The sequence below is a fragment of the Pristiophorus japonicus genome, chromosome 13 (genome assembly GCF_044704955.1).
Source record: "Pristiophorus japonicus isolate sPriJap1 chromosome 13, sPriJap1.hap1, whole genome shotgun sequence".
Taxonomy (NCBI): domain Eukaryota; kingdom Metazoa; phylum Chordata; class Chondrichthyes; family Pristiophoridae; genus Pristiophorus; species Pristiophorus japonicus.
In genome coordinates, this window is record NC_091989.1 from 81,318,105 (window position 1) to 81,462,283 (window position 144,179).

Below are 144,179 nucleotides of genomic sequence, written 5' to 3' on the forward strand. Positions count from 1 at the left end.
ATCGTTGCGGATCGTTCTAGGTAATGGCCCAATGTTGTTCGGCAGGAGTTGGCTTGAGAAAATTAAATGGAACTGAAATGATATTAAAGCCTTATCATCAGTGGATGACGCTTTGTGTGCTCAAGTGCTGAGCAAGTTTCCCTCATTGTACGAACCAGGCATCGGCAACTTCACGGGAGCAAAGGTGCAGATTCACCGAGGCCCGGATGTAAGACCCGTCCATCACAAGGCTCGGGCAGTTCCGTACATGATGAGGGAAAAGGTCGAGATCGAACTGGACAGACTTCAACGGCAAGGAATCATATCACCAGTTGAGTTCAGCGAATGGGCCAGTCCAATTGTCCCGGTGTTGAAAAGTGATGGCACGGTCAGGATCTGCGGCGACTACAAGGTAACGATCAACCGAGTCTCGGTACAGGATCAGTACCCGTTATCCAAGGCTGATGACCTGTTTGTAATGCTAGTGGGGGGGGGAAGTCGTTCACCAAATTGGACCTGACCTCCGCTTACATGACACAGGAGCTGGTTGAATCGTCGAAAAAAACTGATGTGCATCAACACGCACAAAGGACTGTTTATATACCATAGATGCCCTTTCGGAATTCGCTTGGCAGCAACCATATTTCAGAGAAACATGGAGAGTTTGCTGAAGTCCATCCCGAGAACCTTCGTGTTCCAAGATGACATCCTGATCACCGGTCGCGACGCCACCGGACACCTGCACAACCTGGAAGAGGTTTTACGTCGTCTGGACAGAATGGGATTCAGGTTAAAACACTCCAAGTGCATTTTCATGGCACCAGAAGTCGAATTCCTGGGGAGAAAGATTGCAGCAGATGGCATCAGGCCCATGGACTCAAAGACAGAGGCCATCAAGAATGCACCCAGGCCCCAGAGTGTGACGGAGCTGCGTTCGTTCCTGGGTCTTCTTAACTATTTCGGTAACTTTCTATCGAGTGTGCGAAAGAGGCTTTAGCATACGTATATGGGGTTAGGAAAATACCTTGTTGGGCTTCGGTTTAAGCTTGAAACAGACCACAAGCCGCTCATTTCATTGCTAGAACCCTTGCACATGTTGCTGAGAAAATGTAACGACTGGGTTTGGGGCAAATCTCAAAACAGAGCCTTTGAGAAGGCCAGGAACCTGCTATGTTCCAATAAATTACTGGTACACTATGACCCATGTAAGCGGTTAGTGCTGGCCTGCGATGCTTCAGCACATGGTGTCGGTTGTGTGCTCCAGCAAGCCAATGTATCAGGCAAACTCCAATCAGTTGCATACGTGTCCAGAAGTCTGTCTAAGGCAGAAAGAGCCTATAGTATGGTAGAGAAAGAGGCTTTAGCATGCGTATATGGGGTTAGGAAAATACCTTGTTGGGCTTCGGTTTGAGCTTGAAACAGACCACAAGCTGCTCATTTCATTGTTTTCTGAGAGCAAAGGTATAAATACCAATGCCTCATACCACATCCAAAGATGGGCACTGACATTATCCGCTTATGATTATGTTATCCGGCACAGACCAGGCACTGAAAACTGTGCTGATGCGCTTAGCCGGCTAACATTGCCCACAACCGGGGTGGAAATGCCTCAGCCCGCAGACTTGCTGCTGGTCATGGACACCTTCGAGAGCGAGGGGTCACCCGTCACGGCTCGCCAAATTAGGACCTGGACCAGCCAGGATCCTGTACTGTCAAGCGTAAAAAGGTGTGTCCTAAATGGAAATTGGTCTCCCATTCCCAGGGAAATGCAGGATGAAATTAAGCCTTATAGCCGCCGCAAAGATGAATTGTCTGATTGTCTGTTATGGGGTAATCGTGTCAAAAAAAGGCAGGGAAACTTTTGTGCGAGATTTACACAGTACCCACCCAGGCATTGTCATGTTGAAGGCCATTGCCAGGTCTCACGTTTGGTAGCCCGGCATTAACTCGGACTTGGAGTAATGTGTGCATCAGTGCAAAACTTGCATGCAACTGAGTAATGCACCTGTGGAGGCTCCGCTGAGTCTGTGGCCATGGCCATCCAAACCATGGTCAAGGATCCACATAGACTTTGCTGGCCCCTTTCTCGGCAAAATGTTTTTAGTGGTAGTGGATGCTTACTCCAAACGGATTGAATGCGTAATCTTGTCATCCAGCATGTCCACAATCACTATTGAAAGTCTCCGGGCCATGTTCGCCACCCATGGCCTGCCCGACGTCCTTGTCAGCGACAACGGACTGTGTTCCTCCAGTTCGGAGTTCCACAAGTTTATGACCCGTAATGGCATCAAGCATGTCAGGTCTGCCCCTTTCAAACCCGCGTCTAACGGTCAAGCGGAATGGGCTGTCCAAACCATTAAACAGAGCGTAAAACGCTTGACTCACGGCTCCCTACAGACCCGCTTGTCCCGCATTCTGCTCAGTTACCGGGCGAGACCCCACTCGCTCACCGGGGTCCCTCCTGCCGAGCTGTTTAATGAAGAGAGGCACCAAAACCAGGCTCTCCCTTGTACGCCCAGATCTCAATGATCATGTCGAAACCAGAAGGCAACGGCAGCAATGGTAGCATGATCGCACGGCTGTATGAAATGACATTGCTGTTCATGACCCTGTGTTTGTCCTGAATTATGGTTAGGTCCAAAGTGGGTTGCTGGCACGGTTTTGGCCAAGGAGGGGAACAAGGTGTTTGTAGTCAAACTATTAAATGGCCAAACGTGCAAGAGGCACATCGACCAAACCAAACTGCGATTCACAGACAACCCAGAACAAACTGAAGATGACATCATCATTGACCAACCAACACACATCCAACCATCAGCTGACCCTTGTGTCATTCACGAAGCCGAACCTACCATCCCCGACAGTCCTGTCAGACCGACTGCTACGCAATACAGCAATGATCCTACTAACTCACTCAAGCTTGGGTTCGAACTGAGACAATCAACCAGGGAACGGAAGGCCCCGGACCGTCTCAACTTGTAAATACAACCTGTACCAAGGACTTTGGGGGGAATGATGTTATGTATGTTAACTGGGTTTTACCTGTCACCGGAGGGCGTGACTGTCGGAGTCCTAATGGTCACTGGCAGACACGTGCAAGCCGTGTATATAATGTTGGCAGCCATGCTGAATCCTCACTTTGAGAATAAATAAACTGGAGTGAGGTCATGCCTGAACTAGCTCACCGTACTTAGCCTCGTGGAGTTATTCGATACTTAACAAAGCCCATGTGGTGGCTGGTGTGCAACAGCCACCACACGTTAAAAAAATCCACACACAGACATCTTCTACCCTTCAGGATGCAGTTCGAGACCTGGAATATTAGGTCCTTCATTGAAACACTTGTGAACTCATCCATTTTTGGCGTGGAAGCAAGTCATCCTCGTTTCGAGGGACTGCCTATGATGATGACTATCCTGATTACTATTTACTACGTTTCCAAGTTTTGTATCACCCGCAAACTTTTAAATTTTATTCCCGATTCCGAAGTCCAACTCATTGAAATAGAACAAGAAAACAATGGTCCTAATACTAACCCCTAGAGGACCCCACTGTATATTTCTCTCCACTCAGAAAATCAACCATTCACCACTAATCTCTGCCTCCTATCCCTTAGCCAATTACATACTCAAATTGCCACCATCCCTTTAATACCACCTGCTTCTATTTTCCGAATAAGTCTGTTATGTGGAACTTTGTCAAATGCCGTTTGAAAGTCCATATATACAGCATCTACTGCACTACCGTCATCAACCATCTATGTTACTTCATCAAAGAACTCAATCAGGTTACTAAGAAAATATTTGCTTTTAACAAATTATGCTGGCAGTCCCTTATTAACCCATGCTTTTCCATGTGAGAATTAATGTTAACGGTCTCTAGTATTTTTCCCAGCACTGTAGTTACCAGGTTTATCCCTCTCCCCTTTTTTGAACAGGGTGTAATATTTGCAATCCTCCAGTCCTTTGGCACTACTCCCATGTTGAAAGAGAATTGAAAGATTGTGGTCAGAGTTTCTGCTATTTCCACCCTAGCTTCCCTCAGCAACTTAGGATGCATCCCATCTGGACCAGGTGAATTATTAACTTTGAGTGATGATAACCTATTTAGCACCTCATTTCTATCTATTTTTATCCTATCCAATATCCCTGCTCCCTCCTCCTCTACTGTGACATTAACTTCATCCTCTTATTTGAAGATAGTTTTAAAGCTGATCAAAATAATTTGCCTTACACAAGTAATATTTATCTTAGATTCATAGAATGGTTACAGCATAGAAGGAGGCCATTTGGCCCGTCGAGTCCATGCTGGCTCTCTGCAAGAGCACCTCAGCTAGTCCCACTCTCCTGCCCTTTCCCCGTAGCTCTGCATTTTTTTTTCCTTCAGGTACTTATCCAATTCCCTTTTGAAAGCCGTGATTGAATCTGCCTCCAACCCCCCTTTCAGGCCATGTATTCCAGATCCTAACCACTCGCTGCGTAAAAAAGATTTCCCCTCCTGCTGCGATTCTTCTGCCAATCACCTTAAATCTGTATCCTCTGGTTCTCGACCCTTCTGCCAATGGGAACAGTTTCTCTCTACTCTGTCTATACCCCTCATGATTTTGAACACCTCTAGCAAATCTCCTCTCAACCTTCTCTGCTCTAAGGAGAACAACCCCAGCTTCTCCAGTCTATCCACATAACTGAAGTCCCTCATCCCTGGAACCATTCTTGTAAATCTTTTCTGCAATGTCTGTAAGGCATTAACAGCTTCCGTAAAGTGCTGTGCCCAGAATTGGACACAATACTTCAATTGAGGCTGAACCAGTGTTTTATACAGGTTCATCATAACCTCCTTGCTGTTGTACTCTATACCTCTATTTATGAAGCCCAGGATCCCGTATGCTTTTTTAACCGCTTTCTCAACCTGCCCTGCCACTGTCAACGATTTGTGCCCATATACCCACAGGTCTCTCTGTTCATGCACCCCCTTTAGAATTGTGCCCTTTAGTTTATATTACCTCTCCTCGTTCTTCCTACCAATATGTATCACTTCACATTTTTCTGCGTTAAATTTCATCTGGAACGTGTCTGTCCATTCCACCCGCTGTCCATGTCCTCTTGAAGTCTATCACTATCCTCCTCACTGTTCACGATACTTCCAAGTTTTGTGTCATCTGCGAATGTTGTAATTGTGCCCTGTACACCCAAGACTAATCATTAATATATATCAAGAAAAGCGGTGGTCCCAGTACCGACCCCTGGGGAACACCACTGTATACCTTCCTCCAGTCCGAGAAACAACCGTTCACCATTACTCTCCGCTTTCTGTCATATATCCATGTTGCCACTGTCCCGTTTATTCCATGGGCTTCAACTTTGCTGGCAAGCCTATTATGTGGCACTTTATCAAATGGAATTTGCAAATGCCTGTACACCACATCAACCTCATTTCCCTCATCAACCCCCTCTGTTACCTCATCAACTCTCTCTGTTACCTCATCAAAAAACTCAATCAAGTTAGTTAAACATGATTTGCATTTAACAAATCCATACTGGCTCTCCTTAATTAACCCATACTTGTCCAAGTGACTGTTAATTTTGTACCAGATTATCGTTTCTATAAGGTCCCCACTACCGAGGTTAAAGTGACCTGCTGGGTTTATCCTTACACCCTTTTTTGAACAAGGGTGTAACATTTGCAATTCTCCAGTCCTCTGGCATCAGTCCTGTATCCAAGGAGGATTAGAAGATTATGGCCAGTACCTCCGCAATTTCCACATTTACTTCCCTCACTATCCTGGGATGTATCCCATCTGCTCCTGGTGATTTATCTACTTTAAGTACAGGAAGCCTTTCTCGCACCTCTTTTATCAATTTTTATCTTAATTTTCTTTTTCATAGCGATAAGCTTTGAGATAAATTCAGACTTTTACAGAGTCACTTGTGCAAAGTGAAATTCTATTGTTCCAAATCTGAAAATCTGACACAGCAAAGAGGGTAGGATCTTTCTCCAACCAAACGCGACTGTTAAAGTTCCGCACAAAAAAGGACCCGTTATGTAAAGCTTAACAATCCCTGACTGCTAAATGACTGAGAATACCTTCACAGCCAAATTTTAAATTGTCAGTCATGGCTCAGTGGGCAGCACTCTCATTTCTGAATCAGAAGGTTGCGGGTTCAAGTCCCACTCCAGAGCACATAATCTAGGCTAACACTCTCAGTGCAGTGCTGAGGAAGTTCTGCACTGTCATTGGTGCAGTCTTTAAACCTTGGCCACCTTCTCAGATGGATACAAAAAGTCCCATGGTACTATTCGAAGAACAGCATGGAAGATCTCCTCGTTCCCTGCCCAATATTTAACCTTCAATCAACATCACTAAAACCGATTATCTGGTCATTATTGCATCGCTGTTTGTGGGACCTTGCTGTGCACAAAATGGTTGCCGTGTTTCCTAAATTATATTTCAAAAGTACTTCATTGGCTGTAAAGTTCTTTCTGATGTTGTTAAATGCAGTAGAGAACTGCAAGTCCTTTCCTTCCCTTCAATACACATTTCTAAATGGAGACGTACAACATAGCAATAAGTTAATTCCTTTATCCAGTTCACTTAACTTGCAATAAGAGCATTTTATTGCAATAATGAATTCAAAGCTCAAAATAATATAGTTGAAGAACAGTGAGGATGCTAGAGTGCAGAGATCGTCAAGTTATTGTCTGTTGAGCAGGGCAGGTGACTCATTCATATCTTTATTGTCTGGAAAGTAGATTTGGGAATAAGGAACAACAGATTTAGTGCCTTTAACATAGTAAAACATCCCAAAGCACTTCACAGGAATGTTATCAATCAAAATTTGTAACTGAACTACATAAGGGGATATCAGAACAGTTGACCAAAGAAATAGGTTTTAAGGAGCGTCTTAAAGGAGGAAAGAGAGGTAGAGAGGCGGAGAGGTTTAGGGAGGGGGTTCCAGAGCTTGGGGCCCAGGCAACAGAAGGCACGGCCACCAATGGTTGAGCGATTGTAATCAGGGATGCTCAAGAGGGCAGAATTAGAGGAGCGCAGACATCTCGGGGGGTTGTGAGGCTAAAGGAGATTACAGAGATAGGGAGGGGCGAGGCCATGGAGGGATTTGAAAACAAGGGTGAGAATTTTAAAATGGAGGCGTTGCTTAAACTGAAGCTAATGTAGGTCAGCGAGCACAGGGGGTGATGGGTGAGCGGGACGGTGTGAGTTAGGACACAGGCAGCCGAGATTTGGATCACCTCTAGTTTACAGCGGGTAGAATGTGGAAGGTTGGCCAGGAGTGCGATGGAATAGTCAAGTCTAGAGGTAACAAAGGCATGAATGAGGGTTTCAGCAGCGGATGAGCTGAGGCAAGGGCGGAGATGGGCGATGTTACGAAGGTGGAAATAGGCGGTCTTAGTGATGGCACGGTCATGTGATCCAAAGATCATCTTGGGGTCAAATATAACACCAAGGTTGTGAACAGTCTGGTTCAACTTGTAAAATCAAAAAACAGCAGAAATATCTAACCCTATTTTGATAGAGTTAAATGAAGCACAGTGGGAGGAGGCTCATATGGAACATAAACACCAGCGTAGATCTGTTGGGCTGAATGGCCTGTATCTGTACTTTAAATACTGTTTTACATAAACTTACGCAGAATTGTACAACATAGAAATAGAGAACTGGCATTGGCTTCTCTTCCCGCTCCCACATCGTTACCTCTGGTGCTTTGCTGTTCCCAAAGGATCTATCCTTGGCCTCCTCCTATTTCCCATCTACATGCTGCCCCTTGGCGCTATCATCTTAAAATACAGCTTCATTTTTTATGTATGCTGATGATACCCAGCTCTATCTCACCAGCAATTCTCTCGACCTCTTCACGGTCTCTAAATTGTCAGACCGCTTGTCCGACATCCAGTACTGGATGAGCAGAAATTTTCTCCAAGACTGAAGCCATTTTATTCGGTACCCACCACATACTCCATTCCCTCGGCACTGACTCTATCCCTCTCCCTAGCATCTGTCTGAGGCTGAACCACACTGTTCGCAACCTTGGTGTCATATTTGATTCTGAAATGAGCTTCTGACCACATATCCGCAGCATAACTAAGACCGCCTATTTCCACCTCTGTAACATCGCCCCTTGCCTCAGCTCATCTGCTGCTGAAAGCCTCATCCATGCCTTTGTTACCTTGAGACTTGACTATTCCAATGCACTTCTGGCCGGCCTCCCACGTTCTAACCCTACGTAAACTTAAGGTCATCCAAAACTCAAAGGCTCGTGTGCTAACTCGCACCAAGTCCCGTTCACCCATCACCCTTGTGCTCGCTGAACTCAATTTTAAAATTCTCACCCTTGTTTTCAAATCCCTCCATGGCCTCACCCCTCCCTATCTCTGTAGCCTCCTCCAGCCCCACAAACCCCACGAGATGTCTGCGCTTCTCCAATTCTGGCCTCTTGACCATCCCTGATTTCCTTCACCCCACCACTGGCGGCCATGTCTTCATCTGCCGAAACCCTAAGCTCTGGAATTTTCTCCTTAAGCCGCTCTGCCTTTCTAAATCCCATTCCTCTTTTAAGACACTCTTTAAAGCCTACCTCGTTGACCAAACTTCTCCTTATGTGGCTCGGTATCAATTTTTGTCGTAAAACAATCCTGCGTTAAAGGCACTATATAAATACAAGTTCTTCTTGTTGCCGGTGTTTATGCTCCGCACGAGCCTTCATCGAACTATCAGCATATCCATCGATTCCTTTCTCCCTCACATCTACTTTCTCTCAAATGCATCAACACTAAGTAATACTATGTAAAGAAAGCCAAGGTGTTTTCTGTCACTTATTTGCAAACAATCTAACTGCTGTAATGGGAAAAAAGATTGAATGCACACATCAAACAAATATCAGCCTTAGTTTTCTGGATATTCCAGGTCTGTTTTGCAGGGTATAGAATTAGACCAACTAAATTCCATTTTTATAGAATGCATTTCAGAAAAAATTGGCTAAAATTGACTGGTGTAATTTTCGCAGACTGAACCACTTTTGCTGTTGCACAATTTCAGAGACGATTGAAGACACGGTCTAAAGCATACCGTACAGCAGGTTTATGTTGGCATGCCTTCATTGGGTTAAGTACATCGGTTAAATGTGAACAACATTATCTGGAGATTTCTGCACAGTATCAGTGAAATTTGGAAAACTTAGCAAAATTCTGCTATGTCTAATTCGTCTATCCAAATTTACATAATTTATACCAGGCCATCTGTTGTGATAATACATTGCTATGTATTATCTATGCAACAACAGAAGAGACAACATCTGTGAGTTTTACATTGCAGTCTTCATCAGGAAGACACATGTTAACAGGACTGATTTCAATACAGGTTTATTTTCTCAGTCACCCTTTGGATGAAATAGCAATATTTCATATGCAATCTAAATTAGTCTTTCATGCTGCAAACGCATTCTTTTTCTTTGAGTAATTGGAGTTTGCATCTGTTTGGTGTTTTTAAACCATTTGGAATATATGTTATTTCATTATCTTTCGAATAAATGTTCCTAAAATGAATTATATAGTAATAACAGTATTAAAATATTTCATCTGAAGTACCGACGGCCATAACAAACCCAACCAAGGGACTATAATCACATAAATCTAACTGTCACAAAATAATTGGGCACAGGAGCCCAGATGTTCTGCTTGCGTGAGAACTGAGTGGCTAAAATGGCAGGGGTGGGATGTCACCCTCCCCTCCTGCCACCCCCCCGCCACCCGCCAGACCCCCCCCACCCCGCCCAAAACGGGAGGTGGGCCGACTACACTGGCACTCCTGGGGGTGGCCAAATTAGCAGCAACACCTCTGATTGGCACTCCCATTGTAGGGGCAGAAAACTGTTCATTACTTCTAGGAGAGGTCTGGGGCGGAGAGGACTTGTGGTACCACTTGGTCTTTGATAGAGAGAAGAAAGAAAGAAAGAAAGAAAGAAAGAAAGAAAGAAAGAAAGAAAGGAAGGAAGGAAGGAAGGAAGGAAGGAAGGAAGGAAGGAAGGAAGGAAGGAAGGAAGGAAGGAAGGAAGGAAAGAAAGAAAGAAAGAAAGAAAGAAAGGAAGAAAGGAAGACAGATAGACAGACTTGTATTTCTACAGCATCTTTCATGATCTCAGGATGTCCCAAAGTGCGAATGAAGTATCACAGCCAATGAAGTATTCTTGAAGTGTAGTTACTGTTGTAATGTGGGAAGCGCATCGAAGCACTGACCACACTCGACCAGCACTGTTGGGCAGGCCACATTGTCTGCATGCCCGACATGAGACTCCCAAAGCAAGCGCTCTACTCGGAACTCCTACATGGCAAGCGAGCCCCAGGTGGGCAGAGAAAATGTTTCAAGGACACCCTCAAAGCCTCCTTGATAAAATGCAACATCCCCACTGGTACCTGGGAGTCCCTGGTCAAAGACTGCCCTAAGTGAAGGAAGAGCATCCTGGAGGGTGCTGAGCACCTCAAGTCTCATCGCCGAGAGCATACAGAAATCAAGCGCAGGCAGCAGAAAGAGCGTGCGGCAAACCAGACTCCCCACCCACCCTTTCCTTCAACCACTGTCTGTCCCACCTGTGACAGAGACTGTAATTCCCATATTGAACTGTACAGCCACCCGAGAACTCACTTTTAGAGTGGAAGCAAGTCTTCCTCGATTCCGAGGGACTGCCTATGATGATCATGAAGATCATGATGGGAAATGCAGCACAGTTTGCACACAGCAAGACCCCACAAAAAGCAATATGATAATGTCCATATAATGTATTAGGGATGTTGGTTGAGGGATAAATATTGTCCAAGGCTCCGGGAAGAACTCCCCTGATCTTTGCTTGTGTTTTGAAGCACCCAAGTAGCATGTTCCTCCTGAATTTAGAGCTCTGCAGCAGCTTAAAGGGGAAACACATCAAAATCAGATGTCTCAAACACATCTTTAAAGGAAAATTTGTCTCAGAGTTCTGGAGGTAGAATTTGGGCCTCCATGTTTTTAGGTGAAGCAGTGGCAATGCTCCTTTCAGAGGTTAGACGGAGGAGGGAATCCTTATTTGGGACTTCACAATGGCATTCAACAAGGTGAGCAACTCGGCAACCATGGCAGGAGGTGGGCAGGGCATTCTGGACCTGTGCCAGGACACCAGCAACACAGTGCCATAACATTTTAACAACATTACACACTCAAGACTAATGTAGGTCCTTGCAGTCAGAATCAGGTGAATTTATAATGGGGAACAAAGAAATGGCAGACCAATTGAACAAATACTTTGGTTCTGTCTTCACTAAGGAAGACACGAATAACCTCCCGAAAATACGAGGGGACCGAGGGTCTAGCAAGAAGGAGGAACTGAAGGAACTGAAGGAAATCCTTATTAGTCAGGAAATTGTGTTAGGGAAATTGATGGAATTGAAGGCCGATAAATCGCCAGGGCCTGATAGTCTGCATCCCAGAGTACTTAAGGAAGTGGTCCTAGAAATAGTGGATGCATTGGTGGTCATTTTCCAACATTCCATGGACTCTGGATCAGTTCCTATGGATTGGAGGGTAGCTAATGTAAGCCCACTTTTTAAAAAAGGAGGGAGAGAGAAAGCGGGTAATTATAGACCGGTTAGCCTGACATCAGTCGTGGGGGAAAAGCTGGAATCAATTATTAAAGATGTAATAGCAGCACATTTGGAAAACAGTGACAGGATCGGTCCAAGTCAACATGGATTTATGAAAGGGAAATCATGCTTGACAAATCTTCTAGAATTTTTTGAGGATGTAACTAGTAGAGTGGATAAGGGAGAACTAGTGGATGTGGTGTATTTGGACTTTCAAAAGGCTTTTGACAAGGTCCCACACAAGAGATTAGTGTGCAAAATTAAAGCACAAGAGATTGGGGGTAATGTACTGACGTGGATAGAGAACTGGTTGGCAGACAGGAAACAAAGAGTAGGAATAAACGGATCCTTTTCAGAATAGCAGGCAGTGACTAGTGGGGTACCGTAAGGTTCAGTGCTAGGACTCCAGCTATTTACAATATATATTAATGATTTAGATGAAGGAACTAAATGTAATATCTCCAAGTTTGCAGATGACTAAGCTGGGTGGCGGTGTGAGCTGTGAGGAGGATGCTAAGCGGCTGCAGGGTGACTTGGACAGCTTAGGTGAGTGGGTAAATGCATGGCAGATGCAGTATAATGTGGATAAATGTGAGGTTATCCACTTGGTACATCAATCATTGAAAGTAGGCATGCAGGTACATCAGGCAGTAAAGAAAGCAAATGGCATGTTGGCCTCCATAGCGAGAAGATTTGAGTATAGGAGCAGGGAAGTCTTAGTGCAGTTGTACAGGACCTTGGTGAGACCACACCTTGATTATTGTGTACAGTTTTGGTCTCCTAATCTGAGGAAGGACATTCTTGCTATTGAGGGAGTGCAGCGAAGGTTCACCAGACTGAATCCCGGGATGGCAGGACTGACATATGAAGAAAGATTGATTCGACGAGGCTTAAATTCACTGGAATTTAGAAGAATGAGAGGGGATCTCATAGAAACATATAAAATTCTGATGGGATTGGACAGATTAGATGCAGGAAGAATGTTCCCGATGTTGGGGAAGTCACAGTCTAAGGATAAGGGGTAAATCATCTAGGACCGAGATGAGGAGGAACTTTTTCACCCAGAGAATTGTGAACCTGTGGAATTCTCTACCACAAAAAGTTGTTGAGGCCAGTTCGTTCGATATATTCAAAAGGGAGTTAGATGTGGCCCTTACAGCTAAAGGGATCAGCGGGTATGGAGAGAAGGCAGGAGTGGGGTACTGAAGCTGCATGATCAGCCATGATCATATTGAATGGTGGTGCAGGCTCGAAGGGCCGAATGGCCTACTCCTGCATCTATTTTCTATGTTTCTATGTTTCTAAGAGAGCTGACTGCACCGGCCCAGAATGCAATGCACTGAGCCTGTGAGCGATCTACAGTCATCTCCTCATCCTCATTCTGACACTTCAATAGCTCACCATCAAAGAGCAAGGGGCATTGTGGGGTCTTTACAGCCCAGTCCTCCCCTGCAACTATCCCATATCCTCACCTGATTGCACCAAAGAGGGTACAGAGGAGATTTACGAGGATGTTGCCTGGACTGGGGAATTTTAGCTATGAGGAAAGATTGGATAGGCCGGGTTTGTTTCCTTTGGAATAGAGGAGGCTGAGGGGAGACCTTATTGGGGTGTATATAATTATGAGGGGCCTGGATACAGTGGATAGGAAGGACCAATTTCCCTTGGCAGAGGAGTCAACAACCAGGTAATTAGTAGGAGATTTAGAGGGGAAAGTTCTTCAGCCAGAGGATGGTGGGGGTCTGGAACCCACTGCTGAAAGGGTGGTAGAGGCAGAAACCCTCACCACATTTAAAAAGTACTTGGATGTGTACTTGAAGTGCCGTAACCTACAGGGCTACAGATCTAGAGCTGGAAAGTGGGATTAGGCTGGGTAGCTCTTTGTCGGCAGGCGTGGACACGATGGGCTGAAATGGCCTCCTTCCGTGCTGTAAACTTCTTTGATTCTATGAATCCATCAAACAAACTCACACTATTGCAACCCTCACTTCCCCACAGTTCACATCTTGCACACTGCATACCAACTATTCAACCACGACAGGCCCATTCTCTAAACACCTCACACAAGGCTCTCGCTAAAACACTCCCTTCCTTGCCCACAATCTGTGCCCGGAGGCTGCCAGTGGAGGAGGCTGAGCCCGCCAGCACTCCCTCCCCCCTCCCCCCTGGGGAAGAGAGCGTGCTGGCCATCGTGGGCAGGGGGAGAGTCACGACCACAGCGAGCGGTAATGATGGAGGAGATGTCGCATTGGGTTTCTTCACACCTTATCCTCATTTTCCCTTCTGTCTTCTATCTCACCTGACACTCTGCGTAAACAATGTTTGCGTGTTGCAAGTATCAGCAGCAGTGGGATATCGCTCGGTGACAGCCTCCTGGGTGAGGCGAAGGTGCCTCAGACATTACCCCTCGGTGAGGTTCGTGTAGAAGTGTTCCCTGAAGACCCGCTGTGAGTCTGGCCCCCTGCCCACTGCCCTCCTCCTCCTCTCTCGTCTCCCAGCCAATCCCGCTCTCTCCTGTCTTCCTTCGCTGCTCCCCCTCCTCTACTAGCCCTAAAGGCAGCTCTCCCGGGCCATCCATGACTGCAGTCAAACTGCTGTGAACTGCAGCCATAAACAGTGCAGCACTGAGAGATATCCTTCTCAGCAGTCACAATAACATTTAAAAATTTGCATTTATATAGCACCTTTCATGATCACTGGACGTCTGAAAGCGCTTTACAGCCAATGAAGTACTTTTGGCGTGTAGTCACTGTTGTAATGTGAGAAACGCGGCAGCCAATTTGCGCACAGCAAACAGCAATGTGATAATGACCAGATAATTTGTTTTGTTATGTTGATCGTGCGATAAATATTGGCCAGGACACTGGGGATAACTCCCCTGCTCTTCTTCGAAATAGTGCCATGGGATCTTTTACATCCACCTGAGAGCGCAGATGGGGCCTCGGTTTAACGTCTCATCTGAAAGACAGAGTTGGAAAATAGGCCAAAAGGGCCTCGATGTTGACCAGCAGCCAAAAAGGACAAACCAGCAGCTGACCTGTAAGTAGTGGATGAGCCCTTTAAATAGGGTCCTTCCTGCCTGTTAGCAGCACGACTTGCTGAGTGACTTCATCAGTCAGGCACTGGGGCAGCCCAAAATCACAAACGGTGCCTGCAACAAACATAGGACCCTCATAGAAATATTTTAATCGGCATTTAACATACTTCCAGTGCACACTGTGGAGCAGCCTGATCCAATATGATGGACAGTGCACTTCATCCCGGATTGAGCGCACGTACGGAATCCGCCATGTTGGACGCTGAGGCACCTGACATTGCTAGGCCAATAGTTCCAATTGCATGACGGTAAAGTTTGACAAGTCAACATGGAGCCAGTGTTGAAACATTTCCTGTACCACTACATTGTCTGAACATTCATAAATTGTCAATGAGCTTCACCTTCTACTTGTTACCTGTCTTACAGGTGTACCAACAACAACAACTTGCATTTATATAGCGCCTTTAACATAGTGAAACGTCCCAAGGTGCTTCACAGGAGTGTTATCAGATAAATATTTGACACCGAGCCACATAAGTAGAAATTAGCGCAGGTGACCAAAAGCTTGGTCAAAGAGGTATGTTTTAAGGAGCGTCTTGAAGGAGGAAAGTGAGCTACAGAGGTGGAGAGGTGAGAGGTTTAGGCAGGGAGTTCCAGAGCTTGAGGCCGAGGCAACAGAAGGCACGGCCACCAATGATTGAGCGATTATAATCAGGGATGCTCAAGAGAGTAGAATTAGAGAAGCGCCGACATCTCGGGGGATTGTGGGCTGGAGGAGATTACCGAGATAGGGAGGGGCGAGGCCATGGAGGGATTTGAAAATATGGATGAGAATTTTGAAATTGAGGCGTTGCTTAACCAGGAGCCAATGTAGGCCGGCGAGCACAGGGGTGATGGGTGAGCGGGACTTGGTGCGAGTTAGGACACGGGCAGACGAGTTTTGGATCACCTCCAGTGTACGTAGGGTAGAATGTGGGAGGCCAGCCAGGAGTGCGTTGGAATGTATGCATCACCATTAATATCATCATGGATGGACTTGTGTAGAAGCCCCTGTGGGGATTGTCCACAGTCACTCGTTCATTGGCCTGTTCTGTACGGTGACTCCATCACTCGCAGGCTCTGGACACCCATGACTAATGCATAAGAACATAGGAAATAGGAGCAGGAGTAGGCCACCTGGTCCCTCGAGCCTGATCCACCATTTAATAAGATCATGGTTGATCTGGTCATGGACTCAGCTCCACTTCTCTGCCCACTCCCCAGAACTCTTCACTCCCTTTTCGCTCAAAAATCTGTCTATCTCCACCTTAAATATATTCAATGACCCAGCCTCCACAGCTCTCTGGGGAAGAGAATTCCATAGATTTACAACCCTCAGAGAAGAAATTCCTCCTCATCTCAGTTTTAAATGGGCGGCCCTTTATTCTAAGACTATGTTCCCAAGTTTTAGTTTCCCCTATGAGTGGAAAAATCATCTCTGCATCCAACTTGTCGAGCCCCTCATTATCTTATTGGTAATTCATTGGTAGCACCCTAGCCTCTGAGTCAGAAGGTTGTGGGTTCAAGCCCCACTCCAGGCACTTGAGCACAAAAATCGAGGCGGACACTCCAGTGCAGTGCTGAGGGAGTGCTGCACTGTCGGAGGTGCCGTCTTTCGGAGACGTTAAACTGAGGCATCATCTGCTCTCTCAGGTGGACATAAAAGCAGGGGAGTTATCCCCGGTGCCCTGGCCAATATTTATCTCTTAACCAATATGATTATACACAGATTATCTGGTCATTATCACAGTGCTGTTTGTGGGAGCTTTCTTGTGGTAAATTGGCTGCCGCGTTTCCCACATTGCAACAGTGACTACACTTCAAAAAGTACTTCATTAGCTATGAATTGCTTTGGGACTCCCTAAGGTCATAAAAGGAGCTATAAGAATGGAAGGATTTCTTTGTTCAAAGATTAGACTTTTGACGGTGTTTCCTCCATCGCGGGTACCGCTACTTGGGGGTGGAAATTCGGTCATGCCTCATTTGGGGAGTTAATCCAGGCAGAGTGGTACTTTTAACGCCTTGAATATGTTTGCGGCTCCCACCGAGAAATTCATCAGTATTGATTGAAGAACTGACAGGGCGATAAATCAGCCGTTGCACACAAGAGCTAGGGGTAATAACAAAAGTTTGGTCGGTACATTTTGCGGGCCCATTGCGCATGCACAGAACTCTGAATCAGATCCCTGGAAAGGCCCATTAAAGTTTTCAACATCACATGTTTCCCCCTACACTGTTATGTCTGTCTACTGCGGCAAACTGGGAGGCTCACGTATCGTGCTGTGTGTAAACATTGCACTGACTGTGACCTCCGAGGGAAGCGCTTCCTCATCCCGTTAACTAGCAGCCAGTTAACGACTCGGCAAGCCTGTCCCTGTACCCACTGTTTTTCCAGATGTTGTTTATGGCAGGCGCTCATCACGCACTGAATTTACCGACCGGGGCGTAAGCGTGGGCATTGCACCAGAATACGTCAGGATCGGAGCGATCGTCAGCAGCCGGGCGCTAGCGGTTTGCGCCCCCGGTGAGCCTCAAATGAATTTTCAGTCGGGGCACTAAATGCTGCACTCCCGGGCGGTATCCTTTTACGCTCCCATTAACACTCCCTCTGGCCGCTAACTGAGGTGTTAGACAACCGAAAATCCAGCCCGAGGTATTGACCACCCATCGGCGGCCCCGTTTACTGTGATTACAGTGACAGGGTTAACACCTCGCCTGGTACACACGCTGCTGAAAAGGTTTCTCTGATAGTGTGCAGTTCCACTGCACGTGTGGTGTCGGTGCACAATGCATTCCAATTTGCATCGATGCTGAGTTCCAGCGTAAATCAAGGCCCAACCAGTCTCTGGAGCCAGGTGGAGTGCGACTCCCTGGTGGCATCAATCCAGCCCCAAGACCTAGCTCTGTCAAGCCCATGTGGTGGCTGGTGTGCAACGGCCACCACACGTTAAAAAAATCCACGCACAGGCATCTGCCACCCTTCAGGATGCAGTTCGGGATCCAGAATATTAGGTCCTTCATTGAAACACCTGTGAACTCTTCCCTTTTCAGCGTGGAAGCAAGTCATCATCGCTTCGAAGGACTGCCTATGATGATCCAACCACACATAGCCCTGAGGCAAGTGTTTAAACGTAGCTGACCGCAATGTTTAAATTTCATACTGCAAGGAGAGAGCCCTGTATAGACATGCTTTCAGACATGCGCACATCGCTCATCTAAATAAGTTCAATTGTCAGGCCAGGAAGATGCCAAGCAGCATTTATAGAGGTAATCAGGGCTGGAATCAAGAGGTGATCCAAACCTCGGCAACCCATGTCCTAACTCGCACCAAGTCCCGCTTACCCATCACCCCCAGTGCTCATTGACCTACGTTGGCTCCTGGTTAAGCAACGCCGCGATTTCAAAATTCTCATCCTTGTTTACATGACCTCGCCCCTCCCTATCTCTGTAAATTCCTTCAGCCCCACAACTCCCCGAGATGTCAGCGCTCCTCTAATTCTGCCCTCCTGAGCATCCCTGATTATAATCGCTCAACCATTGATGGCCGTGCTTTCAGCTGCCTGGGCCCCAAGCTCTGAAACTCCCTCCCTAAAACTCTCCACCTCTCTACCTCTCTTTCCTCCTACAAGAACTCCTTAAAACCTACCTCTTTGACCAAGCTTAAGGTCACCTGCTGTAATTTCTCCTTATGTGGCTCGGTGTCAAATGTTTTGTCTCATAACGCTCCTGTGAAGAAGCGCCTTGGGGCATTTCACTACGTTAAAAGTGCTATATAAATACAAGTTGTTGTTGTTGTTGAATGCAGATTGCAGGGAGCGGCCTGAATCGGAGATTGGACATGCAAACGCAGTGGGACTCTGTAACTCTGTGACTGCCTTGGCAGGGTCAGTTCCCCAGCAATCACAAACCAGGGGCTGGACTGGCACAGCCTGCAGCTGGACACGGTGCAGTGTCCACACCTTGTTTAGCTTCTGTTCATTCATCTACATGTCTGTGTAGATGACAAACCCTTGACTTGCCATCAGTGTGGAAATGCAGCATGATTGCCACAGTGTCCATGGGGACCAGAACTAATCCAGCACAGGAGCTGCTCATCAACACGGAGGAATTAAATTCCTTGGAAGAGAAAGGCAGTGATGGGTTGGATTCGTGACAAGACATGCGTCTAGTGTGGATACTCATGGATAATATCTTCTGCGTCAATCTGAATTCCCTCGTGTATTCCTCTATAGGCTTCAAGTGGGGCAATCAAGGTGATATATATATATATAATACAGAAAACAATCGCCTTTGTGCATTGTACAATGACACGATACAAAAATATTGAGACCCTACGACAAATCCGGCTTCAAAATATGCACATTGGAAAAAGAGCAATTTGTCAGATAATTTGGAGGCTGAAAACATTGGAGAAAAACAAAACTGTTTTTTCTCACCTATCATAAAGATTCATGAACCAATTGAACCAGATTGAATAGAAAGAAAGGACTTGCGTTAAGAATAAACCGGCTCAATATTCTGGGTCTGTTGGTCCAGTTCTGGTTTTATTTGTTATCTGACAGGCCCTTTGTCATGGTTATAATGAACAGTTGGATGTAATGCATGATAAAGTTGTTATTGTCATGTATCCCGATTGATCGAGATGTAAACTTCTAAATCCAATTGCTTCTCCTTTTCAATTAATTTTATTTTCTCTAATTCCCCGCTTTTTCGTTTTTTCGTTTTTCATTTAAGTGCAAATGATGTTGCTTAAAGTTTAAAAATAACTGTCATGTATAATTTAGTGACTTTCTTGTATTTATGACCCTTAGTTTGGTCTCCCCACAAGTGGAAACATCTTCTCTACGTCTACCCTATCAAACCCCTTCAGAATTTGAAAGACCTCTATTAGATCACCCCCCCTCTCCCCCAGAGCCCCAGATTGTTCAACCTTTCCTGATAGTTATAACCTTGCAGTTCTGGTATAATTTGTTCACTTTCACCAGTGCCTCTATATCCTTTTTTTAACATGGAGGCCAGGACTGTGCACAGTACTCCAAGTGTGGTCTAACCGAGTTTCTATACTAGTTTAGAATAACTTCTCTGCTTTTCAATTCTATTCCTCTAGAAATGAACCCTAGTGCTTTGTTTGCATTTTTTTTATGGCCTTGTTAACCTATGTTGTTACATTTAATGATGTGAACCAGATCCCTTTGCGTCTCTACTCCATTTAGACTCTTGTTTTCCAAGGAGTAGGTCACCTCCTTATTGTTCCTACCCAAATGCACCACCTCACACTTATCTATACTGAAATTCATTTGTCATTTACATTCTGAAAGTTTATTAATGTCTTCTAGTATTTTGTCGCAGTCCTCTTCAGTATTAACGAAGCCCACCCAATTTGATGTCATCCTCCAATTTTGAAATGTACTTCTGATTCCTGAGTCCATATCGTTTATGCAAATGGTGAACAGCAGAGGTCCCAGTATCGATCCTGTGGAACTCCGCTACCCATCATTTGCCAATCTAAGCAACTACCTTTAACCCCCACTCTCTGTTTTCTGTTTTGTACGACAAGGCACAAGTCAGGAGTGTGATGGAATACTCTCCACTTGCCTGGATGAGTGCAGCTCCAAAAAGAAGCTCGATACCATCCAGGACAAAGCAGTCCACTTGATTGACACCCCATCCATCGCCTTCAACATTCACTCCCTCCACCACCGGCGCACCGTGGCTGCAGTGTGTACCATTTACAAGATGCACTGCAGCAACTCGCCAAGGCTTCTGCGGCAGCACCTCCCAAACCCACGACCTCCACCACCTAGAAGGACAAGGGCAGCAGGCGCATGGGAACACCACCACCTCCACATTCCCCTCCAAGTCACACACCATCCTGACTTGGAAATATATCGCCGTTCCTTCATCGTCACTGGGTCAAAATCCTGGAACTCCCTCCCTAACAGTACTATGGGAGTACCTTCACCACACAGACTGCAGCGGTTCAAGAAGGCGGCTCACCACCACCTTCTCAAAGGGCAATTAGGGATGGGCAATAAATGCCGGCCTTGCCAGTGACGCCCACATGCCATGAATGAGTAAAACAAAATCTTTTAAGGGAAAGTTTGCACAATATTTGAAGCAGAGGAAGATACAGATGGAGAGTGGGGCAGTTAGATTAGGTTTGGATATGATGGGCCAGATTGAATAGAAAGAAAGAACTTGCATTAATAATACACCAGCTAAATAAATTCTGGGTCTGTTGGTCCTGTTCTGGTTTTATTTGCTATCTGACAGGCCCTTTGTCATGGTTATAATGAACAGTTGGATGTAATGCATGATAAAGTTGTTATTGTCATGTATCCCGATTGTTCGAGATGTAAACTTCTAAATCCAATTGCTTCTCCTTTTCAATTAATTTTATTTTCTCTAATTCCCCACTTTTTCGTTTTTTCGTTTTTCATTTAAGTGCAAATGATGTTGCTTAAAGTTTAAAAATAACTGTCATGTATAATTTAGTGACTTTCTTGTATTTATGACCCTTAGTTTGGTCTCCCCACAAGTGGAAACATCTTCTCTACGTCTACCCTATCAAACCCCTTCAGAATTTGAAAGACCTCTATTAGATCACCCCCCCTCTCCCCCAGAGCCCCAGATTGTTCAACCTTTCCTGATAGTTATAACCTTGCAGTTCTGGTATAATTTGTTCACTTTCACCAGTGCCTCTATATCCTTTTTTTAACATGGAGGCCAGGACTGTGCACAGTACTCCAAGTGTGGTCTAACCGAGTTTCTATACTAGTTTAGAATAACTTCTCTGCTTTTCAATTCTATTCCTCTAGAAATGAACCCTAGTGCTTTGTTTGCATTTTTTTTATGGCCTTGTTAACCTATGTTGTTACATTTAATGATGTGAACCAGATCCCTTTGCGTCTCTACTCCATTTAGACTCTTGTTTTCCAAGGAGTAGGTCACCTCCTTATTGTTCCTACCCAAATGCACCACCTCACACTTATCTATACTGAAATTCATTTGTCATTTACATTCTGAAAGTTTATTAATGTCTTCTAGTATTTTGTCGCAGTCCTCTTCAGTATTAACGAAGCCCACCCAATTTGATGTCATCCTCCAATTTTGAAATGTACTTCTGATTCCTGAGTCCATATCGTTTATGCAAATGGTGAACAGCAGAGGTCCCAGTATCGATCCTGTGGAACTCCGCTACCCATCATTTGCCAATCTAAGCAACTACCTTTAACCCCCACTCTCTGTTTTCTGTTTTGTACGACAAGGCACAAGTCAGGAGTGTGATGGAATACTCTCCACTTGCCTGGATGAGTGCAGCTCCAAAAAGAAGCTCGATACCATCCAGGACAAAGCAGTCCACTTGATTGACACCGCATCCATCGCCTTCAACATTCACTCCCTCCACCACCGGCGCACCGTGGCTGCAGTGTGTACCATCTACAAGATGCACTGCAGCAACTCGCCAAGGCTTCTGCGGCAGCACCTCCCAAACCCACGACCTCCACCACCTAGAAGGACAAGGGCAGCAGGCGCATGAGAACACCACCACTTCCACGTTCCCCTCCAAGTCACACACCATCCTGACTTGGAAATATATCGCCGTTCCTTCATCGTCACTGGGTCAAAATCCTGGAACTCCCTCCCTAACAGTACTATGGGAGTACCTTCACCACACAGACTGCAGCGGTTCAAGAAGGCGGCTCACCACCACCTTCTCAAAGGGCAATTAGGGATGGGCAATAAATGCCGGCCTTGCCAGTGACGCCCACATGCCATGAATGAGTAAAACAAAATCTTTTAAGGGAAAGTTGGCACAATATTTGAAGCAGAGGAAGATACAGATGGAGAGTGGGGCAGTTAAATTAGGTTTGGATATGATGGGCCAGATTGAATAGAAAGAAAGAACTTGCATTAATAATACACCAGCTAAATAAATTCTGGGTCTGTTGGTCCTGTTCTGGTTTTATTTGCTATCTGACAGGCCCTTTGTCATGGTTATAATGAACAGTTGGATGTAATGCATGATAAAGCTGTTATTGTCATGTATCCCGATTGTTCAAGATGTAAACTTCTAAATCCAATTGCTTCTCCTTTTCAATTAATTTTCTTTTCTATAATTCCCCGCTAATCTGTATATTTTGTGTTTTTCATTTAAAGACAGATGATGTTGCTTAAAGTTTAAAAATAACTGTCATATATAATTTAGACATATGAACTATAATAAAAATATTGATATATATATATTAAATATGAAAATACCTGTGTCTGCATTACTTCCTGTTGTGAAACACTTCCTTTTCTTTAACAGTTATTCAGTCGTGTCTCTCCCTGTCAGGCTCACCTTTGTCACACTATTTATAAGAACATAAGAATTAGGAGCAGGAGTCGGCCTTCGAGCCTGTTCCGCCATTCAATAAGATCATGGCTGATCCTCTACCTCAACTCCACCTTACTGCACTATCCCTATATTCCTTGATACCATTAATATTCAACAATCTATTGATCTCTGTCTTAAATATACTCAATGAGCTTCCACAGCCCTCTGCGGTAGAGAATTCCAAAGATTCACCATGCTTTGAGTGAAGAAGTTTCTCCTCATCTCAGCCCTAAATAGAAGAATCCTTATTCTGAGACTGTGACCCCTGGTTCTAGACTCCTCAGCCAGAGAAAGCATGCTCCCTGTATCTATCCTATTTCCGTCATGACTTTCTGTCAGGTTTTTCTGTTATTTTCCTATGAATTGCCTCTTGAGTCCTGCAATACTTGGTCTGTAAGGTAGGTGGTGCTGTGGGCTGATCACGACAGAGACCGCCCAGTGCCCGGCCCAGCAGGCATTGCTTCAGGCCTTTCAGCTTAAAGGCAAAAGAAAATTCCGCTGCCAATTCTCCAGCCTCTCCGCCAACGTTCCTGCTAGTGCCACAACCATGGCACGAATTTTAAAAGGTTGTTGACAGAGTTTTGAGGTTTCAGGGGCCTCTGCTCTATTATTGTTGCAGTGTCCAAGTTGACCTTTCCTGACCTGTGTCTCTTTTCTGTTACTACCCAGCAGTAGACAAGTGTCTGTGGTTTGCTGCTGTCCCGGGGACCTTTACCTTTCTCTTGTTTTCTGTCTCTCTTAACAGCCGACAAAAGTCTGGTGTTTGTGGTTAACTTACAGCTGGGTTTTCCATTCGCCAAAGAGTCAAAATTTCATGACATTTAAATGACCCAAAACAATCCTGTACCCGACACCACCACCTGTAAGTTCCCCTCCAAGTCACACATCATCCTGACTTGGAAATATATCGCCGTTCCTTCATTGTCGCTGGGTCAAAACCCTGAAACTCCCTCCCCAACAGCACTGTGGGAGTACCTTCACCACACGGACTGCAGCGGTTCAAGAAGGCGGCTCACCACCACCTTCTCAAAGGGCAATTAGGGATGGGCAATAAATGCTGGCATTGCCTGCGACGGCCACATCCCGGAATGAATATTTAACAAAAGCACCCTCTGCAGGTTTCGGTATAAGACAACATTAATAAACTTGCAGAATGGGTGTGTAATTGGCAAATGAATTTCAATATAGATAAGTATGAGGTGTTTCATTTTGGTCGGAAGAATATGGAGGCCATGTACTGCTTTGATAATAAGAGTCTTAAAGGGGTAGAGGAGCAAAGGGTTGTTGTGATACAGATACACAAATCACTAAAAGTAGCGACTTCAGTTAATGAGGCCATAAAAAAGCAAATAAAGCACTGGGCCTCATCTCTAGAGGGATAGAATTGAAAAGCTGAGACGTTATGTTGAACTTGTATCGAACCTTTGTTAGACCATTATTGAATTCTGGTCTCCATGTTATAAAAAGGATATTGAGGCACTGGAGAGGGTGCAAAGAATATTCACAAGGATGATACCAGGACTGAGAGGTGATCTGATCAAGGTCTTTAAGATTATGAAAGGGTTTGATAGGGTAGACATATAGAGAAGATAGAGGTGAAGATAGAGGGCCCAGGAGCAGCATGGGCCAGCCCACACTGCGATATGTGTGCACTAGGCCTGTGCAGCAGAGCAGGTCTCCAGTCGTCCTGGTTAACTCTTGCCACTGGACCAAGACCAAGCTCTGTTAAGCCCGTGTGGTGGCTGGTGTGCAACGGCCACCAAACATTAAAAAAATCCACACACAGGCATCTTCCACCCTTCAGCATGTAGTTCGGGAACCTGGAATATTAGGACCTTCGTTGAAACACCTGTGAACTCATCCCTTTTTAGCGTGGATGCAAGTCATCCTCGATACAAGGGACCGTCTATGATGATGATGATGATGATTTCCACTTGTGAGGGAATCCAAAACTAGGGGCCATAAATATAAGATAGTCACCAATATATTCAATAAGGAATTCAGGAGAAACTTTCCCCACAGAGTGGTGAGAATGTGGAGCGCACTACCACAGGGAGTAGTTCAGGGGAATAGCATAAATGCCTTTAAGTGGAAGTTAGATAAGGGAGAAAGGAATCGAAGGATTTGCAGATAAAAGGGTGGGAGGAGGCTCTATGTAACCAACACAGGCCTGTTAGGCCGAATGGCCTCTTTCTGTGCTATACACTCCATGCAACTCGATGTAACTGCGTATTTAAGATCAAACACTTCCATAAGATCGTATACAAATACTTCAAAAACTTTTTGATTGAGTGGTATTATATCCAACTTTAATTTTCTAGTCTGGCTCCTTTCAAACAAGTTAAGGAGCATATGATAAAACATAGCTTGGCAAAATCACCTTTACACCAAGAAATACATTTATCAGCACTTATCAGATTGACTTTGATTCGGTGAAAAGATCATCGAATGGTAGAGCACACAAGGAAGCCATTTGGAGCACCCTGTCTGTGCCAGCTCTTTGGTAGATTTCAAAATTCTCATCCTTGTTTTCAAATCCTTCCATGACCTCGCCCCTCTCTATCTCTGTAATCTCCTCCAGCCCCACAACCCCCCGAGATGTCTGTGCTCCTCTATTTCTGCCCTCTTGAGCATCCCTGATTATAATTGCTCAACCATTGGTGGCCGTGCCTTCTGTTGCCGAGGCCCCAAACTCTGGAGTGGCTGTGGACAGGGGTCTCCTGAAGAGGCTGCCCAGGGATGAGAGCTGTTCAGATTAGGCAGCGAGATTAGCTTGGGCTTCAGTTTAGCGCCATCCTGTTCCGTGGGGCAGAACTTCCTGCAAGTTAGACATGATTATAATCACCCACAGATATTCTCACTGTCAGTTCAGCGGCTGATTTTGAAGCTTCCTGCCCAGCGGAAATGGGACATTGCGAATTAGTGTTCTGAAGGGTGGCAGGGGACTGACGGAGTGCCCGTTCCCATTGCGGCCACTGCAATCCCCCCCCCCCCTGCCCCTGGACACCGTCGCTGCTTCCCCCGGGTCAGCCAGCTGGTCCGATTCAAACACAAGTCCAGGCCCATGACGTAGACAAGGCCCCGCTTGCCGTTCTTGCCCAGTACTGAGCACTGCACCCACTCCGCCACTTATCAGCTGGCGGCAGCCCAGGAGGAGCCGACGGGTGGGCCTGTGTTTATTTCTGTGGAGGAGAAGTTTGGCACAGCCTCCGCACACTGAGCCTGCTGCACAGGAGCTCAGTAGCTGGAACGCCCCGTGGTACGTGAAGCAGATAGAATGATGACAACTCACGTCGCGACAATTTCCACTTACTTCATGTATGGGATAACATAAGAACATAAGATTTAGGTGCAGGAGTCGGCCATTCTGCCCCTCGAGTCTTCTCCACCATTCAATAAAATCATGGCTGATCTTCTACCACAACTTCACTTTCCTGCACTATCCCCGTATCCCTTGATTCCCTTAATATCCAAAGATCTATCGATTTCTGTCTTGAATATACTCAACGACTGAGCCTCCACAGCCCTCTGGGGTAGAGAATTCCAAAGATTCACCACCCTCTGAGTGAAGACGTTTCTCCTCATCTCAGTCCGAAATGGCCGACCCCTTATTCTGAGACTGTGACCTCTGGTTCTAGACTCCTCAGCCAGGGGAAAACATCCTCCCTGCATCTACCCTGTCAAGCCCTGTAAGAATTGTGTATGTTTCAATGAGATCACCTCTCATTCCTCTAAACTCGAGAGAATATAGGCTTAGTCTACTCAATGGCAAGCATCACTTTGCCCCAGTGAAAATGTAATCAAATTCACACTGAGAAACAAACTGAAAAACTTCAACAGAAGTCTGCCAGGATAAAACTGGTGCACAACAGTCACCGAGCTTCCCTTTATCCCAAACAATAGTAACTCAAAGGCTAATTGTACAAAGGTGCTTAAAAGTGGGAATATCAGCTGTGAATGGTGCCTTAAATAAATTATCGCAACTTAGTCTCTTGCAACTGTGAATTAAGTTAGCTTTTTTGTTTAAACTATGATTCGAGTGCTCTGTTTTTTAAGCACTTGGGTGCAGAGAGAAAAGGATGAAAGAATGTACTCCGTGTCACACGCCTGACTATCGCTGTTATTTTTAGCAAATTCATTGGACAAATAATTGGAAACACGTTGCAGGCTGACATTGACTGTGTATTGGCACATCCACCGCCATCTATCTCAACACCATCGACTCTGCTAATTATCCTGGGAAACAGTGTCGTTACAGCCACGATGTTCAGACCCAACAGCTCCGAGTGGATGGGTTCTGTAATTATGCTGAATTCTGTACATCCCCTTCCATCATGGGGAATTTTGTCGATGATACCTTCCATCATTTTACTGATGATTGAGAGTAGACTGATGGGGTGGTAATTGGCCGGATTGGATTTGCCTGCTTTTTGTGGACAGGACCTACCTTGACATTTTTCCAGATAAATGCCAGTGTTGTAGCTGTAATGGAACAGCTAGGCTAGAGGCGCAGCTAGTTCTGGAGCACAAGTCTTCAGCTCGACAGCCGGGATGTTGTCGGGGCCCATAGCCTTTGCTGTATCCAGTGCGCTCAGCTGTTTCTTGATAACACTTGGAGTAAATCGAATTGGCTGAAGACTGGCTTCTGTGATGGTGGGGGCCTCAGGAGGAGGGTGAATAGCTGGCAGTGTGTGCAAGCTATGCGATGTGGATGTGTGACTTGCGGCAGTGGTAAGTGTGTGCGAGTGGGGCGCAGCGACGATTGTGAGCAATGAGATAGGGAGGTAGAAATTCAGTGCCAGCCGAACCGGGTCGCACCTACCGCTGGTGATGTGGTTTGATTAGTGTGCAAAATTAAAGCGCATGGTATTGGGGGTAATGTACTGACGTGGATAGAGAACTGGTTGGCAGACAGGAGGCAGAGAGTCAGGATAAACGGGTCCTTTTCAGAATGGCAGGCAGTGACCAGTGGAGTGCCGCAGAGCTCAGTGCTGGGACCCCAGCTATTTACAATATACATCAATGATTTAGATGAAGGAATTGAGTGTAATATCTCCAAGTTTGCAGATGACACTAAGCTGAGTGGCGGTGTGAGCTGTGAGGAGGATGCTAAGAGGCTGCAGGGTGACTTGGACAGGTTAGGTGAGTGAGCAAATGCATGGCAGATGCAGTATAATGTGGATAAATGTGAGGTTATCCACTTTAGTGGCAAAAACAGAAAGACAGAATATTATCTGAATGGCGACAGATTAGGAAAACGGGAGGTGCAACGAGAGCTGGGTGTCATGGTACATCAGTCATTGAAAGAAGGCATGCAGGTACAGCAGGCGGTGAAGAAGGCAAATGGCATGATGGCCTTCATCGCTAGAGGATTTGAGCATAGGAGCAGGAAAATCTTATTGCAGTTGTACAGGGCCTTGGTGAGGCCATACCTGGAATATTGTGTTCAGTTTTGGTCTCCTAATCTGAGGAAAGACGTTCTTGTTATTGAGGGCGTATAGCGAAGGTTCACCAGACTGATTCCTGGATGGCAGGACTGACATATGAGGAGAGACTCGATCGACTGGGCCTGTATTCACTGGAGTTTAGAAGAATGAGAGGGGATCTCATAGAAACATATAAAGTTCTGATGGGATTGGACAGGTTAGAGGCTATAAGAATGTTCCCGTTGCTGGGGAGTTCCAGAACCAGGGGTCACAGTCTAAGGATAAGGGGTAAGCCATTTAGGACCGAGATGAGGAGAAACTTCTTCACTCAGAGAATGGTTAACCTATGGAATTCTCTACTGCAGAGAGTTGTTGAGGCCAGTTCATTAAATATATTCAAAAAGGAGTTAGGTATGGCCCTTACGGCTAAAAGGATCAAGGGGTATGTAGAGAAAGCAGGAAAGGGGTACTGAGGTTGAATGATCAGCCATGATCTTATTGAATGGTGGTGCAGGCTCGAAGGGCCGAATGGCCTTCTCCTGCCCCTATTTTCTATGTTTCTATGTTTCTATGTTTTCTGTGGATGAGGTGGCCTGTTGCACAAAATTAAACTCTTTGTCATTTTTTCCCAAGCGGACCGGAAGTCGGTCATAATGGGGGCGGAACTGCGGCGGTGAGCACTCTAGAGGGGCGGAATTGGAGGCGGGACGGAGTCACCGCCACTGTCAATCATCAGCCTGGCGCTGTGACTTCTAAAAAGGGAGGGAGAACAGCCAGTTGTCGTGGTGCACATTGGTACCAACGACATAGGTAAAAAAAGGGATGAAGTCCTACGAAACGAATTTAAGGAGCTAGGAGCTAAATTAAAAAGTAGGACCTCAAAAGTAGTAATCTCGGGATTGCTACCAGTGCCACGTGCTAGTCAGAGTAGGAATCGCAGGATAGCGCAGATGAACACGTGGCTTGAGCAGTGGTGCAGCAGGGAGGGATTCAAATTCCTGGGGCATTGGAACCGGTTCTGGGGGAGGTGGGACCAGTACAAACCGGACGGTCTGCACCTGGGCAGGACCAGAACCAATGTCCTAGGGGGAGTGTTTGCTAGTGCTGTTGGGGAGGAGTTAAACTAATATGGCAGGGGGATGGGAATCAATGCAGGGAGACAGAGGGAAACAAAAAGGAGACAAAAGCAAAAGACAGAAAGGAGATGAGGAAAAGTGGAGGGCAGAGAAACCCAAGGCAAAGAACAAAAAGGGCCACTGTACAGCAAAATTCTAAAAGGATAAAGGGTGTTAAAAAAACAAGCCTGAAGGCTTTATGTCTTAATGCAAGGAGTATCCATAATAAGGTGGATGAATTAACTGTGCAAATAGATGTTAACAAATATGATGTGATTGGGATTATAGAGACATGGCTCCAGGATGATCAGGGCTGGGAACTCAACATCCATGGGTATTCAACATTCAGGAAGGATAGAATAAAAGGAAAAGGAGGTGGGGTAGCATTGCTGGTTAAGGAGGAGATTAATGCATTAGTTAGGAAGGACATTAGCTTGGATGATGTGGAATCTATATGGGTAGAGCTGCAGAACACCAAAGGGCAAAAAACATTAGTGGGAGTTTTGTACAGACCTCCAAACAGTAGTAGTGATGTTGGGGAGGGCATCAAACAGGAAATTAGGGGTGCATGCAATAAAGGTGCAGCAGTTATAATGAATTACTTTAATATGCACATAGATTGGGCTAACCAAACTGGAAGCAATACGGTGGAGGAGGATTTCCTGGAGTGCATAAGGGATGGTTTTCTAGACCAATATGTCAAGGAACCAACTAGGGGGAGGCCATCTTAGACTGGGTGTTGTGTAATGAGAGAGGATTAAGTAGCAATCTCGTTGTGCGAGGCCCCTTGGGGAAGAGTGACCATAATATGGTGGAATTCTGCATTAGGATGGAGAATGAAACAGTTAATTCAGAGACCATGGTCCAGAACTTCAAGAAGGCTAACTTTGAAGGTATGAGGCGTGAATTGGCTAGGATAGATTGGCGAATGATACTTGAGGAGTTCACTGTGGATGGGCAATGACAGACATTTAGAGACCGCATGGATGAACTACAACAATTGTACATCCCTGTCTGGCGTAAAAATAAAAAAGGGAAGGTGGCTCAACCGTGGCTATCAAGGGAAATCAGGGATAGTATTAAAGCCAAGGAAGTGGCATACAAATTGGCCAGAAATAGCAGCGAACCCGGAGACTGGAAGAAATTTAGAACTCAGCAGAGGAGGACAAAGGGTTTGATTAGGGCAGGGAAAATAGGGTACGAGAAGAAGCTTGCAGGGAACATTGAGACGGATTACAAAAGTTTCTACAGATATGTAAAGAGAAAAAGGTTAGTAAAAACAAACGTAGGTCCCCTGCAGTCAGAATCAGGGGAAGTCATAACGGGGAACAAAGAAATGGCGGACCAATTGAACAAGTACTTTGGTTCGGTATTTACTAAGGAGGACACAAACAACCTTCTGGATATAAAAGGGGTCAGAGGGTCTAGTAAGGAAGAGGAACTGAGGGAAATCCTTATTAGTCGGGAAATTGTGTTGGGGAAATTGGTGGGATTGAAGGCCGATAAATCCCCAGGGCCTGATGGACTGCATCCCAGAGTACTTAAGGAGGTGGCCTTGGAAATAGCGGATGCATTGACAGTCATTTTCCAACATTCCATTGACTCTGGATCAGTTCCTATGGAGTGGAGGGTAGCCAATGTAACCCCACTTTTTAAAAAAGGAGGGAGAGAGAAAACAGGGAATTATAGACCGGTCAGCCTGACATCGGTAGTGGGTAAAATGATGGAATCAATTATTAAGGATGTCATAGCAGCGCATTTGGAAAGAGGTGACATGATAGGTCCAAGTCAGCATGGATTTGTGAAAGGGAAATCATGCTTGACAAATCTTCTGGAATTTTTTGAGGATGTTTCCAGTAGAGTGGACAAGGGAGAATCAGTTGATGTCGTATATTTGGACTTTCAGAAGGCTTTCGACAAGGTCCCACACAAGAGATTACTGTGCAAAGTTAAAGCACATGGGATTGGGGGTAGTGTGCTAACATGGATTGAAAACTGGTTGTCAGACAGGAAGCAAAGAGTAGGAGTAAATGGGGACTTTTCAGAATGGCAGGCAGTGATTAGTGGGGTACCGCAAGGTTCTGTGCTGGGGCCCCAGCTGTTTACACTGAACATTAATGATTGAGATGAGGGGATTAAATGTAGTATCTCCAAATTTGCGGATGACACTAAGTTGGGTAGCAGTGTGAGCTGTGAGGAGGATGCTATGAGGCTGCAGAGTGACTTGGATAGGTTAGGTGAGTGGGCAAATGCATGGCAGATGACGTATAATGTGGATAAATGAGAGGTTATCCACTTTGGTGGTAAAAACAGAGAGACAGACTATTATCTGAATGGTGGCAGATTAGGAAAAGGGGAGGTGCAACGAGACCTGGGTGTCATGGTACATCAGTCATTGAAGGTTGGCATGCAGGTACAGCAGGCGGTTAAGAAAGCAAATGGCATGTTGGCCTTCATAGCGAGGGGATTTGAGTACAGGGGCAGGGAGGTGTTGCTACATTTGTACAGGGCCTTGGAGAGGCCACACCTGGAGTATTGTGTACAGTTTTGGTCTCCTAACTTGAGGAAGGACATTCTTGCTATTGAGGGAGTGCAGCGAAGGTTCACCAGACTGATTCCCGGGATGGCGGGACTGACCTATCAAGAAAGACTGGATCAACTGGGCTTGTATTCACTGGAGTTCAGAAGAATGAGAGGGGACCTCATCGAAACGTTTAAAATTCTGATGGGTTTCGACAGGTTAGATGCAGGAAGAATGTTCCCAATGTTGGGGAAGTCCAGAACCAGGGGTCACAGTCTGAGGATAAGGGGTAAGCCTTTTAGGACCGAGATGAAGAGAAACTTCTTCACCCAGAGAGTGGTGAACCTGTGGAATTCTCTACCACAGAAAGTTGTTGAGGCCAATTCACTAAATATATTCAAAAAGGAGTTAGATGAAGTCCTTACTACTAGGGGGATCAAGGGGTATGGCGAGAAAGCAGGAATGTGGTACTGAAGTTGTATGTTCAGCCATGAACTCATTGAATGGTGGTGCAAGCTCGAAGGGCCGAATGGCCTACTCCTGCACCTATTTTCTATGTTTCTATCTCTATGTTTCTATGATGTGTGTGCATCACCATGTCTCACGCTTTACTTAAAGGAGAGGGCCGCAGCGAACTCTGCCATTATTTTAGTTCTGTCATCAAAGTGCGCACCGCCGATCTCACACACCTCCATCGAAATTCAGCGCAAAAAATCTTCAGGCCGCCACGTGGTGCCCCCGACAGCGTTTTCTGTCAGTGCACTGTGTTCGGTGTGTGTGCGGCACGGCTGAAGTAGGGACTGCCGGAAAAAGCCTGGCACCCAAGAGGCCGAACCCGGGGACATAATTATCGGCCTGACCTGGCAGTCAGCCAACCAAAAAATTTAAATGACGGCCACGGCAGTGCGTCCTCCCCCTGAATGGCCGCCACACAGCCGTGCCGCACACACACCGAACACAGTGCACTGACAGAAAACGCTGTCGGAGGCACCACCTGGCGGCCTGAAGATTTTTTTGCGCTGAATTTCGATGGAGGTGCGTGAGATCGGCGGTGCGCACTTTGATGACGCGCTTAGGGCAGTCGGCAGCAGCGGGGTGGAAGTAGGGACCGCCGGAAAAAGCACCCAGGAGAATTTCACCAGTGGCGGCCATTCAACTCCGCCACATGGCTGCCGCTTTCCAACGGTAAGAGCCATTTTCAATGCCCCATGGTGAATAGAGATTGTTGGTGGGTGAGTGATGGGGGCATGGTGCATTGAGCAATGTGTGAAGCTAGTGGTGCAGTTGGTGGGATAGGGCATTCAAAGATGCATTCGCTCACTTTGACCACTCATGTGAGGTCATTAAACTCCTTCCAGCACTGAATCTAGGTCCTGAGAGAAAGACTGATGGCATTGACTGCTTCAGCTCCCACTGCCTTCATACAGTGTGTGAGGAAGACCTCCTACCCTCTGTGGGTAGAGGGTCCTTCTCCTCCTACAGACACTCAGCACCCAGACCTCCAGCGTTCGAGAGCCGAGGTGAACCTTTCTGCCCTGTGGCCACATTGGTTCGATCCTCTTTCCTTCGCTACACTAACAATGAGGTACTCCTTTCAGAAACTATTATGTTCTTAATAAAGTAATGTGATTGAGTACTGTAACGTGAGTAAGTGTGACCTTAGTCTCTTTATTCTAACTCCAGAGTGTTGGTACAGCATGAGAGGCCTGCTTATATACAATGTTCACAAGGGATGCTGGGATCCCTTGGGACTCCAACAGATATGCCCTCTGGTGGCGGTAGAATGCTGGTTACATAGGGTTGCATACATAACAGAAACTATCCTCCCCTTTAAGACGTGCAGACAGACTTTCACTCTGAAAGCAATGTTTAAATACAGAGCAGACCCCACGATATTGGCCCTCCTTGTTGAGCGCTGAGCCAACCATCAGGGCGTTTGGTGCTGGGCTCAGTGCTGCAATCATGGTCAGGAGCTGACAGGGCCAAGTGCATGTGCTGGCTGCACTACTTCCAACGGGTGCAGGCAGATCGCTCATCGCAATCCCCACACTCCATTTCAGGCTTTATCGAATTTATCCACCACAGGCTGAGGAATCAAGGCTGATATCCTAGAACTATATTTCAATTTGTGCAAGCCTTTTTGAAATTAATACTTGTTCCTTTCAAATGATAGTGTGAGCAATAATGGATCTTACTTTCCCCGGGTCAGTAATGGGAACTCCCTTTCCCGAGTCAATAATGAGTTCTCCCTTTCCCCAGGTCAGTAATGGGAACTCCCTTTCCCCGGGTCAATAATGGGTTCTCCCTTTCCCCGGGTCAATAATGGGTTCTCCCTTTCCCCAGGTCAATAATGGGTTCTTCCTTTCCCCGGGTCAGTAATGGGTTCTCCCTTTCCCCAGGTCAATAATGGATTCTCTCTTGCCCCGAGTCAATAATGGGAACACCCTTTCCCTGGGTCAGTAATGGGAACTCCCTTTCCCCGGGTCAATAATGGATACTCACTTTCTCCGGGTCAGAGACGATCGGGAGCCTTTGGCCTTGAGAAGCTTTGCTCCATGGTGAGGATGTTTGAGAGACAGTGAGTATTCCTGATCACCACTCCACTGCTGTTCATGTGGTTCTGGGTCAGAAAACAATATCAATATAGAATTCTCGTTAAAACTATGATTAGAATCTTTTGCTGAATCAATGATTGATTAAATTGCATGCTTCATTGGCACAGAAATTGAGGGGCAGTAATCACATTTGAAAGTACGACTAGACTGTAAGCAAAGGTACAAAGCTACCTCGATTACAATGCACTGGTTGTAAGATTTATCAAGTGCTCGATGCCGGTGAAACACAAACTTATTGTAGCTGTACTAATTCAATGATTTTGTCCAAATATCGTTGGTAGCCATTGGGGGCTAGTCGGCTGTGCAAGAAAGCAAGATTGTACACATCACAAACACACACTGCACACATCACACACGGACTGTACACATCACACACATGGTACACATCACACATGGACTGCACACATCACCCAGATTCAATGGGGGCAAACTTGCCCTGCGCCCTGGTTGGGGGCGGTAATCTTCCTGGGCGGGACTTGTAGTGCCTGGTGTGGAAGCCCCACCTGGACGCGGTTTTGCCTTTTCTGCCCGACAGGAAGTGGAGTGCAATCTCCCGCACTCCACTTCCTTTGGGGGCGGATTCCGGGCGCTACTGTAGCGAAATGTTCAGTAGTATGGATACGCTCCAGGTAGCGCTAACGTGCTTTAATGCCTCTCCCCTTCGATTAAAGGGGAGGGCCGCTGTGCACTCTGCCGGGCCTCTGATGGTCTCCACTGGGACACCGGGGCAGCGTGCGACCGGGCCAGCTGCTCGGCACCCAAGACGGAGAGGCGGGCTGCACAATGGCGGCCCGGACCATGCTAGGGCCACCATCATCGAGCCGACCCGAGAGTCGGCCGACAAAAGAAGATGGCAGCCTGGGGTGCTGGTGTCCTCCCCTTGAATCACCGCCCCGAGAGCTGATGTCCGCCAGCTTTGCCATTTCCCCCGCGGGGTGTTAAGGGGTCAGCGAGGGGCGGTGAACAGTGAGTGGAGTCTACTGCGGGCCATGGCGTGGCCATAGCAGTACCCCCACAACCTCCCAGGCAATTTCCCGAGTGGCGGTAATGTCCCCCTCCCCGGAGGCACGAACGGGGCTATAAAAAGGGGCAATTCCCCCCCAAGCCCCCCAAGGACTCACAATGCTGAAACTTCGATTCTTTTTAATATGCAACCAAAAATATCTCTGCTCCATGATATTTTATTATCAAGAGATGTTTGTCTATAATATTAAAAATTGTAACCTCAAAGTACTGCTAATTGGTCCTTACTCATCACATGACACCATGAACCAGAGAGAGAGAGAAAGAGAAAAAGAAAGACAAAAAGACAAAGAAGGAAGAGAAAGAAAGAAGACAAGAATAACGATGGTATGATGAAGACAGAGAGCGTGGGAGAAATACAGCAGAAGGGATGGAGTGCAGGACCGGCTTACAGTGGGAAAGACTTGGAGACAGACAAACACCGACTCAAATTTGCTTATTAACCCGTGAGGAACACTCAGGGAGATCAACTGGAATCAATAACAAAATGATGATGCTTGAATATATTTCGTATTGCTTCTCATTGAGGGGCCATGACAATCTTTGCGATGCTAGCCTCTACTTACCCTTACCATTGAAACTGAGGATCTTGTAGATAGAATAAGCTGAATAATCTCTGGCTGCAGGACTGTAGTTGTTTCCGATGGAATCGCTGAAACAGAGAAAACAAAACAGTTCAGTCAATCTCTTCCCAGCAATGACTGCAACGTGCTCATTCATCAATCAATTTAAAAGATTTATCTTCACGTTCTTAATCTCCTCTGGGTTTGTAAATAACAGAGAGCTGGAGGGACAAGTTAGCTGCTGCAAAAATATATATATATTCTACAACTAGCTGGAAAAGATCCAGAAGTATCATATGCAACAAGTAAAAAGGCTGTTTCACTAAAATAAGAGACGGGGAACTAAATTCGCTCGCCCCCGAAAACGGCAGGGGATGGTGATACGTGATCACCCCCGCGCCCGGTGCACCAATTGTGCAAACTAAAGAAGTACTTGGTAAAATAATGGGACTTAAGGCGGACAAGACCCTGGACCTGATGGCTTACATCCTCGAGTCTTAAAAGAAGTGGCTGCAGAGATAGTGGATGCATTGATTGTAATTTACCAAAATTCCCTGGATTCTGGGGCAGTCCCAGCGGATTGGAAAACCGCAAATGTAACGCCCCTATTTAAAAATGGAGGCAGACAAAAAACAGGAAACTTTAGACCAGTTAGCCTAACATCTGTCGTTGGGAAAATGCTGGAGTTCGTTATTAAGGAAGCAGTAGCGGGACATTTGGAAAAGCATGATTCAGTCAAGCAGAGTCAGCGTGGTTTTATGAAAGGGAAGTCATGTTTGACAAATTTGCTGGAGTTCTTTGAGGATGTAACAGGCAGGGTGGATAAGGGGTATTTGGATTTCCAGAAGATATTCGATAAGGTGCCACATAAAAGGTTACTGCACAAGATAAAAGGTCACGGGGTTGGGGGTAATATATTAGCATGGATAGAGGATTGGCTAACTAACAGAAAACGGAGAGTCAGGATAAATGGGTCATTTTCAGGTTGGCAAACAGTAACTAGTGGGGTGCCACAGGGATCGGTGCTGGGGCCTTAATTATTTACAATCTATATTAATGATTTGGATGAAGGGACCGAGTGTAATGTAGCCAAGTTTGCTGATGATACAAAGATGGGTGGGAAAGCAAATTGTAAGGAGGACACAAGGAATCTGCAAAGGGATAAAGACAGGCTAAGTGAGTGGGCAAAAATTTGGCAAATTAATTATAATGTAGGAAAATGTGAGGTTATCCACTTTGGCAGAAATAATAGAAAAGCAAATTATAATTTAAATGGAGAAAAATTGCAAAGTGCTGCAGTACAGAGGGACCTGGGGGACCTTGTGCATGAAACACAAAAAGTTAGTATGCAGGTACAGCAAGTAATCAGGAAGCAAATAGAATGTTGGCCTTTATTGCAAGGGAGATAGAGTATAAAAGCAGGGAAGTCCTGCTACAAATGTACAGGGTATTGGTGAGGCCACACCTGGAGTACTACATACAGTGTTGGTCCCCATATTTAAGAAAGGATATACTTGCATTGGAGGCTGTTCAGAGAAGGTTCACTAGGATGATTCCAGAGATGAGGGGGTTGACTTATGAAGATAGGTTGAGTAGGTTGGGCCTATACTCATTGGAGTTCAGAAGAATGAGAAAGGTGATCTTATCGAAACATAGAAGGTAATGAGGAGGCTCGACAAGGTGGATGCAAAGAGGATATTTCTACTCCTAGGGGAAACTAAAATTAGGGGACTTCGAGCTCAATTTTCACCCACCCCTTTTTTCGGTGCATTTACTGGGGATGCGCCACTTTTCTCCGTTGATAAGTGCACCGAAAAAATTGCTCCCCACTTTGACCGCTCTCTGGCCTCTCCTCAGTCGTCATGCAGTGTGGCCAGTTGAGTTGGGGGCAGAGCCAGCGTCCTGCGCTGAAAATAGTGCCAGGATGTCTGCACATGTGCAGTGGAGTGTCCGTGCATGCGTAGTAGCTCCTCGCTCCCAGCCTCTCCGTGTCTTGCTGCAGCCGCTTGTGTGGGACCCGATGCCCACCCGTAGTCCTGGTCGAGTGGCCTCCCGGTGCGATCGACCTCAGGTTTGAAATTTTATGCACTGTAGCTATTTTTGAACTTTCTTAATGGCTTGTCATTTTTCTGGACTTTGGATATTTTGAAAAATTATGTAAATGTGTTTTGTCTCTTGTGAATAATGGTGACCATTTGTCAAGCCTATTCATCTGGTGCTATTGTGATAGAACATAAGTGACAGAGGAACAGAGAAAATATCTTATTTGTTGAAGTAAACTTTATTTAGATAATATGGGCTCAATTTTGGTCCAGCATAATCATTGCAAACAAATAGTTGTTTAAATTAGTTGTGAGATTAGGGCAATTTAATTCAACTATCTTTTACTTCTTTTATTTTTGTAGTTTAAGCTTCCATGAATGCTTGTATAGTAAACTAACTTTGCAAAGTTTGGCATATGATGTCCTGTATAGCTGTTTGATCCTATTCACACTCTTTAGTCAAGTCATTAAGTTCTGCTGGCCTCCGATGTACCTACCTGCACTGATTTCTTAACTCTCCTCAAGGGTTTTCTGAAGTGGCCACATACGCTGCCCTAAGTAAATTTGGAGTAACTATTAGCTGGCCAAAGTGGCCTAAATGGCCAAAACTGGCATAGGTGGCTGGTAACGCCCCCTTTAAACAAAATAAATCCTAACTAACTCACTTACACTGGCGCAAATTGAATGTGCAAAATGGGAATTTTTAAGATACTCCAGAAAAATCAAGTTGCTCCAAAAAAACGGAGCAACTCCTGGCCAAAATTGAGCCCATAGTCTCAGAATAAGGGGCCACCAATTTAAAACTGTGATGAGGAGGAACTTCTTCTCTCTCAGGGTTGTAAATCTGTGGAATTCTTTGTCCCAGAGAGCTGTGGAGGCTGGGTTAGTGAATATATTTAAGGCGGAGATAGGCAGATTTTTGTGCGATAAGTAAATAAAGGGTTATGGGGAGAGGGCAGGGAAGTGGAGCTGAGTCCATGATCAGATCAGCCATGATCTTATTAAATGGCGGAGCAGGCTCGAGGGGCCAAATGGCCTACTCCTGCTCCTATTTTTTATGTTTTTAAACATCGTGTTGCCTGCCAATTTAAATGATTGCAGCATTGAGATAGCACTAAATGCACTGCATGTGTCAGCTGTGGTTTAGTGGGCAGCACACTCGCCTCTGAGTCAGAAGGTTGAGGGTTCAAATCCCACTCCAGGAACTTAAGCACATAAATCTAGGCTGACACTCCAGTATAGTGCTGAGGGAGTGTTGCATTGTCGGAGGTGCCGTCTTTCAGATGTAAACCGAGGTCCAGTCTGCTCTCTCAGTTGGACGTAAAAGATCCCATTACACAATTTGGAAGAAGAGCAGGGGAGTTATCCCTTGTGTCCTGGCCAATATTTATCCCTCAATCAACATAACAAAAACAGATTATCTGGTCATTATCACATCTGTTTGTGGGAGCTTGCTGTGTGCAACTTGGCTGCTGCCGTGTTTCCCACATTACAACAGTGACTACACTCCAAAAGTACTTCATTGGCTGTAAAGTGCTTTGAGACGTCCGGTGGTTGTGAAAGGCGCTATATAAATGCAAGACTTTCTTTCTTTGCTGAGTGGCTACATGCCTCAGCAGGGGACCCCAGTTTGTTCGAGGCTAGCACCAATTAAAGCTAACATAAACAGAAAATGCTGGAAACACTCAGCGGGTCAGGCAGCATCTGTGGAGAGAAACAGAGTTAACGTTTCGAGTCTGTGACCCTTCGTCAGAACTGGAAAAGTTAGAAATTTAACAGATTTTAAACCGGTGCAGAGGCAGGGAAAGGGGGAGGGATGATCTGTGATAGGGTAAATGGGTCTGAAATTGTTGAACTCGATGATGAGTCCAGAAGGCTGTAAAGTACCTAATCGAAAGATGAGGTGCTGTTCCTCGAGCTTGCGTTGAGCTTTGTTGGAACAGTGCAGGAGGCCGTGGATGAAGAGATCAGAGTGGGAGTGGAACAGTGACAGGCGACCGGAAACTCAGGGTCATGCTTATGGACTGAAGAGGTGTTCCGCAAAGCAGTCACCCAATTTACGTTTGGTCTCCCTGATGTAGAGGAGACCACATCGTGAGCAGCGAATACAGTATACTAAATTGAAAGAAGTGTAAGTAAATCGCTATTTCACCTGGAAGGAGTGTTTAGGGCCCTGGACAATGGGAAGGGAGGAGGTACAAGGGCAATTAAAGCTAGCCTGCACTATGTAAAGCCAGCCTGCACCTCTTAAAGGTGCTGGAAGTGGCTGGGGCAGAGAGTCTGACCTGCAAGAACACTGACTAACAGCGCAACAGAGCAGAGAGCAGGCTCCAAGCTTCTCATATGTCGCACTGGAAGCCTTGGTGGTGGAGGTGGTGGACAGGAGGAGCACAAGATTCTCTATCCACAGGGGGCCAGGAGGCCCTATAGATAAACTCTGCAAAAGTAGTGGGAGCAGATATCCGTGACGGTCAATATCAGAGGTCAAGGCCTGAGGACCGAGGATGCTGTGCCACGAAAAGTTCAATTAACTGACGTGGATGGTCAAGGTGAGTGAATGCATCTTCTAGTGGCATGTTCCACCAACTGCACCACTAGCCTCACACACTGCTCAATGCAGCACACCCCCATCACTCATCCACCAACACTCTCTACCAAACACGACTCATAGCTCACATTCATAGCTTCACCTCACCCTGGCACTTACCACGGCTACAAGGCGCACATCCACATCTCACAGTTCCCACACACTGCCAGCTATTCAACCTTGACAGGCTCATCACCCAAACACATTGCATCACACTCACTCACACACTTCCCTCTCTCTTGCAGAACAAGTTGCCGCATAAACGACGGCAGCAGGAATTAACTGGTGGTGGCAAGGTATGGCTGCATGACCTTATTCAGATGGAGGCGATGGTGGTCGCCATCATCGGATCGACCGTTGCTGGTCATAGGCTCATGCAATCGGAGATGACGCTATCCTCACACCTAATTCTCCTTCTCACATCCCACTTCCCTCTCAATCCATAATCTCTTCTGATGTCCAAGCTGCAGATAGTGTAAGCATACACCTCTTGCGTTTCCGCGGCCTCTCCTCACCAGAACCAAACCTTGTGCCTTTCTCCTTTCAGATACCCAAGCACTGCAGCCTGACCAGGCAGTAGTGGAAGAGGAGGAAAGCAGTGATGATGAACACACAGCACCGTCACTCGATTTCACACTCGCAGCTACCAGCTCAGATACTGACACTCCGCGTACTTTAGAGGATAGCTTAGTCATGGGGTCTGCATGTGGTGCGATACCAGGCGCGAGTGGTCTGCAGTCAGAGCGAGGGGCAAGAGTAACGCAAACGCCAGCTCTCTGGACATCGCATGCCAGTTCTGCTGCAGAGAACTCAGATGAGCACTTCAATGGGGTAGAAGATGGCTGATGGGTATGCACAATGAAAGGCCTGCCAGAAAGCCTGTGTGCAATGTCACGGAGCACAGGGCTTTATGCAGAGCTTGGAGACCATCGTTTCCAGCATGTAAGTGATGGCCAACTCCATTGGCACATTTGCAGACCCACCTAGGATGCAGCATCTGATGGCCAATGTCGCAACTTCCATTGCAGTACAAGCAGCAGCCACCCAACGTCCAGGTGCGGCAATGGAAGCTCAGACTCCTGTCATGCAAGGTCAGCTTGCTGCCACGCAAGCTCAGACTGCTGCCATCATGGCTGTACTTACCAGTGTTGAAAGGGGCTTGCAGGGTGTCACAGCAGTCCAGCAATCTGTCCTCCAATAGATTACTAGGATTGCTGAGACGCCGCCCCAGGGGAGTAGCACTGTGCAGCAGGAACCTGCTGTCCTCTCTCAGGATGACAGAATTGTGCTCCCACCCTTGCCACTCCACCAGTGCCCTTGCTATTGCCTGTCAGCCAGCCAACCCAGACTGCTGCTGCCCATGCTGAGATGGTGCCATCCAAAGCTGGGCTTACTAGGAGCAGAGCTGTTCAAGGTCATCCTCCAAGGCCATCTGCAGTCTCGCCCACATGAAAGTCAGCAGCCATGCTGCAGCCATTGGGGTAGCACTGCGTAGGAGCACTATGACAAGCAAAGCCGCACGGAAGACAGGCCCTAAGGGAATACACAAGTGTAATTAGTTTACATTATTATGCAATATTGCATGATTTAATTTTTAAATTTATTTTGGAATGTTTATTTTGTGTTGGCTTTTATTTTTGCGTTGTGGCCAAGCAAATGCTGTGATGGTCAGTGACAGAGGGAAGGGAAGGTGTGGGACTGTTGGTGAATGTGTTACTGCAGTTGAATTTAATGGTATCGCAGCTGGATGAGTCAATCATGAACAGCCTGGCCAGAAAGGGGCTGTCGGGGTTGTCTCCTCCTTTCCTCTTTCTTCTGCTCCTCCTCCTCCTCAGCTGATCACCATATGGCTGGTGGCAAGGGCTGCCTCATTATGTTGGCGAGATTGTGCAGCATGCAGCAGACCACCACAAATCTCGAGACCCACTCTGCTGAGTACTGCAGGACTCCTCGAGAGTGGTCCAGGCAACGCCAATGCTCCGCTCGATGATATTTCGTGTGGCAGCATGGTTTTCGTTATATGAATACTGCCCATGTATGGTTGAATTGTGCACCGGAGTCATGAGCCATGTTATTAACGGACATCCCGGTCATCCAGTAGCTACCCTCTGGTTTGTCCTGGTGGCTCAACTGCAGATGGCATAGCGGACTGCCCCAGAATGAAGGCATCATGATTGCTGCCAGGGTACCAGGGATTGACCTGCATGATTCACTGAGTATGGTTGCACACCAGCTGGACATTGAGGGAATGGAATCCCTTTTGGTTGTGGCATATCTCAGAGTTGAGATGCGATGCCCACAAAGCAACGTGCATGCAATCAATGGCACCCTGCACCATGGGGAAACCTGCAAACCTCACAAAGCCGCGAGCTCACCTGCCTGCTGCTCTCTGGCCAGACGGGAAGTAAATGTATTCAGCTATCTTAGAACACAGACACTCAGTGACCTCCCTTACACAACAGTGGACGGCAAACTGAGAGATGTTGCAAATATCTCCAGCTCCAGCCTGGAAGGAGCCTGATGCACAAACGTTCATGGCCACAGTCACTGGCAATGCCATCCTCGGCCTGCTCTGAGGCTGCAGTTGTGCCTGCAGCAGGTGGCAGATTTCAGTGAGGACGTCCTTGGTGAAGTGCAGAGGTTCAGCTAGGGGTGTTACTCCCTGAGCACCCTTGGTGGACACGGCCGTCTGCTGAGAGCCCTTAGCCCCCTCCTCCTCCTCCTCCTCCCTCTTCCAGCAGCTTGTCCTGCTCCGCATGGCCTCTCTTCATTCTCCAAGTCCTGCTGTATTCAAAGGGGAATTCCTACTAGTGCTCCCATGTTTGGGGGCAACTGGCTTGTGCAGAATCCTTGAAGTCAGGATAATGTCCTTCAGCACCGGCCACACCACTCTCTGTACACTTTAGCAACTGCAAAGAACGCTAAACACCAGCCAACACTTCTACAAACTCAGCAACTGCCAGTGGAAATCCATCAGCAAGAAGCCTGTAAGTAGTTGATGATCCCCTTTAATAGCACTAGTGGGGGGGGGGGGGCAGTCCTGAACAATTGTTCAGCTGTGCGTGTTTGAGAGGGTGTTAGCTGAGGTGTTAAGCTCCAAAAGGGCAGCGCTGGCGACAAATCAGTGTTGACGTGACTATGTGTCTACTCTGCAGACTTCTGGCGTGCGCCCCCTGCCCCCGCTCTAATGCCCGACCGAAGGCAGCATCCGACATGGCCCACACCCGAAGTATGCACACTGCCACAAGTGCCATTTTGGAACAAAATCAGCACACAACAGGTGCTACGGAGCAAAATTTTGCAGGCAGAATGTTTGATTAAATACATACTCCAGACAAGATGTTTACACATAAATATTGTGGCTACTAGAGTGGGTCAGAGGCTGGATATTCTGCGGCGAGTGTCTCGCCTCCTGACTTCCCAAAGCCTTTCCACCATCTACAAGGCACAAGCCAGGAGTGTGATGGAATACTCTCCACTTGCCTGGATGAGTGCAGCTCCAACAACACTGAAGAAGCTCGACACCATCCAGGACAAAGCAGCCCATTTGATCGGCACTCCATCCAATACCTTCAACATTCACTCCCTCCACCACCGGCGCACTGTGGCTGCAGTGTGTCCCATCTACAAGATGCACTGCAGCAACTCACCAAGGCTTCTTCGGCAGCACCTCCCAAACCCGTGACCTCTACCACCTAGAAGGACAAGGGCAGCAGGCGCATGGGAACACCATCACCTCCACGTTCCCCTCCCAGTCACACACCATCCTGACTTGGAAATATATCACTGTTCCTTCATCATCACTGGATCAAAATCCAGGAACTCCCTCTCTAACAGCACTGTGGGAGCCCTTTCACCACACCGATTGCAGCGGTTCAAGAAGACGACTCACCACCACTTTCTCGATGACAATTAGGGATGGGCAATAAATGCTGGCCTTGCCAGTGATGCTCACAACCCAGGAACGAATTTGAAAAAATCTATTTCAGTTAAATATTATATATCCTTCTATTACTCATTCCATATCCCAGTAATTCCCATTCTCTATCCCAGTATTCTTCATTCCATATCCCAGTATTACCCATTATATATAATGTAATTGATACCCAGGAGATAGAATAGCCTGTGCCTCAAATTGCTACTGGGGCAATGTTTGAAATAGGACCCATCATCCTGGCCACTTGAAATCCAGTCCCAGTTAAAATCCCAACTCCGCAAGTTTGAAAGACATACTGTGCATTTTATGTGGAGAAATGGGTATGAAGTTTCTGGGAGAATAATCTGTTAATTAAGGAAGGAGGTTATCTTTGGTTGGTTTTCCCTCCGTTCCACAGGCTCAATGACTGATGATGCACTTTGTCCTCTGTGGTGCCCGATTGAATCGTTAATGGTTTAACACAGTGTGAGAACACAATCTTCAGAATGTATTGTTAGCCAACTCATAAACTGATATTCCACTTCACTGCAGTTATAGATTTTGTTGATAAGAGGCTCCCGAGGTATGGGAAATGGTCCACATTGACCACAAGATTCAACACTGCCTCCAGTGCGCCAGTGCAGCTTTTGGGCACCTGAGGCATAGAGTGTTTGAAGATCAGGCCCTCAAATCTACCACCAAGTTCATGGTCTACAGGGCTGTAGTAACACCCGCCCTCCTGTATGGCTCAGAGACGTGGACCATGTACAGTAGACACCTCAAGTCGCTGGAGAAATACCACCAGCGATGTCTCCTCAAGATCCTACAAATCCCCTGGGAGGACAGACGCATCAACGTTAGTGTCCTCGACCAGGCCAACATCCCCAGCATTGAAGCACTGACCACACTTGATCAGCTCCGCTGGGCAGGCCACACTGTCCGCATGCCAGACACGAGATTCTCAAAGCAAGCGCTCTACTCGGAACTCCTTCACGGCAAACGAGTCAAAGGTGGGCAGAGGAAACATTACAAGGACACTTTCAAAGCCTCCCTGATAAAGTGCGACATTCCCACTGACACCTGGGAGTCCCTGGCCAAAGACCGCCCTAAGTGGAGGAAGTGCATTCGGGAGGGCGCTGAGCACCTCGAGTCTCGTCGTCGAGAGCATGCAGAAATCAAACGCAGGCAGCGGAAAGAGCGTGCGACAAACCTGCCCCACCCACCCCTTTCTCAACGACTATCTGTCCCACCTGTGACAGGGACTGTGGCTCTCGTATTGGACTGTCACCTAAGGACTCATGTTTAGAGTGGAAGCAAGTCTTCCTCGATTCCAAGGGACTGCCTATGATGACGAGATTTTGTTATAGTTTGAGGATTATTCTGTTGTAATTTCTGTCAGCCCAGCGATAAAGCCTGTCCGGCCACAGTAAGAAAATCTATCCTTTTAATAAATGAGTTAGACAACATGATTGGGACTGATTGTCCGCTCGCTTCGCCTGGCATTAGTGGCCCCAGAGTGGGGCCTGTCGGTGTCCTCCCCGCCTCGATAACTCTGCCGATGCCGCTGTCGCCATTCTGACAGGGGCCTCCAGCCGGGTGTCCAAAGTGGTGCCTGTTTCAGACGACAGGACCTTTTTAACATGGAAATCAGGGTCCTACGATGTAAATAGGCCATTTTAGGTTGGAACTGGTTTGACGGCTGATCCATGCTCACCCCAATCAGTTCCACAGACGATGGGGCTGAAGAGACCCACCAAAAATAAGTGTTGAATGAGTTTTATGGGGCCCATGGGAGCTGTAATGAAGTACCATTTATATAGCGCCTTTTACAGCCTCAGGACCTCCCAAAGCGATTCACAGCCAATGGAGTAGTTGGGAAGTATAGTCACGGTTGTAATGTCAGAAATGCAGCAACCAATTTGCGCACAGCATGGTCCCACAAACAGCAATGTGATCATGACCAGAAAAAAACAGAAAATACTGGAAACACTCAGTGGGCATCAGCATTTCTCTGGACAGAGAAAGGTCGGGCGAACGTTTAAGTTTGATCACCCGTCATCAGAAACCATCGACTTGAAACGATAACTTTCTCTTCCACTGCCGGGCCTGCTGAGTGTTTACAGCACTGTCAGTTTTTATTTCAGATTTCCAGCATCTGCAGTATTTTGCTAAATGACCTGGCCTGAGAGGGCAGACAGGACCTGGGTTTAACATCTCATCCAAAAGACGGCACCTCCGAAATATCGAACTCCCTGGTTGGAATGGGAAGCTGGATTCTGTGCTCAAGTACTGGAATGGAGCCTGAACCCACGACCTCTGACTCATAGGCAAGAGAGTGACTGAATGAGCCAAGCTGACACTTTCGGTTACAAATATTAAACCAAGGGTTAGTATCATAACTCCAGGGTGCACACACCCTTGTGCGTTGACTTAAAAAGCAATTTTAACAGTTCATGCATGTAATGTATGCACCTGTTTACAGGTTTGTAGAGCTGTTGAGTTGGGAGTGGCTTAGCCAGTCACATGATGTTCACAAGATTCAATAAAACCCCAGCCAGTTGGGTTTGGAGGATCCACGATGAGGCAGGTGGTTGTGAGCCTGGTGGATGAACCGGTAATGTGTAGTGTGATTGTTAAACCTTTGTTAATAAACCAACTAGTTCTTCATAGCAATGTGTTACCATGAATTCTTAAGCAAAGAACCCATGAAGCAAATACATTATAATGCCCATCCAAGCTTTCTCAGGTCATGTACCCACTCAAGCCCAAAACCACAAATATGATGAAGTAGTAAGACACACAGTAAATACATTTCATACTGACACCACAAAATATTAACGACAGACTCGTCAATCTCTCCAAACATTCGATATATTGCTTGGAATGTGTTTATATTCGGGTTTCTGACTTGAGAGTGTGTCAGTTCAGCTACCAGTACAAAGCAGACAGGCGTTTATCTTTGAGGAAAATCATTTCTATTATCAAAGGCACCAGGAGCTTGTAGCTCCAGTTATTGACAGATACCTCATCATCCAGCGGATAAAACTCAAATCAATCGCATGGGTAACAAGGGTTGGTACATAGAAATATAGAAACATAGAAAATAGGTGCAGGAGTAGGCCATTCGGCCCTTCGAGCCTGCACCACCATTCAATATGATCATAGCTGATCATGCAACTTCAGTACCCCATTCCTGCTTTCTCTCCATATCCCTTTAGCCGTAAGGGCCACATCTAACTCCCTTTTGAATATATCTAATGAACTGGCCTCAACAACTTTCTGTGGTAGAGAATTCCACAGGTTCACAATTCTTTGAGTGAAGAAGTTTCTCCTCATCTTGGTCCTAAATGGCTTACCCCTTATTCTTAGACTGTGACTCCTGGTTCTGGACTTGCCCAATGTCGGGAACATTCTTCCTGCATATAACCTGTCCAATCCCGTCAGAATTTTATATGTTTCTATGAGATCCCCTCTCATTCATCTAAATTCCGGTGAATATGCCTAGTCGATCCAGTCTTTCTTCATATGTCAGTCCTGCCATCCCGGGAATCAGTCTGGTGAACCTTCGCCGCACTCTCAATAGCAAAAATGTCCTTCCTCAGATTAGGGGACCAAAACTGTACACAACATTCAAGGTGTGACCTCATTAAGGCCCTATACAACTGCAGTAAGGCCTCCCTGCTCCTATACTCAAATCCTCTCGCTATGAAGACCAACATGCCATTTGCCTTCATCACCGCCTGCTGTACCTGCATGCCAACGTTCAATGACTGATGTACCATGACACCCAGGTCTCGTTGCACCTCCCCTTTTCCTAATCTTTCACCTCAGATAATATTCTACCTTCCTGTTTTTGCCACCAAAGTGGATAACCTCACATTTATCCACATTATACTGCATCTGCCATGCATTTGCCCACTCACCTAACCTGTCCAAGTCACCCTGCAGCCTCTTAGCATGCTGCTCACAGCTCACCCTGCCACCCAGCTTAGTGTCATCTGCAAACTTGGAGATATTACATTCAATTCCTTCGTCCAAATCATTAATGTATATTGTAAATAGCTGGTGTCCCAGCACTGAACCTTGCGGTACCCCACTAGTCACTGCCTGCCATTCTGAAAAGGACCCGCTTATTCCTACTCTTTGTTTCCTGTCTGCCAAACAGTTCTCTATCCACATCAATACATTACCCCCAATACCATGTGTTTTAATTTTGCACACTAATCTCTTGTGTGCCACCTTGTCAAGAGCCTTTTGAAAGTCGAAATACACCACATCCACTGGTTCTCCCTTGTCCACTCTACTAGTTACATCCTCAAAAAATTCTAGAAGATTTGTCAAGCATGATTTCCCTTTCATAAATCCATGCTGACTTGGACCGATCCTGTCACTGCTTTCCAAATGCGCTGCTATTACATCTCTAATAAATTGATTCCAACATTTTCCCCAATACCGGTCTATAATTCCTTGTTTTCTCTCTCCCTCCTTTTTTTAAAAAGTGGGGTTCCATTAGCTACCCTCCAATCCATAGGAACTGATCCAGAGTCTATAGAATGTTGGAAAATGACCACCAATGCATCCACTATTTCTAGGGCCACTTCCTTAAGTACTCTGGGATGCAGACTATCAGACCCTGGGGATTTATCAGCCTTCAATCCTATCAATTTCCCTAACACAATTTCCTAACTAATAAGGATTTCCTTCAGTTCCTCCTTCTCACTAGACCTTCGGTCCCCTAGTATTTAGGGAAGGTTATTCGTGTCTTCCTTAGTGAAGCCAGAACCAAAGTATTTGTTCAATTGGTCTGCCATTTCTTTGTTCCCCATTATAAATTCACCTGCTTCTGACTGCAAGGGACCTACACTTGTCTTCACTAATCTTTTTCTCTTCACATATCTATAGAAGCTTTTGCAGTCAGTTTTTATGTTCCCTGCAAGCTTACTCTCATACTCTATTTTCCCCCTCCTAATTAAACCCTTTGTCCTCCTCTGCTGAATTCTAAATTTCTCCCGGTCCTCAGGTGCTGCTTTTTCTGGCCAATTTATATGCCTCTTCCTTCGATTTAACACTATCCCTAATTTCCTAATTTCCCTTGTTAGCCACAATTGAATCACCTTCCCCATTTTATTTTTACACCAGACAGGGATGTACAATTGTTGAAGTTCATCCATGTGATCTTTAAATGTTTGCCATTGCCTATCCACCGTCAACACTAAGTATCATTTGCCAGTCCATCCTAGCCAATTCATGTCTCATTCCATCGAAGTTACCTTTCTTTAACTTCAGGACCCTAGTCTCTGAAATAACTGTGTCACTCTCCATCTTAATGAAGAATTCTACCATATTATGGTCACTCTTCCCCAAGGGGCCTCGCACAACAAGATTGCTAATTAATCCTCTCTCATTACACAACACCCAGTCTAGGATGGCTAGCTCTCTAGTTGGTTCCTCGGCATACTGGTCTAGAAAACAATCCCTTATACACTCCAGGAAATCCTGCTCCACTGTATTGCTACCAGTTTGGTTAGCCCAATCTATATGTAGATTTCAGTCACCCATGATAACTGCTGTACCTTTATTGCACGCATGCCTAATTTCCTGTTTGATGCCATCCCCAACCTCACTACCAATGTTGGTGATCTGTACACAACTCCCACTCGCAGTTTCTGCCCTTTGGTGTTCCGCAGCTCTACCCATGCAGATTCCACATCATACAAGCTAATGTCCTTCCTTACTATTGCGTTAATCTCCTCTTTAACCAGCAACGCTACTCCACCTCCTTTTCCTTTCTGTCTATCCTTCCTGAATATTAAATACCCCTGGATGTTGAGTTCCCAGCCTTGGTCACCCTGGAGCCATGTCTCCGTAATCCCAATTACATCTTATCCGTTGACAGCTATCTGCGCAGTTAATTCATCCACCTTATTACGAATGCTCCTCGCACTGAGACTGAGCCTTCAGGCTTGTTTTATTAACACTCTTTGTCCTTTTTAGAATTATGTTGTAATGTGGCCCTTTTTGATTATTGCCTTTGATTTCTCTGCCCTCCACCTTTCCTTATCTGCTTTCTACCTTTTGCTTCTGCCCCATTTTACTTCCATCTGTCTCCCTCCATAGATTCCCATCCCCCTGCCATATTAGTTTAAACTGTCCCCAACAGCACGAGCAAACACTCCCCCTAGGACATCAGTTCTGGTCCCGCCCAGGTGCAGGTACTAGCTGCCCACAATGGAATTTGTTTAATGAGCAAAACGCAAACACTCTCCTCAAATGCATGATTGTATTAAATGTGAGCAATTATACAGTTATAGACTCATAGTTATAGAATCATACAGTTATAGACTCATAGTTATAGAATCGTACAGTTATAGACTCATACAATTATAGAATCATCATCATCATCATCATCCTTGGCCGGTCCCTCGAAATGAGGATGACTTGCTACCATGGCAAAAAAAAAGGATGAGTTCACAGGTGTTTCAGTGAAGGACCCGAACTACATTCTGAAGGGCGGAAGATGCCTGTGCGTGGATTTTTTTAATGTGGGGTGACCGTTGCACACCAGCCACCACACGGGCTTGACAGAGCTAGGTCTTGGTTCAGTGGCAAGGATTACCCAAGATGATTGGAGACCAGCTCTGCTGCACGGACCACGGACAGAATCATACAATTATAGACTCATACAGTTATAGAATCATACAGCAAAGTGGGAGGCCGTTCAGCCCATCGTGCCTGTGCCCGCTCTTTCATAGAGCGATCCAATCAGTTCCACTCCCTGCTCGTTCCCCATAGCCCTGCAATGTTGCAATGTTTTCCCTTGTAAGTATGTGTCCAATTCTCTTTTGAAAGTTACTATTGTATCTGCGTCTACCACCCTTTCAGTCACTGCTCCTGGCTTCAGTGGAGGTAGGGGAAGGGCTTTCTGAAGACCCTCGGTGGGTAAGGCCTCCTGTTGAGAGCCCTCATGTCCCTCCAACTCCTCCCCCTGTGTGCAGGTTCCCGGCTTCCTCATTGCCTCCATTCCCTTTGCCGTGGATTCTGGAGTGCGAGGTCGACTGCCACCATGACTGTGAGCAAATGTGAGTAGATGCCTTTCATAAATAATGAAGGTGTTCTGCACTTGTCCGAACATTCCTGTGACCTTAGACCCTTGAGAGGCAATAAAGGAATTGGAGAAAGCAGCACCGAGCCACTCAAACTGCATAAACAGGTCAGGTGCAACTGGTTACTGAGGATCCCGTTAAATGTCATTGCTGGAGCCTCCTTTCTGCTGTAAGTTAAACGGCGACATCCATTGCTGCAGATTGGGCGTCAAGTGAGCATTGCACACTCACTGACGACACGATCTCGCCGATGTAAATCCCCCCACCGATCACGTTTACTGGCACCGATCGCGCTTACCGGCACCGATCACGTTCCAGCCCTCGCAAAATGGCGGCCGCCACGGGATCTGCCACCGGCTGGCGCAACAGCTCAGGCCGTCGTCCTTTCAACATTACAGGGCAGTAACGGGTGGCGCAAATCAGCCGGATATTTGGCCCAACATTTCATCGAATCATAGAATCTTACATCGTGCCTGTGCTGGTTCTTTCAAAGAACTCTCCAATTAGTCCCACTCCCCGGCTCTTTCCCCATTGCCCTGCAATTCCTTCCCTGTCACGTATTATCCAATTCTCGTATCAAAGTTACTATTGAATCTGCTTCCACCACCCTGTCAGCCAGTACATTCCCGATCATAACCACTCGCTGCGTAAAACTCTTTTCCTCACGCCACCTCTGGTTTTTTTGCCAATCACCTTAAATCTGTCCCCTCTGGTTACTGACCATTCTGCTAGTGGAAACAGTTCCTCCTTATTTCCTCTATCTGAACCCCTCATGATTTTGAACACCTCTATTAAATCTCTGCTTAACCTTCTCTGCTGTAAGGAGAACAATTTCAGTTTCTCTAGTCTCCCCATGTAACTGAAGTCCCTCATCCCTGGAACCATTCTGGTAAATCCCCTCTGCACCCTCTCCAAGGCCTTGACTTCCTTCCTAAAGTGTGGTGCCCAGAATTGTACACAATACTCCAGCTGGGGCCGAACCAGTGATTTATAAAGGTTTAGCATCACTTCCTTGCTTTCATACTCTCTGCCTCTATTTATAAAGCCACGGGTCCTATATGCCTGTTTAAAAGTCTTCTTAACTTGTCCTACCCACCTTCAAAGGTCTGTGTACGTACACCCCCAGGTCCATCTGTTCTTCAACCCCTTTTAAAATTGTACCATTTAGTTTCTATTGCCTCTCCACATTCTTCCTACCAAAATGGACCACTTCACATTTCTCCACGTTAAATTGTATCTGCCCATTTCACTGGCCTGTCCGTGTTCCCCTGAAGTCTGTTACTTTCCTCCTCTTTGTTTACTACATTTCCGAGTTTTGTGTCATCTGAAAACTTTGAAATTATGCACTGTATACCCAAGTCCAGGTCAATAAAAACACTGGCCCCCCTAGACACCTCAAGTCGCTGGGGAAATACCACCAACGACGTTTCCGCAAGATCCTACAAATCCCCTGGGAGGACAGTCGCACCAACATTAGCGTCCTCAACCAGGCTAACATCCCCAGCATTGAAGCACTGACCACACTTGATCAGCTCCGCTGGGTAGGCCACATTGTCCACAAGCCAGACATGAGACTCCCAAAGCAAGCGCTCGACTCGGAACTCCTTCATGGCAAACGAGCCAAAGGTGGGCAGCAGATACGTTACAAGGACACCCCTCAAAGCCTCCCTGATAAAGTGCAACATCCCCACTGACACCTGGGAGTCCCTGGCCAAAGACCCCGCCCTAAGCACCTCGAGGCTCATCGCCGAGAGTATGCAGAAACCAAGCGCAGGCAGCGGAAAGAGCGTGCGGCAAACCAGACACCCCACCCACCCTTTCCTTCAACCACTGTCTGTCCCACCTGTGGTTCTCGTATTGGACTGTACAGCCATCTAAGGACTCATGTTAAGAGTGGAAGCAAGTCTTCCTCAATTCTGAGGGACTGCCTATGATGATGATGTATACTCCAGTTTGAAAAACAACCATTCACCACTACTTTCTGCTTTCTGTCACTGAGCTAATTGTGTATCCACACTGCCACTGCTCCTTTTATCCCATGGGTTTCAACTTTGCTAACAAGCCGAATATGTGGTACTATATCATACGCCTTTTGAAAGTCCATATATACAACATCAACCACAGTACCCTCATCAATCCTCTCCATTACTTCATCAAAGAACTCGATCAAGTTAGTCAAACAGGGTTTGTGTTAAACAAATCAATGCTTAATGTCCTGGATTAATGGCGGTAATTTTAATCCCCAAATACAGGTGGGTTTGGGTCAGGTGGGAGGTTAAAATGGTAAACAATTGAAACAGGAACCCAAGTCGCCTCAAACCTGCCACTTCCGGCTTAACAGAGGCAGGAGGGGAGGAGGGGGGCTGGGGCTAGTGGGTGGGTGTTGGTGGGGGGGGGGGAGCGCTGGTGGGTGGGTGTTGGTGGGGGGGGCTGGGGGCTAATGGGTGGGTGTTGGTGGGGGGGGGCGCTGGTGGGTGGGTGTTGGTGGGGGGGCAGGGCTGGTGGGTGGGTGTTGGTGGGGGGGGGCTGGGGGCTAATGGGTGGGTGTTGGTGGGGGGGAACGCTGGTGGGTGGGTGTTTGTGGGGGGGGCGCTGGTGGGTGGGTGTTGGTGGGGGGGGCTGGGGGCTAATGGGTGCGTGTTGGTGGGGGGGTGGCGGCTGGTGGGTGGGTGTTGGTGGGGGGGGGGCTGAGGGCCAATGGGTGGGTGTTGGTGGGGGGGTGGGGGGGTGGCGGAAATCTGCTCCCAGGAGGTGGTTGCTCATTGAAAACTTTTGAGGAGACTGCGTGCCTCCAATTTCTATCTTTAAGCACAGAGCCTCAGGAAACCCGACAGGTAAAAGGAGACAAGAAGGGCTGGATCAATCAGGTGCCTGCCATTATAGCACGGGCCCGGAGGAGCAGGAGTCTTTCTCCCAGCCCAACATAAACACACCCCCATTCTCCACCCCCCCTCCCCCCCGCTCAATGCTCCCACCCCATCACAGACCCTGATCTCTCCCCATGATCTATGCCCACTTTCTATCTCCCCCGGACCCCCTCCAACCTCTCCCCAATCCCCTACGCTCACCCTCAACCCTCCCGACCACAATCCCCCCCAATCACCACCCACCACCGCCCCACCACAATCTCTACCCCTAACAAACACTGAACCTCCTGATCCTGGACTGTGGCCTTTCCTGGGGTGTTCCCTGCCCCACAGTGACCCGAGCCTGTCAATCAGTTTGGCTTCCGGCAGGAGAATCTGTTTAAAATACCTTACAAGCCATGGATCTCCATGGCACCAGGACCATAACTCCTCCCCCCACTCCAAAACGGCCCCAGTAAATATCGAGGTCAATGTCTCTAAAAGTTCCCCCACCACCAGTGTTAGGCTGACTGGCCTGTAGTTGCCGGGTTTATCGCTCTCCCTTTTATTGAACAGGGCTGTAACATTTGCAATCCTCCAGTCCTCTGGCACCACTCTCATATCTAAAGAGGATGGAAAGATTGTGGCCAGAGCCTCTGTTATTTCCACCCTTGCTTCCCTCAGCAACATCAGATGCATCCCATTCGGACCGGGTGACTTTTCTACTTTGAGCACTGCCAACCTTTTAAGAACCTCCTCTTTATCTTTTCTTTTCCCATCCAATTTCTGTACCGCCTCCTCCTTTACTCAGGAGGAAATATCCAGGCAGGTCACCTTTTTTTACTAAAATTTAAAGCAATTTCAATGTGCTCTTCAGCCTTCATCGATTATATTAAATTAATTTGCAAAATGAATTGTAAACACTGCAGTTTCCACCTTTCTGTAAACTCTAGTAAAAAAAGGTGACCTGCCTGGATATTTCCTCCTGAGTAAAGGAGGAGGCGGTACAGAAATTGGATGGGAAAAGAAAAGATAAAGAGGAGGTTCTTAAAAGGTTGGCAGTGCTCAAAGTAGAAAAGTCACCCGGTCCGAATGGGATGCATCTGATGTTGCTGAGGGAAGCAAGGGTGGAAATAACAGAGGCTCTGGCCACAATCTTTCCATCCTCTTTGAAAGCTGATGGCCCCTCACTGTGACATGATCAGACCTCTCAGTGTTTGTGATAGAATCGGAAGGTAGTGGGGCTCGGCAGCAATGTTCCTCTCATTTTGTTTGGCACCAGGCAGCCTCTTGAAGGGTCTACACGGGCCCTTCAAAATACCATGCCGGCTGCACGGGATCGCTGGAGTGCTGTGCAGGTCGCCGCGAACCTTACTGGGAACACCGGCGAGCGATACCAAATTCACCATTCAGTAAACACCCTGCCTGATTATCCTTTCCATTCGCTAGTTTAAAAATTAATTCTTGGGATGTGGGCATCACTGGCAAGGCCGGCATTTATTGCCCATCCCTAATTGCCCCTTGAGAAGGTGGTGGTGAGCCGCCTTCTTGAACCGCTGCAGTCCGTGTGGTGAAGGTGCTCCCACAGTGCTGTTGGGGAGGGAGTTCCAGGGTTTTGACCCAGTGACGATGAAGGAACGACCGATATATTTCCAAGTCAGGATGGTGTGCAGCTTAGAGTGGAACTTACAGGTGGTCGTGTTGGGTACAGGATTGTTTTGGGTCATTTAAAAGTCACGAAATTTTGACTCGTTGGCGAATGGAAAACCCAGGCTGTAAGTTAACCACAAACACCAGACTTTTGTCGGCTGTTAAGAGAGACAGAAAACAAGAGAAAGGTAAAGGTCCCCGGGACATTAGCAAACCACAGACACTTGTCTACTGCTGGGTAGTACCAGAAAAGAGACACAGGTCAGGAAAGGTCAACTTGGACACTGCAACAAGAATAGAGCAGAGGCCTCTGAAACCTCAAAACTCTGTCAAAATGAGAAGGAACTGTGCTAACATAATAGAGCAGAGGCCTCTGAAACCTCAAAACTCTGTCAAAATGAGAAGGAACTGTGCTAACATGCAGAAGACGAGGAAGAATTGTTTCAGTAGACACCCCTGGCCCTCCCTAGAACAAGGGTCTGGTAACCCCACATTCTGCACCATGTTCCCAGTTATGAGAATTGTTTAGAGCTGTTGCTTATTGTTGTTCAGCAATCGAATAAAGTGTTTATAATCTTTGCACCAGTTTCTCTGGTTGTTGGCTCCACCGATGGTTATATAGTAATAGGGTTATTTCCCTAAAGATAGGGACAAATTCATAATAATACAACCGTGTTGCCTTGTGCCTGCTGCCCTTGCCCCTCTCAGTGACAGAGGTCTGAGGACACAGGGTGGGAGGTGCAGTCGAAGAAGACGATATCTGAAGACAGATAATTAATGGCAAGTGGCAGGTTTTCTGGCGTGCGGCCAAATATGAGCCATCCTCCCTTCTGTCCGAGGGCCCGGTGTGATGTTGGGGGAAGGCATTTGGCTGCTCCAAGAAATGGTTCTGTTTCAATTGGAAATGTTATTGGTATAACCATGGAGGCTGCAATTATTGGAGTGCCTTCTCTGGCAAAGTCCGGCTGGGGCCAGGCTTGGGCTGACCCTCCTACTGGAGAAAACACAACCTGAAACAATAAGGCGGGAAGGACCTCCCGCCCCCTTCTCCCAGGTTAATGGATATAGAGGGGTCTGTCCCAGTCCTCTGAGGTTGTGTCAACCTCTGTGAGAATTACAAAGGAGGAATTTCATGCATCAGCCATATCCACATGTAGTCATGTAGAAAGAGGACACCAAACTACGAGAGGCATGGCATGGCCAAGCAGTGTGTTCCCGCTTGTGGGATATTATGCTACGTGCTCTGAAATGTTTTTGGACAGCCAGTACAAGGTGAAACCATGTGTAGTCATGTGTCTCTAAGATGCTCTGGTCATGCGCTCGTTGTACAGGTATAAATCGGCACCTAAGTGTTCAAAATGGCGGGTGGCGTGCGTGTGCTCAGTCCGTGCCAGTAGTGCGTTGTCTGTCTTATTGGTAAAGGCTCCTCCACAGGTGTCCAGGGCCCGTGCCTGAAACTGGTGTTAGGCTCTTTATAGCTATTCAAAATGGGGAGTGGGGGGGAGGCCTTACGCCTGTTTGACATCCCTTTACAAAATTGGAATGGGCATCGCTGACTCTGGAAAGGTCAGTTTGAATCTTTTCACTCACCATACAGTGGAGTGGGGAGAAACACCCTGCTGCTCCCAGCTCCACGTTAAATCTGCGGCCTGCTGTCGGCCACCGCTCCGCCCTCCTGACTGCCACCCCGCTCCCTGTCCCCGACTCTCAATTACCCCCTCCCCGCCCCCGACTCTCAATACCCCGCTCCCCGCTCCCTGCCCCCGATTCTCAAAACCCATTCCCCGCTCCTGACTCTCAATACCCCACTCCCCGACCCCGACTCGCAATACCCCACTCCTCGCCCCCGACTCTCAATACCCCAATCCTTGCCCCCGACTCTCAATACCCCACTCCCCGATCCCGACTCTCAATACCCCACTCCCCGACCCCGACTCTCAATACCCCACTCCTCGCCCCCGACTCTCAATACCCCACTCCTCGCCCCCGACTCGCAATACCCCACTCCTCGCCCCCGACTCTCAATACCCCAATCCTTGCCCCCGACTCTCAATACCCCACTCCCCGATCCCGACTCTCAATACCCCACTCCCCGACCCCGACTCTCAATACCCCACTCCTCGCCCCCGACTCTCAATACCCCACTCCCCGATCCCGACTCGCAATACCCCACTCCCCGACCCCGACTCGCAATACCCCACTCCCCGCTCCCGACTCGCAATACCCCACTCCCCGACCCTGACTCGCAATACCCCACTCCCCGCTCCCGACTCGCAATACCCCACTCCTCACCCCCGACTCTCAATACCCCAATCCTTGCCCCCGACTCTCAATACCCCACTCCCGATCCCGACTCTCAATACCCCACTCCCCGACCCCGACTCTCAATACCCCACTCCCCGACTCCGACTCTCAATACCCCACTCCCGATCCCGACTCTCAATACCCCACTCCCGATCCCGACTCTCAATACCCCACTCCCCGACCCCGACTCTCAATACCCCACTCCCCGACCCCGACTCTCAATACCCCACTCCCCGATCCGACTCTCAATACCCCACTCCCCGACCCCGACTCGCAATACCCCACTCCTCGCCCCCGACTCTCAATACCCCACTCCCCGACCCCGACTCGCAATACCCCACTCCTCGCCCCCGACTCTCAATACCCCAATCCTTGCCCCCGACTCTCAATACCCCACTCCCCGACCCCGACTCTCAATACCCCACTCCCCGACCCCGACTCTCAATACCCCACTCCCCGACCCCGACTCTCAATACCCCACTCCCCGACTCCGACTCTCAATACCCCACTCCCCGACCCCGACTCTCAATACCCCACTCCCCGACTCCGACTCTCAATACCCCACTCCCCGACTCCGACTCTCAATACCCCACTCCCCGCCCCCGACTCTCAATACCCCACTCCCCGACTCCGACTCTCAATACCCCACTCCCCGCTCCGACTCTCAATACCCCACTCCCCGCTCCGACTCTCAATACCCCACTCCCCGACCCCGACTCTCAATACCCCACTCCCCGACTCCGACTCTCAATACCCCACTCCCCGACCCCGACTCTCAATACCCCACTCCCCGACTCCGACTCTCAATACCCCACTCCCCGCTCCGACTCTCAATACCCCACTCCCCGACTCCGACTCTCAATACCCCACTCCCCGACTCCGACTCTCAATACCCCACTCCCCGCCCCCGACTCTCAATACCCCACTCCTCGCCCCCGACTCTCAATACCCCACTCCCCGACTCCGACTCTCAATACCCCACTCCTCGCCCCCGACTCTCAATACCCCACTCCCCGACTCCGACTCTCAATACCCCACTCCCCGACTCCGACTCTCAATACCCCACTCCCCGACTCCGACTCTCAATACCCCACTCCCCGACCCCGACTCTCAATACCCCACTCCCCGACCCCGACTCTCAATACCCCACTCCCCGACCCCGACTCTCAATACCCCGCTCCCCGACCCCGACTCTCAATACCCCACTCCCCGACTCCGACTCTCAATACCCCACTCCCCGACCCCGACTCTCAATACCCCACTCCCCGACCCCGACTCTCAATACCCCACTCCCCGACCCCGACTCTCAATACCCCACTCCCCGACTCCGACTCTCAATACCCCACTCCCCGACTCCGACTCTCAATACCCCACTCCCCGACCCCGACTCTCAATACCCCACTCCCCGACTCCGACTCTCAATACCCCACTCTCCGACTCCGACTCTCAATACCCCACTCCCCGACTCCGACTCTCAATACCCCACTCCCCGACTCCGACTCTCAATACCCCACTCCCCGACTCCGACTCTCAATACCCCACTCCTCGCCCCCGACTCTCAATACCCCACTCCTCGCCCCCGACTCTCAATACCCCACTCCCCGACTCCGACTCTCAATACCCCACTCCTCGCCCCCGACTCTCAATACCCCACTCCTCGCCCCCGACTCTCAATACCCCACTCCCCGACTCCGACTCTCAATACCCCACTCCCCGCCCCCGACTCTCAATACCCCACTCCTCGCCCCCGACTCTCAATACCCCGCTCGATCTTGCTGCCTCTTGGTCCGCGACTGGTGCCTACATCCGGCCGGTCAGGAGCAAACGCACTCAATCGGCACGCACTGACTGAGCAACAGCGGCATCGCGGCCCAATTCACCCACCGTCCAATTTCCAGGCCAAGATCTTTCCACTTTCATCTTAATCACTGGAGCCCCTCTGGTAAGATCTGTTAGCACTGGCTCTGCTAGACTGCACTGAGTAATGACACTGAGAGGCTCCATCACCCAACATCCAGTGCAAAAGGAACATCGGAAGATTGACCTGCGCCCCTCAGTCTTCCAATCAAATCGATTTTTAATATCTTTAGATAGAGTGGATAGGAAGGGCCTATTTCCTCTGCTAATTAAAAAGCAGAGGGGTCAACAACCAGGGGACATAGGGCTAGAACCTCCACTTTTGTGCTTATTGCCCAAAACTGGGCAATATTTCCGGTATAAAAGGGTTTTCAGATCGTCAGCTTCTCACCCATTCTCAAAGCACCTAGTCCCCATTTTTGAAATTGGGCGTTACTGCGAGCGATATGAAATGGGCGTTAGCGTTAAACTTTTTTGACCTTCTGCAGTAAAGTGTCGCCGCCCTTAGCAATGGCATGGCAACACTTGATTCCCATGATTCAGGAGGTCAAGGGTCATCATGACATGCGCAGAAGAGGAGACAGAGAGAGAGGGAGCTCAGAGGCACTGAAAGCGTGGCTGGGTGTGGTGTGTGCTTGTCTGGCTGTTGTGGGAGGCACGAGGGCGATTCACCAGCGGCAAAAAGCCGACTAAGCACCAAGTACATAGTTGGCAACGAGTTTTTGTTCAACAAATAAGATATAACATGGAAGGGATGGAAGAGGCCCTGGAGCTGGTAGCCAGGAACACTGGTGGCAGAGGGCTCCGTGGTCCCGGAGCGTCGCACTGCACCCCAAGCTGCCACACCCCCATTGCCAACCACACGAGAGCCAGCAGCAACATCTTGCTTCTGGCTCGGAGCATGTTCTCACCTCTCCCTTATCTGTCCAAGCAGTGGTTCGGGTGTCACCACCTGCCCTCCCTCACAATGAAACATCGCCTGAAGAGCTCCTCGGCCAGGCGGCTTGGAGTCAGGAGGGGAAGGGGAAGGGGTAGAGGTGGGGAGGAGAAGCGGGGGCGGGGGGGGGAAGGATTGGTTTGTACAGAAATACTGATGATTTCAGCCTAATGTTCGGTTTAAATGTTTTTTATTTAACAAAACCTTATAGCGCATTGGCTCAGATAGCTGCACCATTACACGCTGGTGATTCCTTAACATCAAAGAGTATATTTAAACTTAACTTCAATCAACTTAAACTTTAACTGTCACCAAGGTGATGCCCACCATTGGTGTATGACCTGCACACCCAGCAGTGTGTCAGCCTTGTAAATAACACCAACATTCTTTAAGGCAAAGCGATCATTAATGAGCTCCTGACGTAAGGCTCTTGCAGCTATCATGCCACCACGAGCCCTTTCATGTGGTCTAGGGGGACGCAGGGCCATGGTTTCAGCGTCAGCCTGATTGTCTGGCCCGATGTCAGCGTCCGTCTCCTCGTCCTCCTCTTCCTCTCTCTGGTGAGATGGACTGTCAGACTCATCAGGCAATTCTTGTCCCTTCCTGATAGCCAAGTTGTGCAGCATGGAGCACACCACCACAAATTGAACTACCTGCTCAGGGTGGTATTGAAGCTCGCCTCCTGAATGGCCTAGGCATCTAAAGTGCTGCTTCAGCACTCCAATGGTTTTCTCCACGATATTGCGTGTGGCTCTGTGGCTCTCATTGTATTGCCTCTCGGCTTCGGTCTGGGTGTCATGCAAGGGGGGTCATCAGCCAGGTGGCGAGGCCATGTCCTTTGTCACCAAGCATCCAGCAATGACCTTGTGGCTGACTGGTAAACATTTCAGATACAGCGCTCTCACTCAGGGTGTGAGCATCATGGATGCTGCCCGGATGCTGCCATACAAGCAGCTCGGGAAGTTTTACTACTTAAAGGCACTATATAAATACAAGTTGTTGTTGTTGTTGTCCTTGAGGCCTCCCAGCCAGTGGAAACAGGCCGTCAGCATCTGAAAATGGTGGCTGCCCGTCCCATCGCTGTGGGCGCGACCATCTCACCTCGTTCCCTCCATCGTTCTGGGCACTGCAGTCTCCACCCCCTACCCCCAGACCCCATGAGTCAAGCAGTTGGCCCATTTAAAATACAAATCGGGGCCCAATCATGTACACAAGTGCCATTTGCCATTCGTGGACAGTACTGGGGGCTGAGCGCTCCACCCAGTATCAGGTGATGTTCAGCCACAGCCACAGAGGAACCAACTTTGTAAATCAATAAGTACCCCTCCGAGCTCTCCAGTTGCCCAGCCTGGGCAGCTGCCGCTTCTGGTCTGGGCTCACTCCCAGACTCCCTCCCTCCTCCTACTTCTCCCCCCCAAGGGGGCCTCCTCCCCACACCACATCACCCCAGCAGCTCCTATGGACCTACCTTCCATGGGCCTGGAGCCAGCTGGATGACACGGGCAGCCAGGGTCGCCACCCCTGGTTGGCCGTATTCCTGGAAGTTTCATCACCTGACGTCCTGCCAAAAACCGCCCCGCCCCCACACTCCCGCCATTGGTCACCCAACACGCACCAACTTCCCAGCCAATCGGAAACTGAACAAACTCTCCATTACCCGATTGGATGATTCTTGTCTGACAGACAAATCATCTTTTCTCACAATGTCAAATATCTTTATAACTAGTAAACAAAAGTCTTCAAAGAAAAGAAAAAAAAAACAATTTTTAACGCTTGGAATACTGCGTGCAGTTTTGGTTTCCATATTTACGAAAGGATACTTGCTTTGGAGGCAGTTCAGAGAAGGTTCACTAGGTTGATTCCGGAGATTAGGGGGTTGACTTATGAGAAAAGATTGAGTAGGTTGGGCCTCTACTCATTGGTATTCAGAAGAATAGGAGGTGATCATTCGTGGTACCCGCGACGCCATTGGCGATCTATTAGTGTGTGTAATGTGTACACGATCTCTGACCATATTCCCAGGAATTTCCTCGGCCCTTCTCCCAGTCCATTGTACATTTGGCTGAAATCCCGTGGGTTCGTTCCAACTTATGCCTGAGTGGGTATTGGATTGGCCGTGCGTTATACACCTCCCCAGCGATCTGCTAATGCCTGCTCTCCACCCCCAGCAAAGTTGGCAGTGACCCCCGGGAATTTCATCCAAATTACGGGTAGCAACGGGAATTGCCCTGAGGGAATTCACCCCCATTGTCACATAGACCGGCAAACTCACCACATTCCTCTTAAAAACTCGGTGTTTCTGGAATGTGCAGAACACGACTTTTCTCAGAGTTTATAGTCAGATCAAAATCAATCTATTTCTTGCCCTTCAGGCAAGAACCAGTTAAACGTTTTGATTTATTGTGGACACATTTCTGTTTCTCAGTGTGCAGAAAGATGCTCTAAACTTTCAATGCAAAGTTAACAAGACAATGTTGGTAAACTAGTTAAAAAATGAAGAGCAGAATTAAAGTATATGAATTTAACACAGGTGCAGAGGTTTTTTTTGCAATCAATAGGTTTCAAACCCGATTTTTCTAAAATGAAGAGTTCAGAAACATTAATACTTAATCAACCTGATGAAGACATGATTGCCATCCTGTCACCCAATCTAACATCTAAGAGACTTTTAGAAAGTCTGTAAATTGTCGCGGGTTTCTGCCAAGACCTGGAGGAAACACTTTGGGGCGGGTCTTGACTTTGTGCGACAGTCGGCAGCCTGTTTCCAAGATTTCCCGACTTTATTTCCACTGACTGCATCGAATTCCATTGAAGTCAATGGAAATGAAAATGGGGAGAGATGTATAACGAGCGGCTGATCCGATATCGCCCGTTTCACACTATCGCTCTAAGTTAAAATAACACCTATGATTCTCTCCTTCCCCCACTTCCTTTTCCTCTCAGCATTGGGATGGATACCCATGATTGCTGTGAAGATTTGTCATTCACAGAGAAACTATCTGGGACTACTCTCTAACCAAACAACTCGTTGGGGATGGAGATAACGCAGTTCACGGAGGCGGGATTTTAACCGCCAGCAAGTTTGCAGCGGAAAACCAATCATTTCAGTTAGTTTCCCAACTGGGTCTCCCCCACTCAAGTCAGAGTTAAAATCACAGTCGACACCTTCAGACCTTGAGCTGCATGTTTAACAGAGGACAAGTGGTATGGCCGCTTGCTCAGAAGAGCAGGTTAAAAGTGAAGCTAGCGGAATCCAGGCGGGTCACCAGCGGGTAAGCGACCCGCTCTATTGTAACTGACTACCTGCCTGGTTCCGGCCAGGCCAGTTGGACTCAAATCGGCCCCAGCCTGATTGTGCTGAAAAGTAGGGCTGATTCAGATGAAAGTTCTCTGCAAATCTCAATCCGAGCTCGGGCTGAGGTCATAAGAACATAAGAACATAAGAAATAGGAACAGGAGTAGGCCATATGGCCCCTCGAGCCTGCTCTGCCATTCACTAAGATCATGGCTGATCTGATCATGGACTGAGCTCCACTTTCCCGCCCGCTCCCCATAACCTCTTATCCCCTTATCATTTAAGAAACTGTCTATTTCTGTCTTAAATTTATTCAATGTCCCAGCTTCCACAGCTCTCTGAGGCAGCGAATTCCACAGATTTACAACCCTCCGAGAGAATAAATTTCTCCTCATCTCTGTTTTAAATGGGCGGCCCCTTATTCTAAGATCACGCTCCCTAGTTCTAGTCTCCCCCATCAGTGGAAACATCCTCTCTGCATCCACCTTGTCAAGCCCCCTCATAATCTTATACGTTTTGATAAGATCACCTCTCATTCTTCTGAATTCCAATGAGTAGAGGCCCAACCTACTCAACCTTTCCTCATAAGTTAACCCCCTCATCCCTGGAATCAACCTAGTGAACCTTCTCTGAACTGCCTCCAAAGCAAGTATATCCTTTTGTAAATATGGAAACCAAAACTGCACGCAGTATTCCAGGTGTGGCCTCACGAATATCTTATATAGCTGTAGCAAAAGTCCCTGCTTTTATACTCCATCCCCTTATCAATAAAGGCCAAGATACCATTGGCCTTCCTGATCACTTGCTGTAGCTGCATACTATCCTTTTGCGTTTCATGCACAAGTACCCCCAGGTCCCGCTGTACTGCAGCACTTTGCAATCTTTCTCCATTTAAATAATAACTTGCTCTTTGATTTTTTCTGCCAAAGTGCATGACCTCACACTTTCCAACATTATACTCCATCTGCCAAATTTTTGCCCACTCACTTAGCCTGTCTATGTCCTTTTGCAGCCCGCTTGATTGACAGCCCAACCACCACCTTCAACATTCACTTCCTCCACCACCGGTGCACCATGGCTGCAGTGTGTACCATCTACAAGATACACTGCAGCAACTCGCCAAGATTTCTTCGGTAACACCTCCCAAACCCATGACCTCTACCACCTAGAAGGACAAGGGCAGTGGGTGCATGGGAACACCATCACCTCCACGTTCCCCTCCAAGTTCCACATCATCCTGACTTGGAAATATATCACCGTTCCTTCATCGTCGCTGGGTCAGAATCCTGGAACTCCCTCCCTAACAGCACTGTGGGAGCACCTTCACCACACGGACTGCAACGGTTCAAGAAGGCGGCTCACCACCACCTTCTCGAGGGGCAATTAGGGTTGGGCAATAAATGTTGGCCTTGCCAGCGACACCCACATCCCGGAACGAGTAAAATGAATATGATTCTGCTGATCTCCCAACCAAAGTCACGGTGGGTGATAGGAAATTCTCCTCCGTGGACAGTTTCAATGTTACATGTTGGCATCAATGTGTGACCAAAAATCGTGACAACAGGCCGTGGACACATACGATACGTGTTTTTAGTAATAGATCTGTGTAACTAACTGGGACCGAAAAATTTGGGAGAGAACAAAGATCCTTGAATGTTAAGTTTGTGAAATGATGCCTGTAGCTTTCAGCATCAGTAAGTTCACATACAGTTACTGTGTGTCGGTCATGTGATATATCACCTGAGTAACTTTACTGCATTCGTGATGAGAAATCTCCTGTCGCACTTCGGCAGCAGCAGAACTGTGAGAAATATGAGAGCGCACATGCCACAACTCTTACTACCCGCGAGCGTCACCACAGGAGGTGGACTGAGAACAAATCAGACAATTGCGCAGCATTTACCCATCGCCTTGTTTATTGAACAACCGATCCAGAGTCAGTCAGATGCTCCCATCACTTCAACACACAGTCTCCCAGGCATGTCTCCTTTGTTTAGATTACAATAATCTGACAATTGATTGTTCTGCAGATGCAGAGCGATTACCTGGTGATTGTGGAATATACTAAAGTAGCACTAAAATTGCATGAAACCATAGAAAAGATTTAAATGTAATGATCATAATGGATCATGAAGCTGACAACATCTTTGCAGGATATATAGTTCCTCCGAGATTCAGGGCCTTTTTCAGGAACTCAGTATGAAATAATACTTTATTTTGCGTATTCAGTAGCACAAATGCTGCTGCAGCTTTGAGCTGTGCGTGAATGGATTTATAACATGGCCGGGAGGTGAAAGGGATTGCTTGCGGTTAAACTCAGTGGCGAGGCACAGTGACGGTATAAACAAGCTCACGCAGGGCTGGTGTGAGCGCTTAAAGGGAGCTGGAGAAACAGGTGTCTGCCCCCAGGGAAAATACTGCAGGAAGCATGGCTGACTGAGCAGTTTGGCAAAAGGCCAAGGGGAGGGAGAAAAGCTGAATGAGATTAAAATAATAAATAGGAGCAGGAGGAGGCCATTTAGCCCCTCGGGCCTGCTCCGCCATTCAATAAGATCATGGCTGATCTGATCTTGGGCTCAACTCCACTTTCCTGCCCACTCCCCATAACCCTTTAGCCCCTTATTGTTCAAAAATCTGTCCATCTCCACCTTAAAATATATTCAATGACCCTGTGGTGTATGTAGCACTCAAATCACTGACTCCACACAGTCTGGTATAAGTCTAACTGCTGTGACCTTCGTCCTTTATTGTTCAGCTCCAGAGTGCCTCCCAGGTGTGGTGATCAGCCTTATATAGCCTTTGTTACAGGTACTACCAGGGTTTCCCACCGCAGCGCCCTCTGTGGTGTGGCATAGTACTTACAATACATTTAAGGTACTGGGACGATACACACATCATTACATAACATCACCTTCCCCCCCCACCTGGACGCAGGACAACGATACACACATCATTACATAACATCACACTTGTCCAACGGAAGGCAGGTGGGCATAGACAGTGCGTTAGTATGGTACATATTATCTGGTACATTAACTGGTTATTGACTGGTAGCGGAACCTTGATTTCCTTGTTAATCGTTATCATTAATTGTACTTCATCCATTATTTTAGACAAATACAGTGGCCATTCAGCATAAAAAAGTAATTCTTATTATAAATTCACTATCTCACATTAACATAGCTCATTTTAGACTCGCTCTGCCAAACAGAAGTCCTTTGTGGGGACCACCTCTTTGTAAGGCCCTTTTAAGACTCCCGGGTGCATTTCCTCTTTAAGGCGCCATCTTTGATGCAGGAGGATTCCACGAGGCTTCTCCTTGGGCGCCGCCATCTTTGATGCTCTGCAGCTCCGACACGATGCCGCCGCCATCTTCTTCTCCGCGCTCCGAATGCCCTCTGCCGTCGCAGCCTCCGCTCCCCTCCTCTGCCACCTGACTTGCCGCCTCTCCTGCGGCCTCCGCTCGGCCGGGAGGTGTCGGCCCATCGCCTGCAATGACCCACAAAGGTAAACCGTGCGTCTCGTCCCGGTGGGATACCTGCACCAACGCTCTGCCGAGAACAGGTATCAGTTCCCTGGTGTAGGTACGCAGCTTCGCCGTGACCGGGACCAGCTTGGGTCGTGCAGCTGGGTTAATCCACAGTTTATCAAAAGTTCTCCGACTCATCAACGACGGACCCGAGCCCGTGTCCACTTCCATACTCACTGGGACTCCGTTGATTTTTACTTCACTTATCACTGGGGGCGAATCGTCGGTGCACGTATACAGTCCAAGCACCTCATCTTCTTCTACCTGCTCCTTGTTGAACAGTGGATCATCCCCCATCTCCTCAGCCACATGGTGAGTCCGATTTCTTTTACACATACGCTGAAGGTGGCCTTTAACGTGGCAGTTATTGCACGTATACTCCGCAAACCTGCACCGGTGAGCCTCATGGCTTCCTCCACAGCGCCAGCATGGTGCTGCTTGATTGGCCCCCCTCGGCGGACTCTGAGCTCTAGGACCCCGAGGTCCGTACTCTCTGCCCCGGGCAGAGCCACGTTCTGCAGTTTTGTCCATGGTGGGCGCTATCCTGTGGACAGTGCCTGCCGGGTTCGAGACTGTGTGGATCATTTGCTTGGTGCTGCAAGTCGAGGTCATATATGCCCGGCTGATGGCGATGGCCTTTGTCAGAGTGACTGTGGGTTCCGTGGCCAGCAGCTTGTGAAGGAGGCCCTCGTGGCCAATCCCCATAATGAAAACATCCCGCAAAGCCTCGTCAAGGTGTGCCCCAAAATCACATGGCGCCGCGAGTCTCCTGAGGTCCGCAGCATATTTGGTGACATCCTGGCCCTCAGGTCTGCAGTGATGGTAAAATTTGTATCTGAGGATGCTCTCCTTTGGTTTCAACTGGTCACGAATGAGTTCAGTCAGCTCCTCATATGACTTGTCCCTGGAGCTCCCAGGTGCCAGCAAATTCCTGACGAGACAGTAAACCTCATCTCCACAACTGGAGAGCAATATCGCCTTACGTTTCTCTCTCATTGCGTATGTGTCCTCCGTCAGGTCATTTGCTGTGAAGTAGTACTCGAGCCTTTCCGTAAAGGCCTCCCAATCATTGCCCACGGTAAAATCCTTTAGCGAGCCCAGAGTAGCCATGGTTGCGTGGAGTTCGTCCGCTTCCTCGTTGCCAATGTGGTGTATGTAGCACTCAAATCACCGACTCCACACGGTCTGGTGTAAGTCTAACTGCTGTGACCTTCGTCCTTCATTGTTCAGCTCCAGAGTGCCTCCCAGGTGTGGTGGTCAGCCTTATATAGCCTTTGTTACAGGTACTACCAGGGTTTCCCACCGCAGCGCCCTCTGTGGTGTGGCATAGTACTTACAATACATTTAAGGTACTGGGACGATACACACATCATTACATACCATCCCAGCCTCCACAGTTCCCTGGGGTAGAGAATTCCATAGATTCATGACCTTCTGAGAGAAGAAATTCCTCCTCATCTTCGTTTTAATTGGGTGACCCCTTATTCTGAAACTATGCCCCCTAGTTCTAGATTCCCCCATGAGGGAAAACATCCTCTCTGCATCTACCCTGTCAAGCCCCCTCAGAATCTTATACATTTCAATAAGATCACCTCTAATTCTTCTAAACTCCAATGAGTATAGGCCCAACCTGCTCAACCTTTCTTCATCAAAATAAACACCTAATTCATTCAGAAAGGAGAAAGCTCGAGAGAGAGAGAGAGAGAGAGAGAGAGAGAGTGAGATGGTACAGGGGCTGGGAGGACAAGGTTTAATTAGGAAATTGAAGGCAAATATTTAGAGCCCTGCAGAAGAAACAGATAAAACTGACTAACTGTGGTGAAGCAGCAGTCCATGTGTAACTACAAGCAAGCAGGAGCCCTGGCTGAGAGTTTAGAAGCATGCTCAGAGTCTTGGAGGGAGTTCGTTGAACGATGCAGGGGTAGGGGAAACAATAGAAAAGGTAAACATCCTGGAGGAAAGTCACTTGTAGACAAGTAAACTGAATAAGTGGTAGCCAAGAGGCCGACCACAAGTCCGACAAAAATCCTGCAGCATTTTCCCTCTCAAACTGGGGCAAGTCTCCTTCGATGGCAGAGCCAGTTATAGATTGAGTTGACGTTAGCAACCGAGATTTCAGACTGATTGCCACCATTAATCAATGCAGCTGACTATGGGCCTGCCTGATGTGATGTGATGAGCTAATTATCAGTATATTTCCATAGTAACAGCACAGTCATTCTACAATTATTGTAGAACTGGATTACTGCCATCTGATTAGCAACAACTTGCTAACTGTGAGGCTCGAGTGCAATGGGAAGCATGGGCTCAGAGATAAAACTCATTATTGAATTTAACTGTGTGGTTACAGTACTATTGAAGGCATCTACTCCAGGCTCATCCCACGACCGGTTCATGACTCGATTAACACAGGTTATTGTGTTTTTTGTACTCCCAGGTTTCCTATTCCCTTCTTCCAAGACCAGCACCAGGACAGATAGTGAGACATGGGCCAGGCTGCCAACACCGACTGCCCCTTCATACAGCAGAAGGCTGGCCAGATAGAGGGCAGCGTCATTCCAGCACACCAGGGTAAAATCTAGTACCATTACTTATAGAAGATGGGCACTTAAATCAATCAAACCTGTCCGAGGTTATTCACACATTGTTCACTAAATTATAAAGTCATCATCATGACTAATCACCTCTGGTCTTTATATCCTGGACTAGACGCTTTGGTCTTTATATCCTGGATGAGACACTCTAGGTTCGTAACCCTGCAGATTACAGCACTTCAAGTGCCCATCCAAGCACCTCTTAAATGTGGTGAGGGTTTCTGCATCCACCACCCTTCCAGGCAGTGAGTTCCAGACCCCCACAACCCTCTGCGTGAAGAAGCCCCCCACCCCCCCTCAAATCCCCTCTAAACCTTTCACCAACCACCTTAAACCTATGCCCCCTTGTAATTGACCCCTCCACCAAGGGAAATAGGCCCTTACTATCCACTATATCCAAGACCCTCAACTGACAACTGCAAGACATGAAATGGTTAATGTGGCTCAGGAAGTGAGACAATTGTTAAGCATTGACACATAATCCTTCAAGAAACTATCTAATTAATGAAACAATCAGACAAGAGGTAAACACACTGGTATCTGCTCGAGGGATTGAAATTGAAGTTGAAGTTGAGAGTTATGTGGGAGTTGGATTGGGAAAATTAAAGGCTAGGGAGAGATACGTTTAGCAAGAATTATCCACAAGCTGGATATGAGGAAAAGTGAGATCTGAAGAATCTTTTAAGTCTATGTCAAACTTCAGCTTTCTTTACAATGTCTGTTTTCTTTATCTGCATCATTCTGGCTCAAGATGTATGTTCTTAGTCAGCGTACCAGCGATTGTGAGACTGAATTCTAACTTTAACTGTAATTGTGTTTTGTAGGGAACAGAGCGTGGGAAAAGCCAGCATGAATCCAGTATTGGGTGGTTTTAGTGGTGCCTCCTGTACCGTGCTTTATGGGTCTAACAGGTCTCAAAACCTATGTTCGAGTGAAACCAACAGTAAATGAGGTAGTGAAGTATAAGCTGCACAATTATGTGGCACAATATTTCAGCGCACCCTTAGGTTTTGTATTATTTCACAGGCTCTGGTATTTCTCCAACTTGTAATGAGAGTGTATTTGATAAATATATACCTATATAGCAAGACTTTGATGCATAAGCCAAAATCATATCAACATTCAGAAAGGACAAGGTTAGTGTCATGAAGCATATGGATATATAAGAGGTAGCAAATTGATCTGGGTATACTGCTAATCCAGATTAAGAGGGCTAGCCAATATCATGATAAAATGAAAAGTCGGAAAGAATTCCTCTGCCTCAAGTAAGCAACAGAGGAAACCTCAGGCAGGGTAGAATCTGGAAAGAACTCAAGAAACAGAGGGGATTGTAGGCAAGGTAAAATTAGACACTGGAATAGTGAATTAAATTTGAGTAAGGGGTCAGAAGTTGCTCCTCGCCCATGGTGGAAGGGTAAATTAAATATTAATGACGCCCCGGGTGGCGATAGAAAGGGCTGTCGCCACTACCAGAGGGTTCATTGAACAGAGCCATCAAGCAATCATGAGGGGGAGGCTACAGGTGAATCTAGCCCCGGGGTGGTTAGAGTACTGGCGGACTCTGCGAGTAACTGGGCCAGAGCGGGAAGAATGCAGTATAACTGGTGGGAAGTAGGGAGGCTGGCAGCAGCCATTGCATCTATAGCGGGTCCATTGATCAGTCTCTGTATATGTTGCTGCCAGAGACTGATGGTATCACAGGCGGTGTAGCTGGTAACGTTGGCTAATAAAGGGTGCGTTCTGGTATCTACTGCAAATAGTGGATGCATAGGTGGTCATTTTCCAACATTCCATGGACTCTGGATCAGTTTCTGGGTAGCTAATGTAACCCCACTTTTTAAAAAAGGAGGGAGAGAGAAAACAGGGAATTATAGACCGGTTAGCTTGACATCGGCAGTGGGGAAAATGTTGGAATCAATTATTAAAGATGTAATAGCAGCGCATTTGGAAAGCAGTGACAGGATCAGTCCAAGTCAGCATGGATTTATGAAAGGGAAACCATGCTTGACAAATCTTCTAGAATTTTTTGAGGATGTAACTGGTAGAGTGGACAAGGGAGAACCAGTGGATGTGGTGTATTTGGACTTTCAAAAGGCTCTTCACAAGGTCCCCACAAGAGATTAGTGTGCAAAATTAAATCACATGGTATAGGAAGTAATGTATTGATGTGGATATAGAACTGGTTGGCAGACAGGAAGCAAAGAGTAGGAATAAACAGGTCCTTTTCAGAATGGCAGGCAGTGACTAGTGGGGTACCACAAGGTTCAGTGTTGGGCCCCCAGCTATTTACAATATACATTAATGATTTAGACGAAGGAATTGAATGTAATATCTCCAAGTTTGCAGATGACACTAAGCTGGGTGGCAGTGTGAGCTGTGAGGAGGTTGCTAAGAGGCTGCAGAGTGACTTGGATAGGTTAGATGAGTGGGCAAATGCATGGCAGATGCAGTATAATGTAGATAAGTGTGAGGTTATCCACTTTGGTGGCAAAACCAGGAAGGCAGAATATTATCTGAATGGTGATAGATTAGGAAAAGGGGAGGTGCAACGAGACCTGGGTGTCATGGTACATCAGTCATTGAATGTTGGCATGCAGGTACAGCAGGCGGTGAAGAAAGCAAATGGCATGTTGGCCTTCATAGCGAGAGGATTTGAGTATCGGAGCAGGGAGGTCTTACTGCAGTTGTACAGGGCCTTGGTGAGGCCACACCTTGAATATTGTGTACAGTTTTGGTCTCCTAATCTGAGGAAGGACATTCTTGCTATTGAGGGAGTGCAGCGAAGGTTCACCAGACTGATTCCCGGGATGGCAGGACTGACATATGAAGAAAGACTGGATCAACTACGCTTATATTCACTGGAATTTAGAAGAATGAGAGGGGATCTCATAGAAACATATAAAATTCTGATGGGATTGGACAGGTTAGATGTAGAAAGAATGTTCCCGATGTTGGGGAAGTCCAGAACCAGGGGTTACAGTCTAAGGATAAGGGGGTAAGCCATTTAGGACCGAGATGAGGAAAAACTTCTTCACTCAGAGAATTGTGAACCTGTGGAATTCTCTCCCATAGAAAGTTGTTGAGGCCAGTTCACTAGATATATTCAAAAGGGAGTTAGATGTGGCCCTTATGGCTAAAGGGATCAAGGGGTATGGAGAGAAAGCAAGAATGGGGTACTGAAGTTGCATGATCAGCCATGATCATTTTGAATGATGGTGCGGGCTCGAAGGGTCGAATGGCCTACTCCTGCACCTATTTTCTATGTTTCTGTGTAACCAAGAACGCCATAGGGAAGGGGAAGTTGAGAAACGTATGTGATGATTTTGCTATCTAAAGAGATGGCGGTTCCAGGACTAGCATAGGTCATTAGGATCTCGGTGAAACCATAAGGGAACTTAAAAAATCAAATCAAATTAGAGAATCTGAAATCCACTGAACTCCAGAAGGATTCCTGGAGTAATTGGTGGGTAGAGGATCATGGGGGTGTCTCGCCTGGGTCAGCGTAGCCTGACCAGGGGTCCAAAAGGAGGGACTGAAATGGGACAAGTGTAGCTAGGCTAACATTACAATAGCAATGCTTGAATTGTTAGTAAAGTGTATCTTTGAAATAAACGTTGTAAATAGTAATGGCTCTTCACTGAGACATGCTGGGATATTTGACCACAGGTATCTTCATTTAGCCAACTTATTTAGAAGCTTGGATAAATTACTCATTGTTATGTGCAGAACAAGAAGATAGGGAGACTGAAGGCCAAATTAGGAGTTACCATAGGAATGGGAGTCCAAGGCTGGCAGGAGTTAAGATAAAGGGAGACACCTGCTGGACTTGAATAACTCCATCGATGGGTTATAAGTTTTGAAACTGTGTGTACTGATTTATGACTGTCGCAAAACAATTCAAATTACAGTAACTTGTGTATTATAAAAGTATGCTGCAAACTCTGTATTGTTGAGTGTGGTATCTCAGGGGCAACTGAGGATCACTCCTTGCATGTGCTTGAATAAACTCTTTACTTGCTGGACTCAGTAGGCTCGAGAGTGGTTTATTTTTACCACAACAATTGCTCAACTCAATGCTGCAACCCAATTCTACAATTAATTGCCCAACTCAATGCTACAACTCAATGCTTACAACTCAATGCTACAACTCAATGCAGTACTCAATGCAAAAATCAATGCACAACTCAATACTACAACTCAATGCTGCGACTCAATTATGCTACTCAACACGCAACTCAGTGCTGCAACTCAATGCTTAACTCAATGCTTAACTCAGTGCTCTAATTCAATGTACAACTGAATGCTGTGACTCAATGCACAACTGAATGCAGAGGTCAATGCTGCAATTCAATGTAGAACTAATTGCACAAATCAATGTGCAAGTCAATGCACAACTCTAGGTAGAACTCAGCATTGCAACTCAATGCACAACTCAATGTACAACTCAAGCTGCAATTCAATGCACAAGTCAATGCACAAGACGGTGCTGCAACTCCAGTGAGGAGGAAACGGTGTAAGAGAAAAGAGAGCCAGCCGTGGCTAACTAAAGAAATAAAGGACGGTATCCAATTAAAAACAGGGCATACAAAGTGGCCAAAACTAGTGGGAGGACAGAAGACTGGGAAGCTTTTAAAAGCCAGCAAAGAATGACTAAAAAAATGATTAAGAAAGGGAAGATACCCTATGAAAGTAAACTAGCACAAAATATAAAAACAGCTAGTGAGAGTTTCTATAGGTATATAAAAAGGAAAAGAGTGGCTGAAGTAAATGTTGGTCCCTTAGACAACGAGACTGGGGAATTAGTAATGGGGATGGCAGAAACTCTGAACAAATATTTTGCATCAGTCGTTATGGTAGATGACACTAACAATATTCCAACAGTGGATAGTCAAGGGGCTATAGTGGGGGAGGAACTTAATACAATTATAATCACTAAGGAGGTGGTACTCAGTAAGATAATGGGACTTTTAAAGGCAGATAAATCTCCTGGACCTGATGGCTTGCATCCTCGGGTCTTAAGAGAAGTAGCGGCAGGGATTGTGGATGCAATGGTTATAATTTACAAAAATTCCATGGATTTTGGGGAGGTCCCAGCAGATTAGAAAACTGAAAATGTAACGCCCCTATTTAAAAAAGGAGGCAGACAAAAAGCAGGAAACTACAGACCAGTTAACCTAACATCTGTGGTTGGGGAAATGTTGGAGTCCATTATTAAAGAAGCAGTAGCAGGACATTTGGAAAAGCAAAATTCGGTCAGGCAGAGTCAGCATGGATTTATGAAAGGGAAGTCATGTTTGACAAATTTTCTGGAATTCTTTGAGGATATAACGAACAGGGTGGATAAAGAGGAACCAGCGGATGTGGTGTATTTGGACTTCCTGAAGGCATTTGACAAGGTGCCACATAAAAGGTTACTGCACAAGATAAAAGTTCACTTTATTGAGGGTAATATATTAGCATGGATAGAGGATTGGCTAACTAACAGAAAACAGAGTCGGGATAAATGGTTCATTCTCTGGTTGGCAATCAGTAACTAGCGGGGTGCCGCAGGGATCAGTGCTGGGACCCAACTATTTACAATCTATATTAACGACTTGGAAGAAAGGACTGAGTGTAACGTAGCCAAGTTTGCTGATGATACAAAGATGGGAGGAAAAGCAATGTTTGAGGAGGATACAAAAAATCTGCAAAAGGACATAGGCAGGCTAAGTGAGTGGGCAAAAATTTGGCAGATGGAGTATAATGTTGGAAAGTGTGAGGTCATGCACTTTGGCAGAAAAAATCAAAGAGCAAGTTATTATTTAAATGGAGAAAGATTGCAAAGTGCTGCAGTACAGCGGGACCTGGGGATCCTTGTGCATGAAACACAAAAGGATAGTATGCAGTTACAGCAAGTGATCAGGAAGGCCAATGGAATCTTGGTCTTTATTGCAAAGGGGATGGAGTATAAAAGCAGAGAAGTCTTGCTACAGCTATGCAGGGTATTGGTGAGGCCACACCTGGAATACTGCGTGCAGTTTTGGTTTCCATATTTACAAAAGGATATACTTGCTTTGGAGGCAGTTTAGAGGAGGTTCACTAGGTTGATTCCGGAGATGAGGGGGTTGACTTATGAGGAAAGATTGAGTAGGTTGGGCCTCTACTCATTGGAATTCAGAAGAATGAGAGGTGATCTTATCGAAACGTATGATTATGAGGGGGCTTAACAAGGTGGATGCAGAGAGGATGTTTCCACTGATGGGGGAGACTAGAACTAGAGGGCATGATCTTAGAATAAGGGGCAGCCCATTTAAAACTGAGAAGAGAGGAAATTTCTTCGCTCAGAGGGTTGTTAATCTGTGGAATTTGCTGCCTCAGCGAGCTGTGGAAGCTGGGACATTGAATACATTTAAACGATAAGGGAATAAGGGGTTAGGGGGAGCGGGCATGGAAGTGGAGTTGAGGCCAAGATCAGATCAGCCATGATCTTATTGAATGGCGGAGCAGGCTCGAGGGGCCTTATGGCCTACTCCTGCTCCTCTTACTTATGTTCTTATGTTCAACTGAAATCAATACTGAAACTAATGGCAGAAATCAATTAACAATTCAATGCACAACTCAATGCTACAACTTAATACTATAACTCAATGCACAACTCAGTGCTGCAATGCAATACTGCAACTCAAAGTTGCAATCCAATGCACAACTCAATGCACAATAATATGCTACAATTCAAGGTACAACTCAATGCTGAAACTAATTTCACAAATCAATGCTGTGACTCAATTCCCAACTCAATGCTGCAACTCAGTGTTGCAACTCAATGCTGTGATTCAATGTACAACTCAGTGTTTCATCTCAATGCACAACTAAATGCTTAACTCAGTGCTGCAATGAAATGCTGCAACTCAATTCACAACTCAATGCTTAAATTCAATGCAGTACTCAATACACATCTCATGTACAACTTAGTGCTGCAACTCAATGCACAGCACAACCCAATGCTGTAACTCAATGCTGCAACTCAATGCTGTAACCCAATGCAGCAACTCAATACTGCAACTCAGTACTGCAAGTCAGTGCTGCAACTAAATGCAGCAACTCAATGCTGCAACTCAGTGATGCAACTCAGTGCTGCAAATAAATGCAGCAACTCAATGCAACAACTCAATGCAGCAACTCAGTGCGGCAACGCAATGCAGCAACTCAATGCTGCAACTCAATGCATCAGATCAATACAGCAACTCAGTGCTGCAACTAAATGCTGCAACTCTGCTTCAACTCAATGCAGCAACTCAATGCAGCAACTCAATGCAGCAACTCAATGCTGCAACTAAATGCTGCAACTCTGCTTCAACTCAATGCTGCAACGCAATGCTGTAACTCAATGCAGCAACTCAATGCTGTAACTCGATACAGCAACTCAATACAGCAACTCAATGCAGCAACTCAGTGCTGCAACGCAATGCTGCAACTCAATGCTGCAACTCAATGCTGTAACTCAATGCAGCAACTCAATGCAGCAACTAAATGCAGCAACTCTGATTCAACTCAATGCTGCAACTCAATGCTGTAACTCAATGCAGCAACTCAGTGCTGCAACTAAATGCTGCAACTCTGCTTCAACTCAATGCTGCAACTCAATGCAGCAACTCAATGCAGCAACTCTGCTTCAACTCAATGCTGTAACTCAATGCAGCAACTCAGTGCTGCAACTCAATGCTGCAACTCAGTGCTGCAACTTAATGCAGCAACTCAGTGCTGCAACTAAATGCTGCAACTCAATGCAGCAACTCAGTGCTGCAACTAAATGCAGCAACTCTGCTTCAACTCAATGCTGTAACTCAATGCAGCAACTCAGTGCTGCAACTCAATGCAGCAACTCAATGCAGCAACTCAATGCAGCAACTCAGTGCTGCAACTCAATGCAGCAACTCAATGCTTCAACTCAATGCAGGAACTCAATTTTCAACTCAATGCAGCAACTCAATACAGCAATTCAATGCAGCAACTCAATGCTTCAAGTCAATGCTTCAACTCAATGCAGGAACTCAATGCAGGAACTCAATACAGCAACTCAATGCAGCAACTCAATGCTGTAACTCAATGCTGTAACTCAATGCAGCAACTCAGTGCTGCAACTCAATGCTGCAACTCAATGCAGCAACTCAATGCAGCAACTCAATGATGTAACTCAATGTTGTAACTCAATGTTGTAACTCAATGTTGTAACTCAATGCAGCAATTCAATGCAGCAATTCAATGTAACTCAATGTTGTAACTCAGTACACAGTACAATGCTATAATTCAATGCTGCAACTCAATGCACAGCACAACGCAATGCAGCAACTCAATGCTGTAACTTTGGCAGGTTTCTTCATCTCTCATGTTTTTTTCTCCCCATGTGCTGTTTGCAAATGCTCTTTCCGATTCACATGAATTGATGATGGCTTACAACTGTTTTAGTGTCTTTTTAAACTACTCAAAAAAGCAGGAGATAGACAGGCTAATAAAAGTATATAGGAACTATTGAATTCATGAATTCACAACTTACAATAAAATGGACATCTCACACCCTGTATGAAATACACATGAAGTGGAAATGTATTCCTTAGAATAACTATTTATATTATAGGACCCAAGTTTTCACCCACGGTTAGAATAGCGCACTTTCGTGAGGTGTGCCGACTTTTTAGAACAGAAACGCGCCTATTATTTATCTTCGTATTCTCCACTCAGCAACACCAATGTAGGGCCCTGTGGTAGGGCAGCAGAACACGTGGGGGGTGGAGCCAGGTCCCAGCGCTGAAAACAGTGGCAGGACTTCTGCACATGCGCGCTAGAGTGTGCGCGCATGTGCAGTAGCTCCTCACCCTCAGATTCTGTGTATGTGTGCTGCAGGCTGTGTGGGAGGGGCCCAAAGCATGCTGCCCCTAGCCCTGGCCGAATGGGCTCCCCGCCGCGACCTGCAAGGGAGCAGACGGCAATGTCCGTCATCGGAGACAGGAGATCCCAGGAACAGAAAGCCAAAGAAGAAAGGGAGAAGGAGCTGGCAAAAGTGACCATCAAGAAGGAAGATGACTGAGGCCATCAAGTGTTCCTTGGGGATGTCTCAGAAATGTTCGGGGGGGCAGGGCTAGTAGGAAAGTAAAGAGATTGGGGGCAAGACGTGAGTAGAATGGGACCTGGGCAGGCTCATCTGTTTAACGTTGCCCCCCCTCCTCTTCCCCCCGCCTCTACTCCCCCCTCCTCTTGCACCACTCCATCCTCTCCCCCCTCTCCCCTTCTCTCTCTCCCCCTCCTCTCCCCGTCCTCTCTCCCCCCTCCTCCTCCTCCCCTCCTCTCCCCCCTCCCCCTCCTCATCCCCCTCCTCTCCCCCCCTCCCCCTCCTCATCCCCCTCCTCATCCCCCTCCTCATTCCCCTCCTCTCTCCCCCTCCTCCTCCTCCTCCCACCCCCTCCTCTCCTCCCCTTCTCCCCGCCTCCTGCTCCCCCCCTTCCGTCCCCCCTCCTCTTCCCCTCCTCCTCCCCCCTCCTCTCTCCCTCCTCCTCTCCCTCCTCTCTCCTCTCCCCCTCCTCCTCCCCCTCCTCTCCCCCCTCCTCTCCCCCTCCTCCTCCCCTCCTCTCCCCCCTCCTCTCCCCCCTCCTCTCTCCCCTCCTCCTCCCCCTCCTCCCCCCCTTTCCTCTCCCCACCTCCTCTCCCCCCTCCTCCTCCCCCTCCTCCTCTCCCCTCCTCCTCCCCCTCCTCCCTCCTCCTCCCTCCTCCTCCCCCCCTTTCCTCTCCCCACCTCCTCTCACCCTCCTCCTCTCCCCCTCCTCTCCACCACTCCTCTCCTCCCCTCTTCCCTCCTCCTCCCCCCTCCTTTCCCCCTCTCCTCTCTCCCTCTCCCCCCTCCTCCCCTTCCTCTCCTCCCCCTTCCTCTCCTCCCCTCTCCCTCATCGGCTGCCCACTGTCTTCCCTTCACATAAAGATAGGACTTCTATTTTTTATTTTTTATTTGTTAATTAACTGCTTATTACATTTTGTGCTTTGTTTAATGCTTAGTGCTTTAAATGTACTTATGCTTCTTTAATGGTGTTGTGAAAGTGTTTCGTGCTTTGGAAAATCCTCTAACTTCCCTTCCTCCCTATCTCTGGCTACCTGTGCCTGATTTCTAAAGTGTCCGCAAGGTTTTTCTGAGCGTACAAAAGTGGACACATATGCTGGCCTAAGTTAGTTTGGAGTAACTATTGGCTGTCTAAACTTGCTTAAATGGCCAAAACAGACGTAAGTGGCTAAAAAGAAACTGAACTAACTCATTGAAACTGGAGTAAACTAAATGTGGAGAATTGTGATTTTTAAGATACTCCAAAAAAAATTAGTTGCTCCAAAAAAATAGGAGCAACTCCTGTGGAAACTTGGCCCCATAGTCTTGTCTCAGTGCTATCATTTCTGCCTTTGTGTCAGAAGGTCATGGGTTCAAACCCCATCCCAGGACTTGGATAAATCAGCTGGGCTGACAGCTCGGTGTGATACTGAGAGAGTGCTGCACTGTCTGAGGTGCCATCTATTGGATTGGACATTAAACCGAAGCTCCAACATTCCTCTCGGCTGACTGCAAAAGACCTCACAACACTATTTCAAAGAGCAGCACAGGTCATCCAATGTCCTGGAAAACATATATCCCTCAACCAACATCTCTAAAACAGATTATATTGCCATTATCTCATTGCTGTTTGTGGGAGCTTGCTGTATGCAAATTGGCTGCCGCATTTCCTCCATTACAACAATGACTATACTACACAAATGCTTCATTGGCTGTAAAGCACTTTGGGATGACCTGAGATCTTAAAAGATGCTATATAAATGCAAGTTCTTTCCTTTCTTATTATTTTTACTGGAGCTAAGCATTTGGGTATCTGAACCCTGTTATTAGACAAGAGTTTGATGGATCGCTGCTGTCTTTGTTTGCTCTTCACATTGCTAATGAATTATATGCTTTCAACAGTTCCAAATATTGGCAGCCACACTCGCTCCATCTGTTGGACCGCACAACCTTGTGCTCCACACTCACCAACCACGAGTAATGGGCGGGAAAAATCAGAGAAAAAACTGCCAGGAAGGAATTTGTTCTTGGTTAATTTCAGGAGAAACTCTGAAACAATTCTCCCTGACTCCCAAAGGCAATAAAGCAAACTCCAAAGGACCATGGTTACCTGTGAATCGTCTTTAGATTGCTTAACAAAAGCACCCTCTCACACTTCCCCTTCCCCTCTGATATATATGTCCCAATATCCTTCAGAACTCAAGCCTGTACACAAGCAGGAAAAATAAAACATTTCTACCCACCACAGGAGTCTTAATGTTCACACACAAATCCTGCTCTGGTTTACCATCAACCTTCAATAGCCCTGTTTACCAAAAATTCTTCCGAAATTGATGACATCCTCCGCTCACACTGCCACCCCTGGGTCAGATATTCCATGCATCACCCACCTCTGCTCAAACTCCTCAACCATGTAGCCATCTTTTCTTGTCCAAATTAGAAGCTGTGCTTTGGAGGGGGAGCAGCTCAGAAGAAATTCCCAGTCTTGGGGCTAGATTTTAAACTTTTGTGCAGATTGCCCAAAAATGAGAGTTATTTCCGGTGTGGGCGGTAAAAATTAGTTTTCAGATCGCCGGCTTTTCACCCATTCTCAAAGTCCCTAGTCTCCATTTTTAAAATTGGGCATTAGCGCAAGCGATCTGAAATGGGTGGTCGCGTTAAATCTCTCTGACCTTCTGCCATAAAGTGTCGCCGTCCTTAGCAACGGCATGGCAACGCTCGATTCCCGCGATTCAGGAGGTCAAGGGTCATCATGACATCCGCAGAAGAGGAGACAGAGAGAGAGGGAGCTAAGAGGGAGTGAAGTCTGGTTGTGGTGTGGCTGCTTTGGGAGGAAGGAGGGAGACTTTAGAGCTTCACAGCAAGTAGGCAAACAAAAATTAGCTGTTACCAACCACATATTTGCCCGAATTTGGCCTATAATGGAAGGAGAGGAGGAGGCATCACAGCACGCTGTGGAGACTGATGCTGGAGAGAGCAGTGAGCTGGGAGAGGAGCACATTGGAGGGCGCAAAAGAATGAGGAGGTTCTCGGAAGAGGCAAAATGCCTCCCTCCTGCAGGAGGTCGAGTTACGCTGGGATGATTTGATACAGGGAGGGCGTGGGAAGCCCACCCCAAAGGCCTACCAGAGGACATGGGCCGAGATAGCAGAGGTGGTCTCGTCGGCGACCAAAGAGGTTCGGTGAGTGTAACCACTGCCGCAAACGATGGACGACCTTGTAGGATCCGCAAGAGTGTTACATTTATTTACATGTACTTATGTATTTAGATAATTTGATTTGTAGCAGTCATGAGCGACTATCAGCAGGTGTGAGGTCTTTCACTTTTACAGGGAATGTTGTAGTCAAAGTCTGCAGTCACGGTGCACGCCTTTAAGTAAAGAATGATCATTTTCATAATCTGTCGGTTTTGTGTTGTTTCAGTGTCGTGACAGTACCTAGCAATGATATCACGCAATGATCTCATGTCATGTCGTCCTGTCACCTTTTACAGAAGAAGCTATCGACGATGAGGTCCGTGCAGAGGCGAAAGGGTGGAGGGGCCACGAGTCCCCAGCAACATCACTGACATGGAGGAGTGGGTGCTCGCACTCGTGGGGAAGCACACCCGGACAGGCACGGACACATCTGCAGACCCTGAAGTGAAGCGACATGAGTAAAGTTGACACCATTGCGTCATGTAAAGTCTATAGATGCCACACCCACTCATACCCACTTATATGATAGATGATTTCTAAAATTGTCCTAGAAATAATGCTGGCCTAATGAAAATCATTGCAATGCAGAATGTGTTGATGGTCATAAAATGTGATGTCTGTGATGATTTTGAGAGCAGTGGTGTTTTTGTCGTGCATATGCTGCGTGTAGCGCTGGACTCACCTTGTCACCCTACCACCCACTTCTCCTCTAATAACCTCATTTGTGTTTTGCAGCTCAGCCAGCAGCACGGCCCCAGGCAAGGCCACAAAGGCCAGAAGGTGGGGGCGAGGGGCAGGAGCTGGCGGACGATCCTACTACATCTGGTGCAGAGGAGCTCCGATTCTTGCCCATCAATCCGCTTGGTCTGTTCTCTACGGATGAGAGCGCAGACTTCGAGGAACCTGCAACGCCATGCTCCAGAAGCCATTCCACCCCAAGGCAATCTAGTGGTCCTCCGGTCATTCCCGCCTCCAACCTGGAGATACTGGCCACGGGGATCTCTCCACAGGGCACCCCATTTGTCCCCAGGACGGCGCCAACCCCGCGGAGGCCTCGTGGATGCGGCACGTCTGTTCCACAAGCGCGACATGACAGCAGAAAGGTGGTTCAGTTGTCCAGGAGGACTGTAGACATTGGTGACCAGCTCATCGAAGCATTAGGGGGCATATCCAAACAGCTGGTCACCATGACCGACTACATTCCGCGCCTAGTGGAGCCCCTGGAGGCGATAGCCAGGAACACTGCTGCCACAGGCATCCCAGTGGTCCGCGAGCGCGGCACTCCTCCCCTAGGTTCCGCACTACCACTGCGAATGACAGATAAGAGGCAGGACCAAGATCCTGCTTCTGCATCAGAGAATGTTGCCCCCTCGGCACCCCCCACTCCCGTACCCGTGCAACCACCACCTCTGCCTTCATCCCCTCCAATGAGGCACTGCCTGAGGAGCTCTTTGGCCAGGTGCCGTGGAACGAGGAAGGAAAGGGGTAGAGGTGGGGAGAAGGAGAGGGGGGAAGGAAAGTGAGGTGCATGTCCGCAGGTGATGACTGTGTTATATCTCCATCTGGGTGTATGCAATTTGTTGTAATGTGTGGGGACCACCCTCCTGCTTTGCCTTTGTATTCTATGTTGCTGGACATGTTGAACATTTGATTGATGTCAATGATAGAAAAAGTGGGGTGTGGGCAGGGGTTGGGTGTTTTTGTCCATGATATTTATGATTTCAGACCAATGTTGGGATAACATTTTTTTTATTGAACATAACCTTGTTGCGCATTGTCTCAGATAGCTGGACCGTTACACACAGGTGATTCCTTAACATGAAAGGGTATAATTAAACTTAAATTCAATCAATATAAACTTTAATGGCACCAAGGTGATGGGTACCATTGATCTCTGAGCTGCACACACACACAGCAGTGTGTCAGCGTTGTCACTTACAGCAACGTTCTTTCAGGCAAATCGTTCAGATATCAGCTCCTCACGTAAGAGTCTTGCAGCTATGTAGCCACCATGGGCTCTTTCCTGCGGTCTGGAGGGGGCGTGGGCATGGTTGCATAGCCAGCCTGATTGTTTGGCCCTAGGTCAGCATCCAGCCCCTCGTCGTCCTCTTCCTCTCTCTCCTGAGGTGGAGCATCAGTCCCTTCTGGTAATTCTTAGCCCCTCCCGATAGCCAGGTTGTGCTGCATGGAGCACACGCCCACGAATTTACCTATTTGCTCCCCTCCTGGGTGGTCCAGTCATCTTAAGCACAGTTATCGTCTTCTGGACCACATTGGGTGTGTCTCTGTGGCTCTGGTTGTATCGCTTCTCGGCCTCGGTGTGGGTGTCACGCAAGGAGATCATCAGCCAGGTGGCTAGGCCATATCGGTTATCACCAAGCATCCAGCATTGTTCTTGTGGCTGACTCTTAAACATGTCAGAGACAGCGCTCTCACGCAGGATTGTGAGCCCCGGACACTTGGCATTCACTGCCATTATGATCTGGTTGTGGTCGACAACTAGTTGGACATTCAGGAAGTGAAATCCTTTTCTGTTACGAAAACGCTCCGGGTCCTGAGAAGTGGCCGCATGACGATGTGAGTGCACTGTATAGCTCCCTGCACCCTGGGGAACTTAGCAATGCGGTAGAATGCTCCAGTCCTGTCAGTCTGAGCTACCGTGGTCTTGGGGAAGCTGATAAAGTCCATCCTTCTCGCGTACAGGGCCTCGGTGACCTGTCTAATGCAGCGATGGGTGGCATGGTGAGACAGAGTTAATCTCGACCGTGGAGTCCAGAAAGGAACCGGACACATAGAAAGACAGTGCTGCGGTGACCTTGACCTCGACCGACAGTGACGTCCTGATGAGCTCACATATTTCATTGATCACCACCTTATGGAAGCGCAGTTTCCAAAGGCAGGTGTGGTCGGACATGTCAGGATAAGACCTCTTTTCCCTGTACGTGCGGGGTGTGTATGGTCTGGCCCTCCTCCTCATTCTTGCACGTCTTAAATTGGGCACATAATGATGTGCATCACATATTGAGCCATCTGCACTCTGCAGCATCTGCGTATTAATCGTTGCAGGCTGAGAAATGGCTGGCCCCATTGAAATGAAAGTATAATAGCGATTGATCAGAAGCAATAATTTCCTCACTAAAATACACCTAGAGTAAACCCCCAATAGTCCAGAGTCTGAAAATATGTCTGTTGTGATGTTCATTTCACCTGAGAAGAACTCCAGAGTCAATGCAAACTCCCCCGAAGTTGAAGTAGCTTTTTGAATGAAGCGACCTGCGACTTAAAAAATGGCAGCCACACCGCTGGCTTTAGTTTAGAACAGTTCCACTTTTCCTGAGTGGTACTTTGGGCGAGCGATATTGTGGGCGATATGTGTGCGAGGTGGTGAAAGTGACACTGGGCGATCTCCTGGGCGTTAGTTTCACCAAATGTGATCCTTACGACAAAAAAAAGTGGGCGGGCGGTATTATTGAATCTCGGCGTTAATTCCATACGGAAACTAACGCTGGGCGATATTATGGGTGTTGATTTTGCCCATTCTGATTATTCCACCCAAACAAAGTGGGCAGGAGGTATCATTTTTTCCCGGCATTATGCACATGGGGAAAGTAACGCTCGGCGATAAGTTTCCGAAAAATGCCTGTCAGTTTCCATTTTGTGGCTAAATGGGTGATATCTGGGCGTTATACGTCATTTCAGCGGTAAAGTGGACATTAAGTGGGCGTTAAGCATGCAAAAACGTGGAAAATCTAGCCCTTGGAGTTGGTTTCTATATGTTATCCTACAATATAGAAATTTTGGCTGGTCAGATATTAGTCCCATTCAGTTCAACTACAATCACCTGGTTTTGGCTATTTAGGAATTTGGTGAAAGGATTCAGGCCATTCAATTCACATACAATCACCTTGTGGGTTTTGTTTGCATGTATGCTTATTGGAGCTTTGTCATTTCAAGGGACACAGTTTTCAATTTCCTTTCTCTCATTCATTTAGTGAAAAGTATTTCTCGGGCTATCTTGTCCAATTTGAACAATGTGATCAAACAGGGTTATATGGGCCAGAGAGACTCTATGCCTAGTCAGCCAAAAACTGGCATGAAAAATATTCAGAGACCTTGGCTGGAGTTTCCCCTTCCAACCCAACCCAAATTGGCTCTCCTGCTGCATCTGCATTTCTCTCTCTCCACACCCACCTTCACCCCCAGCAACTATCCCTTCTCTGTTTGGTAAGTTTACAAAGCATTTTAGCACAGCAGATGCAACTGATTGTTTTTGCCCATCTTGTGAGGAGGGATAGTTAAAGAAAGGAAAGAACATCTTGCATTTCTATAGCGCCCACAATCCCAGGATGTCCCAAAGCGCTTTACAGCCAATGAAGTACTTTTGAAGTACAGTCACTGTTGTAATGTAGGAAATGCGGCAGCCAATTTGCGCACAGCAAGATCCCACAAGCAGTAATGAAATAAATGATCTAATTTATTGATGTTGATTATCCAGAACGCCAGGGAGAACACCCCTGCTCTTCTTTGAATAGTGCCGTGGGACCTTTTAAATCCACCTGAGAGGGTAGACGTGGCCTCTGTTTAATATCTCATCCAAAAGACAGCACCTCCAACAGTACATCACTCCCCTGGAGTGTCAGCCTGGATTATGTGGAGCTTCAACCCACGATCTATCTGACTTAGAGGCAAGCGTGATACCACTGAACCATGACTGACCCTGGCTAATTCTGTAACTACAGAAAACCTACACGGTCCCATTGCTTGTTTTATTTGAATAGATTAATTTTGCAGTTTATAGCCTATCGAAGGTCTATTATAGAGTTGATTCAATTGCCACCCAAAGTTGAAGGAGGTGACATGATGGTCCGGGATATAAGCAATAATGGGATTTTCTGTTTGTTTCCTGGATTCGCTGCACATTAGCCAGATATTGAACAGATAAAGACAGTCCAGCTGAAATGCTGAACCAGAAATGTATCAGGAATAAAAACTCAAATACGGCTGTAAACTAGAGTACTGTGTGCAGTTCTTGTTGCCGCAATACAAGAAAGATGTGATTGCACCAGAAAGGATACAGAGGAGATTTACGAGGATGTTGCCTGGACTGGAGAATTTTAGCTATGAGGAAAGATTGGATAGGCTGGGTTTGTTTTCCTTGGAACAGAGGAGGCTGAGGGGAAACCTGATTGAGGTGTATAAAATGGCTAATTCCTAAGTGGAGGAAGAGCATCCGGCAGGGCGCTGAACACCTCGAGTCTCGTCGCTGAGAGCATGCAGAAAACAAGCGCAGGCAGCGGAAGGAACGTGCGGCAAACCAGGCTCCCCACTCACCCTTTCCTTCAACCACTGTCTGTCCCACCTGTGACAGAGACTGTAATTCCCGTATTGGACTGTTCAGTCACCTGAGAACTCACTTTTAGAGTGGAAGCAAGTCTTCCTCAATTTCAAGGGACTGCCTATAATGATGATGATGATAAAATTATGAGGGACCTGGATAGAGTGGATAGGAAGGACCTGTTTCTCTTGGCAGAGGGGTCAACAACCAGGGGGCATAGATTTAAAGTAATTGGTAGGAGGTTTAGAGGGGAGATGAGGAAAAGTTTCTTTACCCAGAGGGTGGTGGGGGTCTGGAACTCACTGCCTGAAAGGGTGGTAGAGGCAGAAACCCTCACCACATTAAAAAAAATACTTGGGGATGTGCACTCGAAGTGCCGTAAGCTACAGGATTACGGACCAAGAGTTGGAAAGTGGGATTAGGCTGGGTAGCTCTTGGTCAGCCAACGTGGATTCGATGGGCTGAAATGGCCTCCTTCCGTGCTGTAAATATGTATGGCCCCAATATTGGTGGCAGTGCCGCCCACAGCCGCCGATTTTCCGCCGGAAATGATGTTTTTTTGGGCGATTCCTCCGGTGCCGCCCACGTTCTGCCCGCTGCAAGATTGGTCCTGCCGGTTCTCCCGGCGCACCGGCCTGCTGCCCGCCTATGCCGGTAGCTGGAAATCCGGCTATTTCCTCATTGAGGACTGTCTACGATTGCCCTGCCGCCCACCAGACGGACCGCTGGGGGAAAGCGGGTCGGAGCTGGCTGTGAGTCAGGCGGCAGGGAGAATCGCTCAGAGTGCTGCAGCGCTGCACATCTCGGATATCGTTCACATCCTGCAGCATTATCAGTGGCACATCAATAGTGAGGTGATGGACCTTAACCCGCCCAGAGAGAGGTCAGTTTTGTTACTCCCTATGACTCTGTTGAAGTGAAGGTGTGGTAGAGGAAGCGGCAATGAGTTGTGGAAGATGGTAAAGGCTCAATGGCGATGCCCTGCAAGAGTTTGGAGACCATTTCATGTGGAACCTATTCAGTGACTGATGTGACATAGAAACAGAGAAACATAGAAATTTTCAGCGCAGAAGGACACCATTTCGGCCCATCGTATCCACGCCGGCCGACAAAGAGCCACACGGCCCTTGGTCAGTGTTATATATGTAAACCTGTAAATACCTTGTTTAACCACCAGAGGGCTCATCCCCTGGAGTCCCAAGGGATCCCACAATCCCTTGGGAGCATCTGTACCTAAGGTGGCCTCACAGGCTGGAGAGGCATGCTGGAGACTTGCAATAAAAGACTACGGTCACACTATACTTTGAGCTCACAGTATCTGGTCAGACTCTTTATTCATACACTACAACTGTCGATGAGATATAGATGAGGAACCCAACTGCAACGATGCAGAGAACAGTGAGCATCCTGGAGAAATTTTCGGAGGGAGATGATTGGGAAACCTTCATGGAGCGATTCGACCAATACTTTGTGGCCAACGAGCTGGAAGGAGAAGCGAACGCTGTCAAATGAAGGGCGATTCTCCTCACCGTTTGCGGGGCACCAACGTATCGCCTCATGAAAAATCTGCTTGCTCCAGCAAAACCCACAAAGAAATCGTACGATGATTTGTGCACACTGGTCCAAAGCGTTCTGATGGCGAGGTACCGGTTCTATACGTGCAAGAGATCTGACGGCCAGGAAGTGGCGAGTTATGTCGCCGAGCTAAGGCGCCTTGCAGGACATTGCGAATTTGAAGGACATTTGGAGCACATGCTCAGGGACTTCTTTGTACTTGGCATTGGGGGGCCGTGAAGTAATATTTTGCAAACTTTTGACTGTAGAGATCCCAAACTTGAATAAAGCCATAACGATAGCCCAGGCATTCATCGCCACCAGTGACAATACCAAGCAAATCTCTCAGCACACGAGTGCTGCTACAAGTACTGTGAACAAAGTAATGTTGTTTTCGAATGGTAACGTACAGGGCAGGCCTCACATGCCTGCAGCTGCATGTCCACAGATGTCTCAGAGTCCACCATCAAGAGTGATGAATGCTAGGCCATTAACACCTTGTTAGTGCTGCGGGGGTGATCATCATTTCCATTCATGCTGCTTCAAATGATACGTTTGCAAGGGCTGTGGAACAATGGGACACCTCCAATGTATGTGCAGGTGAGCTGCAAACCCTGCTAATCCTGCAAACCACCATGTTGCAGAGGAGGACAGATCCACAGCGGATCACAATGAACCAGAGCCTCAGACCGAGGAGGCAGCGGTATATGGGGTGCACACATTTACCACAAAGTGTCCCCCGATAATGCTGAATGTTGAATTAAATGGACTTCCGGTGTCAATGGAGCTGGACACGGGCACGAGCCAGTCCATTATGAACAAAAAGACTTTCAATAAATTGTGGTGCAGCAGGGCCTCAAGGCCAGTCCTGACGCCCATTCACACTAAACTGAGAACTTACACGAAGGAACTGATTCCCATAATCGGCAGTGCTACTGTAACGGTCTCCTACGATGGAGCGGTGTCCAGGTCCTAAACAAGTTCCCCTCGCTGTTCGAACCAGGCATCGGGAAATTCCAAGGAGCAAAAGTGCAGATCCACCTAATTCCGGGAACACCGCCCATCCATCACAAGGTGAGAGCAGTACCGTACATGATGAGAGAAAGGGTAGAGATCGAGCTAGACTGGCTGCAACGAGAGGGCATCATTTCGCCGATTGAATTCAACGAGTGGGCCAGTCCTATTGTTCCAATCCTCAAGGGAGACGGCACCGTCAGAATCTGTGGTGATTACAAAGTAACTATCAATCATTTCTCCCTACAGGATCAATACCCACTACCAAAGACAGACGACCTTTTTGCGACGCTGGCGGGAGGAAAGACATTCACGAAGCTGGACTTGACCTCGGCCTACATGACGCAGGAGCTGGAGGAATCATCGAAGGGCCTCACCTGCATCAACACGCATAAAGGTCTCTTCATTTACAACAGATGCCCGTTTGGGATTCTATCAGCCGCGGCGATATTCCAGAGAAACATGGAAAGCTTACTGAAGTCTATCCTGCGCACCGTGGTCTTCCAGGACGACATCTTAGTTACAGGTCGGGACACAGTCGAGCATCTGCAGAACCTGGGGAAGGTTTTTAGTCGGTTTAATCACAGGGGGCTCAAGTTAAAATGTTCAAAGTGCGTTTTCCTGGCGCCTGAAGTGGAGTTCCTGGGGAGAAGAATCGCAGCGGATGGCATCAGGCCCACCGATTCGAAGACGGAGGCAATCGAGAATGCACCAAGGCCACAGAACGTGACGGAGTTGCGGTTGTTTCTCGGACTCCTGAACTACTTTGGTAACTTCTTACTGAGTCTCAGCACACTGTTAGAACCATTGCATGCTTTACTTCATAAAGGAGATGAATGGGTATGGGGTAAAAGCCACGAAAATGCCTTTGTAAAATCTAGAAAACTGTTATGCTCAAACAAATTGCTTGTGTTGTATGATCCATGTAAGCGTTTGGTACTAGCATGTGATGCGTCGTCATACAGTGTCGGGTGTGTATTGCAACAAGCTAATGAATCTGGGTAATTGCAATCGGTTGCTTATGCATCTAGAGGTCTGTCTGAGGCTGAGAGGGTCTTCAGCTTGATTGAAAAAGAAGCATTAGCGTGTGTTTATGGAGTAAAGAAATTGCATCAATATCTGTTTGGGCTAAAATTTGAATTGAAAATTGACCATAAGCCACTTATATCCCTCTTTTCTGAAAGTAAGGGGATAAATACGAATGCATCAGCCCGCATCCAGAGATGGGCACTCACAGTGTCCGCATACAACTATGCCATCCGCCACAGACCAGGCACAGAAAACTGTGCCGATGCTCTCAGTAGGCTGCCATTGCCCACCACGGGGGTGGAAATGGAACAGCCCGCAGATTTAGTTATGGTAATGGAAGCATTCGAGAGTGAGCAATCACCTGTTACCGCCCGACAGATTAGAACCTGGACGAGCCAGGACCCCTTACTGTCCTTAGTAAAAAAACTGTGTGCTTCATGGGAGCTGGTCCAGTGTCCCATTAGAAATGCAGGAAGAAATAAAGCTGTACCAGCGGCACAAAGATGAAATGTCTATACAGGCAGACTGCCTTCTGTGGGGCAATCGGGTAGTGGTACCCAAAAAAGGGCAGGGACATTTTCATTAGTGATCTCCACAGTACCCACCCAGGCATTGTAATGATGAAAGCGATAGCCAGATCCCACGTGTGGTGGCTCGGTATCGATACGGACTTAGAGTCCTGCATGCACAAATGTAACACATGTTCACAGTTAAGCAATGCACCTAGGGAGGCGCCACTAAGTTTATGGTCTTGGCCCTCCAAACCATGGTCTAGGGTGCATGTCGCCTATGCAGGCCCGTTCTTGGGAAAAATGTTCCTAGCGGTTGTAGATGCATACTCCAAATGGATTGAATGTGAGTTAATGTCGGCAAGCACGTCCGCTGCCACCACTGAAAGCCTGCGGGCCATGTTTTCCACGCACGGCCTGCCTGATGTCCTTGTGAGTGACAATGGGCTGTGTTACACCAGTGCCGAGTTCAAAGAGTTCATGACCCGCAATGGGATCAAACATGTCACATCTGCACCGTTCAAACCAGCATCCAATGTTCAGGCAGAGAGAGCAGTGCAAACAATGAAGCAGAGCTTGAAGAGGGTAACTGAAGGCTCACTGGAGACTCGCCTATCCCGAGTCCTGCCTAGTTACCGCACGAGACCCTACTCGCTCACTGGGATCCCACCTGCTGAACTGCTCATGAAAAGGGCACTTAAGACAAGGCTCTCGTTAGTCCACCCTGATCTGCATGAACAGGTAGAGAGCAGGTGGCTTCAACAAAGTACATACCATGATAGCGCAAATGTGTCACGCGAAATTGACATTAATGATCCTGTATTTGTGTTGAACTACGGACAAGGTTCCAAGTGGCTTCCCGGCACTGTCGTGGCCAAAGAGGGGACTAGGGTGTTCGGGTCAAACTTTCAAATGGACTCATCTACAGGAAACACTTGGACCAAACCAAACTCAGATTTACGGACTATCCTGAGCAACCCACCTTGGACCCTACCTTCTTTGGCCCCCCAACATACACACAAGTGGCAACCGACACCACGGTTGACCACGAAGCAGAACCCATCACCCGCAGCAGCCCAGCAGGACTCACCACACCAGGCAGTCCAGCAAGGCCAGCTGCACAGCAGCCCAGCGAGGGCCCAACAAACGACTCACCAAAACCAGCATTTGTACCGAGACGATCAACCAGGGAAAGAAAGGCCCCAGATCGACTCACCTTGTAAATAGTTACACTACTGACTTTGGCGGGGGGGGGGAGTGTTGTTATATATGTAAACCTGTAAATACCTTGTTTAACCACCAGAGGGCTCATCCCCTGGAGTCCCAAAGGATCCCACAATCCCTTGGGAGCACCTGTACTTAAGGAGGCCTCACAGGCTGGAGAGGCACTCTAGAGACCTGCAATAGAAGACTAAGGTCACACTTTACTTTGAGCTCACAGTATCTTATTCATACACTATAGTCAGCAACCTTAAAGATTACATATAAACCTATGAACAATGACAGAAAGGCAAAAAGCACCCAGCCCACCAGTCCGCCTCACACAATTGCGACACGTCTTACACTGAAACATTCTACACTCCACCCCAACCGGAGGTATGTGATCTCCTGGGAGAGGCAAAAACCAGATAAAGACCCAGGCCAATTTTGGGAGAAAAAATCTGGGAAAATTTCTCTCCTACCCATCCAAGCGATCAAAACTAGTCCAGGAGATCACCCTAGCCGTATTCGATTCCCTGCATTATTTACCATTATATCTGCGCCGTCCAGCAAAAGGTCATCCAGTCTAATCCCAATTACCAGCTCTGGGTCCGTAACCCTACAGGATACTGCACTTTAAGTGCCCATCCAACTAGCTCTTAAAAGTGGTGAGGGTTTCTGCAACCATCACGCTTCCAGGAAACGAGTTCCAGATCCCCACAAGCCTCTGCGTAAAGAAGCCCCCCGCCCCCCCCTCAAACCCCCTCTAAACCTTCCACCAACCACCTTAAAACTATGCCCCCTCATAATAGACCCTTCCACCAATGGAAATAGGCCCTTACTATGTCCAGGCCCCTCAACATTTTGTACACCTCAATGAGGTCTCCCTCAACCTCCTCTGTTCCAAAACAAATCCAGCCTATCCAATCTGTCCTCATAACTAAGATTCTCCATTCCAGGCAGCATCCTAGTAAATCTCCTCTGCCCCTCTCTAGTGCAATCACGTCCTTCTTATAATACGGTGACCAGAAGTGCACGCAGTACTCCAGCTGTGGTCCATCCAAAGTATTATACAATTTAAGCAAAGCCTCTATGCCACGGCCAATAAAGGCAAGCATTCCGTATGCCTTCTTAGCCACCTTATCCACCTTGCCTGCTACTTTCAGGGATCTGAGGTCAAGCACTCCAAGGTCCCTTTGTTCATCTACACTATTAAGTGGCCTACCGCTTAATGTGTATATCCTTTCCTTATTAGCCCTCCCAAAGTGCATTAGCTCACTTTTCTCTGAATTAAATTCCATTTGCCACTGCTCTGCCCACCTGACCAGTAGATTGATATCCTCCTGCAGTCCATGACTTTCCTCTTCATTATCAACCACGCAGCCAATTTTAGTGTCGTCTGCAAACTGCGAAGATGGTATGAGCTTATGCCAGAGTTATTATGCGAAAGTGATAAGATGTCAAGCGATGGCACATAGCTGCAACTGATACTGAGAACATCATGACATGAGCAGGTTGTGCAGGTGGGTAGCCGGATCTCTGCAGACGTGTCCATCTTGGCGAGAAGGTAGGGGACGTGACTGAAGGCCCCGGCATCTCTGGCTCCTCAGGATCTGTCTGCCTTGAGGGTGTGGGGTCGGGGGCTTGCACGACCTGCCCAGAAGCCATCGCCTGCCTCATCGCCTCAGCAGATGGGGTGTTGCGCTCCACTGCATTAATGAGCCACTCCATGCTGTCAGAATGGCGCTGAGTGAGGGATTCGATGCTGGCACCGATCCCAGCCATGGGCTGCAGCAGATCGCGGCCTAGGTCGATGCTCATCCTCGATAGCTGCACCATGTCGTAAATTGCTGGGAGTCGTCTTGCAAAGCAGCTTGTTGGGTCGATGTGGGTTGATGCACCCTAGTTGGGACAGCTCCACGGCCTCTGCGCCTGGCAGCGTTGCATGTGTTGCATCCGGTTGAAAGCCCACGAATTCTGAGTCTGACGCCGAGGGTCTCTGGACAGGTGGCACACATGGCAGGAGACTGATGTCATCGTCTTCCAGCTCCTTCACCTCAAGGGGCTCAAACACGGGCCCTTCTCCCTCTTCTTTGTGATTCTGGGTGGCAGAGGTGGGTGCGGTGTAAATGGGTGATCTTGGTGGGGGCGGGGGGTGGTGAAGGAAGGAGCCCATGTCTTGGGATGGGGATAACGTCGGGGTGGGAGACGCTGGGGTCACACTCCTCCTTTGAGTGCCAGAGGTGGATATCAAGCATTGATCGGTGCTGTCCGACTCACCATCTATAAGTAGAGGACAACATTTCAGTCTATAGGGTGGGGGGGAGGGGGTTGGTCAAGCTGACATGTGAGCCATCTCATCTCACAATGTGCCATCAAGAAGTTCCATCGCTACATGGGCACACCATTAATGGCCGACACGCTGTGCGTTAAAACGCATTTGACTTGACATTGCATGACCTTTCATGCCATGAGCGTGACGCAGACCGGAGTTTTGGATAGGCTTACCATGCTCCAGCACAGGATCTGCATCGCCCTTTGTGGTGGCAAGGCGGTGGTCACCCACCAATGCCAAGGAACGCTCCTCCAGGCTGCTCAACTCAATCACCTCTGCGGGGCCCCTTCCCGTGGCTCTCAGGCTTGCTGCCTTGGACGTTTGTTTCTTCTGCAGAAAGAAACATTGCAGCCTTTATCCCCTTTGCTCATGCCCCACACATACACCTACACACACACATCTGGGGTATAACCAATTGCGGTTGTACGGGAGGGTTCCCATAAATGTTTACTCACTCGTGCTGACGCCACCACATCATTCCAACGTTTCCTACACTGGTCTCCATCTCGCTCAATGTTGCCCATTGAGGACACGGCCTCACCAATCTCCCTCCAGATGCATCTGTATTGGGGTGGTGGAGGTTTGACATGACCATCCCGGGCAAGGTCTTTATACCTGTGCTCCACCTCTGATACAAGCTCCTCCAATTCCTCATCATTAAACAGGGAGCTCTGGACCTGGTCTTGACAGTCTTCTTTGAAGCTTTTTTTGCACTCATGATAAATCACTTAAGGAATGGATAATGAAAGGTTTGTAGCTCTGTGTCTCTAACACTCTTCCCTCTATAACTGACAGGTGCAAGAGAGTGTTCAACATGTATGCGCATGCGCAGATGTCCCAGCAGCCTCGACCATGGCAAAAATGATGTCGGTGTTCTGAAAGAACTACAAAAAAAAACAGATCTCGCGCACACGCGGTGTCTCCAAAGTTCTCCGATTCGAGAGGCCTACACCTCCTGCCCACTGATGCTGCCTGCTGCCGCCCATGACTGCCTGCCGATGCCTGCTGCCTGCCGCTGCTGCCCACAATACTGAGCCGAAAATGGATCCCGGCGGGACCCAGCGGCAGCGGGCACCAAAAAGGTAGGTGCCGCCCGGGGACCGCAGAAAAATGGCATGCCTTACAGCTCATCAAAATCAGGGCCTGTGATTCTATGTTTGAAGGACGAATCAGAAAGTTATCCTTTGCCCAATGGAACATCCCCATCAAACATGGAAAATATCTTCACAGGTTATTTTCAACAGTTGCAGTGGGATTGCTGCTTTAACTTGCAGCCACATTCTGGTGCACACATATCATGCCCAAGAGGCATATATATTACGCAGAAATGCTAATTAAACTTTCAAGATTGAGAATGAGTGTTCAATTTGCAGTGGAGTCAGTGCAGCTCATTGCACAGATTGTTGACACTGGAAGATGAAAGCAGATTTCTCACGCAAGAATAGCTAGAACTAATTTCGGGCCACTGCATCTGACCTGCAATTGCTCTCGCTGCGAAACTCACTTTAATATTGTAGCAATATGTGCCGCAGGAACAGCTCCAAACATTCTCATTGATCAACGACAGGAAGTATGCTACTGTGATACAGACTGTGCCTAAACCGTATTGTGTAGATTACCACATTAAACGTAACAGATCAGCGTGATACAATTGTGCAAGTAAATTGTGCACAGTTTGACAACAAAGACCACCGTTATTGCAGTTAAGTTTAAAATGCATTTTAGCACAGCAGGTACATCTGATTGTTATTGCCCATCTTGTGAGGGGGGATAGTTAAAGAAAAGAAAGAACATCTTGCATTTCTATAGCGCCTTTCACGATCCCTGGATGTCCCAAATGCTTTACAGCCATTGAATATTGTTGGATGTATATAAGAGAGCGAGTGCAGTTTAATTAATACCGCCGAAAATGGGTTTACCATGAAAAATAAGCATTTTTAATAAAGGTGTCTAGTCCACTACCTGTGAGTAACCTGATTTTAAATGACTGAAAATGACTTTGAAAAGCTACACTGAACCATTTATTAGTTGGATTGGTGTACACCAGTCAGTTTCTTAGTAAACTAAATAATTTTCATAGAAACATAGAAAATAGGTGCAGGAGTAGGCCATAGTGTTAATAAAACAAGCCTGAAGGCTCTGAGTCTCAGTGCGAGGAACATTCGTAATAAGGTGGATGAATTAACTGCGCAGATAGCTGTCAACGGATAAGATGTAATTGGGATTACGGAGACATGGCTCCAGGGTGACCAAGGCTGGGAACTCAACATCCAGGGGTATTCAAATATTCAGGAAGGATAGACAGAAAAGAAAAGGAGGTGGGGTAGCGTTGCTGGTTAAAGAGGAGATTAACGCAATAGTAAGGAAGGACATTAAGCTTGGATGATGTGGAATCTGCATGGGTAGAGCTGCGGAACACCAAAGGGCAGAAAATGCGAGTGGGAGTTGTGTACAGATCACCAAACAGTAGTAGGGAGGTTGGGGATGGCATCAAACAGGAAATTAGTGCAATAAAGGTACAGCAGTTATCATGGGTGACTGTAATCTACATATAGATTGGGCTAAACAAATTGGTAGCAATACGGGTGGAGTAGGATTTCCTGGAGTGTATAACGGATTGTTTTCGAGACCAATATGTCGAGGAACCAACTAGAGAGCTGGCCATCCTAGACTGGGTGTTGTGAAATGAGAGAGGATTAATTAGGAATCTTGTTGTGCGAGGCCCCTTGGGGAAGAGTGACCATTATTTGGTAGAATTCTTCATTAAGATGGAGAGTGACACAGTTATTTCAGAGACTAGAGTCCTGAAGTTAAAGAAAGGTAACTTCGATGGTGTGAGACATGGATTGGTGAGGATAAAACATGGAAACATAGAAAATAGGTGCAGGAGTAGGCCATTTGGCCCTTCGAGCCTGCACCGCCATTCAATGAGTTCATGGCTGAACATGCAAATTCAGTACCCCATTCCTGCTTTCTCGCCATACCCCTTGATCCCCCTAGTAGTAAGGACTACATCTAACTCCTTTTTGAATATATTTAGTGAATTGGCCTCAACAACTTTCTGTGGTAGAGAATTCCACAGGTTCACCACTCTCTGGGTGAAGAAGTTTCTCCTCATCTCAGTCCTAAACGGCTTATCCCTTATCCTTAGACTGTGACCCCTGGTTCTGGACTTCCTCAACATTGGGAACATTCTTCCTGCATCTAACCTGTCTGAACCCATCAAAATTTTAAACGTTTCTATGAGATCCCCTCTCATTCTTCTGAACTCCAGTGAATACACGCCCAGTTGATCCAGTCTTTCTTGATATGTCAGTCCCGCCATCCCGGGAATCAGTCTGGTGAACCTTCGCTGCACTCCCTCAATAGCAAGAACGTGCTTCCTCAAGTTAGGAGACCAAAACTGTACACAATACTCCAGGTGTGGCCTCACCAAGGCCCTGTACAACTGTAGTAACACCTCCCTGCCCCTGTACTCAAATCCCCTCACTATGAAGGCCAACATGCCATTTGCTTTCTTAACCGCCTGCTGCACCTGCATGCCTACTTCAATGACTGATGTACCATGACACCCAGGTCGCGTTGCACCTCCCCTTTTCCTAATCTGTCACCATTCAGATAATAGTCTGTCTCTCTGTTTTTACCACCAAAGTGGATAACCTCACATTTATCCACATTATACTTCATCTGCCATGCATTTGCCCACTCACCTAACCTATCCAAGTCACTCTGCAGCCTCATAGCATCCTCCTCGCAGCTCACACTGCCACCCAATTTAGTGTCATCCACAAATTTGGAGATACTACATTTAATCCCCTCGTCTAAATCATTAATGTACAATGTAAACAGCTGGGGCCCCAGCACAGAACCTTGCGGTACCCCACTAGTCACTGCCTGCCATTCTGAAAAGTACCCATTGACTCCTACTCTTTGCTTCCTGTCTGCCAACCAGTTCTCAATCCACGTCAGCACACTACCCCCAATCCCATGTGCTTTAACTTTGCACATTAATCTCCTGTGTGGGACCTTGTCGAAAGCCTTCTGAAAGTCCAAATATACCACATCAACTGGTACTCCTTTGTCCACTTTATTGGAAACATCCTCAAAAAATTCCAGAAGATTTGTCAAGCATGATCTCCCTTTTACAAATCCATGCTGACTTGGACCTATCATGTCACCATTTTCCAAATGCGCTGCTATGACATCCTTAATAATTGATTCCATCATTTTACCCACTACCGATGTCAGGCTGACCGGTCTATAATTCCCTGTTTTCTCTCTCCCTCCTTTGTAAAAAAGTGGGGTTACATTGGCTACCCTCCACTCCATAGGAACTGATCCAGAGTCAATGGAATGTTGGAAAATGACTGTCAATGCATCCGCTATTTCCAAGGCCAGCTCCTTAAATACTCTGGGATGCAGACCATCAGGCTCTGAGGATTTATCGGCCTTCAATCACATCAATTTCCCCAACACAATTTCCCGACTAATAAGGATTTCCCTCAGTTCCTCTTTCTTACAAGACCTTCGGACCCCTTTTATATCCGGAAGGTTGTTTATGTCCTCCTTAGTGAATACCGAACCAAAATACTTGTTCAATTGGTCTGCCATTTCTTTGTTCCCAGTTATGACTTCCCCTGATTCTGACTGCGGGGACCTACATTTGTCTTTACTAACCTTTTTCTCTTTACATATCTATAGAAGCTTTTGTAGTCCATTTTAATGTTCCCTGCAAGCTTCCTCTCGTACTCTATTTTCCCTGCCCTAATCAAACCCTTTGTCCTCCTTTGCTGAGTTCTAAATTTCTCCCAGTACCCAGGTTCGCTGCTATTTCTGGCCAATTTGTATGCCACTTCCTTGGCTTTAATACTATCCCTGATTTCCCTTGATAGCCACGGTTGAGCAACCTTCCCTTTTTTATTTTTATGCCAGACAGGGATGTACAATTGTTGTAGTTCATCCATGCAGTCTCAATGTCTGCCATTGCCCATCCACTGTCAACCCCTTAAGTATCATTCGCCAATCTATCCTAGCCAATTCATTCCTCATACCTTCAAAGTTACCCTTCTTTAAGTTCTGGACAATGGTGTCTGAATTAACTGTTTCATTCTCCATCCTAATGTAGAATTCCACCATATTATGGTCACTCTTCCCCAAGGGGCCTCGCACAATGAGATTGCTAATTAATCCTCTCTCATTACACAACACCCAGTCTAAGATGGCCTCCCCCCTAGTTGGTTCCTCGACATATTGGTCTAGAAAACCATCCCTTATGCACTCCAGGAAATCCTCCTCCACCGTATTGTTTCCAGTTTGGTTAGCCCAATCTATATGCATATTAAAGTCACCCATGATAACTGCTGCACCTTTATTGCATGCACCCCTAATTTCCTGTTTGATACCCTCCCCAACATCATTGCTACTGTTTGGAGGTCTGTACACAACTCCCACTAGCGTTTTCTGCCTCTTGGTATTCCGTAGCTCCATCCATACCGATTCCACATCATCTAAGCTAATGTCTTTCCTTACAATTGCATTAAGTTCCTCTTTAACCAGCAACTCCACCCCGTCTCCTTTTCCTTTCTGCCTATGCTTCCTAAATGTTGAATACCCTTGGATGTTGAGTTCCCAGCCTTGGTCACCCTGGAGCCATGTCTCCGTGATGCCAACCACATCGTATCCGTTAACTGCTATCTGCACAGTTAATTCGTCCACCTTATTCCGAATACTCCTCGCATTCAGGCACAGAGGCTTCAGTCTTGCCTTTTTAACAAACTTGGACTCTTTAGAATGTTGCTGCAAAGAGGCCCTTTTTGTTTTTTGCCTTGGGTTTCTCTGTCCTCCACTTTTACTCATTTCCTTTCTGACTTTTGCTTCTGTCTCCATTTTGTTTTCCTCTGTCTCCCTGCATTGGTTCCCATCCCCCTGCCATATTAGTTTATCTCCTCCCCTAAGGACATTTAAAACCTGCCTACTCATGCCTGTGCTCCCAAAAAAAACAGATTAATTTGAAGAGCCTAGTTTCTATAGCACCTTTCACGATGTCAGAATCTCCCAAATGCTTTACAGCCAATGATGCTCACAGCAGCTGTAACAGCAGCCAGTACAGTTAACACAGATATTAGACTGTTAATAGATTTAAACAAGGTTACCTTGAGTATTTTACAGGCGGACAGGCGGGTGTGACAGGCCCCCGGAGGAACAGGAATTCTGGTGTGACCTGCGAACTCCGGGCCCCTGCTCAGAATCCAGCCTGCAGTCAATTGCCATCAGGGCCTGGGATGTATGGACCTTCCATTGGTCTGATATCACGGGTAGTGTGGGGTGGAGGGAGGTCCACTGTGGTGTACAGCTAGCGAAGGGTGGCAGTGAGTTTCAACTGGGGTCCCAGGCAGGCCCACAAGACCCTGGGAACCCCGACAGGAAATGGCCCTCCCCTGGTATTGCTGCACGTTTAGGCAGGGAGCCCTCCCCCCACATCCAGTCATCATCCAGTATGTGCCATCCTGTCACAGGCACTCAAGATGTGCCCTTCATTAACTGCACTCTGACCCCTGACCCCTAACACTCTTCCAGGTTCAGTAGCGGAGGTCAGCGGACGTCGGCGGGTCCCTTTCCACTGTGCTTACACCGGTGAGGTACGGCTCAGGGCCTTCGCACCATTTTATACCAAGAGGAGCAGCAATCATATGGTGTCAGTGTGGCTCAGTGGGTAGCACCATCACCTCTGTCTCAGAAGGTCATAGGGCTAGACTTTACTATAATTTTCGGCGGGTTCTTGGCGATTTTCTCGGTGGTACAGCTGTTTTTCTGCCCGGCGAAAGTTTCCCCCTTAGTTTTTCAATGGTATCAGCCAAATCTGAGAATGCCCGCCGGTGTCGTGCACCGCCAAGTAAATCGCCAGGACGTAAGTTTGGCCTCAATGGAAGCCCATCCAGATCGCCGAGGGAACCACCCTATGAAAGCTGCTTAAACAGGGCGGTAGGTGAGTACTCTGCAATGGAAGGTAAGTTAAAGGTTTTTTATTTATTTAATTTAAATTGTAAAACGGCGATTAGGTGTAAAAGTGTCTTGGGAATTCTTTTTATGTTTTTTTTATTGAAAATTTTATTTTTAAGTTTTCCCCCCTCCCTAGGCCCAGCCACAGTCTCAGACTAAATTTTTAAAAAACTGCCCGTTTTACTTAGTTTCCCCTTAACCGCTGAAAAACCGTCAAGAATAATGGTGCAAGATCCATTTTCTCGCCGGGCGATTAGTTTTAATTAGTTTTAACGTAAAAGTGTAAATTCTCGCCAGCGTTACTTAGCAAACGTTAGCGTTTTTTCTGAGCAGGCAATCGGGCGTTGAGGGGCTCTCGGGAAAGTCTAGCCCACAGTTTCAAGTCCCACTTCAGAGACTTGAGCACCAAACTCTTGGCTGACTCCCCAGTGTCGTTCCGAGGGAGCGCCCTCTCAAATAGATGTAAACGGTCCCATGGCACTATTTCTAAAAAAGAGCAGGAGAGTCCTGGTCCACAACTAACAACAGGTTATCTAGTTATTATCACATTTATATTTGTGGGATCTTGCTCTGCGCCAATTGGCTGCTGTATTTCCTGCATTACAACTGTGACTGCACTTCCAAAATACTTCATTGGCCGTGAAACATTTTGGGACATCTTTTTTGGAGACAGACTGTGTTCACTGGTCTGCTTCAGCCTTGGTTCAATAGGCAGCACTCTCGCCTATGTATCGGAAGGATGTGGGTTCAAGACTGGGGGAGTGCTGCACTGTCGGAGGTGCCGTCTTTCGGATGAGATGTTAAACCGAGGCCCCGCCTGCTCTCTCAGGTGGACATAAAAAAAATCACACGGCATTATTTCGAAGAAGAGCAGGAGAGTTATCCCCGGTGTCCTGGCCAATACTTATCCCTCAACCAACATTACTACAACAAATTATCTTGTCATTATCACATTGCTGTTTGTGGGAGCTGTGCGCAAATTGTCTGCCGCGTTTCCCACATTACAACAGTGACTACACTCCAAAGTAATTGTGTGGTCCTGATGAGCTCTCAGGATGTTAAAGGTGATTATATAAATGAAAGTTCTGAATCTTTCTTTAAGTTATGAACAGCAGTTCAATCATTAAACAATTCCACTTAGTATATGAATCCAGATTGGCAAATGAGATTGGTTTCATTTCTTTTGGGTTCTTGTTTTTAAGCGGGACAAAGAGATGAGAAAGACAGAATTCATGCAAAGAATTCTTTCAGTGCAAACACAGCGGACAATTACTGCCAGGTGTGGTAACAACAGGGTCTGGATCAATTAAGAGCTAAAGTGAAGCATTGAAATAACCAGGAAAATCACTTGATTAAATGTAATCTCTTTCTGTCTCCCGGTTATGAGAATTCACATCAATATTTTGCTGCATATATTACCAGTCAAACAAATCTCGGAGGGTAGAATGGGACACGCGGCAGAATTTGGCCACACCCCCTACACCCTCAAAAGCCAGCGATGCAGACAGCATGAAACCGGGGTAAGACATGTACCTGACATTCCGAAAGAACTTTTCCTCTTTGCAGGGAACAGCTTGTGTCCAGGGTCCGCGCTGGAGGATCTTCGGATTCTCACTGTAAGCTGGCTGTACAACAGACGGGATTGTCAGTGGATCACAAACATCGTCAGGCTTCAATGTTAGCCCTTCCACCACTGCACTTCACAGAAGCAATTCGTAATAATTCCTGACAAAATAATATTGAATTCTGATCGTGCAAAAAATCTGCAGGGTTGCAGCGCTGATAGAGAAACCCTGTGTTTTTATATCTCACCTGATCGATTCATTCAACACCTCACAGGCTGCATACAATGAATTAAATCAGTTCATGAATTATTTAAGTTATGTAGGCAAAATATATTTATAATATGAGACAACCTTCACAAAAAGCAATCCCCAAAGCACTTTTACTTTATATAAAATGTGTTACAAAGTGTCAGGAATCTACATTAAACCACTAACGAGACACTGTCACATCTGAAGGATTATTTTGACACTCGCTGCCTTCCAACTCAATAGTACACTGGATGTAACGACACGAATCCAGCGAGCAGAACCAATGTGGTCTGCACACGTGGGGCCTGTACATTCTTAATTCAGAACGGGCACATTTATCCTTTAACCTTCCACTTTGTATATCAGACCCCGTACTGAGGGCGTGCAGAGGAGAGGAACTCAGGGGCCATTTACTGCTGGGCATGAGCCATGGGCACTGGGGGAGGGGGCAGTGTGGGCACTGGGGAGGGGGAGGGGGCAGTGTGGGCACTGGGGGGAGGGGGCAGTATGGGCACTGGGGAGGGGGGAGGGGGCACTGGGGGAGGGGGCAGTGTGGGCACATGGAGGAGAGGGCAGTGTGGGCACATGGGGGAGAGGGCAGTGTGGGCACTGGTGGAGGGAGGAGGGGCACTGGTGAAGGAGGCAGTGTGGGCACTGGGGGAGGGGGCAGTGTGGGCACTGGGGGGGCAGTGTGGGCACTGGGGGTGGGGGAGGGGGCACTGGGGAGGGGGCAGTGTGGGCACTGGTGGAGGTCAGAGCGCTGGGGAGGGGGCAGTGTGGGCACTGGGGTGGGGGAGGGGGCACTGGGGAGGGGGCAGTGTGTGCACTGGTGGAGGTCAGAGTGCTGGGGAGGGGGCACTGGGGGAAAGGGCAGTGTGGGCACTGGGGGAAGGGGCAGTGTGGGCACTGGGGAAAGGGGCAGTGTGGGCATGGGAGGAGGGCAGTGTGGGCACTGGGGAGGGTGAGGGGCACTGGGGAAGGGGCTGTGTGGGCACTGGGGAGGGGGCAGTGTGGGCACTGCGGAGGGGCAGTGTGGGCACTGGGGAGGGGGCAGTAAGGGCACTGGAGGAGGGGTGAGGGGCACTGGGGGAGGGGCAGTGTGGGCACTGGGGGGAGAGGGCAGTGTGGGCACTGGTGGAGGGAGGAGGGGCACTGGTGAAGGGGGCAGTGTGGGCACTGGGGAGGAGGCACTGGGGGTGGGGGGAGGGGGCAATGTGGGCACTGGGGAGGTCGAAGCACTGGGGAAGGAGGCAGTGTGGGCACTGGGGGTGCGGGAGCGGGCACTGGGGAGGGGGCAGTATGGGCACTGGTGGAGGTCAGAGCGCTGGGGAGGGGGCAGTGTGGGCACTGGGGGAGGGGGCAGTGTGGTCACTGGGGGAAGGGGCAGTGTGGGTACGGGGGGAGGGCAGTGTGGGCACTGGGGGAGGGGGCACTGGGGGACGGGCTGTGTGGGCACTGGGGAGGGGGCAGTGTGGGCACTGAGGAGGGGCAGTGTGGGCACTGGGGAGGGGGCAGTGTGGGCACTGGGGAGGGGGCAGTAAGGGCACTGAGGGAGGGGTGAGGGGGCACTGGGGGAGGGGCTGTGTGGGCACTGGGGAGGGGGAAGTGTAGGCACTGGGGAGGGGGCAGTAAGGGTACTGGAGGAGGGGTGAGAGGGCACTGGGGGAGGGGCAGTGTGGGCACTGGGGGAGGGACGGTGTGGGCATTGGGGGAGGTCGGAGCGCTGGGGGAGGGGGCAGTGTGGGCACTGGGGGGAGGATGAAAACAACAAGGAGAATCGGGCAGGGTGTGTGATGGGCGGCTGATCCTCTGGTGCCTGGATTGTGCCCCCGCCCAAGTGGAATTTCCCCTCCTCCCCTAATATTGCGTGTGAATGGGATTAAAGAAAAGGGGGCAGAGTGGAGAGTGGCAGCTTCAGTGGGCCACCCCATGACCACCCTCAAAAGCACAACCGGCCTTCGACATCATCAGCTGCCTCCTCAATATGTGGGGTCCCCACATAGACAGCTCACTCCCACCCAATGGGAACACGGAGAAAGAACACACTGATCTCAAGTCAAAACTCGTGATTTTAACTGAAGGCTACTTTCTAATTAGTCTAATTTGCATTTGTACATTATGTACAGGACATGAACCTGTTGAATATGATATTTATTCCACAAGTGGCAGCAGGGGGCAGGGGGTGTGGGCTGGCGGGGAATCGTGCCTTCGTGGATCAGTCAATGGGCAGTGAGATCAGCTGGGCATGGAACGGGGCATCGATCCACCATCGCCCGCTTTGTCTTCTCACTGACGTTGAATTTCCCCACCCCCCCACCCCATTAAACCCAAAGACAATAAAGTCAGAAATTGTATAACCCGTCCTCATCTGTGGGTTGGATATCATGGGGAGCGCCAAGCCTGCAGGCAGTGGGAGGGCAGTAGGTGGGCAGTGGGAGGGTAGTGGGTGGGCAGTGGGTGGGCAGTGGGCGAGCAGTGGGAGGGCAGTGGGTGGGCAGTGGGTGGGCAGTGGGAGGGCAGTGGGTGGGCGAGCAGTGGGAGGGCAGTGGGTGGGCAGTGGGAGGGCAGTGGGAGGGTAGTGGGTGGGCAGTGGGCGGGCAGTGGGAGGGCAGTGAGAGGGTAGTGGGGGGCAGTGGGCGAGTAGTGGGTGGGCAGTGGACTGGCAGTGGGTGGGCAGTGAGCAGGCAGTGGGCGGGCAGTGGGAGGGCAGTGGGTGGGCAGTGGGAGGGCAGTGGGTGGGCAGTGGGTAGTGGGTGGGCAGTGGGAGGGCAGTGGGTGGGCAGTGGGTAGTGGGTGGGCAGTGGGAGGGCAGTGGGTAGTGGGTGGGCAGTGGGTGGGCAGTGGGTAGTGGGTGGGCAGTGGGGGGGCAGTGGGTGGGCAGTGGGTGGGCAGTGGGTAGTGGGTGGGCAGTGAGAGGGCAGTGGGTGGGCAGTGGGTGGGCAGTGGGTGGGCAGTGGGTAGTGGGTGGGCAGTGGGTGGGCATTGGGTGGGCAGTGGGTAGTGGGTGGGCAGTGGGAGGGCAGTGGGTGGGCAGTGGGTGGGCAGTGGGTAGTGGGTGGGCAGATGGAGGGTAGTGAGAGTTTGGGGGGCAGTGGGTGGACAGTGGGGGGCAGTGGGTGGACAGTGGGGGGGCAGTGAGAGGGTAGTGGGTGGGCAGTGGGAGGGTAGTGGGTGGGCAGTGGGCGGGCAGTGGGAAGGCAGTGAGAGGGTAGTGGGTGGGCAGTGGGAGGGTAGTGGGTGGGCAGTGGGCGGGCAGTGGGAAGGCAGTGAGAGGGTAGTGGGGGGCAGTGGGCGGGTAGTGGGTGGGCAGTGGGCGGGCAGTGGGAGGGCAGTGAGAGGGTAGTGGGGGGCAGTGAGAGGGTAGTGGGGGGCAGTGGGCAGTGGGCGGCAGTGGGGAGGCAGTGGGAGGCCAGTGGGTGGTCAGTGGGTTGGCAGTGGTGGGCATTGGGAGGGCAGTGGGTGGGCAGTGGGGGGCAGTGGGAAGGCAGAGAGGGTAGTGGGGAGGCAGTGGGTGGTGGCAGTGGGTGGCAGTAGGGGGCAGTGAGAAGGTAGTGGGGGGCAGTGGAGGGGACATTGGGCAGTGGGAGGGCAGTGGGCAGTGGGTGGGCAGTGGGAGTGCAGTGGGCAGGCAGTGGGCGGGTAGTGGGTGGGCAGTGGGAGGGCAGTGGGCGGGCAGTGGGCGGGCAGTGGAAGGACAGTGGGTGGGCAGTGGGCGGTAGTGGGTGGGCAGTGGGCGGGCAGTGGGTGGGCAGTGGGAGGACAGTGGATGGGCAGTGGGGGTAGAGAGGCTAGTGGGGGGGCAGTGGGAGGGCAGTGGGTGGGCAGTGGGGGCAGTGGGGGGGCAGTGAGAGGGTAGTGGGGGGCCGTGGGAGGACAGTGGGTGGGGCAGTGGGCAATGGGAGGGCAGTGGGCAGTGGCTGGCAGTGGGGGGGGGGCAGTGGGTGGGCAGTGGGTGGGCTGGGGGAGGGCAGTGGGCAGTGGGTGGGCAGTGGTGGGGCAGTGGGAGTGCAGTGGGCAATAGGTGGGCAGTGGGGGGCAGTGGGTGGGCAGTGGGTGGGCACCCACACACCCACACACACACACAATCACACACCCACACACACGCACCCACACAAACACACACGCACACACACACACACACTCACACCCACAAACACACATACACACACACACACTCACCAACACACACACACTCACACCCACACACATATACACCCACACACCCACATACATACACACCCACACAGATGCACCCACACACCCAGACACACACACATACCCGCACTCACATACACACACCCACACACACACACACACACTCACACACCCACCCCACACACCCACACACCCACACACACGCACCCACACACCCACACTCCCACACACATACACACTCACACAGATGCACCCACACACCCAGACACACACACATACCCGCACTCACATACACGCACCCACACACACACACACACACACCCACACACACACTCACACCCGCACTCCCACACACACCCACACCCACAAACCCACACACACACACCCACACACACACACTCATACAGCATGGCGTCTGGGGGCTGCATTACACTGCCTCTCAGCTGCTGCTACTTACCCTTGCCTTTATATCCCAACCCTTGTCCCTCTTTCCAGGTCCTCCCGATGATTCTGGCCCGCAGCCTTGCAGTGGGAGAGCGGGGACCTGTCCTGCGGCAGTGCACCGTTACTCTCAGACCTTCCCAAGCACCAGCACAGATACCAGCACCATGGATGGTGCAGGTAGCGTTCGAGGGATCGGCACAGCGTGAATCACTCAGCACCAGTGAGGAGCTGACAGTCCAGGGAGTTGCTCAGCGGAGAGCAAGCTCGGGACCTGGCTCTGCTGGAGAGAGATGCAGGCTTTAGAGGCTCAGTTAAACCCATTGACTCCTCCACACTCTGTGACAAGCTCTGGAAGCTCCGGCACAGTCCAATACACTCAGACATTGTGGGGGCACAGGAAACATTTTTCTTTGCAACATTGGATCAGGAGGAGGCCGTTCAGCCCCTCAAAGCTCTTCGACCATTAAATCATGGCTGACCCTGTATCTTAACTCCATTTACCTGCCTTTGTTGCATGTCCCTTGATACCCTTACCCAGCACAAAGAGTGCAAACATGAGAGTGCGAGAAAACGTGAGAGCAAGAAAGCGAGCGACAGAGACGGAGGGGGATAGAATGAGAGGTGGAGAGAAATACTGAGAGATACCGTGAGACGTGGAGAGAGATAGAAATGGAGAGATAGAGAGAGAGATTGCGAGACTCAGACAGTGATGGAGAGATTGCAAGACAGAATGAGAGGCAGACAAATAGAACGAGAGGCAGACAGATAAAGAGAGCAAGAAGAGGCAGAGAGAGCAAGCGATAGAGAGACAGGGCAAACACAAGAAAGCGTTGCCATAGTTACAGCTAGTCGTTGCTAATACTGAGAACAAACAGGCACCTGTTTAATTTATTTCTAAATTGTTTCTGATTCACATAATTAAGGCAAGAAATATGCATAGTTTAGGGCAACAATCACAATATAAATGATTTACCATAATTAGTTAGCAGGCAATCTCACGTTGCACAGTGTACCTTCAAGGTTGAGTTATGGGAAGTTCTATTTTCAGCTCTCATAAGAACATAAGAAATAGGAACAGGAGTCGGCCATATGACCCCTCGAGCCTGCTCCACCATTTAATAAGATCATGGCTGATCTGATCCTGGCCTCAACTCCACTTCCCTGCCTGTTCCCATAACCCTTGACTCCCTTATCATTCAAAAATCTTTCTATCCCCACCTTAAATATAGTCAATGACCTAGCCTCCACAGTTCTCCGGGGTAGAGAATTCCAAAGAGTCACGACTCTCTGAGAAAAGAAATTGCACCTCATCTCCATTTTAAATGGGCGGCCCCTTATTCTGAAACTGTGCCCCTTAGCTCTAGATTCCCCCATGAGGGGAAATATCCTCTCTGCATCTACCGTGTCGAGCCCCCTCAGAATCTTACATGTTTCAGTAAGATCACCTCTCATTCTTCTAAACTCCATTGAGTATAGGCCCAACCTGCTCAACCTTTTTTAATGACAACACCTTCATTTCAGGAATCAACCTCATGAACCTTCTCTGAACTGCCTCCAATGCAAGTATATCCCTTCTTAAATAAGGAGACCAAAACTGTACGCAGTACTCCAGGTGCGGCCTTACCAATACCTTATACAGTTGCAGCAAGACCTCCCTGCTTTTGTATTCCATCCCTTTTGTAATGAAGGCCAACATTCCACTTGCCTTCCTGATTACCTGCTGCACCTGCAAACTAACCTTTTGGGATTCATGCACAAGGACCCCCAGGTCCCTCTGCACCACAGCATGTTGTAATTTCTCCCCATTCAAATAATATTCCCTTTTACTGTTTTTTTTCCCAAGGTGGATGACCTCACACTTTCCGACATTGTATTCCATCTGCCAAACCTTAGCCCATTCGCTTAACCTATCCAAATCTCCTTGTAGCCTCTCTGAGTCCTCTACACAACCCGCTTTCCCACTAATCTTAGTGTCATCTGCAAATTTTGTTGCACTACACTCTGTCCCCTCCTCTAGGTCATCTATGTATATTGTAAACAGTTGTGGTCCCAGCACTGATCCCTGTGGCACACCACTAACCACTGATTTCCAACCGGAAAAGGACCCATTTATCCCGACTCTCTGCTTTCTGATCGCCAGCCAATTCTCTATCCATGCTAATACATTTCCTCTGACTCCGCGTACCTTTATCTTCTGCAGTAACCTTTTTTGTGGCATCTTATCGAATGCCTTTTGGAAATCTAAATACACCACATCCATCGGTACACCTCTATCCACCATGCTCGTTATAGCCTCAAAGAATTCCAGTAAGTTAGTTAAACATGATTTCCCTTTCATGAATCCATGCTGCGTCTGCTTGATTGCACTATTCCTATCCAGATGTCCCGCTATTTCTTCCTTAATGATAGTTTGAAGCATTTTCCCCACTACAGATGTTAAACTAACCGGCCTATAGTTACCTGCCTTTTGCCTGCCCCCTTTTTTAAACAGAGGCGTTACATTAGCTGCTCTCCAATCCGCTGGTACCTCCCCAGAGTCCAGAGAATTTTGGTAGATTATAACAAATGCATCTGCTATAACTTCCGCCATCTCTTTTAATACCCTGGGATGCATTTCATCAGGACCAGGGGACTTGTCTACCTTCAATCCCATTAGTCTGTCCAGCACTACCTCCATAGTGATAGTGATCATCTCAAGGTCCTCCCTTCTCACATTCCTATGACCAGCAATTTTTGGCATGGTTTTTGTGTCTTCCACTGTGAAGACGGAAGCAAAATAATTGTTTAAGGTCTCAGCCATTTCCACATTTCCCATTATTAAATCCCCCTTTTCATCTTCTAAGGGACCAATATTTACTTTAGTCACTCTTTTCCGTTTTATATATCTGTAAAAGCTTTTACTATCTGTTTTTATGTTTTGCACAAGTTTACCTTCGTAATCTATCTTCCCTTTCTTTATTGCTTTTTTAGTCATTCTTTGTTGTTGCTTAAAATCTTCCCAATCCTCAAGTTTCCCACTAACCTTGGTCACCTTATACGCATTGGTCTTTGATTTGATACTTTCCTTTATTTCCTTGGTTATCCACGGCTGGTTATCTCTTCTCTTGCCGCCCTTCTTTTTCACTGGAATATATTTTTGTTGCGCATTATGAAAGAGCTCCTTAAAAGTCCTCCACTGTTCCTCAATTGTGCCACCGTTTAGTCCTTGTTTCCAGTCTACTTTAGCCAACTCTGCCCTCATCCCACTGTAGTCCCCTTTGTTTAAGCATAGTACGCTCGTTTCTGACACAACTTCCTCATCCTCAATCTGTATTACAAATTCAACCATATTGTGATCACTCATTCCGAGAGGATCTTTTACGAGGAGATCGTTTATTTTTCCTGTCTCGTTACACAGGACCATATCCAAAATGGCTTGCTCCCTTGTAGGTTCTGTTACATACTGTTCTAAGAAACAATCCCGTATGCATTCTATGAATTCCTCCTCCAGGCTACCCCCTGCAATTTGATTTGACCAATCGATATGTAGGTTAAAATCCCCCATAACTACTGCCGTTCCTTTTTCACATGCCTCCATTATTCCCTTGATTATTGCCCGCCCCACCATGAAGTTATTATTTGGGGGCCTATAAACTACGCCGACCAGTGACTTTTTCCCCTTACTATCTCTAATCTCCACCCACAATGATTCAACATTTTGTTCATTGGAGCCAATATCATCCCTCACAACTGCCCTGATATCATCCCTTATTAACAGAGCTACCCCACCTCCCTTCCCTTCCTGCCTATCTTTCCGAATCGTCAGATACCCCTGTACATTTAATTCCCAGTCCTGGCCACCTTGCAACCATGTCTCTGTAATGGCCACCAAATCATACCCATTTGTAATGATTTGTGCCGTCAACTCATTTACTTTATTTCTAATGCTGCGTGCATTTAGGTAGAGTGTTTTCATCCTAGTTTTTAAACCATGATTTTTAGTTTTTACCCCTCCTTCAGCCCTTTTATATTCAGTGGTCCTTTTTGTTTCTTGCCTTTGGTTTCTCTGCCCTCCACTTTTACTCATCTCTTTTCTGTCTTTTGTTTTTGTCTCCTTTTTGTTTCCCTCTGTCTCCCTGTATTGGTTCCCATCCCCCTGCCATATTAGTTTAACTCCTCACCAACAGCACTAGCAAACACTCCCCCTAGGACATTGGTTCCGTTCCTGCCCAAGTGCAGACCGTCCGGTTTGTATTGGTCCCACCTCCCCCAGAACCTGTTCCAATGCCCCACGAATTTGAATCCCTCCCTGCTGCACCACTGCTCAAGCCACGTATTCATCTGTGCTATCCTGCGATTCCTACTCTGACTAGCACGTGGCACTGGTAGCAATCCCGAGATTACTACTTTTGAGGTCCTACTTTTTAATTTAACTCCTAGCTCCTTAAATTCGTCTCGTAGGACCTTATCCCTTTTTTTTACCTATGTCGTTGGTACCAATGTGTACCAATGGCTGTTCTCCTTCCCTTTTCAGAATGTCCTGCACTCGCTCGGAGACATCCTTGATCCTTGCACCAGGGAGGCAACATACCATCCTGGACTCTCGATTGCGGCCGCAGAAACGCCTATCTATTCCCCTTATGATTGAATCCCCTATCACTATCGCTCTCCCACTCTTTTTTATGCCCTCCTGTACAACAGAGCCAGCCACGGTGCCATGAACTTGGCTGCTGTTGCTCTCCCCTAATGAGTCATCCCCCCAACAGTACTCAAAACAGTGTATCTGTTTTGCAGGGGAATGACCACAGGGGACCCCTGCACTACCTTCTTTGTACTACTCTTCCTGCTGGTCTTCCATTCCATAGCTGGCTGTGGATCCTTCTCATGCAGTAAGACCAACTCACTACACGTGCCACTTATGTCATTCTCAGCATCGTGGATGCTCCAAAGTGAATTGGTGTAAATGCACCAATTACGTGGACCATATACAGTAGACACCTCAAATCACTGGAGAAATTCCACCAACGATGTCTCCGCAAGAACCTGCAAATCCCCTGGGAGGATAAATGCACCAACGACCAGGCTAACATCCCCAGCATCCCCAGCACTGACCACACTCGACCAGCTCCGCTGGGCAGGCCACATTGTCCACATGCCCGACACAAGACTCCCAAAGCAAGCGCTCTACTCGGAACTCCTACACGGCAAGCGAGCCCCAGGTGGGCACAGGAAACGTTTCAAGGATACCCTCAAAGCCTCCTTGATAAAGTGCAACATCCCCACCGACACCTGGGAGTCCCTGGCCCAAGACCGCCCTAAGTGGAGGAAGTGCATCCGGGAGGGCGCTGAGCACCTCGAGTCTCGTCGTCGAGAGCATGCAGAAACCAAGTGCAGGCAGCGGAAAGAGCGTGCGGCAAACCAGACTCCCACCCACCCTTTCCCTCAACAGCTGTCTGTCCCACCTGTGACAGAGACTGTAATTCCCGTATTGGACTGTTCAGTCACCTGAGAACTCACTTTTAGAGTGGAAGCAAGTCTTCCTCGATTTCAAGGGACTGCCTACGATGACGATGAAATGCATCAGTCAGAAAGCTAGGTCTCAAGGCCCAGAGAGTTTGAAATTGTCCAATAAGACTTCCTTGTGAACAATGTGCAACATGCCAAAGGAACTGCAGGCCAGGGTAACAGAGCTCACAGGCCGCATTAGCGCATGAGACACGATTTAAGCAACGCTGCTGTAGAACTTGCCCCTACCTCGTTGGTTCCTAAATAACATATCATCATCATAGGCCATCCATACAGTGGGGCAGGTATTACTTCAGCCCTGTAGGCCTGTAGACCAAGACCACCCCAACCTCTGTCGTCGAGCTACAGTACGCGGACGGCGCCTGTGTCTGTGCACATTCAGAGGCTGAACTCCAGGACATAGTCGACGTATTTACTGAGGCGTACGAAAGCATCGGCCTTACGCTAAACATCAACAAGACAAAGGTCCTCCACCAGCCTGTCCTTACAGCACAGCACTGTCCCCCAATCATCAAGATCCACGGCGCGGCCCTGGACACCGTGGACCATTTCCCATATCTCGGGAGCCTCCTATCAACAAGAGCAGGCATCGACGACGAGATCCAACACCGCCTCCATTGCGCCAGTGCAGCCTTCAGTCGCCTGAGGAAAAGAGTGTTTGAAGACCAGGCCCTCAAATCTACCACCAAGCTCATGATCTAAGTAACATAATGGGGAACGCAGAAATGGTATTGTGATCATTTGTATATCTATCTTGCATTAAACCATTAGAAATGGTATGTGTCATTATGTTATTGTGTTGTCACAATTCCTGTGTCACACTTTCCTACATGCAGATTTCTTGCAGCTGATTGGTTTTCATTTCATATTCGTGTCAAGCAGCAGCGAATCAGATCTCTGTAGCTGTAATCACCGAGCAAAATCTATTCATAAAAGAACAGAAACTGAACCAATCAAATCACTCAAAATATAAAGTTTCTTTAGGCCGCCATTTTATTTTCTTGAGCCAGCGCTATACTGGCAGCTACCGAATATTCAAAATAAGGTTTGTAAATTAATAAAGACATCTAATCTCACATATTTCCCAGCTATGAGATTGTCTTTTGTATCTTTGAGTTCCTTCATTAGCTTTATACTGGGAGGCCTCAACTTGCCTGAAAAGCCTAGGGTTTGAGTTGAGATTCTTACCGGAGCCAGCGATTTGCGTGGTGAAGGGAGTTGACAACAAAACTGACTTCAATTCCCAGCATGCCACAGTCTGACGATGCTCGGTCTGAAATGATCTCCCAGCCTGCATCGCTGCTATTCTCTCCCTCGAAGACAGGGGGCAGCGTTCGACCCAATCCACACAGGGCATGGACGGAATGGCCACCGACTCCACATGTGGAGGGTGAGGGACAACCCAAGGTGCAACTGTGGCCATGAATCCCAGACCATGGAACACATCACATCAATCTACCCACTGAGACCTGTTGTGGAAGGCACCTCATTTCACTCGGCATCTTAGCAGGCCATCAAATGGAGAGACAAACGAGACATCCCATTGTAAGCTTTTCCCATCGTATGGAAGTCTTGGTAATAGTCTCAAATAATCTTTGCATCAACACAAAATGGATCATCGTCAGAACCCATTTTGAAGCAAAGTTTGACAGGAAAACTATTTCTCAATGATTGTCTTTAGTGACAGTGGTTGACAAAAGGGAAAATAGTTGAGAAGAGAGAAAGAATGAAGATAGACAGACCCATGGGGAATGTAGAGAGAGCAAAAGAGACAGACAGAGTAACAGTTATTTATTTTTCAATGAATTGTAAATTGTAAAATGCATTTTAAATTGTAATGTATTTGCTTCATGGGTTTCTTGCTTAAGAATTCAAGGCAACACATTGCTATTAAGAACTAGTTGGTTTATTAGCAAAAGGTTTAACAATCACACTACACATTACCAGTTCATCCACCAGGCTCATCGTGGATCCCCCGAACTCAACCGGCTGGGGTTTTATTGAGTCTTGTGAACATCATGTGACTGGTTAAGCCACTCACCACTCAACAGCTCTACAACTATTTTGGTAGAAACTTTCATTCAAGTGCCTCTTGGTTTTTGAGGGCACCAAAAGACAAATTAACAATTTAACATAAAGGGAACCTTTGTCGAATCAAGTCAAATTAAATCAAATTAAAATTATGTTCCCGGTTGAAATGATGCACTCCAGTCCCTCCGGCGCCTACCTCTCGCGGAAGGCCGCAAGCGTACCGGTGGACATCGCGTGCTCCATCTCCAGGGACACCCTGGCTCGGATTTAACCGCAGAAGAGAGGCAGGCAGTCGGGCTGAATGGCCCCCTCGATAGCCCACTGCCTGGACCGGTTAATGGCCACCTTGGCCATGCCCAGGAGTAGTCCTACGAGGAGGCCTTCCGACCTGCCCGCTCCCCTCCGCCCAGGGTGCCCAAAGATCAGGAGTGTGGGACTGAAGTGCAACCAGGATTTGAGGAGCAGCCCCTTCAGATATTGGAACAAAGACTGCAACCTCACACATTCAATAAAAACATGGAACACGGACTCCTCCAGACCGCAGAAATTGCAGGCAGCCTGGGAGCCCGTGAACCGACTTAAAAACTTATCGCACGGGACTGCTCCAGGCCTAGTCCCCAATAAATACAGGGAGGACTCCCGCGTAGAGAGCACTCAATTTGGGACCCCCGCCTCCTCCGGACAGCAAGATGATGCGCCATGGCGTGTCCGGGTGGCAGATGAGGATGGCAAAGTGGAGAGTATGCAAGAGCAGCCTGTACAGGACTCCCCTCCGTGCAGAACTGAAAGGCACGGAGGGCATTTTCAACAACTCTACAAACCTGTGTGCATACTCACAGGTGCAAACCTTACATAAATTATTATTGCACCTATCTTTTTACTTATACTGATTTATTGATGCAGTTGCGGTAATGATTTATCTAGCTGCAGTGAGTAACGAAAACAGGACTTAGAAATGGTGGTATAACTCGGCCGCCCGTTATACGCAGTGATGATATTTAGCTCCCCTGCGGGTAATGGAACTGAATGTTGGGCGCTGCCTATCACAGGCCGCCGATCTGATACCGCCCACTTTGTGCCACCACCTGAGATGAATTTCTAGCCATAGAAACCAATCAAAAAGCACTTGCTTCAGCATAGCTGGGCAAATCACTTAAAAACTACTCTCCTAATTCTTTAGCTCAAGCTGTGCCCCCCTCGCCCCTCAGCACTCCTGCCAGCTTGGGATAATGCAACCTCTGACTCGCCGGCAGCAGAGCGATGGAAGATCCACGAATATATTTTGAAATTGTGTCGAGCAGGCATCTGCCAAGCTCCAAAATCTACAATCTTTAAATCCTCCTTGGATATGGGGTTGGTGCAAGAGGATTTCGAATGTTATACTCCTGTTCAAAAAAGGGAGGCAACTACAGGCCTGTCGGCCTAACGTCGGTGATGGGGGAGCTTTTAGAGACAATAATCTGGGACCAAATTAATTGGCATTTGGAAAAATATGGGCTAATAAAGAATGGCAGCATGGATTTGTTAAAAGAAAATCACGTTTGACTAATTTGATCGGGTCCTTTGATGATTTAACGGAGAGGGTTTATGATGGTAGTGTGGTTGATGTTGTGTATATGGACTTTCAAAAGGCCTTTGATAAAGTACCACATATTTAGCTTGTGATCAAAATTGGCACCCATGGATTAAAGGCACAATGGCAGCGTGGATAGAAAATTGGCTCAGTTACAGAAGGTTGTTTCTCAGACTGGAGGAAGGTATACAGTGGTTCCCCAGGGGTCAGTACTGGGACCACTGCTCATTTTGATACATATTACTGACCTGGCCATGGGTATACAGGGCATAATTTCAAAGTTTGCAGATGACACAAAACTCAGAAATGTAGTAAACAATGAGAAGGATAGTAACAGCGTTCAGGAGGACATGGACAGACTGGTGAAATGGGCAGATACATGGTAGATGAAATTTAATGCAGAGAAGAATGAAATGATACATTTGGTCAGAAGAATGAGGAGAGGCAATATGAACTAAATGGTACAATTTTAAAGGGGTGCAGGAACAGAGGGGCCCGAGGGTGTTCGTACACAAATCTTTGAAGGTGGAAGGATAAGTTGAGAAGGCTGTTAAAAAGCATAGCTGATCCTTGGCTTTATTAATAGAGGTTTACTCCAAATGGTTCCAAGGATGAGGGACTTCAGTTATGTACAGAGACTGGAGAAGCTGAGGTCGTTCTCCTTAGAGCAGAGAAGGTTATAGGGAGGTGTTTAAAATCAAGAAGGGTTTTGAGTTAATAAGGAGAAACTGTTTGCCGTGGCAGAAGGGTCAGTAACCAGAGGGCACAGATTGAAGCAGAGGAGACATGGGGAATAAACACTCGTACAGCGAGTTGTTCCAGTCTGAATGCACTGCCTGAAAGGGTGCTGGGAGCTTTCTAAAGGGAATTGGATAAATAATTGACGGAGAATAATTTTCAGGCTATGGAGAAGGAGCGGGGAGTGGGATTAATTGGATAGCTCTTTGAAGGAGCTGTATCATTCTATGATTCTTTGATTCTATGTCCAATTCCAATATTGTCACATTTGTCACGGATGCAATACGGAAGCTCGTCATAATTGTCCTATAACCGACCCTAAGAGATTAAAAACATTGGAACAGGAGGAGTCCATTCAGCTCCTCGAGTCTGTTCTGCCATTCAATTAGATCATGGCTGATCTGTCTCTGAACACCACCTGCCCACCTGGGCTCTGTAATACCCGTACCTAACAAAAATCAATCAATCTCAGTATTGACATTTTCACTTGACCCCCACCCTCAACAGCCTTTTAGGGGAGAGAGTTCCAGATTCCCACTGCCCTTTGTGTGAAGAAGTGCTTCCTGACATCACCCCTGAGCGGCCTGCCTCTAATTTTAAGGTGACGCCCCCTTATTCTGGACTCCTCCCGCCAGAGGAAATAGTTCCTCACTATTCACCTTATCAAATCCTTGAATCATTTCGAGGGAATACAAGCCTAGTTGATGCAACCTGCCCTCATAATGTAACAATTTTAGCCCCAGTATCAGTCTGGTGAACCTGGGCTGCTCCCTGACCAAGGCCAATATATCCTTCCTGAGATGCAGTACCCAGAACTGAACACAGAACTCCCGATGGCATCTGAACAAAGCTCTGTACAACTAGAGCATAACTTCTACCCATTTGTATTCCAGCCCCTTTGAGACAAAGGCCAAAATTCCATTATTTGGTTAATTTTTGTACCTGTCCTCTAGTTTTTAGCGGTCTCTATACATAGACCCCTAAATCTCCCTGCCCCTCCACAGTGTCCAACTTCTCACCATTTAGAAATTACCCTGATTTATCTTTCTTGGGTCCGAAGTGGATGACCTCACATTCCCTCCACAGCAGATCCAGCTGCGTGTGGCACTTTGGATAGACAGCATTCTCCCCTCTGGGCCAGAGATTCAGGGCTCAAGTCCCATCGCAACAACTGGAGCAGAGAATCCAGGCCGACACTCCAGCCTGCTGAGAGAGTGCTGCACTGTCGGAGGTGCCATTGTTCAGATGTGACATTAAACCAAGGCCCCATCTGCCCTCTCACATGGACGTAAAAATTCCCATTGTGTGATTAAAAGTACAGAGGAGTTCTTCCTGGTTTCCTGACCAATATTTAATTCTCATCCAACATCTCTAGAACAGATTATCTGGTCATTATCTCATTGCTGATTGTGGGAGCTTACTGTGTGTAAATTAGCTGCCGTGTTTCCTACATGACAACAGTGACTACACTTTAAAAGTACTTAATTAGCTGTACAGTGCTTTGAGACGTCCAGTGGTCATGACAGGTGCTAGATATATGCAAGCCTTTCTTTTCTTTTAAAGGAGGAAGAGAGAAAACAGGGAACTACAGACCTAAAATCAGTAATAGTGAAAATGCTAGAATCTATTACAGGTTGAACCAGAACTCCCTTATCTGGAACTTCCCCTCGTCCAGAACCATTCCCGGCCACCAGGTGGCGCATGTGCAGAACTCCAACATGAACAAATTGAAGTCCTTCCTCACTGCCGACTCCCGCAATCGCTGGCCTGACCCCGTGATCCACCGCTCCCCCCCACCCCCGCACCCCCCCCCACCATGATCTCTCTGCCGCACTCCCAGCCCCAATATCCCCTTTGCTCAGTACCTGTACCATCCAATTTAACGTGACCACCCCTCATCCGGAAAAAATCCCTTATCCAGAACAGGCCAGGTCCCAATGGTTCTGGATAAGGGAGGCTCAACCTGATACGTCCTTACCATACAGTATAAATGCACACGAGGCCCATGCTTGAGAGAAGGTCAGTCTGTGACCTGTCCTTTATTCCTTAGCACTCAAGTGAAGGTGGGCGGAGATTCCCCTTTTCTACCCGAAGGTCCAGGTTAGGAGTGTCTCCCACAAGTTCACCACCTAGTGGTCATTGTTCTTACAGTGTACAACTTAGGTCAGATTATACATGGGTTACAATGCTGGTTGAATACATGACACAACCTGTATTAGGCTTTGTGTTAACAGGACACTTAGAATGTTGGGCACTTGGGATGCCCTGAGGTCGTGAAAGGTGCTATAGAAATGCATGTTCTTTCTTTACCTGTTTATATCACTTCCCCAAAGGTCAGTTCTTGAGCAAAGGCTTAAAGAGACAGACCAGATTAGCAACTGGAACTAGTCGTTTCTCAAGTCATTACGATTTTGGCTCACATGTCACATCTAGATTATAACACAGCTGAGATTTCGAGAAATTAAACAACATTAACATTTTCCCCTTTTTAAAGGATGAAGAAAATGAAAACAAAGGTGTCAGGTTTACCCTTGGAAAGCCGTCTATACCAACACGCAATGGCTGCTGTAGGAAGGTGAGGCAACTTGTGTTGGTTATGCAACTTAGCAAAGACAAGATCTGTGAAGTGAACAATACCAGCATTCATAAAAGGCATTTTGTAAATCGCCTGCATGGAATCCTGGTCAGGCCAGCCGCAGATCTGTTAACATCGAACTCTCCATCAGCCGCAGTCCATCAATAACTATCAACGCCGTGTCCTACCAAACTCTCACAAACCTATAGAATGTAACAGAGGGAGGTCTATGTTGCTTCTCCGGACCATACCGGACCAACAATGGGTTACTGCTGCAATAAGTTGCAAAGAAGTCAAGTGAAAAAAGATCAGATTTGCATCGAAAAGGTGTCTCTCACTGACACCCTCCAGTTGATCTGTATTGTAATGTATTTGCTTCATGGGTTCTTTGCTTAAGAATTCATAGCAACACATTGCTATTAAGAACTAATTGGTTTATTCGCAAAAGTTTAACAATCACACTACACATTACCAGTTCATCCACCAGGCTCACAACCACATGACTCATCGTGAATCCCCCGAACCCAACTGGCTGGGGTTTTATTGAGTCTTATGAACATCACGTGACTGGCTAAGTCACTCCCAACTCAACAGCTCTACAAACCGGTGAGCATACTCAGGTGTGTGTACATTACAAGCAGAAGTGGATGCAGGAACACCCTGGAATCATAGAATGATCAAATCTGACAGCAGATAAGGAGACCATTCGGCCCATCATGCCTGTGTCGGCTCTTTGAAAGAGCTCTCCAATTAGTCCCACTGCTCTGCTCTTTCCACATAACTAAAAAAAAATCCTTTTCAAGTATTTATCCACTTCTCTTTTGAAAGTCACTATTGAATCTGCTCCCACCACACTTGACGCCCTTCGGTGCCCAGAATTGAACACAATACTCCAGCTGGGGCCGAACCAGGGTTTTATAAAGGTTTAGCATAACTTCCTTGCTTTTGTACTCTACGCCTCTATTTATAAAGCCAGGGGTCCTGCATACTTTTTTAACAGCTTTCTCAACTGACTAATAAAAACATCATCCCACTAAGATCTCAGCCTTTCCTCTGTGTGCAATATTATATGTCTTCATTATATCTGTTGGGAAATACTGTGAGAGAGAAAAGCTGCTAAGTGCCAGGAATGAGAGCTCTCGATGCAGAGTCTTACACTTACAGATTTATTAGAGGAGTTGATGCTCACAGACAACACATCTTTTCTTCATTACTCAAAGTCTGCCACATGACTTCATACCCACTGCTTCTGCAAAGCTGTGGCACCAGATTGCCATCAAACCCAATGAGCTGATGATAAGAGTTGTTATAAATCATGCACTAAACCAGCGGGTATTTAATAGTGTCTCTGATGAAGTTCCCCGCCCCCTCATCTTCTCCCCTTCTTTCCTTAATGCTCGCAGGCACGGAGAGGCCTCCAGTATCTTGAGTCTATGCAGTCAGGATCAGCAGGCTGTTCGATCATGGAAGGCTTCAGAGCTCAGACCTGACATCATCATGGTGGGCAGTTACTACCTCTTTGTCCACAGGCTGACTCACCTGCAGTAAACATACCTGTTCATGCCAGCTGTGGCTCAGTGGGTAGTGCACTCGCCTCTGAGTCAGACGGTTGTGGGTTCAAGTTCCACTCCAGGGACCTAAGCACAAAAAAAATCTAAGCTGACGCTCCGAGGGAGTGCTGTAATGTCAGAGGTGCCGTCTTTCAGATGAGGTGGATGTAAAAGATCCCACGGTATTATTTCAAAGAAGAGCAGGGGCGTTACCCCCGGTGTCCTGGCCAATATTTATCCCTCAATCAACATAATAGAAAAACAGTTTATCTGGTCATTATCACATTGCTGTGTTTGGGAGCTTGCTGTGCACAAATTGGCTGCCGCGTCTCCCACATTACAACAGTGACTACACTCCATGAGTACTCCAGTGGCTGTAAAGCGCTTTGCGATGTCCAGTGGTCGTGAAAGGAGCTATAGAAATCCAAATCTTTCTTTCTTTCATTGGTCGCCTCACAGTTTAGAAAAGTATCAAGGCATTGTCCTGGGTCACTCGAAGACGTGGCAGCGATTATATTCACTGTTCTGACTTTCAATTGGCTAAAACAATAACATTTTTTCAATGTTGCACCTGCCTCCAAAATTGCTTGTTAAAAGTCAAAAGGAAAGCGGGAAGAGTGTAAATAATGATTTTTAACAACTAGGTAGAAAATGATAAAAGCAGGTGCTGAGTGAATGAGAAACATAATGGGGAAAAGCAGAATTGAAGGGTTTAAAATGTATTTTTCAATTGCACTTCTTGACTCTTGTTACTTGAGCACAGAAATCTAGGCTGACACTCCAGTGCAGTGCTGAGGGAGTGCTGCACTGTCGGAGGGGCAGTGCTGAGGGAGTGCTGCACTGTCGGAGGGGCAATGCTGAGGGAGTGCTGCACTGTCGAAGGTGCCGTCTTTCAGATGAGACGTTAAACCGAGGCCCTGTCTGCTCTCTCAGGTGGACGTAAAAAATCCCACGGCACTATTTTGAAGAAGAGCAGGGAGTTATCCCCGGTGTCCTGGGGCCAATATTCATCCCTCAACCAACGTCACTGACACAGATGATCTCATTACTGATTGTGGGAGCTTGCTGTGCACAAATTGCGGCCAGCCGCTCCAAATCACAGCAGCGGCCTGCCCGTTAATGACTCTGACCCGCGGATTTGTGGCAGGTTCAAGGACCAGCACTGATTGGGTGGGAGGTCCATCCATCCCAAGACCTCCCCGGAATATCAGGGAACGATCTTCATCTCATTAGATGTTTAAAGGGAGGAGGGCACGGGGTGGGGATGGGGTATGGGACGGGAATGGGGAGGGATTGGGGGGACGGGGAAGGGATGTGGAGGATGGGGATGAGGAGGGATGGGAGGGGGAGGGGAGGGTTGGGGGGTTGGGGAGGGGGAGAGGTGAGGGGCGGGGATGAGGGGATGGGGGTTTGGGGATGGAGTGGGATGATTTGATCAAAGATTTAAAACAGTTAGAAAAGGCATTTGCAGAGATTTAGTTTTGCACAACGTTAGAATAAAAGGAATCAGAAGAAATGATTACAGCTTGAGGGGCTGCATCATGAACAGAGCGACACTGAGTGTGCTAACATCTCACTCTGGGGAGGCACACGAGAGCGAATTGGATTAATTCCTTGTCGCAGCAACAGTGGAGGTTTAGGTGTTTGAAATTATGTAAAAGATGATCACATCAGGGGCGGGATTTTCGGTTGTCTAATGCCTCAATTAACGGCCAGAGGGGGCGTTAATGAGAGCGTAAGAGGCTACAGACTGGGAGTGCAGCTTTTAGCGCCCGGACCGAAAATTCGTTAGAGGCTCACCAGGGGCGCAAACCGCTAGCGCCCAGTTGCTGACGATCGCTCCGATCCCGACGTCAGTCCTGGTGTAACGCCCACACTTGCTCCCCGGTCGGTAAATTTGGTGCAGCCGCCTCATTGAGCGCCCACCAAGAACAATGTCTGGGAAACCGGTCGGTACAGGCTTGCAGAGTCGTTCACTGGTGGCTACTTAAAGGGATGTTGCTGTGCACAAATAGCGACCAGCACGCTCCAAACCACAGCAGCTTCCCTCGGCGGTCACAGTCAGTGCAACGTTTACACACAGCACGGTGCGTGAGCCTCCCAGTTATCAGCGGCAGACAGACATAACAGTGCAGCTTGAAAACGTGTGATTTTGAAAAGTTTAACGGGGGTATTAGTAGTTTGCCAGCATCGTACCTTTAAAACTTGGCTTTTCCCGGGGTCTGACTCGGAGTTCCGTGGATGCGCAATGGGTCCGCCGAATGTACCGACTCCCCCCCCCCTCCCCCCACAGCTCTGCTGTGCAACGTCAGATTTAGCACCCCTGTCAGCTCCTCGCCCGATTCTGATGAATTTCTGGGCGAAGGGCGCAAACATTTTCAAGGCATTAAAATTACCGCCCGGCCTGGGTTACCGCCCCAACTGAGATGCGACCAAATTTCCCCCCCAGAACGGAAAACAGAGTAAGGCGAATATACTGAATGGCCTTTTCTCAATCCTACAACCTTATCTATTTAATGAAGGATGGTTTATATTTTAGTTAGTATAATTAATGATTGTAGTAGCTCCTGTACAAATCTGTTGATGTGCAATCTTACAGCTTGCCATAAGCTTGTATCTTTTCATACATCTTGATATATCTTGTTGAATTGTATGTTATTCCAAAATCTCTGCAATAAAACATTCTTTTAAATGTAAAAAGCATCAATGGTTAAAATCCACAGAGATTAGGAATGTACCAGGTTCTTCAGCAGTTAGCTGAGCTTCGTCAGGTGTCAGTAGGGGGCTTACAATTAGCCTCAGTGCCATTCAAAATCGGATTAAGACCTCCACTAAAATATCAGAGACATTGCACATCAATCCAGGAGTGTGACTGTTTGCTAATACAGTTACTGTTTTCAGCTGGACATTGAGAAATGTATACAGAGGACACCCATTATTTCAGACCCTGCATGTCTAGTCCAGTCTCTTTCAACTCGCGCTGTATGTGTGAAATCTCCGAGGAACCTCCAAGTGCTCCTCCCCAAATAGTTGGTCAAGGCGATCTCCCAGTCTTAAATGGTCACTGTGTTTATGGTCCCTAAAGCTTTAATCCATGACAAGCAACTACTGAAGGAAGACTACCGAGGCTCAGTTGATGGCACTCTCGTCTCTGATCTCCGAGTCATGAGGTTGTGGGTTCACATAATCTAGGCTGACACTCCAACGCAGTACTGAAGGAATACTGCACTGTCAGAGGTGCTGTCTTTCAGATAAGGCATTTAGCCATTCAGATGGGTGTAAAAGATCCCACAGCATTATTCGAAGCAGAGTAGGGGAGTTCTCCCCGGTGTCCTGCCCAACATGTATTCCTCAAACAACATAATTGTTGTGTATGGAGAAAGAGTCAGGCTGAACACTGTGAGCTCAAAGTAAAGTGTGACCTTAGTCTTTTATTGCAGGTCTCCAGAGTGCCTCTCCAACCATGAAGCACTCTTAAATACCTGTGCTCCCAAGGGATTATGAGATCCCTTGGGATACTGAGGAATGAGCCCTCTGGTGGCTGTACAGAGTAAATACAAGTCCAGATACATAACAACATTCCCCCTAAAGTCAATAGTGTAACTATTTACAATGTGAGTCGATCTGGGGCCCTTCTTGCCCTGGTTGATCGTCTCGGTGTGAAGGCTGGTGTTGTTGAGTCATTTGTTGGGCCCTCGCTGGGCTGCTGTGCAGCTGGCCTTGCTAGGCTGCCTGGTGTGTTGGGCCCTGCAGGGCTGCTGTGAATGATGGGTTCTGCTTCGTGGTCAACCGTGGTGTCGGTTGCCACTGGTGTGTGTGTTGAGGGATCAAAAAAGGTAGGGTCCAAGGTGGGTTGCTCAGGATGTGACATGTTTGATCCCGTTACGGGTCATAAATTCTTTGAACTCAGCACTGGTAAAACATGGCCCATTGTCGCTCACCAGGACATCAGATAAGCTATCAGATAGGCAAACATGGTCCGCAGGCTTTCAGTGATGGCAGCAGACATGCTGGCCGACATTATCTCACATTCAATGCACTTGCAGTATGTGTCTACAACCACAAGGAACATTTTACCCAAGAACGGGCCTGCATCGTCGACGTGTACCCTAGACCACGGTTTGGAGGGCCAAGACCATAAACTTAGCGGTGCCTCCATGGGTACATTGCTTAACTGTGAGCATGTATTACATCTGTGAACGCAGGACTCTAAGTCCGCATCGATACCGGGCCAGCACACGTGGGATCTGGCTATCGCTTTCATCATTACAATGCCTGGGTGGGTACTGTGGAGGTCATTGATGAATGTGTCTCTGCCCTTCTTGGGGACCACTACTGGATTGCCCCACAGAAGGCAATCTGCCTGTATAGACATTTCATCTTTGCGCCGTTGGAACGGCTTTATCTCTTCCTGCAATTCCACTGGGACACTGGACCAGCTCCCGTGAAGCACACAGCTTTTGACTAGAGCTAATAAGGGGTCCTGGCATGTCCAGGTTTTTATCTGCCGGGCAATGACGGGTGATTGCTCACTCTCAAATACTTCCATAACCATGGCTAGATCTGCAGGCTGCGCCATTTCCACCCCCGTGGTGGGCAATGGCAGCCTACTGAGAACATCGGCGCAATTTTCTGTGCCTGGCCTGTGGCGGATGGCGTAGTTGTATATGGACAATGTTAGTGCCCATCTCTGGATGTGGGCCAATGCGTTGGTATTTATTCCTTTGCTCTCGGAAAACAGGGTTATAAGTGGCTTATGGTCAGTTTCCAATTCAAATTTTAGCCCAAACAGGTATTGATGCATTTTCTTTACCCCATAGACACACGCTAACACTTCTTTTTCAATCATGCTGTAGGCTCTCTCGGCCTTAGACAGACTCCTGGATGCATAAACAACTGGTTGCAGTTTCCCGAAATCATTGGCTTGTTGCAATACACACCCGACGCTATATGACGACACATCACATGCTAGTACCAAACGCTTACATGGATCATACTACACCAGCAACTTGTTTGAGCATAACAATTTTCTCGCTTTTACAAAGGCATTTTCTTGGCTTTTGCCCCAAACCCATTTGCCCCCTTTTCGTAGTAAGACATGTAGTTCTAGCAGGGTGCTGAGACCCGGTAAGAAGTTACCAAAGTAGTTCAAGAATCCCAGAAACGACCGCAGCTCCGTCACGTTCTGTGGCCTCAGTGCATTCTCGATTGCCTCCGTCTTCGCGTTGGTGGGCCTGATGCCATCCGCCGCAATCATCCTTTCCAAGAACTCCACTTCAGGTGCCAGGAAAACACACTTCGAGCATTTTAACCTGAGCCCCACGCGGTTGAGTCGACTAAGAACCTCCTCCAGGTTCTGCAGATGCTCGGCTGTGTTCCGACCTGTGACCAAGATGTCGTCCTGGAAGACCATGGTGTGCGGGACCGACTTCAGTAAACTTTCCATGTTCCTCTGGAATATCGCCGCCGCTGATCGGATTCCAAATGGGCATCTGTTATAAGCAAAAAGACCTTTGTGCGTGTTGATGCAGGTGAGGGCCTTCGATGATTCCTCCTGTTCCTGCATCATGTAGGCTGAAGTCAGATCTGGCTTCGTGAACATCTTTCCTCCCGCCAGCGTTGCAAAGAGGTCATCGGCTTTTGGAAGTGGGTATTGGTCCTGCAGGGAGAAACGATTGATAGTTACTTTGTAATCGCCACAGATTCTGACAGTGCCGTCTCCCTTGAGGACTGGGACAATAGGACTGGCCCACTTGCTGAACTCGATCGGTGAGATGATGCCCTCTCTTTGCAGCCGGTCTAGCTCGATTTCTACCCTTTCTCTCATCATGTACGGTACTGCTCTCGCCTTGTGATGGATGAGTCGCGCCCCTGGAATTAGGTGGCTCTGCACTTTTGCTCCTTGGAATTTTCCGATGCCTGGCTCGAACAGCGAAGGAAATTTGTTTAAGACCTGTGCACACGAAGTGTCGTCAGTGGGTTATAGTGCTCGGATGTCATCCCAGTTCCAGTGTATCTTTCCCAGCCAGCTCCTGCCGAGCAGCGTGGGACCATCGCCCGGTACCACCCAGAGTGGTAATTTGTGCACCGCTCCATCATAGGATACCTTTACGGTAGCACTGCCAATTACAGGAATCAGTTCTTTCATGTAAGTTCTTAGTTTTGTGCGAATTAGAGTTAAGACTGGCCTTGAGGCATTGTTGCACCACAAACTTTGGAACTCTTTTTGCCCATGATGGACTGGCTCGTGCCCGTGTCCAGCTCTATTGACACCGGAAGTCCATTTAGTTCAACCTTCAACGTTATCGGGGGACAATTCGTGGTGAATGTGTGCACCCCCATGTACCTCTGTCTCCTCTATCAGAGATTCTCTTTCGTCGTGATCCTCCGTGGATCTGTCCTCCTCTGCAACGTGGTGGTTTGCAGGTTTAGCAGGCCTAGCAGCTCACCTGCACACTCGTTGGAGGTGTCCCATTGTTCCACAGCCCTTGCAAATGTATCCTTTGAATCGGTATGAATGGAAACAATGATCGCCCCCGCAGCGCCAACAAGGTGTTAATGGCCTTGCATTCATCACCCTTGAGACATCTGCGGTCATGTAGTTGCAGGTATGTGTGACCTGCCCTGTCTGTTACGATTCGAAAACAACAATACTTTGTTCACAGTAATTGTAGCAGCACTTGTGTGCTGAGAGATTTGCTTCGTATTGTGACTGGTGGCAATGAATGCCTGGGCTATCGCTATGGCCTTACTCAAGGTTGGGGTCTCTACAGTCAAAAGTTTGCGAAGTATGGTTTCGTGGTCAATGCCAAGTATAAAAAAGTCTCTGAGTATGTGCTCTAAATGTCCTTCAAATTCGCAGTGTCCTGCAAGGCGTCTCAGTTCGGCGACATAACTCGCCACTTCCTGGCCTTCAGATCTTTTGTAGGTGTAGAACCAGTACCGCGTCATCAGAACGCTTTCCTTCGGGTTTAAATGCTCTCGGACCAATGTGCACAAATCGTCGTACGATTTCTCCGTGGGTTTCACTGGAGTGAGTAGATTCTTCATGAGGCTATACGTTGGTGTCCCACGTATGGCTCTACGTTTAGCAGCGCTCTCTTCCCCATCTAGCTCGTTGGCCACGAAGTATTGGTTGAGTCGCTCCACAAAAGTTTCCCAATCATCTCCCTCCGAGAATTTCTCCAGGATGCCCACTGTTCTCTGCATCTTTGGGTTCGTATCTCATCGGCAGTTGTTATGTATGGAGAAAGAGTCAGACTGAACACTGTGAGCTCAAAGTAAAGTGTGACCTTAGTCTTTTATTGCAAGTCTCCAGAGTGCCTCTCCAACCTGTGAAGCACTCTTAAATACCTGTGCTCCCAAGGGGTTATGAGATCTCTTGGGACTCCAGGGAATGAGCCCTCTGGTGACTGTACAGAGTAAATACAAGTCCAGATACATAACAATCACTAAAACAGATGATCTCTTTGGCTGCTGGTTTCCTGCATTACAACAGTGACTAGTTCAAAAGTACTTCATCTTTGGGAAGACCCGAGGTTATGAATAGTGCTATATAAAATGGAAGTTCTACTTTATTTGGAGCCATATACCTTTCGGCTACAAGGCAAACATATTATTTGAATTCACTTAGTATCAGATGTATTTGCTTTGTAAAGCACCACCTCATTTATAATCACAATTAAAATAAGCTCACTAGCTTAACTATTACTGCTCCTTAAACTAGGGACATTTGAGGAGGTAACAAGGAGGGTCAATGAGGGCAGTGCGTTTGATGTAGTGTATGTGGATTTAAGCAAGGCTTTTGATAAGGTCCCACATGGCTGGAAAGTGGGATGAGGCTGAGTAGCTCTTTGCCAGCTGGCACGGACTCCTTCCGTGCTGTAAATTTCTATGATTATATGACTTATATTTAACCAAAGCCAATTACATAGGTACGAGGGGCAAGTTGGCTAAAATAGATTGGGAAAGTACATTAAAAGATATAATGGTACATAAGCAATGGCAAACATTTAAAGCAATAATTTATAATTCTCAATGAATATACATTCCCTTGAGGAATAAAAACCCCACAGGAAAAATGGTCCACCCGTGGCTAACAGGACAAGTTTAAAGATAGTATTAGATTAAAAGAAAAGATTTACAGTGTTGCCAAAGAGAGGACTAAGTGAGTCCCTTAGAGGCAGAAACAGGAGAAATTACAATGGGGAATAAGAAACTGGCAGGGACATTAATCAAATAGATTTTCGTTATCTAATGCCCCAGTTAGCACCCGGAGGGAGCATTAATGCAAACGTGAGAGCTTAGCGACCGGCGCGCAACTTTTAGCACCCCGATGAGAAATTCATTAGAGGCTCGCCGGTGATGCAAGTTGCTAGCACCTGGCTGCTGACGATCGCTCTGATCCTGACGTATTCTGATGCAACGCCCACACTGCGTAAATTCGGTGCGTGCGCCTCATTGAGCGTCCGCTAATAAAAACGTCTGGAAAAACAGTCGGTGCAGGCTTGCAGAGTCGTTCACTGGTGGATACTTAGAGAGTCGAGGAAGCGTTTCCCTCAGAGGTCGCAGTCAGTGCAACCTTTACACACAGCACGGTGCGTGAGCCTCCGAGTTTGTCACGGCAGACAGACATAACAGTGCAGCTTGAAAACATGTGATGTTGAAAACTTCAATGGGTGCATTACTTTAAGATTCGGCTTTTCCCGGGATCTGATTCGGAGCTCCACGCATGCGCAATGGGCCCGCGAAATGTACCAACCAGACTTTCGTTATCGCCGCCCCCTGCCCCCACCTCCCCCCACCCCCCGCCGCCCCCTCCAGCTCTTGTGTGCAACGACTGATTTATCGCCCCGTCAGCTCTTTGACCGATTCTGACAAATTTCTGGGTGGGAGACGCAAACATTTTCAAGGCTTTTGATAATTTTCAAGGCAATTGCCCCTTTCGATAATTCCTCTGACCACCGGAAAGCAGCGGCCACGGGGTGGCGCGGAATGGTCGCCAACACTCTGTGGAGGGGCCGCCATTTTAGAAATTTCCCTTCCTCAGGAGTGGAGCGGTGACGGGACAGCTCCGCCTGTGTTCCTGCCGCGGTGTGCACGTGCCAACTCCTTACCGTCTGGTGGGGACCCCCTCACGAAATTGCTGCAGAATGGTGCCCCTGGTGCACGCTCAGTGAAATGGTGGCATGGCTGCCCTTAAAAAGAAGGGTGCATCGCCGTGCCTGCCATGGCGTTTTTTATTGTCGGCCGACTGCCAGGTCGGCCGACAATTATGGCCCCGGGTTCGGCAAGGGCCTACTGAAGGTGAAGAACGTAAAGTAATTATTATTCGTAAAGAAAAAGCACTGTAAAAATTAATGGGACTAAAAGCCCACAAATCCTCTGGACCTGATGGCCTACATGCTGTGGTTTTAAACGAGGTGGCTGCAGAGATAGTGGATGCATTGGTTCCCTAGAATTTGGACAGGCTTCGTGGATTCGGAGGTAACAAATGCTGTTCAAGAAAGGAGGGAGAGAGAAAGCAGGGAATCTATCGGCCAGTTAGCCTGACATCAGTAGTAGGGAAAATGCTACAATTTATTATTAGGGGCGTGGTAACAGGGCACTTAGAAAATCATAATATGATTAGGCAGAATCATTGTTTTATGAGTGGAAAATTGTGTTTGCAAATGTGTTTTTTGAGGGTGTAATTGACAGGGTAGATAAGGGGGAACCAGTGGATGTAGTACATTTGGATTTTCAGAAGGCATTCGATAAGGTGCCACACAAGAGGTTGTTACACAAGATTAGGGATCATGGGATTGGGGGCAATATATTAGCATGAATTAAGGATTGGTTGATGGAGAGAAAATCATCATCATCATCATAGATGGCCCCTCGAACGAGGATGACTTGCTTCCACACCAAAAGGGATGAGTTCACAGGTGTTTCAATGAAGGACCCGATGTTCCAGTCCTGAACTCCAATTGAAGGGTGGAAGATGCCTGTGCGTGGACTTTTTTAACGTGGGATGGCCATTGCACATCAGCCACCACATGGGCTTGACAGAGCTAGGTCTTGGTTCAGTGGCAAGGGTTAATCAGGACGACTGGAGACCAGCTCTGCTGCACGGACCTGGTGCGCACACATATCGCAGTGTGGACTGGCCCGTGCTGCCCCTGGGCCCTCTGCTCTTCTGGGCTCTGTACCCTCATTTGCCACGCCTCCGCCACAATCTCTCACCACACAATACACAAAACATTCCATGACTATTCAAACATCCATGGTAGCAAATTCTATATCAAAAACAGAGAGTAGGGATAAACGGGTCATTTTCAGGTTGGCAGACTGTAACTAGTGGGATGCCGCAAGGATCAGTGCTGGGGCCTCAGCTATTCACAATCTATATCAATGTCTTAGAAGAAGGGGTCGAGTGCAATATCTCCAAGTTTGTTGATGATACAAAGCTAGGTGGGAAGGTAAGCTGTCAGGAGGACGCAAATAGCCTGCAAAGGGATATAGACAGGTTAAGTGAGTGGGCCAGAAGGTGGCAAATGGAATATACTGTTAGGAAATGTGAAATTATCCACTTCTATCCAATAGAAAAGCAGAATCGTTTTTATAGGTGAGAGACTGGAAAATGTTGGTATTCAGCCAGATTTTGGTGTTCTTGTAAAAAAAATTAAATTTTTATTTTAAATGCTTAATTAAAGGGACTTTTGATTAACTTGGAACATGGGAATATTTATTTTTATTAGCGTTGTGCTAATTATTTATTTATTTGGGGAATTCTCATAAGCTTATGGAGAATCCTCCTTTCTAATTGGTTGACTTGGTCCATGTGATCCCAGGGATGCTGCTGAACCTCCTGCGTTGCTGGGATTGGTGGGCCTTTAAGCAGGGGTATGCCTGAAGTCTCCGAGGCCTGGGAGCAAGCAGATAGATTCATATTTTCTTACTCCGGCCCACAAATTTCAGCTCAACTTTTCCGCAGATTAGTTTTGAATTTTCCCTCCTTCGATCGCAGGCCGTGTCCTCAGGCCCGACTGTCTTGGACAAGGTGAAACATCTTGCCACGGTCCATATTATTCAGTCCCTTTAGAATGCTAAAAACAGCAATTATATCATCTCTCAACCTCCCATGGTTTCCCGAGACCCTACTCCCAGCACAGCTTCACCCTGTCTTGTTCAGAGGTCCATGACCCAGCCCCATTACTGCCCCATGAATATTTGTTGTCCCCAAACTGTAAAAATAACATTTTCTAGTGAATGTCCTCAGTTAGGAGCAAAAATCCACGATTCAACGGGTAATAAAGTGATTATGTTCTGGAGAAGAAGCAGGCTCCACCCTCCTGCACAGGGCCTTGGGCATTCTTTCCTGGTTGCCCTTGATTTAGTCAAGAATTATTAGTGCTGCTCTGGTGCCCTGCTCCGCAGGTCCTTCCAGGTGCCAGGCAATGGGCCATTTACTGGTGTTACATCAACTTCACCACTACAAAAATATACTGGCATAAAGGTTCTAGTACCCTATTGTATGAAGAAGACATAAAAATTTGTGTAAAGTGACAGTTACAGTCTTTAGGTTGCACTCCAGTGATGCAGGAAGGTGTGTCTGATACACCAGGTTTGTTGGTAGAATGACAGATGTTGTCCAGTAACTTTCACAGGCAGGAAACCCATTGGTGTACTTCCAGCCCCATGAGGAAGGAAGCAGTGCTGGGTCTGGTACTGGGGAATGAAGTCCAGCATGTTTCCATGGGAGAGCATTTGGGTGATAGTGATCATAATATCATTAGGTTTAGATAGTTGTGGAAAAGGACAACCTATACACTGCAACTGTGATTTTACACTAATTTTTATGTCTTCTTCATATAATAGGTTGTAATTTACCAAATTTCCCTGGATTCTGGGGCGGTCCCAGCAGATTGGAAAACTGAAAATGTAATGCCCTACTTAAAAAAGGAGGCAGACAAAAAGCAGGAAACTAGACCAGTTAGCCTAACATCTGTGGTTGGGAAAATGTTGGAGTCCATTATTAAAGAAGCAGTAGCAGGACATTTGGAAAAGCAAAATTCGGTCAGGCAGAGTCAGCATGGATTTATGAAGGGGAAGTCATGTTTGACAAATTTGCTGGAGTTCTTTGAGGATGTAATGAACAGGATGGATAAAGGGAACCAGTAGATGTGGTGTATTTGGACTTCCTGAAGGCATTTGACAAGGTGCCACATAAAAGGTTACTGCACAAGATAAAAGTTCACGGGATTGGGGGCAATATATTAGCATGGATAGAGGATTAGCTAGCTAACAGAGAACAGAGAGTCGGGATAAGTGCTTCATTCTCTGGCTGGCAACCAGTAACTAGTGGAGTGCCGCAGGGATCAGTGCTGGGTTCCCAACTTTTTACAATCTATATTAATGACTTGGAAGAAGGACTGAGTGTAATATAGCCAAGTTTGCTGATGATACAAAGATGGGAGGAAAAGCAATGTGTGAGGAGGACACAAAAAATCTGCAAAAGGACATAGACAGGCTATGTGGGCAAAAATTTGGCAGATGTACAATGTTGGAAAGTGTGAGGTCATGCACTTTGGCAGAAAAAAATCAAAGAGCAAGTTATTATTTAAATGGAGAAAGATTGCAAAGTACCGCAGTACAGCGGGACCTGGGGGTACTTGTGCATGAAACACAAAAGGATAGTATGCAGGTGATCAGGAAGGCCTATGGTATCTTGGCCTTTATTGCAAAGGGAAATGGAGTATAAAAGCAGGGAAGTCTTACTACAGCTACAAAAGATATTAGTGAGGCCACACCTGGAATACTGCGTGCAGTTTTGGTTGCCATATTTACGAAAGGATATACTTGCTTTGGAGCAGTTCAGGGAAGATTCAATAGGTTGATTCTGGGGATGAGGGTGTTGATTTATGAGGAAAGGTTGAGTAGGTTAGGCCTCTACTCATTGAAATTCAGAAGAGTGAGAGCTGATCTTATCGAAACGTATAAGATTATGAGGGGGCTTGGCAAGGTGGATGCAGAGAGGATGTTTCCACTGATGGGGGAGACTAGAACTAGAGGGCATGATCTTAGAATAAGGGGACACCCATCTAAAACAGAGATGAGGAGAAATTTCTTCTCTCAGAGGGTTGTAAATCTGTGGAATTCGCTGCCTCAGAGAGCTGTGAATAAAGTCAAGACAGAAATAGACAGTTTCTTAAACGATAAGGGGATAAGGAGTTATGGGCAGCGGGCAGGGAAGTGGAGCTGAGTCCATGATCAGATCAGATCTTATTGAATGGCAGGGCAGGCTCGAGGGCCCATATGGCCTACTCCTGCTCCTATTTCTTATGTTCTTATTAAAATCAAGCATGAAAATACTCAACCAGAGGAGGGCTCATTTCAATGAGTTGAAAGGGGATCAAGCCCCGGTGGATTAGAAATACAGATCGGCAAGTAAACAATAAATGAGCAATGGGAGGCCTTCATAGAGGAGTTGGTTGGGTACAGACCAGACACATTCTACAAGGGGGAAAGGAAGAGCATCCAGAGCTTGAGCTCCCTGGATGGCTGCAGATATAGTGATTAAAATGAAACAGAAAAAGGAGGCTTATGATAAATATTAAGTTTATAATACAGTAGAGAATCCAGTAGAATCTGTGCTGGAAATTAACTCAGAAACAGCTTGTGGCTGAAGAAAGAGATTGGTGTGCAAAATTAAAGCACATGGTATTGGGGGTAATGTATTGACGTGGATAGAGAACTGTTTGGCAGACAGGAAGCAGAGAGTCGGAATAAACGGGTCCTTTTCAGAATGGCAGGCAGTGACCAGTGGGGTGCCGCAGGGCTCCGTGCTGTGACCCCAGCTATTTACAATATACATCAATGATTTACATGAAGGAATTGAATATAATATCTCCAAGTTTGCAGGTGACACTAAGCTGGGTGGCAGTGTTAGCTGTGAGGAGGATGCCAAGAGGTTGCAGGGTGAATGGACAGGTTAGGTGAGTGGGCAAATGCATGGCAGATGCAGTATAATGTGGATAAATGTGAGGTTTCTCTTCACTTATCTGCAGAAGCATTTGCAGTCAGTTTTTATGTTCCCTGCAAGCTTACTCTCATATTCTATTTTCCCCCTCCTAATTAAACCCTTTGTCCTCCTCTGCTGAATTCTAAATTTCTCCCATTCCTCAGGTTTGCTGCTTTTTTTGGCCAATTTAAAAGCCTCTTCCTTGGATTTAACACTATCCCTAATTTCCCTTGTAAGCCACAGTTGAGCCACCTTCCCCGTTTTATTTTTATGCCAGACAGGGATGTACAATTGTTGAAGTTCATCCATGTGATCTTTAAATGTCTGCCATTGCCTATCCACTGTCAACCCTTTAAGTATCATTCGCCAGTCTATCCTAACCAAATCTCGTCTCATACCATCAACGTTACCTTTCTTTAAGTTCAGGACTCTAATCTCTGAATTAACTGTGTCACTCTCCATCTTAATGAAGAATTCTACCATATTATGGCCACTCTTCCCTAAGGGGCCTCGCACAACAAGATTGCTAATTAATCCTCTCTCATTACACATCACCCAGTCTAGGATGGCCAGCTCTCTAGTTGATTCCTCGACATATTGGTCTAGAAAACCATCCCTTAAACACTCCAGGAAATCCTCCTCCACCGTATTGCTACTAGTTTGTTTAGCCCAATTTATATGTAAATTAAAGTCACCCATGATGACTGCTGTACCTTTATTGCACGCATCCCTAATTTCCTGTTTGATGCCATCCACAACCTCACTATGACTGTTTGGTGGCCTGTATACAACTCCCACTAGCGTTTTCTTCCCTTTGGTGTACCCGCAGCTCTACCCATATAGATTCCACCTTATCCACGCTAATGTCCTTCCTTACTATTGTGTTAATCTCCTCTTTAGCCAACAATGCTACCCCACCTCCTTTTCCTTTCAGTCGATCTTTCCTGAATATCTACCCTGGATGTTGAGTTCGGCGCCTTGGTCACCCTGGAGCCATGTCTCCGTAATCCCAATTACATCATATCCATTAACAGCTATCAGCGCAGTTAATGCATACACCTTATTACGAATGCTTCTCACATTGAGACACAGAGCCTTCAAGCTTGTTTTTTTAACACTCTTTGTCTTTTTAGAATTATGTTGTAATGTGGCCCTTTTTGATTTTTTCCTTGGGTTTCTCTGCCCTCCACTTTTACTTTTCTCCTTTATACCTTTTGCTTCTGCCCCCATTTTACTTCCCTCTGTCTCCCTGCATAGGTTCCCATCCCCCTGCCCTATTAGTTTAAATCCTCCCCAACAGCATTCGAAAACACTCCCCCTAGGACATTGGTTCCGGTCCTGCCCAGGTGCAGACTGCCCGGTCCAACCTCCCCCAGAATCGGTTCCAATGTCCCAGGAATTTGCACCATTCCACAAGCCACTTATTCATCTTAACTATTCTACTATTTCTACTCTGACTAGCATGTGGCACTTGTAACAATCCTGAGATTACTACCTCAAATATTATAGAATATTTATGAGACAGAAGGAGGCCATTTGACCCATCATGCCCATGCCGGTCGAAAAAGAGCTACCCAGCCTAATCCCACCTTCCAGCATTAGGTCAGTAGCCCTGTAGATCACGGGTCTTTATGTGCTGAATACTCAAGGATGGTTGAATCTCTTCCATCGGTGGCCGTGCCTTCTGTTGCCTGGGCCCCAAGCTCTGGAATTCCCTCCCTAAACCTCTCCGCCTCTCTATCTCTCTTTCCTCCTTCAAGACGCTCCTTAAAACATATCTCTTTGACCAAGCTTTTGGTCACCTGCCCTAATTTCTCCTTATGTGTCTCGGTGTCGAATTTATTATCTTATAATACTCCTGTAAAGCACCTTGGGACGTTTCACTACGTTAAAGGTGCCTATTTAAATACAAGTTATTGTTGTTGTTGTTATTTATGAGTAAGAGCAAAAAAGCAAGAACAGCAGTGAAAGGATTAACTTAAAGGGAAAAATCCTGGAAGGCCTGCTCCATTATCTGACGGAGAAGGGATGTCTGGATAAAGACCTGAAGTTTGATATGCTATATGTGTTTTGGTGACACTACGTAGCCATTGCAGAGATATTGGGTAAAATATAACATTGAAAGTTAGCTTCATATTTTCTTTAATATAAAAACCCATTTTCCAGCTTAGTGGAATAATTTTTCTATTCATTCTACTCAGTGTTGGGTCGGCCTTGATTAAACCACTTCTGTGGTGAATGCAAGTTGTGTGTTAGCATACCCAGCTGAAGAAACAGAGGAAAGAGATAGAGAGAGCACAAATGAGCGATAGAGGGATAGAGAGAGGGAGAGAGAGATGAGAGAGTGCGAGTGAGTGAAAGAGAGAGAGAGAGGAAAGAGAGGAGCGAGAGAGCAAAATAGAGGGGGGAGAGGGAGAGGAGAGAGATAGAGAGAGGAGAGAGCAAGAGGCAGAGAGAGGGAGGAAAAAGAGATAGAGAGGAGAGAGAGTGTGCTAGAGTACTAACAAGGAGAGTAATAAACAGTAATGAATAGTAACATAATGCAGGATATCTGTAGGGAAATATGGAAAGGGAGAGAGATAAAGAGAGAAGAGCGAGCGAGGGGAAGAGAGAGAGAGGGAGAGCGAGAGAGGAGCAGGAGAGAGGAGCAGGAGAGAGGAGAGAGCAAGTGGAGAGAGCGAGAGAGGGGAGAGAGAGGAGAAAGGAGAGAGCGAGAGAGAGGAGAGAGCAAAAGAGAGGAGAGAGAGAGAGAGGGGAGAAAGAGAGAGCGAGGGGAGAGAGAGAGAGAGGGGAGAGCGAGAAATGAGCAAGAGAGAGGAGAGAGCAAAAAAGGGGAGAGAAAGAGAGAGAGGGGAGAGAGACAGAGGAGAGAGAAAGAGAGGGGTGAGCGAGTGAGCGAGAGAGGGGAAGAGAGGAAAGAGCGAGAGAGAGGAAAGAGGCAGAGAAATAGAAAGAGGGGAGACAGGGAGAGAAAGAGAGGAGAGGGAGAAGAAAGAGATAGACGGAGAGAGGGGGGAAAGAGAGAGAGTGTGCTGGAGTACTAAAAAGGGAAGTAATAAAACAGCAATAAATAACACAGGATAGATGTAAAGAAAGGGCTGATTTCATTGGATAAAGTGAAAGTGCATGCCCACTTCTGTGACACTACAAACGAAATGTTAACATTGGTGCACTATGAGTTTTTATAAATAACATTTATGCCTGTAAAGTAAACTGAGCATATCAAAGCCAGTGGGTGGGTTCACCAGTAACAAACACTTAGACCTCAGCAGAGATTCACACCTCCTGGGGAAGGAAATCTGTGTCGACTGAGTCTGTTCCATCAAATCTAGGAATAGGACATCATCTGGTGCACTGATATCGGTTTATTGTATAAATATTATATCCAAGAGACCCTACCATGTACCCTGTATCAATTTTACTGTAACTGTTATATTCTGATAAAGTATCAAAAGATGTCAGGAAAGATCGGGCAATAATTGGTCAGTTCCTGATGCACAAAGGCCCTTAATGTGCAGCCAGCCGCGAAGCAAAGGCGTTCACCACTGGCCCCGAAGAAAACTTCACAAAAAGATCTTGTAATCTCTGTGGCGAGAGGTTCCGCTCTCCCGACATGCCGTTGAAATCAGCGTAGTTTAGTGGGAATTGACGAGCGCGAGCTGCGGTGATGTCAACAAGCTGTCTAAGTAGCCAATCACAATGCAGAATTCTCACAGACCGATAACCAGGAAGTGAGGAAGCGCCTCATTGCTGTTAAACAATGTTATAGAGAGCAAACCAAAGATTAGGGCTCTCACATGAGAAAAGGCAAACTTGAAATAAGGATGAACAATTAAAAAAAATATAGATTTTTTTTTAAGTTTTAAAAAAATATTATTTTTTAAATTAAAATGGATAAATTTGACATTCCCCAAATTAAAATTAGTTTCTCAGAGCCATAATGTTGGTTTAGCAGTCAATTTGTTGTTAAACCCCAGTTACATCCAATCCAACACAGCCTGACATTTAATGGGGTATTAAAGAGCGATATTACTGTGGGAAAGCCCAACTTCTCATCAGTGTCACTGATTTCACTGATTTCCAGCTATAGGGGTGGGAAGGGGGGGGGGGGGGGGGAGCACAGCGCAGCCAGTGTCGGAGCAGTGAATGACTGACTACAACTTCAGGATTGCATGCGCTAAATCCTGAAGCTGCGGTCAGTTTCAAAGGGGCAATAATGCCGAACGCTGACAGTTTGCCCTTATTACCCACCTTTGGCAGTCTCGTGTCTGGCATGCGGACAATGTGGCCTGCCCAGTGGAGCTGATCAAGTGTGGTCAGTGATTCGATGCTGGGGATGTCGGCCTGGTCGAGGACGGTAATGTTGGTGCGTCTGTCCTCCCGGGGGATTTGTAGGATCTTGCGGAGACATCGTTGGTGGTATTTCTCCAGTGACTTGAGGTGTCTACTGTACATGGTCCATGTCTCTGAGCCATACAGGAGGGCGGGTATTACTACAGCCCTGTAGACCATGAGCTTGGTGGCAGATTTGAGGGCCTGGTCTTTTAATCAGGCAGCCGAAGGCTGCACTCGCGCATTGGAGGCGGTGTTGAATTTCATTGTCAATGTCTGCTCTTGTTGATAAGAGGCTCCTGAGGTATGGGAAATGGTCCACGTTGTCCAGGGCCTCGCCGTGGATCTTGATGACTAGGGGGCAGTACTGTGCGGTGAGGACAGATTGGTGGAGGACCTTTGTCTTACAGATGTTTAGCGTAAGGCCCATGCTTTCATCCGCCTCAGTAAATACATTGACTATACCACATTTGATCAGCTCCGTTGGGCAGGCCACATTGTTCGCATGCCAGACACGAGACTCCCAAAGCAAGCACTCGACTCGGAACTCCTTCACGGCAAACAAGCCAATGGTGAGCAGAGGAAACGTTACAGGGACACCCTCAAAGCCTCCCTGATAAAGTGCGACATCCCCACTGACACCTGGGAGTCCCTGGCCAAGGATCACCCTAAGTGGAGGAAATGAATCCGGGAAGGCACTGAGCACCTCGAGTCTCGTCGCCGAGAGCATGCAGAAACCAAGCGCAGGCAGCGGAAGGAGCGTGCGGCAAACCAGTCCCACCCACCCCTTCCCTCAACGACTATCTGTCCCACCTGTGACAGGGACTGTGGTTCCCGTATTTGACTGTTCAGCCACCTAAGAGCTCATTTTTAGAGTGGAAGCAAGTCTTCCTCGATTCCGAGGGACTGCCTATAATGATGATGATGATTACCCACCACAAATTCTGGGCCGTGCCAGACACAGTCAGCAGCAAATATTGAAAACAGCTACATTCTTCTCATGGATTCTGATAGCCATCATTTCCGCTCAGATTAACTGTGCTCGTTTACATTTAAAAGGATCTTCATATTGCCGTGTTTGATGTTCCTTTTCAGTTCGGCGTTCACATGCGTTACTGTTTAAATATACTTCAAATTAATCCAAACTTTATAACGTTACTGAGCATATAACGATCAGAAATTCCCCGTCTCACAACTGACACCTGAAACTTAATTGGCATGTATGTGTATGGTTTAAACTCACATAAGATGTAACATTATCCACCAATAACCACAAATGGCATTTCTGGAACAGAACCAAGTGCTAAATAAGATTGGCTGAAAAGCAGCCACACTGAGAAAATGGCTGCATTGTTTCTACAATAATTTCCTGTAAGTGATGTCAATCGAAACGAGAACAGAACTTGTTGGCTATACAAAGTACTTTGTAAATTACAAAGTAATTTGCTTGGGCACCAACCGAAATGGGTGCCAACATTTCCCGTTCTGGTGCAATAATATGCTTCCAAACGCGGTCACCTCTGTACCCCTCTGGTCGACGGCCATCGATATTTGTCCAATAAACCCTTAGAGAGTGAGAATTGAGCTGCCTTACCATGTCAACTTCATCGGAAGCCATTGACTCCCCCGGTTTCTATTGCGCGCTGTGCCTCAATGCAGGGGAACGATAAAGTCCAGCACCCAGCACCCGGCTGCGTGCCAATCATTTGGCACAAAGCTGGCTTCTCAATTTAAAACAGGAGGTAACTCAAGCAACAACTGAAGTGGTAAACCTGTTTAGCGAATGTCCTGCACTGGCTGGGTATTCATGCATGGGGCAGGTTTTAACAAGGAGTGGCTATAGCCCAGGAGCAAGCATGCCTCTTAGTAAGTACACGTGAATGGAGCGCGCTGATACAATCCAAGTTTCCATTAGTAACCATCAGTACAACAATGCATACTTCAGTTACTCTTTAAAAAAAGGTCGGCTGATAAACCGTACAAAGAATCCTGTGTTTCCAATGGCATTTTCAAGAAGGCATCAATAAATTACTCACACTTGCTGCACTCTGCACAGGCTGAACTCCCATTAACATGCAGCACTGAATTATGTTTGTGCAATTTTGTCTTCCCCCCTCCGAGGAGCTGTGTGGCATTGCTGTGGCCTCCTCGGATGGTTGTCTACTCGTGGGGCGAGTGGTGGGGGGGTGGTAAGAGACACAAATATGAACGGCATGTCCCAACAGGTAACAGCAGGATGGTGGG